The 108154-nt window shown below is 40.8% G+C and overlaps 8 protein-coding genes and 1 long non-coding RNA gene across 13 annotated transcripts; 6 read left to right on the top strand and 3 right to left on the bottom strand.

Annotated features, from left to right (window-relative positions):
* Positions 1 to 13236: 13236 nt before the first annotated feature.
* Positions 13237 to 19040, bottom strand: LOC139621942 (uncharacterized). Its single transcript, XR_011691120.1, has 4 exons — positions 18101 to 19040; positions 15965 to 16146; positions 14777 to 14866; positions 13237 to 14288 (listed from the first exon to the last, which is right to left on the bottom strand). It is a non-coding gene; the product is annotated as an uncharacterized lncRNA (long non-coding RNA).
* Positions 19041 to 21848: 2808 nt separating this feature from the next.
* tmem200a (transmembrane protein 200A) lies at positions 21849 to 36170 on the bottom strand. The gene is made up of 5 exons (XM_071478928.1): positions 35397 to 36170; positions 26431 to 26568; positions 25816 to 26114; positions 25569 to 25732; positions 21849 to 25048 (listed from the first exon to the last, which is right to left on the bottom strand). The coding sequence occupies exons 2-5, from the start codon at positions 26559 to 26561 to the stop codon at positions 23948 to 23950; spliced, it is 1695 nt and encodes a 564-aa protein (XP_071335029.1). The 5' UTR covers positions 26562 to 26568; positions 35397 to 36170; the 3' UTR covers positions 21849 to 23947.
* A 4215-nt stretch (positions 36171 to 40385) lies between these two features.
* On the top strand, positions 40386 to 46324 carry tmem244 (transmembrane protein 244). Of its 2 annotated transcripts, none has more exons than XM_071478932.1 (6): positions 40386 to 40888; positions 43090 to 43175; positions 43666 to 43742; positions 44716 to 44841; positions 45224 to 45268; positions 45548 to 46324. In XM_071478932.1, exons 1-6 carry the CDS (start codon positions 40796 to 40798, stop codon positions 45643 to 45645), a joined length of 525 nt encoding a protein of 174 aa, XP_071335033.1. In that variant the 5' UTR covers positions 40386 to 40795; the 3' UTR covers positions 45646 to 46324. The 2 variants fall into 2 exon arrangements, with proteins under 2 accessions (XP_071335033.1, XP_071335034.1); XM_071478933.1 differs by lacking the exon at positions 40386 to 40888 and adding an exon at positions 42217 to 42428.
* A 353-nt stretch (positions 46325 to 46677) lies between these two features.
* fkbp6 (FKBP prolyl isomerase 6) lies at positions 46678 to 50609 on the top strand. Of its 3 annotated transcripts, none has more exons than XM_071478930.1 (9): positions 46678 to 46921; positions 47713 to 47830; positions 47964 to 48023; positions 48130 to 48332; positions 48702 to 48821; positions 48946 to 49143; positions 49617 to 49726; positions 49870 to 49968; positions 50205 to 50609. In XM_071478930.1, exons 1-8 carry the CDS (start codon positions 46802 to 46804, stop codon positions 49949 to 49951), a joined length of 1011 nt encoding a protein of 336 aa, XP_071335031.1. In that variant the 5' UTR covers positions 46678 to 46801; the 3' UTR covers positions 49952 to 49968; positions 50205 to 50609. The 3 variants fall into 3 exon arrangements, with proteins under 3 accessions (XP_071335031.1, XP_071335030.1, XP_071335032.1); XM_071478929.1 differs by having other exon boundaries at positions 46681 to 46921; positions 47934 to 48023; XM_071478931.1 differs by lacking the exon at positions 46678 to 46921 and adding an exon at positions 47002 to 47123 and having other exon boundaries at positions 47934 to 48023.
* Positions 50610 to 53356: 2747 nt separating this feature from the next.
* On the top strand, positions 53357 to 71619 carry arhgap18 (Rho GTPase activating protein 18). 2 transcript variants are annotated; one of them, XM_071478913.1, is made up of 18 exons: positions 53357 to 53648; positions 60376 to 60616; positions 61347 to 61458; positions 62456 to 62538; positions 62757 to 62909; positions 63923 to 63986; positions 64582 to 64700; positions 65583 to 65654; positions 65819 to 65912; positions 66268 to 66359; positions 66598 to 66675; positions 66816 to 66975; positions 67149 to 67231; positions 67345 to 67551; positions 67765 to 67899; positions 69320 to 69441; positions 69576 to 69631; positions 69817 to 71619. In XM_071478913.1, the coding sequence occupies exons 1-18, from the start codon at positions 53524 to 53526 to the stop codon at positions 69906 to 69908; spliced, it is 2088 nt and encodes a 695-aa protein (XP_071335014.1). In that variant the 5' UTR covers positions 53357 to 53523; the 3' UTR covers positions 69909 to 71619. The 2 variants fall into 2 exon arrangements, with proteins under 2 accessions (XP_071335014.1, XP_071335015.1); XM_071478914.1 differs by having other exon boundaries at positions 53391 to 53648; positions 64588 to 64700.
* Positions 71620 to 72649: 1030 nt separating this feature from the next.
* sel1l (SEL1L adaptor subunit of SYVN1 ubiquitin ligase) lies at positions 72650 to 85061 on the top strand. The gene is made up of 21 exons (XM_071478910.1): positions 72650 to 73225; positions 73391 to 73428; positions 74020 to 74212; positions 75476 to 75643; positions 76002 to 76107; positions 77356 to 77518; positions 77659 to 77712; positions 77881 to 77940; positions 78027 to 78108; positions 78232 to 78386; positions 78932 to 78988; positions 79086 to 79154; positions 79546 to 79623; positions 80352 to 80414; positions 80656 to 80743; positions 80943 to 81091; positions 81443 to 81608; positions 82079 to 82153; positions 82322 to 82494; positions 82650 to 82778; positions 82968 to 85061. Exons 1-21 carry the CDS (start codon positions 73138 to 73140, stop codon positions 83238 to 83240), a joined length of 2427 nt encoding a protein of 808 aa, XP_071335011.1. The 5' UTR covers positions 72650 to 73137; the 3' UTR covers positions 83241 to 85061.
* Positions 85062 to 85208: 147 nt separating this feature from the next.
* Positions 85209 to 90867, top strand: LOC139621934 (phospholipase B1, membrane-associated). The gene is made up of 16 exons (XM_071478912.1): positions 85209 to 85419; positions 85702 to 85766; positions 86281 to 86371; positions 86498 to 86556; positions 86866 to 86933; positions 87066 to 87109; positions 87244 to 87364; positions 87658 to 87709; positions 87807 to 87887; positions 87969 to 88034; positions 88133 to 88224; positions 88549 to 88630; positions 88802 to 88903; positions 89127 to 89222; positions 89409 to 89480; positions 90165 to 90867. The coding sequence occupies exons 1-16, from the start codon at positions 85362 to 85364 to the stop codon at positions 90297 to 90299; spliced, it is 1284 nt and encodes a 427-aa protein (XP_071335013.1). The 5' UTR covers positions 85209 to 85361; the 3' UTR covers positions 90300 to 90867.
* A 2272-nt stretch (positions 90868 to 93139) lies between these two features.
* Positions 93140 to 101399, top strand: LOC139621931 (chromogranin-A-like). Its single transcript, XM_071478908.1, has 8 exons — positions 93140 to 93394; positions 93690 to 93739; positions 94589 to 94682; positions 96337 to 96405; positions 96523 to 96609; positions 98269 to 98592; positions 99424 to 99857; positions 100608 to 101399. Exons 1-8 carry the CDS (start codon positions 93349 to 93351, stop codon positions 100689 to 100691), a joined length of 1188 nt encoding a protein of 395 aa, XP_071335009.1. The 5' UTR covers positions 93140 to 93348; the 3' UTR covers positions 100692 to 101399.
* A 1810-nt stretch (positions 101400 to 103209) lies between these two features.
* On the bottom strand, positions 103210 to 106091 carry ccn2a (cellular communication network factor 2a). Its single transcript, XM_071478909.1, has 5 exons — positions 105811 to 106091; positions 105361 to 105577; positions 104986 to 105237; positions 104660 to 104871; positions 103210 to 104540 (listed from the first exon to the last, which is right to left on the bottom strand). Exons 1-5 carry the CDS (start codon positions 105871 to 105873, stop codon positions 104244 to 104246), a joined length of 1041 nt encoding a protein of 346 aa, XP_071335010.1. The 5' UTR covers positions 105874 to 106091; the 3' UTR covers positions 103210 to 104243.
* Between the last annotated feature and the right edge of the window lie 2063 nt (positions 106092 to 108154).

Raw genomic sequence — 108154 nt, 5'->3', positions numbered from 1 at the left:
TTGAGTGAAGTTTTTACCATAAGGTGATGCAATAGGTCTCAGAAATGCTTGTATCAAATTTGATGCATTTGGCATTATAGGGTTAATCTGTCAATTGTTGTATCATTGCGTTTGACATTTGAGAATATATATATCCTAAGCAATTATTGTACACATTATTGTGTTACTTTTCTCTTGCATCATAGGAAATATAGCAGCTTACTGAGTCATCCTCACTTTGCTCCATAGGTTTGGGCAATATAACAATGTCATATATACTTTGATGATATATGTTTGTACCGTCTGTATGGTCGTAACATTGTAGACATTGGTGCAAATCATTGAGCAGGATTGAAGAGTTGTGCATCAATTTGATGAACTGCTTTGATTTCTCAGGTTTTTAATAAACTGGTTTAGCCCCCCCCAAAAAAAAATCTATCTGTTATTTTATCTGTAAAAGGTGGATAATCTATCACTCAATTCTTGGTGCGATATGTGGCATTTTCAGATAATCGGCATTTAAGTTTAGTTTTTGAATTACTTGTGGAGAGTTTTTAAAATTTTAAAATAATTAGTAGAGTACAGATCTACTGAAGTAAACAGAGACAATAACCATTTTTTATTTTTTAAATTTTAAGTGAATAATACATGAATGTTAAATAAATGTTCATTTAAGTTCAATAATATACTGCAAACAATTTTGTGGGTCATTTGTTATTATTATTGAATTGTTGCATTTTAACAGATGCAAAAAATTAAAATATAAATTAAAAAAATTACAAATTAAAAACAAAAATTAAAACAACATAACATCTGAATTCTGAGTTCGAACGCTGGGGCCTTTCTGTGTGGAGTTTGCATGTTCTCCCTGTGGGTTTCCTCCAGGTACTCCAGCTTCCTCCCGCAGTCCAAAGACAGGCACCTTAGGTTAATTAGTGAGTGAGTGTGAGCGTGAATGGTTGTTTGTCTCTATGTGTCAGCCCTGTGATTGACTGATGACCTGTCCAGGGTGTACCCCGCCCTCACCCAGTGTCAGCTGGGATTGGCTCCAGATAATCGGTATAGATAATGGATGGATAGAGGATTTTTATGGTATTCATATGTTCACTCTTATTGTTCTATGCTGTCTGGACGAGCTGCCCACATTGACCAATCACAGTTCTTGTTGTCTCCATGTGATTGTGTCTTGAATTGCTTCAGCATCAGGATGCTACATACATACTAAAGAGGCAACATAGTGAAGACATTGCTGCAGGGAAATGTCTTGTAATACACAGTTTTGCTTTTGCCTCTGGTTATTTCTAATGTTTTCTGTGTAAGGAACAAGCAGAGTCGAGCAGAGCAGAGCAAATTTCAGGACTGAAAAGAACAAATTGGAAAACAGCATTGAGGAGTGCCAGCAGTTTAACAAAGATAAGCAGTGAGAGGAAAGCGATGAAGAGTGATTTGCAAGTCAAAAATAAATCTGTTTTTTTTTTGCTGTTATTCCTCCTAATGTGCACACATGCATGTAGTACTGTTCATTCTTGCTCTCTCTCTCTCTTTCTGACATTTTGAAGGTAAAGTTGGCCTGAAGGAGAGAAACAAAAGACGGTGAGATAATGAGAAATTAAATTTAATGGTAATTAGCCTTCAGTTTATAAGATGTGAGACTGACAGGTCTGATGGAAAGAGGAATGGAAAATAGGAAATCATCTCTTACATATGTATCTGTCCATGATTTATCATTTAGCAAACAAGTGTGTTCAGAGAGATTTGAGCTGCAGGGAGACTAATAGCAAGAAGAAAAAAAAACAAGAAAGGATGGTGGGTGGAGGTGTGAGACAGAGGGAGAGGAAAAAGTGATGGAAAGGAAGAAAGAGAGAATGGAAAACAGGCAGAAAAATATTTTGCATTTCATATCCCATTAATGTAATTTACCACATTGTCAGTCAGGAAGATTGAGAGAGACAGATTGGTGGGGAGAGAGGAGAAGAGGCAGAAAGCATTAAAAATAATTACTCTCTTAATTAAGATGTTGTTGAAAGAGAGATGGATTGACAGGAATGAGACAGATGAAGAATAGGGAGAGGACCAGACAGAGAGAGAAGACAGGGAATATAAGTGGTAGAGAGACCTGGTGGGTGGATGTGAGAGAGAGAGAGATGAAAGAGACCTGTGGGAATGAGACATGGGGGAAGAGAAAGTCAGGAAAGTAGATTGGAGGGGAGGAAAAGAGGTAGAGGGTGTACCTGCATATTTCATGTCAGCAAAGTCCATTTAGATTGAATTTAAACTAAGACAGAGTGAGGATGGAGAGCAGAACAAAGGTGAGGACAGAGAATAATATAGCAGATAGAGGGAAGGGGAGGGGGGAGGGGGGTAGCATCAGATTCTGTTGCTATAGCGACAATTTAGCATCAGGGCCGACACGGTTGTTACATAAGAGTGGCCAGTAGCATCCTTTATTACATTTACACACACAAGCATGCACACAGCAAGGTTCCTCATCAGGCCCTCACCGCTGTGAGCGTGTGTGTGTGTGTACAAGTTGTAAATGTGGGGGCATTTACACAGACTGCACACACACACACACACACACACACACACACACACGCTCCCTCACAGCAGTTGAAGTTAAAATTTCATAACGCAGATTTCATCCTTTAATCTCCGGGCTCCTAGACACAGACCTGATGCTGTAATCCCTGTGATTAACTACAGTGGTGGTGAAGATAAACAGTAATAATATTCAGCTGGAGATGTGAACCATTTGAAGCACACAGTGTTGCCTCCAGCAGAGATATGGGGGAGCCGGTGTCTTAAATGGATCAGCATGATATGAGAAACAAAAATTTGATTAAAAGCAACTGTCTTAAAGTCTTGATGTCATGACGCAGGACAGAAGGTATTTATCACTTACATATCTGGAAAGTATTTGCCCACTGTCTCACTTATCTTTATCGTTTACAGGTGCATTACTCATGTTGCTCCAGAAAAGTCTCCCAGTGTACATAATATACAGTAATTATTGCCTAAATTGCCCATTTTAAATGTGTGTGTGTGTGTGTTAGAGGGGGTTGGGTGGGTTAGCTTCTCTTTGTAGCTGTAACAGCAGGAAAGCTGCTGGACTAGCTCCCTGCCATCATCATCATCATCATCATCATCATCATCATCATCATCATCATCATCATCCTGTCACCAGATTGATATTTTGGCCTGACTTTTAGATGTCTGAAGTTGACATCTGTCCATCTCTGGTTTTAGAGGGATTTGTTGGAAAGCTTTTATTGCACTTAACGTAACAAGTTGTCAACCTGCCTCTCCTCCTCTGCTCTGCTTCGCTCAGTGTGTGTGGGCAGCAGCTAAGACACGCACACACACACACACACACACACACACACACACACACACAGACGTGGTGCAAGAGAAAGCAGAGGAGTGATGAGAAATATGACCGTAAATGACAGCAAAACATAGTAGAGACTCTCACACTGCGCTGAAATAAAGTGATTGCACATAAGTTAGGTAAATAACATAAATACAATATTGTTGTTGCACCCTAAGGCTAGACATTTAAGCTAAGTTCAGACTATATCACTTCAAAGGCGTTGGATCGCTGTACAGTTCACACTGCACAACTAGCTGACTTGTGATCAGGCAGCTTTGAAGCTGTAAGCAGTTCACACTCTGTCTGGTCTCCACAACAATGGTCTGTCACAAAAAGATTTGCATGATACGGGAAAGACACAATTCTTTGCGCAAAACAGGATTTTGTACTTCTTTGCCAAATGTTTTGTGCTAAAAAATGTTTTGTGCAAAAAAAAAAACTTCTTGCCATGTTCTCTGCCATGTCTGTTGGTTTCCAGGTTCCTGTGTCTTTCCTCTCATCCCATGTCCTGCGCTCTAATTGGCTGTAGCTCTTCTGCGACTCAGCCTGATATCTGGTTGTTATATGTGACGGGTCAGCAAGCCTCAACAATCATGTCTATGAAGAGTTCACACACAGCGATTGGTGTTTGCCGATTAACCACTGATTTGCCTCTGATCGAGGCCTTTGGTCAGTGACTTCTAGAATCCGTCCAGGAGGCGTTACATGTTTTTACCCTGCTAGTGATATGGATCTAAGACGTGTGAAGTTATGAGTTCACTCTTCATCCATCCAACTAAGTAGTTTTCTGGTACATAAAAAAAACGGTACAGCCTCACAGGGTCACTAATGTGGCTTCAGACTTTTATTATTTTTTATTCAGTCAAGCAGGTGGAGCTATATTGCATTCTTATTATACAGTGGCAGCATGAGGGGAGTAGTTGCAGGAGATCAGAGTGTTGTATGAATGAATGTGTGAGAGAGAGAGGGCAATGTGCATTAGCCTACACATGGCACTTACTCACAGCATGGAGCTGAACCAACAGTCCAGCAGTGGGACCACAGTGCTGGACTGCTTCCCAGAGACAGGAAGATGATGAGCTCCAACAGGAAACGCAATAACTCAAATATTTTTCTGACACAAGCACTTTGCTGAGGCACCTGTGTGATTGGTGGCTCCAGTCTCTTTGCAGAGGAGAGGGAGGACATAGGGAGAGGAGGTGAAGGAAAAAAAGCTTTTAATTCCAAGTTTAATGTAATATTCACACACATTAATTTGTCATTGAAAGGGAGAGAGCAGAGGTGTGAAAGGGTGGCTTGTAATTGAAATCTCTTCTATTAGATACTTTAAAATTTGAACCTGGTGCTCATGTATGCACGTCCACACAGAGACAGGCAGAGACTGGGGAGATTGATGTAGAAGAGAGGGATAGAGGGAGAGAGAGGATGTGTGTGGGGGAGATTCAAAGGACAGACTAAAAGGTTATCTCATCCCCCTGATGATGCTCTTGTATTGCGTGGGGTCATTTTGCCTCAGACAAAAGAGAGGAGTGGGGGTGGTAAGAGAGGAGGGGAGACAGAGGAGAATGAGGAAGGGTTGGTGGCTCAGATTAGGAGGTTACAATGAAAGAGAAGAGAGATAAAGAGGAAGAGGAAGATGGAAAATGGGATTAGTGCCCGCCTGTCTTACCCTTTCATTTATTTCCCCCTCTTTTCTCTTCTTATCCAATTTCTGGGTGCTCTCTCTCTCTGTCCTTTCATCTCCCTCACTAGCATGACACTTTGTTTAGTTTTGAAATTAAGGAGCATTTTTAGAAGTGCTACATTTACAGCACGAGTTGTTATGGAAGCCATTTTGTGAAGTCACAGCTACAATAGCCAGGATTTTATCGAGACTAAGAGTCTTCAGCCCTGCAAGCAGCTCTGTGAGGCTATATTCATGCACAGCGCTGCTTTGAGCTAACAAGCTCACAATGACGATGCTAATACTGCAAATAAGATAACTTAGGAAAAGAGGAAAACAGAGAGAATATGGGGAAAAGGAAAATGGGAGTGGAGAGATGGGGAAAAACAACAACAACAACAACAACAACACAACAACAGAAAAACAACCACAGTAACAATAACAATAACTAACAATATCCACATTTATGGTCAAGCTCTATAGTCCTTAACCATTAGATGCTCCATATGTGTATATGTGTATATGTGTGTGTGTGTGTGTGTGAGTGTGTGTGTGTGTGAGTGTCTTGCATCTAACTTTCCGACCACAAAATTTTGACCTGAAGATGGTGCAAAAGGAAAAGTCAAGGGATCACAAAACTCATTACATAGAATTCATCCCATTGGGAGCATGAATGTCTGTATAAAACGTCATGAGAATCCATTTACTGCTGTCAGTCTTAGTCAAAACCACAAATGAGTAGCTTTTATTGGCACTGGTTGGTGTTTGATAACCATGAATGTCTAAACAAAATTTTGTGCCAGTTAATTCAGTATATGTTGAGATATTTGAGTGGATAAGTGAAAACTTGACCTGCTTGTGGCGTGAGATGAAAATCAGAAAGCCATGACGGACAGAGAACCACCACATCCCCTGTGAAGGAAGACATATTTCTGTTTTCAAAAAGTGCCACAAACTAAAAAATGAAACACAAACTGCCTCTTAAACAGCAGCAAGGCTCCACCCAGAGAAAACTGAGACTAGATGCACAAATCATCTATAGACTAATTATTATTATTATAATAATTAGTAAATTTCATTAAACATCATGAAACTGCACTTGTGCAAGCCATAAATAGTTGTAAGTACATGCTGTTTGGTTTTATCTGGATGTAAACCAGATGTGACGGCATCAAAGCAGTTTTTTAGTCACACTAGAATTAGATCACGCTTATAGAAAAAAAATTTAAGGCCAACATTTCCCAATGACACACTGTTGAGACCAGAGATGTACTGAAAAAGCTCCAAATAAAATGTCGGCCAAATTCACACACACACACACACACACACACACACACACACACACACAGAGACACTATAGTAGCACATTTCTAATGAATTACAGTGTGTATGGAAAGTGCAGATGCATTCTTTTTGTAAGTGATCTTGCCTGTACACTGTTACATCTTTTGCCTCTTATCCCTTTGTATCTTTAAATCATCACAGACACAGGCAGTTTTCCAAGCAGTTATTCCTTGTTGCTATTTGGAACAGTGTGTATGAAAAATGGCTTAGTGTAGTTTCACCTCTAACAGTTACTTGTATCTGGCCAATGACAAAGGTATCCAGTGAGGGGGACACTTTGAATTTAAGCCATCTCACACACACACACACACACACACACACACACTGATGGTTGTTCTTAGATTGTTTTCTTGCTTCAATTTGGTTTTTCTTTGAAATTAAAAAATGTGATTGTACCCCTTTCATGAAGGTATCCCTTTAAGGCTTAAAGAGAGGATCACAGGGTCTCTATTCCTCTGTTTTATTTATTACTAATTTGGGACATGATTTACAGGGGAATGATAGAGGAATTTTAGTAAGGAAAGAGATGAGCGAGAGAGAGAGAAAAAAGGAAAGATGGATGAATGTAGAGAGGAGAGGAGAGGAGGTAGATAAAGTGGCTGAAATGGAAGGAAGAAAAAAAAAATACATTTTTTCAAGGTGAATTTGCAGGAAAAAAGTGAAATGTTTTAAGTCTATGGAAGAGGGTGCAGAGCTAAATGTGTCAGAGATTGTGGGTTAAAGAGGATAGAGACAATATTTAAGATTAAGTGGTTCACTTTTAAGCCTTAAGCTTTGCTGAAGTAATAAATAATTTTCAGAGGATATGTTTTGTACAGAGGTGAAGAACATTTATGGCATTTTCAGCCTGAATTTCTGAAAACGAGAATGTGTTCAACACATTTTAAACTAATAGTGTAATCCATGGCCATAAACAACACTTAAAGGCATTTTGCAGATCATTTTTACAGCTATGCACTATTAATCATGTTCAAATATATCAACCAATCTTAAGAGTATTTATTTTTTTGTTACTGTCACTCAGCAGTTTTATTTTCCTTGGGTTGTGTTTTGCAGGACATGTTGCAGGTCCCATGAAAATACTACAGGTCTCTCTGATCTTCAGATCCCTGAAGGAGAAGGTGAGTCTTAAAATCATTTAATTTTATTTAATCAATTATCAGTCACTGATTAGTTCTCGCTTATATATATATTAAAATTATATTTAGGAAAACAATAATGGAAATAAAAACAAAGATGTGGTGTACAGAATTTACATTATGGTGTCCACTAACACTTATTAGTAGCGTGCAAGTGACATGGCTCCAGGGATGCCACGATCGGCTTGCTGGTTGGATTGTCCTCCAGTTTTTGTTCAGATGTTAATGACCTTTACTCTATAGATCCACAATGAGGTTGATATTAGTGGTTGAGAGTAAAGTGTCTCATTTATCAGATGGCTTGTCTCCTTATAGTTGGATTGTTTTCCCCCTGACATTTCATCCAGTGGCATCATCAGGTCAAAATTACAATTTCTCCTCCACTTAGGTTTATGGTTAAATACTTAACTTCACAGCATGTGATGTAGCATATTACTACGGCGTGCATGTTAGCATGCAGATGATAGCATTTAGCTCAAAGCACAGCTGTGCCTAAGTGCAACCTAACAGAGCTGCCAGCATGCCTGTAGTGTCTGTGTCTTGTTGCTAATATTGACATCATAACATTTAACCATAATATTTAGTGAATATGTGTACACTGAAAAGTGTTATGGCCAAAATCTTCTAAATAATCTTAAATAATCACATTATAATAAAAGTACACACAGTAATTTTGTATCACCCACAACAGTACATATCACGATACAGTAATTGTTCTCTAAATTAAATTAAGAAATGGTTAAAAATAACCATACTGTTATACCCACACAACAGAGGTTGCACCACTTTTGATATCAAGTGTCGGTATTTACAATTTCATTCTCCTCATCCAATTTTTCTTGTCATGTTACCTTGTAAAGCAGCTGGATTCATGAGATCACTGTCTACCCCAAACATACCAGCAGAGAAGCTGAGGAATAGGTAATGGAAACATTTCTACCCTTTCACAGTATGTGCCGTCACATTTAATGCATGTGTTATTAGCGAGGAAAAGAAAGAGAGAGAGAGAGAGAGAGAGAATACATTGTCCGAGCAAAGGGAATTGGCTAATTTTTAGACAAGACATTTTGACTTGTCACAGTGTCTAAGTAATAGAATTAATGATGGCAGAATCCATTCAGCTGCTTCAGTTTCAGGGTCCTGGTATTGGTCATGCTGGCTCACTGTCACACTGTCACTCCTTATGGGACACTTGAATAGACCAGAACCTTCATTGATGTTATCCCTAAAACCTGTGCTTTTCCTGTCTGACACATCAAACACCTGCTGTGAACATGGCCTATAGAGGTCCAGGCATCATTAACATGAGTTAAACCTGCGTTGTGCGGCCTTAAAATGGTTTTGAGAATCCTGTAGCAGAAATGTTACATTTTGAAATATGATTTGCTTCAGTTCATCCAAAAATATAACCATGTGCTGGGCTGCTGCTGAGACTACTGACACCTACTACAGTTCAGCTACCAGCATATTACAGATAATATAGATAGTAAATTACTTCTTGTGTGTTATTTGTCTGCTGCTGTCTTCATTTGTTTTGGCCCACCTCCATACTCTCATCCAGAAGGAAACATTACCATCTTTTTTATTGCCTTGTGTCTTTATTACCTTAACTTGTTTCATCATGATGGGTAATAATATCAGTGTCCTGCAGAAACCTTATTCTGTACGTGCAAAGAGCTTTCACTCGTCTCACATTAGATTTTATTGAGGAATATTTGGCTCGTGGCTGCTTTATGCACAGTTCAAGTATTGTCAGAGTTGTCCATCATTTTCTGGTAGCTTGTTCACTCAGTATCTTGTTATTGCTTCTTTTCACTGCAGAGGAAGCAGTGAAGGAAGCAGAATACAACATTTTGTGTTGTATAAAGTTGTCCATCTATTACATTCTGACTGTGTACAAAAGTACAAAAAAAGCATTATTTCTGCTCTTGTTTATTGTTTCTAAACTTCTGCTTTCATTTAGGACAAGTATCATTTCATTCAGATAATGTTTGTATTATGATGTGAAGATGATTTTTCATGAGCATCTCTGTGTTTACTGGACAGTTTAAAGTGAAGGTAGACTGCATTCAGCTTTTTTGACTTTTTTTTTTTTTTCGTTTTTTTTGCTTACATGTGGTTCACCTGAACTGGCTGAGCCAACAGGACGTTTACACTCCGTCCTTCAGGTGTCTGACTCAAAGCCTGCTCTGTGTATATGTCAGTTTCTCTTTCTATGCCTCTATCACACACACACACACACACACACACACACACACACATTCTGTACACATAGTACACACTACCACACTGCAGCTTTTAAGTTCTGTCTTGGCTCCTCTGTGTATAATTCATAACTCACTGACTTCAGATCAAATATGTATTATTTTACCAGTGGAAATGGAACGGTGTGTTTGCTTGTGTGCATGTGTGTATGTCAGAGAAAAGGATGTAGATAAGAGAGATCATATGAGGGAGAAAGGGGAAAAAGGAAGACGTTAGTATTAGTGTGTTTGTGTGCACAAGTAGTAGTATCCCAAAATATAGTGACCTTTTTACTATAAACTGTCAAAGCAAAGTGTGATACGACTGGACTGTTTCATGTTTTGATCCAAGAACATGTAAACAGAAATGCATTGCCTCTAGTGCAGTATCGCTTATGGGAACCAAGACAGATGATCCTCCTCAGGCAATGACGCATTGGCCAACATCAAAATCATCAAAATCAAAAACTTAGTATGGAGAGATTCTCCAAGTGTGGCACATATACTCCACCACACAGATACAGTGTATTAATGATTTATTAACCAGAAAAACATCACAGATTCCAGCTTGAAGTAGAAGCAGTTAGAATTAGGTTAAGTTCAGAGTTAAGGTGTCAGTATGCTTTGAGTGAAGTGCTCGTCAGATCATCGCTCACCATCTTTTATCCCCTCTTTTATACAACTACTTCTCTCCAAGTGCAACATTGTAAGTGCCTTTGAGGAGGGATTGTCCACAAGTGTATGTCCCCATTTGAGCAATTCATCTTGCTCCTCTTCGTGATGTCAAACTGTACACCCCACCTTCATCTGGTCTTATGCAGCAGTGGCTACGTCTTTGGCCTTTAGATGTGTTTGGATTGACTTTTGCACAAACTGCTTTTTCTCTACAACTGTAGAGATAAGAGCAGACAGACAAGTGATGCTGTTAACTATGTATTTTTTTGAAGTGTCAATCAGAATTGGACCATCCAAATAAAAGTTTTGCCAACTGCTGGAGGCAAATCAACAGGGCAGCAATGAGAACATTTTCTCTCTCTCTCTCTCAAGCATAGTTCATGTTTTATGTGTAGATGTGCAGCAATTACGACAAATTCTACAAATTTTCTGACTGATTAATGTGTTGAGGAGGTTTTATATGTTTGTTTTAGGGAACATTTTGTTTTAACATCAGTAAAGAAGGTTATTTCTGCAGCAGTGGTTTGTAATATCTTGCTTAAAGTTCTACCTTTTGCCTTCTGTATATGATCGTGTTTATGGAATTGTCTTTGTCTTAGTTCCTGACATTTTGTATTTTGATTTTCGTTCCACATCTGCCCCTTGTTTGTTGCAGCTCTGGTGCAGTTGTTTGTTTAGAAAACATGATTGTATCTTATTGTAAACACTTGGAATGCCCTTCTGTGTATTTTTGTCTTTTTTAATTGTACATAATTGTGTAGCTGTGGTAACTAATGCCGCTTAATGACTATTGAGCAAACACTGGTATATGATATGTTCAGTGGGTGTGTGTGTGTGAGTGAGGGATGTCTCAGAAGGCTAATTGTTGCTTTCAACCTAAGGACATCTCTGTTAACATTTAGAGGCACTTATGGTTATTGCAATGTGTGTGTGTGTGTGTGTAGCAGTGGGTGAACAGTCATTGTCCCAAGTGAACAAATTATAGCAGATGGAGACATTTTCTCTCCCCCTCTCCCTCTCTCTCCCTCTTCCTCTCTCCCTCCCTGTTTGACTAATTGAGACAAATCCAATCACGTCCTCATGCTCGCTGCCTTTTTCAGTCAGTGCAAAGAGAAACTTGGCTTCATCCCTACAGCCATGATAAATCAAATCACAAATTCATTATTTATATTTCCACACAGAGCAGAGTCATTATTGTCTCACCCTGATCAAGTTATGTTGAACTTGTTTCTCTAACCTTTGTAAGGAAAGAACTATTCCATATATTTGGGACGGAGCTTGATCACCTCAAATTCTGGTCTATGACCAGAAAATATTTAGATTTTTTCCTTGTAGTATCTGAAAATAAACAGCATAGCAAAAGTCAGTGCTGTCCAGTTTTCTCCTATCTAAACCACACATTTTGAAGCTTTGATTTACTATTTTGCATGATTAACATTTGATATTTAAAATTCTGATCATGTACAGAGAAATAAGACTATTATAGAGTTAATGACATGAATCACAGCGTCTCAGTCACCGCTGGTCATTTGCTTGCTGCCTTGCTTTTACACACTTCAGTACAGCTGGGTCTAAGGAGCAGCACAACCTCTAGGAGTCCCCCTCCAGGGTTTTAGACTGGTCCTGTTTAAATATACCACATATAATGGCCCTTCTCAGATCTGGAGCCCAAAATTTGATCTGGATACCTAATAACAAAATCAGATGCCGTGAGGTTTTTATCCACTTAACAAACACAACAGATGTGTCATGCATGCTGTATGTTTGTTTCTGTAATTTCCTTAACACTGTTGTATGATATGAAATACTTTACAAAACCTCCTGAATATGCATGAAACCAAGCATAATGTCCTCGGTCCTGGATGACTTAAAAGCATTGTTCAATTTCCTCAGATTTTGGTGGCACATGTTTCAAAGGTTACGTCCATGCTCTTGTCCTAAAGTGGTCTGTTGCTGTGATGTGATCTACACCCTAAGAGACACCTGAGTGGATGTTTTATTCCTTCACCTGGTCAGCAACCTTTAGGTACATTGTTGTGTTCAAATGATAATGCAAAGCCCTGATTATATCAGTAAAACCCCATTACACCATCTCTACCAGCTTGTCCTGTTCACACAAGTGATGGAGTCATGGATTCATGTTATTTATGCCAATTTCTCAACCCACCATCAACATGTTAGAACAGAAACCAGGGTTTGTCAGTCAGTGTGCACCTTCAGCCATCTGATTGTGATGATTATATGTTTGTTGTTGTTTCATTATCTTATTCTTAGCAGTCAGGCTTGGTCTTCTTCTGTTGTCCATCTGTTTCAACATGTGAAGAGTTGTTGTTTCTGAGAGGCTCTGCTCCACTTCACTGTTTGTACTGAGATGTTGTTTGCAGACTTGTTCCCCACCTGTTGAGGGGAATCATTTTTTCCATTCCCCTCTGATTTCCCTCATAATAAAGACATCTTCTCCCTCATGATGCCAGCTAACTGGACGGTTTGTGGCTCTTGGCTCAATGGTTGGTGAACAAAAGGCATGGCAGTCAGTGATAACTCCAGATCCAATGTCTTTCAGATGCTTGAACCAAAGTATCACACCAACAATGCAGCAACCGTATATTGTACAGAAAAACCAGAATGCAGATTTCTGGCACTACAGGTAACTGAATAGTTTGATGAGTATGGAAATGATATGAATCATATGCTGTGACCATCAGAAGCACTAGAGCTAAACCAAAGTGAAAACCTATGGGAGAAACAACTCTCTCCATCACCATTATCAGGAATATATTTTGGAAAAATGGTGTTTTATCCCTCCAGCAGAGATAGCATAGCCAGAGAGCCCTGAAGCTGTTCTGGCAGTGTTTACCTTTCATTTGCCATCCATCTGTACATATCAGACACTCAGCTGAAGTCACTGTTGAATAATTCATCATACCGTTTTTTTAACGTATCTGAAAAGTAAAAGCATATCTTCACCAACAGTCGAGTACCTGGTAATACGGTACGCTTTAGTTACCTAGTGCACTGCATGTGTCTCCACTGATCAGCCATAAAGTTAAAACTACTGCCAGGTGAAGTGAATAACATGTATTGTCTCGTCACAATGACACCTGTGGACATGGGATACGTTAAGCAGCAAATGAGTCTGAAGTTGATCTGTTGGATATGTTTACAGCCCATTTAGATGCTATGTGGCTGTACTTGAATATGTCAACCCTTGTGTCTCTAAATTTCCCTGTCATCGCTCATTTTTGTTGTAGATATAGTCGATCTAACTGCACTGTTTGGTGATAATTCTCTCTGGGTTTGTTTCAACAAGTGACTCCTTTCACATTAGACATAATCATTTGATCTAATTTAAGTTATTGATTAGAGTAGCTTTAAGGCTTTAATTCCCAATCTGCAACCAATTATTTAAATCATATACAAGAGCACTTTGTAAAATCTGTGTGTGTTTGTATCTCTTACTGGCAATCTACATAACAGCTCTGTAACAAGATACAAGACTGATGAGCACAATTAAGCCAGTCAAAGTAATGTTAGAATGGATAAAGGACACAATGGGAGAATAGCCAGAGGGGAAAGGGGAGAAATATTTGGTGAAACGGAAAAACAGCTAGGATGAAAGGATGAAGGACAGAGAGAGATGAGAAGAAAAAGGGGGAGAAACAAACTGCAATGTAGCCATAGATGGGAAGATGATAGAGAAAGGTAGATTAAAGAGAGAGAGAGAGAGAGAGCTAGTGAAGAAGAGACAAGCAGTAGGAGGAAGAGGAGGGGAGTTAGTGCCCTGAGGTCGTTCCTTTCAGCAGCACTAATTTAATTGGCTCGTTAACAGCAATGTGGGATGCTTCCTCTTGATTGGATGAGTAGGCAGATGATGCCTGCAGAGACAGGAAATACAGGAGGGGGCGTTTAAACTTTTAACACTCACACACACACACACACACACACACACACACTCACAATTGTACTTTTCCATAAAAGAGATAGAGTGCATTGCCCACAGTTGCGCACACACAGACATGGACATAAAAATTTATGTCCACTTGTATGAACACACACACAGATTAGCTCCATCATGCATGCACTGTAGTTTATTAATGAGGACTGAGACCAAACATCTTCCTCCAGCAACTATAACATCAGCTGTGAGTGTACATTGCATGTGTTTATGCTGCACGCCACAGTGTACAGTACTTGTGTATCTTTGTGTGTTTGTCGTGAAAAGCTTTTAGTTTGCTGACTCCTAATAGTCTGATAAGTCTCACTTGGAGACCACACACACACACACACAGCTAGTTGTGTGACCTCTCTGTCAGTCTGCCCATGCTCACGCACTCTTTACCCATGAATGTGTCCGTCCACAAACCTCCAGCATGTCTTAATTTCCCACAAGTCTCTCTTTCTCTGGCGGTCTCTCTGCTCCCTCTGTCCTCCACTTTTCATTGCCTGCAAACATCTAATACAATCAAATGCACTGCTGTGTATCCCTCCTTACCCATGTAATATTTGCACTCATGAATGATTGATTAAAATTGAAATGTGTTTATTCAAGCTGAGCTTCTAGCAGGCCTCATACAATAAATTATATTAGTAGAGGGCAACTCACTGCACCTGAACATTTTTAACACAAAAATCCTATTAAGTAAGTCTCTAATTGAACTGATTAAATTTCTGCTACCAGCCTAAAATCGGAATGAAATGATAATGTTATATTATGATAAATATCTGTCATCTAAAACTGAAGCCACCAAGCTAATTCTATCTATTCCATCTAAAGTGATTACACCTTGCAGTTATTTGTCACCTAATGCTGTTTCTAATGGTAGTACTTTATCAGTATATTACTGATAAATGGACAAGCATACTAAATGCCCCCTTGTGTCTGTCTTTTATGCATGACCAACAGGAAAATATGTTTATTGTGTGACTCTACAATAGAAGGACAAAGACTTATGGAAGAACAGTGTTAGTGTGGGTCTATTTAGTTGTATTAGTTTATTTATTATATTTTCTCTTGGCAAGAAATAAATAATAAATAAGCATATTTCCAAAAATAAGCCTAGAGGCTTTACAGTAATAAAGGCAAAATGCCAAAAGAATATTTTTCTTTTTTCTTTTTTTTAAATTGTGTGTTCCCATACAGCCCAACATTACACTGTATTTACACCTGGCTGTAACCTGATGAGCCACAGGGTTTGTTACAAAGAACCATCTGGGAAGGCTTCATCAACAATTGTTTGGAAAAGAGCAGGTATTTTAAAAAAAATAAAATAAAATAAAATAAATGAATAAATAGTTGGCAGGTGATTGGATGAACCATTTGTCTATCACTGTCTATCACGGGCTAATTTTGGCTTCAGCCAATCAGATTCTGCATCTGCAACCGGTCGGGAAGAGTGAAAACATCCGTCATTGTCTTTCTTTGCTCTTCAGTGAAATAATTCTCTCCACATCTGATGTAATTATATTTAGCAGCATCTACGCTAACCTCTTCAGGAGCTGCCATTGGTAACAAACAGCAACTTCTCGTTGTCATCACACCTAAGACACATACTGTCTGCAGCCGCCAGTAGTTCCTTCCTCACAGGACACCGATAGGTCTGAACCACTGGGGTTCTACCACAACCCAGTAGCTTGGAGCCTGGCAAGATGGACAGCCGCCTAGCAAGGTTAACCTGGCTGGCATCAGATCACAATGCTGGCGATTGTAGACCACCTTCAGGCAGTCTACAGTAGCTACAGATGAAATAGTTAAAAGGCATTACAAATGAAATGAATTGTACATGTCTTTACACCCTGCATTACAGGGGCACTTCCCTGATTTTACATATGACACTCAGTTTACTCGTAGTGAGGACGGCTGAACCTGTGACAACAGGAAACAGTATAATGTCTTATGAGGCTCTAGACCCTGCTGACGTCACACGTTTCTTCTTATGTAGGTGAGAGATCCACCTATGAAAAACCCAGTGATCTTATTTGACAGAGCAGATGTCTAGTCACAGCAGATAAAAAAATTGCACTAACATGAACAAGTAACCGAGACACTGCTGCTCTGACAGATTTATCTATTTCTCACATTTGTACCATTATAAAGGCCCTTTCATTAGCTCCACCTGCATGTGTGAGTAGCACTCACTGAAGAGTCTGTGAAATATTAACACAGTCTGTCTTTTACCTCACGATTCATCTTAGTGCACTCTTTTAGTTCCTACTGTCATGTCCTTACAAAAAAAAGGAGGATACCAGTGGGAGTGAAGGAGCAGATCAGAGATGTACAGTAGAGGGAGAAGACAGAAACTTCATAGACGAATACATGTTCAGGGAAGAGACACGGGGCAGGAGTGCAGAGTGAAAGGGAAATAATTGAAACACAGAGAGGAAGAGAGAAGATAGGATGATGAAGGTGGAGGCTGAGCATGGGGGAAATGAGAAGGAAAGAAAGAACGAAACCACGAGAGAGAGAAGGAACAGATGAGTGAAGAAATAGAAAGACAGAGACTGTATTTAGAAAGGAAAATGAAGCAGATGCAAAGCCCACTGGTGACTCACCTGGTGCTGGCACTGTTTGTGTGTGTGTGTGTGCATGCGTGTGTGTGTGTGTGTGTGTTGTGTTTAATTAGCATCACTGCAGAGGCCTCAGTTTTCTACTAAGAACCATTAAAGCACTTTTAGATTAATTTGATGCTCATGCATAACTGCTGTAAAAAAAAAAAAAAAAAAGATACTAATGGGATATCAACTGTTTTTTATACTGAAGAGGAAAAATATGCTGGTAGTTACTCTTTACCTGTCTCGAGAGATTGAAGAAGAGCTTGCTGTGATGAATATTCATGATTATATGTAATACTAGTAATACCATATTTATATGTAACAATCGTCTGTTACATATAGAGCTTTTGGTTTGCTCCTCTTTTATTAGAGACCTGACCAGAAAACCACAGGAGTCAAACATAAAAACATACATGCTCTATTCATTTATGGTTTTTTCATACCCTATGGCAAGCTACAGGCTGAAATGTAACCTTGATTGGATTTCAATCCTTGTAATCCTGGTAGCATTTGCACATGGCTTTGTTGATACTGGATAGTAATCTGATCCGTCCATGAGGCATAAAGTGCATGAAGTGGCTGCATGTATCTGAGCTGTCTGTCTGTCCAAAGTCAACTTGAAAGGTCAGGAATCCTCCACCATCAATCCTCATATAAAATTCCCATAATTTTGTCAGAAAGTTGTTACAATATGTTTCATAAAACAAACCCGATGTAGAGAGTCCTTTCTAAGTTTAGACATTAAAAACCTTGAAGATGAGGCTCAGAAGGTTAAAGACAGTTTTAGAACTTGAAAGCTGTGAATCTTATAACAGGTGTATTTGCATAATGCTGGTATAACTGATGTTCTGCTTCCACTGTTACATGGATCTGTATGAGTCTCTGGGCTCACAGCAGACTACATCTTACATTATTACTACAGCCTGCACTGTATCCTTCCTCACTACTGCAGGACAGATCCTCCAGAGACTGAAGGCATTTCAAAGCAGCAGTGGAGCAGGTATAGGAACAGAGCAGAACAGAACACAATACATTCCTTTAGTATGTACACACAGGATACTACATTGTTTTTACTCTCTGCCAGCAGAGCTGGGACAAATCCAGGTCAACTCCATTAGATGAATTATGCTGAACTTACCCCTGAGCTGACCGTTATCACTGTGGGGCACAGCATCAGTCAATTGGATTAACCCCAGGACTGCAGCTCTATTTTACTGATTTGTTTTTCTTTTTTTTTCTCTTTTGTTTTGTTTTGATATGATTTTTGCTGCCTGGCAGTTAGGGTTTACATTTGTAAAAGCTCAGTTGATGTGTGTGTGTGTGTGTGTGTGTGCGTGTGTGTGTGTGTGTGTGTGTGTGTGTGTGTATGTGTATGTGTGTGTGTATGTGTATGTGTATGAGTGAGTGAGTGAGTGAGTGAGTGAGTGAGTTTACTCCTCAGGCAGGGGTCCAGAGCACATCTCGGGCTGCTATAGCAACTAGACTGGCACCCCCACTGCTGCCTCATGGCAAGTGCACAAATACGCAGACAGCAGCATGAACACACACACACACACACACACACACTGGAACTATCGCCACAAGGCTCTTTCAGTGACACACACTGGGAGAGAGACAGGGAGGCTCAGTTTCCTGCTTAATTACACTGGATTCAATGCAAAGAGATGGAAGAAAACTGGGGGACGGGTCAACACAACATAATGACAACGTGGCAATTATGTGATTTTAAAAACCATGACAGGTGCCATTAGTTAGCAGAATCAGTATCCATGTTTGGGAAGGAAGAGGCCTTAGACACCAGAGTTTCTCTATCCTGTAGCAGTGATTATGGAAACCCATAAAAGCACCTAGAATAACTTCCTCCTCGACATTCAGCATCAGTTAGTTACATTGAAATCAGTAAGACTTGCGGTCCTGAATCTAAATGTTGGAAAGTAATAAGAAAACCATTTTCTGTTCTCCTCCTTATCAGGAAATGTTAATAATACAGCATTCACCGCTCTGGAAACCAATATGTTCCTGACTGGATGACTCACCTCCATCACTAACTCAGCACTGCTCATCTCAAACCACAGTGCTTTGTTATTATCCGTTGCAGCTGTGCTAATGCAGTTTGCACCTCACCTAATCTGCAAACCATTCAGTTTACCCTCCAGATGTGTTGCACTAATTAGTCTGTTTATTAGCTGATTATGTCAGTAAACTGCCCACATCACTGCTGTTGTTACTGGCAAAAACACAGGGGCGTAATACACAGCAGACACGCACACACACACACACACACACACACACACACACACACACACACACACACACACACACGCACACACACACACACACACACACACACACATAATGTTGTTTCTAGTTTTCATCAACTACAAAGACATGAACAAAATAAAGAAAAATACACAAACAAATGAAACCCTGTTATTACTGGAAGAGAAGAGAGAAATGAATGAATCCTCTCTCTGTCTCCTCCCCAGGGACAGTTTACCTCATCTCTATTGATGTGGATCTAAATATGTGATCAGGTGGGATTTAGTGGTAGACATTTTCATCTGTGTGCCTGGATGTGTTTATACATCCTTGTCAGCTCATGTGCAAGACACAATGATATGTCTTGTACCTTCCGTTACTCCCAGTGTTGAAAGAAGAGTCCAGCCTGACGGGTTTTTGCGGAGTCATGAGCAGTGTGAAGTTCTGTACTTTCTGCACAGTTTTCTTTGTCTGTGCAGCCTTGGTAACTTTCGCTGCTCAATGTAATACAGCGACCTTTTGGTGTTTCTTCGAAAACTGCTGTTGCTTCTGCAGGAAATATGAAAAGCAGCACTTTCTGTACACTGCACTTTGGACAAACACGAGACCAGGTTTCTAGAACAACAAATGGAGGAGCTTTCGTGACCATAGTACAGGTTAAATAGCAAATGATCTTTAGCTAGTTTTGGGATAATGCTGGGTTTATTCTATTATTCTCTTATTGTCAACAAATTCCACAAAAAGAACAAAGCTAACAATATGACTCCTTTACCTTGTCTGTGGCAATCAGCCCCATGCCACCAAAGATGTAAATCTTTAAAATAAACTATAAACGAGTCACAAACTTCTACTATCATCTTCAAATAGGCTGAGTTATCTCATAAAACAGCTGGGCTCTGTAGGTTTTAGCAAACCTTTCTGAAACTGGAGTAAATAGTGTGTTTGTTGGGGTATTTACAGCTTCATGATGGTGTTCTGCATGTGGGACTGACTCTACTCTGCAGTGGCCATGTCATCATAATGGAGGAACAGGTCACACATCTCTCTGATGTGTTGACAGTGGAGCTCGAAATAGGCAACAATACTTGTTAGTCAGATAAATTCATTGTTGGGTTTGGTCTTCTCATGGAAAAAAGAAAAATATACAGTGTAATATTTCCTGCCTCATTCTTAAACAGATAGATAATACAGCCAGTCAATAAGCTGAGCCTTGCTAAGCACCAACATTAAAATTAATCTTCTAAATTTACAGAATGCTGCAAAACCATGAGTCTCCTCATCACAGACTCACAGGCCTTCAGCTAGCCGAGGTGTGTGACACAGCTGACAAGGTGAAAATGCACGAGCTGTCTCCCCGTAACACATCAACTCAGGACTGAACCGGTGCAGAGCTGATGCAGAGCGTGTGTCGTGCCATGGGGCCCCTCACGAAGTGGACATTGAGACCTGGATACACCACCTGTTGAACATTTGATTCACTTGCTTTCACTGCTCAGCCATCTGCCTTAAAAGGGCAAGCGAAGAGATTTGCTTTGCAACTGAAATGTAGTTATAGGAAGGTCTGTATCGCAGGTGCATTTGTGCCCTTGCTAGTTTGACTTTGATAAAACCTTCAGAGAAACGAGACTTGTTTGTGATTGAAACTGTAGGGTCACAATTGTCCTGTCTATTTTTTTTTAATGATAGTGGATGGACTGCTGAAGAGACACAAGGTCAAGGTTGTATCCTAATGTTTCTTGGCAACAAGCAACAAGGTGCTCCAACATTATGTGATTAAAACAACAACACTGTCAGCCGCTGAAGGCAAAACTATTATTTCAAAAATATTCCACTAATTTCCTCAACTGGTACAACAGAGAGGTTGAAGGAAATTCTCAACAGGACCAGGTAATTTTATTTTACTTGCTTCATGTTAATTTGATGTGACATCATCCATCTCTGCTGCCTTCCTGCCTTCAGAAAGCGTTAGGATTATCAACTGTTCCCTCGGTAACACAGAGACAGCATCATCAGCCTTCTGCTTTTCAATTGCATTGTAAGCATGTATATGTGTGTGTTTGTGTGTGTGTGTGTGAATATTTATGCTCATGTGTGTCTATATTTGCATTTGAGGGGGAATTTAATGCTTGCTTTCATGTAAGTACAATCTTTGGTGTGTGTGTGTGTGTGTGTGTGTGTGTGTGTGTGTGTGTGTGTGTGTATGTGTGTGTTTGTGTGTGTGTGTATGTGTGTGTGTGTGTGTGTGTGTGTCTGTGTGTGGTTATCCCACAGAGCTGCAGAGCATATGATAATTGATGATGACTCATCCAGACCTTTGCTTATTGTTTTCTGTGCAGGAGACAAAGACAGAAGGAGCAAGACAAAGACAGAGAAAAAGGAATTAGTGATGTGTTTGAGAAGTTGTGTTTAGATGTAGGTTCAGACATGGTTGGTGTGTGTGTGTGTGTGTGTGTGTGTGTGTGTGTGTGTGTGTGTGTGTGTGTGTGTGTGTGAGTGTGTTTGTGTGCTTGTTTGTGTGCAACCTGCTGTTACCTTCCACTAATCCCTGAGAGAGGCACTAGACGAGCTATGTGTGAATCCATGTGTAGGACTCAGCACTGGTCAAATACACTCATTTGGACGAAACATTTTTCAGTGAAAATACAGTTTATTTTCAGAGAGGACACAGTTGGACATTGAGCCATAAACCACTGGGGACCAGTTAATGAAGCTCTCTGGTGAGATCCCTGTCCTCTGAAAAGGGGCTCTGTCTTTTTCAACACACATCAGGTTAGACTTCAAAACAACAAGCTGTGTTGCTCCTCACATGTCTCGCATTAAAAGTAGCAGTGGAAATATTCCTAACAGCATTTACACGTGTTCAATTTGACAGAACCTGAAACAGAGCTATTGAGCAATATGGAGGCATCACGCTGGCTCGAACACACGACGATGACGTAATGATCAAATATCATATTCTGACACGTTATTATTATTATGATGATGCTCAGTAGCTGAATTCCTGGACCCAGTCCTGCGATCTTCATCACATGGTGAATATTGGACAAAAAAAAAATGGAAAAAGCAACACATGATTTGTCATGAAATGAGAAGTGTGACAGAAAACAGCATGACTGACGTTTCATTGTGTACAGGTCCCTGGATTTCTAAAGATGCGTGTGTACATAGTGATTTATTGTCAGCTCAGTGCAACCTCAGCACATCACTCTCTGTTTTACACTGATCTCTGTCTCAGGTAGTGTTCAATAGATCATGCAGAGCCTAAAAGGTGTTGCTAGAATTAATCGATGACAATTCACATGGCTCAATTGTTTAAATCGCTTGTCAAGCAGAAATGCTTCAGGTTTAACTATTTGCTTTATAAATTGAATAATTTTTAATTTTATGACTACTAGTTCGAAATAATAAGCAATTTTGACACATCACTTTGAGCCCTGGTAAATGTGTTCACAGGAAAATCATTACTTACAAAACTAATTATCAGATTTCTGGTCTACACATATTCAAACAGTAGGGTTTTCTACTGAATAGGTTAATTAAAATCCTCAATTTATAAACAACAGACTGGATATCCTGAGTGAAGTCAATCATGATCTTTTCTAGTGAGAAATAAACTGACAGTGATTGTTAATTTTTCAGTAGTGGACGTGCAAAACTTCTTACTACAGTTCTAGAGAAAGGGCAGCAATGTTGTGACTGCAGGTCAACACACACACTGTTATTGTATTTTGCACCCTGTCAGCTTGATTTAACTCTTGTTCTCTTGCCGTCTGACATTGACGTAACTGGCTTTGTCTGACTTTGCTGTTTGTGTGGCCCAGTCTCTACATCTACTACAGTGTGAGGATCAGACACACACACAGTAACCACCATAAAAACAAGTACCTTACCATTAATATCTCAATCTTTTGGACCTTAGGAGTCTTGTCACTGCAGTGTTCTCACACAGGTTAACACCAGGTAATGAGTTACCAGCTGGTTCTGGATAAGTTTAGTTGTCTGAAGAAAATTACCATTATCAGCTTTAATCTCTCTGTACAGCCCTCTTAAGCACTTTGTAGCTTCGTTTTCAAAGGTGCTGTATGGGTGAAACTTTTTTTTCCTCTGATATTAAACTGGTCTTGCTCATTTCACAGGTTGGGCCTAGACTGTGTTATAAAAGATTTGCCTTTATGTCACTGAGAAAACTTGCTGAAAGCTCTTGCAGTGTGTCCTTGATTTCACCCACAGCTGCTAGAGTGAAACCCTGTCACACAAAAGCAATTTCCAAATCCTGTTCAAATGAAACAGTACCGACCCTAAAACCTTGTCTCAGGTTTGAGATCCTGTTCCAACTTCAGAACTATGTTTGTATAAAGTAGACTTATAACGTAACATGATTTATTTCTACTGATCCCTGTAGGGAAATTCTCTTTTCGCTTGCCTCCCTCCACAGAGGTCACAGGTCAGGGTCGGCTACAGAACAGCACCTCTGGACCTGGTACAGCAGGCGTTCAGTGTCTCGCTGACATGAAGCCTGAACCTTTTACTGTGCAAGATGGTCCATCACTTACTGCTCTCCAGCCTGCTGCACAGAAAAGTGTTTTTGAAACTGCATTTGAGTTTCCTCTCTCCAGTGTGCAGCTGTTACACTCATCAGTTCCTCCTGACACACACACACTGCGCACTCTGCTGTCTGGAGAGCAATTTACAGAACAGGACAGAACTGTCTTCTAGTTCAGCACCTTCAGAATCGAGTCTCAGAGCTGCCTCTCTTCAGTGTGTTGCTGTTAAACTCATCGTGCTCAAAGCTCAGATTATTATGCGACCTCGATATCATTAGCAGCTTCTCACGTTTACTGTAGTCGCGCCTCGCTGTCGCAGCTGATGACACATCCAGCAGACGCTCCCCCTGCTCCTCCCTGTCCTCCAGGCGCATGTAGCCTTTACTGCTGCCCCGGTTGCCACTGTTACTGCGGCTGCTGTTGCTACGGTCGAGGCGGGGCCAGCTGGGGTGCTTTCGCTGCTCCGGATGCACGCTGAGCATGCTGGGCCTGCGTTCTAGGTCCAGAGATTTGGAGTGGCTGCTGAGCATGTGCAGAGAAGAGTTGGAGCCAAAGTCACTCCTTGCTGCTCCCGGGGACAGCCAGCAGCCTGAGGTAGAGGACAGAGCAGGGGAAAGGCAGGAAGAGGAGATAGAGGAGCAGTGGGATGAGGTGGAGGCGGAGTTACTCCGGTGTAAGCCCGGCGGTTTGGAGGCCTTGGCAACAGATGCTACAGGAACTGCCAGAGACTCCATGGAGCTCAGGGGCTGTGACCTCTCTCCGTCTCTTCTCTCTCCACCTCTGTCCTCCTCGGTAATCACCTCCATCTCCGGTTCATCAATAACGCAGTTGTTGAGTTTTATAACAGGCAGAGTAAATGCAGAGATAGAGGAGGAGACAATTGAGCGAGCATGGTGTCCTCCCTTCTCCCCATCTCCGTCCACCGACCACTGACGTTGAATCGAATCCGAGTGAGCGAGCCCGAGCCCCGGGCTACAGAAGGGGCGGTCCTTGTAGAGCGGCGCCAGCAGGCCTGCAAAGCTACAATCCAACTTAGCCTGCTCTCTGTGTCTGTGAAACTCCTCATCCCCCAACAGCACCTCCTCCTCTGTAGAGCCTCCTCCAGCACTGCCTCCTGCCCAAGAGGAGAGGGCCAGGAGGGAGCTGCTGGCAGCTCCATAGGTTCGTAGGTCCCCAGCTTCTCTTGCATAGGTGCTGTTGCGGTGATGTTGTTGTTTTCGCTCTCTTTGCCTGAGGCGATGGATGTCAATGACTGTGGAGTACATGTCTCTCATATGGATTATCTAGTGCAGAAAAAAATATACTATTAGTAGCAGTAGCAGTACAACCAGTTACTATTCCGTAGTCTTGTTTTTGTACAGTTTGTTTGTTTCTCACCTGGAAGGGAGGAAGTGGGAATTAATTGAATCAAGGAGGGGAAGGAAAGGGCAGAAGAGCAAAAGGGAACAGAGATAAGGGTGGAAGGAGGTTGGAGGAAATCTGATCTGCATGTTAGTTATGTAGAGATGATGAATATGGATGATTGCAGTGTACATGCTCCTCAGTTTGTAGAGAGTAGGGGAGAACAGAAATGAGAATACGGGACAGGAAAGGAATATTAACTGCACGTTCTACTAACTTAAAAATATTCCCTCAGAAACTTTTCTAGAGCCTGTTTCTGCATAAAACAGTGTAATATTATGCAACATTCATGAATAATTCTAGTATTTTACACACACACGCACACACACATACTGGAACATGTACCTGTTCCAGTGTGTGTGTGTGTGTGTGTGTGTGTGGATCTGCTAATTTCCACCTTACCTTTGTTTCTCTGTCTCTGTTTTCATGGAGTATGGCATTAGCACAGATGAAGATAAAAATCCCGATGCCCATGGTGAAAGGCCCGAGCATCTTCATCCTCTCAGAGTGACGATGCTGTTCCAGGAACCGTGTCAGAGCGCCCCCAGTCTGCTTGGAGGGCGTACCTACATGCACAAGACATGGAGGGTTTGAGCCATTTCATATTCAGAGCGCAAGTCAGACTGTGATCAACCTGTTCTTTCATCACCTTGCACATTATGGCTCGTGCTGGAGTTAGCCACCTTCCCGTCGGTGACCGACATCTGAGCCCCGTTTCCTTCACCAGTGGAAGGTGTTTTTGCTCCTCCAGCAGTCGCTGTCTCAGATCCTCCTCCAGTCACCATTTTGGCCGAGGGCATGGTTTCATTATGTGGCCAGTAACCCAGTGTTGCCATGCCAATCCCCATGGCTAAGATGACCAGCCCAAGGAGGAGGAAAAACCCAGAGGCGGAATAGAAGCGGAGCCTGCCGCGTACCACCACGACATCAGTGCGTCGCTTTCTCTTTCTAAATGAAAGTATGTAAAGAAAACATGGAGACACGCATTTAGTCACAAACAATGATGTTAAGATGGCCTATATCATAGAGACTGCAAAAGCATTTGCATGGACCATAACACCTGGCACAAAGGAATATTACAAAAAGTCAAGACTGATTTTTTTGTAACATTAAAACCAGTATAGCTCATTAATCAATCAAGTCAATCAAGTTCAACTGTTGCTAGTTTCCTGTCACCAAATCTAGTTAACAACAAAGTTCATTTGCAATCACAGGTCCTTTGTATTATCATGCAGTTTGTAAAAAATAGGGCTGAGCTGATCACCTGGGAGCAGCCTCTGGGGCGAGGTTTCCCAGGCCTGGGGACGCAGGTGGTATGGGTCGGTGCTGAGAGCGGGCGGAGTCTTGGCGTTTTAGCTTGGCCAAGCCTGTTAGCACACCTGCTGCTGCAGTCATACTTAACCTGCAGGTACACATGCAGATACACATCATGTCATGAGTCTAAAATGTACTTTATGTCCAACATCTGTGAGCGTGTCTTTTGTACACACACTCAAAAAGATGCTACCCAACAAATTTGGCGGAGGCAGAGATACACACACGTTCACATATGCATGTCACATAGCCAAAGTCTTCCAGATGCTCTGAATATAGGAGGTGTAAAAGACTTAATATTCATCTCCCACAATCAGGCAGATGGAACCAGTTCCAAGGATCACAGCTCCATTTGTCTGATTTTATGCAAGCGTGTCACATCACTTACAGCAGTGACTCCTGCAAAGCTGCAGGTGACGTTCACAGGGAAAGTGTGTCAGACTTTCAGCATCTTCCCAAGTTTGATAAATGCTATTTACAGCCAAGCAGTGATACAGACGTACACACACTAAACAGTACACACCCAGTACAACGATATAGTCTGATCACTGTCGATGTTTTGTTGTTGAGTGTCAGTTTTGAAAACAACATGGACAGGACAGACAGTGTGTGTGTGTGTGTTTGTGTGTGTGTTTGTGTGCATGTATCGTGCATTTATTTTTGCTGGATGTTTGTTTACTGTGTTCTTCCTGTGTGTGTGTGAGAGAGACTGACTCTGATACTAAGGAAACAGGATGATCAGAGAGATAGAAACAGAGCAGACAGACAGAAAAAAACACATCCTCTTCGTTTCTTTTACATCCAGTATTTACTGCATTTGTATTCTTATTCTTGCCATTATTATCATCGTTATAAAACTGGAAATACAGAGCTGCGGTTCATCATATTCAAATGAATCATAGTCTCTCTGCTCACCAGCTGCTCAGATGTTATTAATAGTTATTAAAAGGAGGAGGTCTTAAAAACAAACACAGGCTTATTTTGGAAGCCTTCATTTGGGTTTAAATGCCTGTTAATCTGGGCTCACATGAACATTAGCATTGTCCTGTTTAGCACTAAGAGGATTAAATAGACCGTATTACAAGGTAGTGGATTTGAATGGAAATTCAAACTATTCCTCTTCAGAGTAATTTCATAGCTACAGGTTAATTTACTTGCTCTGCTCCAGAACTTTAAAATTGTGGATGAAAATATCAAGCAGCTGAAATAATGTCACCAGACCCACCCCCAGCAGTTCAGGCTCAGCTGCCACAGCATCACCAGTGAATAGCTGTAGCTCTGCTCAGCCTTCCTGACAACCAACATTCAAAAAAGTCAAATGTCGTTAACCATGAGCTTTATTTTTGCGTACGAGATTCAGGAATTCATGAGCAAAAGATTTTTAGACTAAACTTCTAGGTTTAGTCTAGAATCTGAAACGGGACTGTGACACATTATTATCAGCTACAATACAATTGTGAGACAATATTTGGAGCTCGGATGTGCCTGCGATGCATTATCTTCAGTTGCAGAGGAGTAGAATTTTTTTTACAGTGAGTGTATTTATTTGGTCACCAGTTCTGTGCACAGTGTGCCAGTATGTGTGTACGCATGCATGTCTGTGTATATAAGGGGAACTAACAGATTTAGCATGGGAATGAAAACACACCCGTGACCTTCGTCTGCCTGTTTTTTAATTTCTCTCTATCCCTCTTCGCTTCCACATCTCCCTCCATCCCTCTTTCTTCCATTCTCACCCTCAGTCTGTCTGCTAATGCTTTCTGGTTGTGACCCTGAATCATTTTTTTCCCTCCCCTTGCCTCCTTTTCCTCCTACCCAGCTTACTTTCTCATCTTATTTTATCTGTTTTTCTCTCTCATCCTCCACCCTCTGTCCTCTTGGATCTATTTTTAATCTGTCTCTAATTTTAATTTTCTTGTATTCTTTCTCACTTTCTTCCTTGCTTTTCATCTACATATATCAAAGCCGTAAAGTCTTCTTTAAGATTCAAAGTAAGACAGCTTTTAAAGTAACAGTGAATCACACACAAGACTAGACGTTCCCCTCTCCTCTTTTCTCCATCTCCCATTATAATGTATTTTTCATGTCAGTCATCTTATTGGTAACACTGCTGCAGGAAAGTGTTTTACCACAGATGGTGAATCACACAAGGACAAACACAAGCAGCCTTTTTTCCTCTGATTTTTCTGCGCTCCCGCTCGCTCTGTCTCTCTCTACTTGATACTCTCCTTTCGCTCCTTAGTGTGCGTCAGACAGGAACCCACACAATGTTTCAAGAGCAGGGGGAGAGATTTCCTCCGTTTACTGAAAGTGGAGAAAGGGATGGATGGGAGAACAGGAGAAAAGGAGACAGGGGTGACAAAAAACATGAGGGGAAAAGATCACAACAGAAACTCAGGGACAGGAGAAGAAGCAGGTTTAAAAAAAGAAAGAAGCATATAGAAGCACATATTTATGACCGTGCATCTACCTGGGTGCAACACTGAGTCATAACTGGAGACTTAAAGCCTACACAAAAAAAAAAATGAACACTGAAAAAATTGTGGTTAAAAACCCTTTTGAAGCTTGTTTTGATGAGACAAAAGTGAGGAGGACAGAAAGGCCTGACAGTTTAGGAGAGGAAAGTGAAGTGCTGTAGCTGCTCATGACAGGACAGAGGCAGAAAAAACAAAGCAAGTGCATGTGTACTTTTAACAAGGCTGGTATAAGAAACAAGTGGAGCAGAGACAATGAAACGCTGTCCACACACACCAACAGCCTAATGAGAAACCACTCAGGCCCCGACACAGCAAGGCTTTCTGCTGCGGAGAATCTGCAGTGACCACACAAAGAGACAGGTTCATGTTCAGTATCCTTATGCTTTTGGAGGACAGAAAAAAGAAATCAGTTCAATTTTCTTTTTTTGGTAAAATTAACACATGGTAATCATACTCAGACTTTATGAATATTAATGTTAGTTTTTTTTCCACCTTCTATCAGATAAAACTTATAAATAATGCGAAATCCACTGCTCCATTTTCCATTTCACTGCCTCCATAAGCAGCTTTCTAAATTAGTGTTTAATGAATAATGAATTAGCCTCCATGTGATCACCTTAATAACGACTAAATTGCTTCCGCAGTTTATCTGTGCATACACAAAGTAAGGCAGGGAAACTATTAACACAATTTAATACAGCTCATCCTTCAGGGAGCAGATCTACTCTCCCACTGGTGACATTTAAACATTTACTGACACTCTTTACATGAGTTACATTTAAACAAAGCCATTCCCACTACTACCAGCAGGGATTTCACCTTGTGCGCTGTAGCACTTCTCTGCATGTGCCGCGTCTTTGTGCGAGGAGATGCCTTTTGTGGCGCGATAACGACAAGTTACCTAATCTATAGGAGACGTCACAGGATGCATTGTCCCTATAGCAACTACATGTGCCGCTGCTAGGTGACACGTTTCTATAGCAACTACCAGATGTGTGCACAATACTGGCAGGTATATCATTAAGACTGTATCCTGTTAACAAAGGAGCATTCCCCATGTATCCTTTTCAGTTATATTACCGTGTTGGGCAGAATCAAACCTTCATGTCAGAGCCTCTGCATCAATTTAACAGAGGTGTGACTGAGGGTGGGGGGTGGGGGGGCAAAGGATGCTGGATGAGAATTGGGGGCAGACTGGATACAGACATAAGGGAAGTGGGAAGTAGGATGAAATGAGAGACGGTGAAAGGGAGACACCAATGATGAAGACAGAGGGTGAGAGCAACAGAGAGCTTGGCATGAAAAGTGCTCGCCAACAAATCCCTGCATTTTTAGTCTTCTCAACATTCACGCGTTCGCATTGCATTCGGGGTGTTAATTACATCTTGTTTATGCGATTTCTGCTAAAGCACTCCAGTTCTGCCATCTCTAGCCCCACACATTAGAGAGGAAACCACTAAGAGAGTGGAAGAGGAATAAGAACAGGGCAGATGGTGCAGAAAGAGAAAAAGAGAAGACGCAAGACAGGGACGACAGGAAAGATGCAAGAATCAGGAGGGGAACGACGGGGAGAAAGAGAAAAGAGGAGGTGCTTTGATCTTCATGTAACAAACTCCAGAGACTTTTTTTTTAACTCTAGAAGCAGGCTGAGGAAAAGTTTGTCTCAAATGAGTCACTCCAGTGAGCTCTGTGCTAACACGTCATGGAGAAAGACATTGAATGTGGACACAGATGGAGTAAGAAGGAAAGCAGCAAGGAGAGATGTAATGAGAGAGGAATGAGTAGGACGATAAAAATGGAGCCTGGTAGGGAGAGAAAAATTGGCATCCGTTACAGTATGTCTCCCATTATAGTTAGAGTGGGTCATGTGTTTTTGTTTCTATGTTATAAACTGCTCTGGTAAGATTAACTGAGGCCAAATTACTCTAATAGATGTGGAGAAAAAACGGTATCACTTTTTTCTCCTGATCTGGGTTTTAATGGAGAGACAGACAAACCCCCTGCTGCTGCTGTTAAGGTCACCTGCCATAATATCATCGAGCTGAGAGTCAGACACGGAGACATGAAAGACTAACCTCAAAACAACACTGCATTTTGGAAAAATGTGAATTTTGGCAAATGTTCTGTGTAGTTTACTTTCTGCTCTTTCCTGATGGAAAACACAGTGAACACTGTCTGAATTTTTGTACGACCAGTTCTTGACACCACTTTTCCCTCAAAGTAATATAAAATAAAGAGACTGTCAAGTGTTTTAAGGCCCAGGTCATACTTAAGTGCTTCATTTCAAAGTACACCTACACCACAGTCAAGCACAATATTACAAATGCAGTTCAGGTTGGTGGAAAAGAAAAGAATATGATTATAGACTGATTTCATTTGATAAGATGGAATATAGAGTAATGTTTGACATGTATTTTCTTGTTATTCAAGGGGAACAGCTGTCATAGCCTATCTGCCATTACAAGTTAGGTCCAATAAATTATAGAATAACACTATAGCATGATATATTTCTGGACAGGACAGTATAGTATATATAGTTTAGTATATTGCATATTATAATAGTATAGTACAGTATAGGCTCAAGTGTTAAAGTCTGTGTTAAAGGATCACACTGTTGTTTTTTCATGTTTTACTATATTAGCTGCAAACTGTAAACTGCACTGTCTGACATGAATCACTAGATAATCACTTTACCCAGTGGGCGCTGGGAGGAAATGCAGTTACAATCAGAGACAGAAATCCCCTTAGCTGGTGCCTTCCAAAAGCCATCCACCTATAATGGAAAGAGAAGTTTGTGTGATCCTTTCTGCGATGTCTGTGTTTGCTTTTTTTGATTTCTTGTTTTTTTGGGGCTTTTTTAGGGGGGGGGGGGTTTGCAAAATTGGTCACAGATGTGATGCTTTTTGGCAGCAGAGTCTCACATGTTGGATATCCTTAATGAGCTTCCATAAGCACACTTCAAAACACACCCTGCAGCAATCACATTTCTCCATAATGACAGAGTGTGTAAGGAAAGTAGCCTTCCTGTGAGGGATTATCTGAGGATGTGTGTGATCGTTCGAAGATTATTTTCACTTAAGGGAAAGGCTTGAAACCCACAGCCGCCTCTAACGTAGAAGGTCAAATTAAAATCTGTTGTGTGCTTTAGAAAGTGGTCAGCAGGTAGCTATAGAGCGAAACAGAGATGTGATGACATATGACACAAAGCTGTGACATGGGTTATAATGCATGATGTGGCCCGCAGCAGGAAAACATCAGCCACACTAATTTACTTTGTTGATCCCTGCTTTTCCTTGAAAGGTCAGAGGTTCAGAGACGGCTGCAGAGAAACTAGAAAAATGCCGTCCTCTACCTGCTGAAACCCAGATTCAGTTGCTTTTCCTTCCTTTTACAAGCAGGAGTAGGTCTTGTGGGATATTCCTTGTTGCTTGTGACACCACTGTTGGCCTGAAGAAGGGCGAGAACACCTAAGGCAGCTAACTCCCATGTGAGATGGTTTGGTAATTTATCTTTATTATTTTATTTTGTTTGGCAAAATGGCGAAGGGTTAAATGAAGGAAAAGGCCCGGCTCTCCTGGACTGTTGGTATTGTCAAAAGAAAGACCATGGTAACCAGAGAAAACTGAAGCAGATGTTTTCCCAAAAGTTAAAGATCTCCTTTATACAACATGTGCACTTGTCACTTTGATAGTTAAACCAGATATTATTTATTAATGGACCAAACTGAAAACTGTACTTTCAGAGCCAAAAGTCACTAAAGCGTAAGATGAATCTTAATGTGCACAGACACAGATGTTTTCAGTCACTCTGGTTGATTATGCCGTGGTAGAGATGCTAACACGTTTACAGTGTCATGTGATCAGACAACAGATGGATATGTCAGAGCTTTCAACTTTCCCCCCCAAAAAACCCAACTTTCATAATAATAACTTGGATTTTGACTTGAGCACAGATTAGAAACTGTTCACGGTATGACCCGGACGTGACGTCAGCCCTCCCCTCAGGTTGAAGGTGGGTGAGCTACACTGGGTGTTACATCAGGTCGTCAAACTGCATTCAGCAGAAAGAATAATAAAGGTGTAAGTTTCCCTCCCTAACAAGTACAACAGGGCCAACAGGAAAGACAGGAAGATGTCAATTAAGCTCAGTCTGTACCCACCCACACAGTCCTGGGGAGCAGTTATCACTTATCATCCTCCTGTGCTGAATCGGTTCTCAATGTTCAGCATCTTGTTTTCCACCATGATTATAACTGAGTTTGGGTTTTGGCGGTTTGTGGCGCCTGAATAATCAGATCTCCTGAGCCTGATATCCTCATTGAGGTCTCTTGTTTTTGGGCTCACCGGGGGAAGCAGACTGCCATTTGGTTTACGGGATTAAAAGGGGTTTCATGTTCCTTTTTATATCATCCCAAGTTGCATGGGAAATTGGTTGTCGTTAAAAAAAAAGACATGAGGGATGAAAAGAGCACAGAAAACACAGAGTCGATCGTGGAGGAGGAATTTGTATCAGAGGGGGGAAAAGAAGAATAAGCAAAGGATAAACAGATAGCGAGTGTGTGTTTGTGCATTCCTTTACTCCTACAGATTCACTGTCAAGGGTGAGTCATCTGTCAGGAGAAGATGTCACTTTGTGTTTTCCCGCTGACCTTTTGGCAGCGCATTTTCTGATGCACACTCTTGAGCGTCAAATCCAGCACCCTCTTCACCATCTTGTTTGTTTTTTCCTCATTATTTTGATGATGGATGCTGCTTTTTTTTTTTTTTTTTTTTAAGTCTCGCCTCCTTCACGCTGAATCGGTATCCTTACCTCCTGTGATAAATTCAGCTCTACTCTATTGAATTAAGTTCTAAATTGAACCATCAGATGCTCCGGTCAAAAGCACGCGTGTGTGTTGATGCACTGGAGAGAGCCCCCTGTTGATCTGTGGAAAATGACTCATACTGTCTTCCTCACAGTGGCGATGGTCACTCAGTCACCCACACTCATCCTGAGTTGGTGTCCCCGACTGCCCTGCAGCAGTGGCGCTTAAACTGGAGACCAGAGACCTGTATGTGGTCCATGGAGGGGATTTTAGAGGCCTGGTCTCCACAGATGGGAGGTAATTTAATTCTACGTTTTGTTTTCAGTGAGATAACCCTTCTTATTTAATTTGGCCATTAAAACAATCAGAGTGCAAACAGGAATCAGATGAAGTGGAATGTTTTCCTCAGATGGGGGTCTCCAGGATGAAATCTGGGCTTGCACATTGTCTTTGGGTGTCTTTGGAGCGAAAAAGCGAAGCAGGCGCTGAGCTACCAGAGGAGCATTTAAACAGGATCATCCAGTTACCGTAATATCTGTGAAGGAGGATTAGTCGATATGTCGCCTGACTTCTTAATGATTCTCAAATTAAACTCAGGCGCATTTCTGTGTAAAATATTTGGCAGCAGGAGATGTCTCATTATGAGCCATTTGGCTCCATGAGTTATCCTAGTTTCTCAAACAGCTCTCAAGGTGAGAGTTACTTTTATTTCATAGTGACAGAGCATCTGTTGTTAAAGTCTCCCTTCACTGTGAAATGTGTTTTGCTTATTGTGACTCTACTTGGATGTGTGACCTTCACGGTGCAGAGTGATTCATTTATTCATTTATGAGCTGAGTTTGGCACTAGAAAGCTGTTTTCACATTGCCGGAGTTTCTCTGTGCTCGCCTTAAATCAGCGTTTAACACGTGTACTTATGAACAGGGTTTTGTGACATCACAAGTGGAAGCCAATCATGGTCCAGTTATGCAACAGAGTGGATGTGGAAACTTGTAGCATCCGCAGAAAATACAGCAAGTATTGACTTCTTCAATTAAGTAAGAGACATTTTGTGTGAATCTTTGAAACAAAGAAAATATTGCATATTTATAGATTCTGAATTTTTTTTTATCAGGGAGGAGGAACAGGGGATTTTTGTGCAGATAAAGAGAAAATACATAAAGTGTCATTCAAAGCTGACATGTATTAAATAATGACTGTAGAGGAGGGTTTATGATTAAAGGCACACTGAAAATGACCCTTTAAAGATGACCTTTGACCCATGTTTGAAGGAGCAAATATTGAAATCATGTCTTTTTAGACTAATTATAAAAAAGAGGTAGAAGACTGTGGTAGAGAAGTGAGGCGATCCCCTTCTGTCCGTCACTACACAAAACACACAGTCAATATACAATATGCTGGATTTACAAAGATTAAACTGTAACCAATAGAATTACAGCAGGAAGATGACAATAATAGACTGTCAGTCTGTCAGGGGCTGATGATAGCTGATGTTAAACCTCCCTGTTCATCAAATATTCAATAAAACGTGATTAAATATGTATGGAAATAAAGAGACTGTAGAGCTGTCAGCCTGAATCGTTCCATGGTGAGTGTTTTTAGAGTTGGAGAGGTCAAACACAGCTCAGGTCTTACCTTCACTAAAGCCGAGTTTTCACAGTCACTGTGACATTAGGCATGGAGGTGGGTCAGGCTGTGACCTGGGAGAGAGTAAAAAGCCGTCTTCCACTCTGACGGCGACTTCCACCGAAATGCCATGCCGGAGAAAACGAGGATGACAGGAGACAGCTCCCATTCAGGGCTGGGAAACAGCATCACAGTCTTTACTACATCCAAGGTCTTTAACGGAGACTCTATAGTGACATTACTGCAGTCTGCCGGGGTCAAATCACAAATGTGAGGCTTTGGAGTGCCTCTGTTGTTGACTTTTGTTTTTACGCCATATGGAGAGTGTGTGCGCTCAGGACGACGAGGACGGAGAAACACGCTCCTGATTACGACGGAGGGAAAACCCGTTATCACATCCCGCCTGTTTAAAGCCGAGCTTGTAGTTCTCCAGCGGAAGAATATTCCTTGTTTGATTGGGAGGGGAAAAAAACAGAAACCACAAAAGCCACTCGTGTGATGTCCTTCCTTCCTTTTTGCCTTAATGCGTAAAACTCGCTCTACCCCCGGTTTTCGCGTCTAAAAACTTGGTTTCACGCCAAGAACAAAGGGGAGGAAAAGAAGCAGGAAGTTGTTGCGTTTTAAGAAAAATAAAAATAGCGAGCGCTGTACACCAGGGAGTAAGCTAAAGGTTGTTTTTATTCCTCTGTGCCGGAGAGAGACGCGGCAGCTCCATCCAGTTCCTCCAAAGCGCCTGTGCGCTTGTGGGAATGTGAGAGGCTTCCTGACATGTGCGTGTGTGGGGGAGAGAGACACAGAGAGAGAGAGAGACACAGAGAGAGAGAGAGATGGGGGTGAATGGTTTGAATGCGTGCTTGGAAGGTAGTAGTTGTGTATTCATGTGTGTATGTGGAGTGTGTGTGTTGGAGAGGTGTTGATGATGCTCAGCAAGGAGAAAAATGGATCGTCTTGTGATGTTAAATATGTTTCTATGGGAGCAATGTGCCGCAGGACACTGAAAACAGTACTAACATACCAAGGTGGGTGAAATGAAGCTTTCCTGCAGCATCTAAAGCAAGAGAAGTGTGTTTCCTTGTCGACCAGCTGCAGTATTGGCGTGACTTCCTCCTGGTGTGTGAGATATACATCAAATTCCCAGAGGTTAGGAGCCATCAGCACACTCTGGGCACCGTGTTTTTGCTCAGCTTTTCTGTCTCCACACACACACACACACACACACACAGAGAGAGAAAGAGAGGGCAGCAAAAACGTTGCAGATGTTGGCATGTGTGTCATTTCCTGTATTTACATGCTGGAAATGATTCAGTGGAAGTACACGAGCTGGAGCGACGTGAGGAGAATGTAAGACAGACATTTGGGCAGATATTTTTCAGCAGTAAACTATAAGTGTGTGTCTGTGCGTGAGCAAGATAGAGAGACCATTATTTGTTCGCATGGCTGAGATTAAGTTGGCGAGAAATGAAACACCCTGAGGGCAGAGTCATACAGCTGCACATGTCAAAGGGACACACTCAGACACAATCATTAGGACTTTCTGTTGGTCCTTTGGTGCCGTCCCCGACCTCAGACCTGACCATCACATCCCTGACCATCACATCCCTCACGTTTATCCCAACCTTATCTCTTATTATAGCACCAACACTGTACTAGACACTAACTACTACACTAACAATGACACAGTGGAGTCCTCAAGCATCAACACTTCACAGCTTTCCCTGGTTTTGTGGTGACATCCGCTTCCTGCAAGATCACAAAACCCACATCTTGACACAGGAATTAATGCATGCTGTAAAACGTAGACAGTACCAGCAACTAGTTGAGGTTCATGTTGAAGTCATATCCGCGGTGCAGTGGTCAGTCGGCCGCTGTATTTACATTCCAGTAAGGACTGAAATGAAAACAGACTGGAGAAGGACAGAGAGAAGCAGAACAGGAGGCGGACATGTGGAGAAAGTGTGGGAGAGAATGAGGAGAAATAACAAAGCCTTATATTGTTGACGGTCGCATTGCTTGCTTATAAGACCACTTTGGATTATGGGATTTGCAAAATGCTCTGGCTTTTTGTGTTACAGGCTACTTATTGTAAGCAGCTGTGGTCAAGAGTCTGCGGCTAAAAAATTAAAGGGAAGCTGTAATTGAGAGGAATGAGAGATTTGGAAAGAGGAGGGAGGAGAGAAAATGGGGGAGACGGATGACAGGGGACAGAGGGAAAACTGGGGAAGGAAGGATAGCAGAAGAGTTGAAAAGTGGAGCAGGAAACAGAGGAGAAATACAATTTGTCATTTTGAGCATTTGTGATCAATTGAAATGAGAGTGTCTCAGTGGATGAAAAGATGATTGACAGGTCAGGGGACCGGTGAAAGCCAATGGGAAGATTTCAATGGTTATTTTAGGCTTAGTGATTGGAGAGTTGTCCAGAAGAGGAAGGAATATGTAAACAAATGGTTTAGGGCTGCAACTATGATCTATTAATAATTTGTTCTATAAAATTTCAGAAACCAAAGATGAAGTCCTCACATATCTTGTTTTGTCCAAAACTCCTTCTTTTTCTCTCTTTGCCATGAAAACCCTCCCCTCTCTTTCCTCTTAGTTACTTTTGTTGTTGTCTATTTTTGTATGTCTTGAATCAATTATGATGTCTCACTGTGTTTGTGTGATGTAAAAGTCTGCCCCACACACAAACACACACTCGAACACTGAATGGAAATTACAGCCTCTGTGCTCCTACCACACATCATGCTGACATGTAGGTCAATGAGCCTCAGTGTTCTCCCCCCGTCTCCCTGTCTGTGTGTTGAACTGATTTCAAAGAATTTTAAAAAAGCAGATCAGGAGAAGAGTGTAGATAAAGTGTGTTCATTTCTCTGCCTCTATGGATACAACACAGATTGTTTAAACCGACTCCTGTGGTGTAAACACTCACTCCAGACACAGGAGCTCTCTGTTGAATCATCGCTATCAGTCCCATTTTTCATACTCACATTAGGCTTGGAAGTGGCAGCATGTTTCAGACAGATATCTAAATGTACTGCAACTTTTTCATCTGTTTAACTTGATTTTAATAATTGCAAATGTTTCCCTGCTCTTGTTATTTCACCACCGCTAAGTCTCGGCCATGTGGTGCTGAGACAAGGATTTAGGGTCACCACGGCGATAATGTGTCTTGGCATGTTTATCAGCTAGTCTGATTCTCTTCAGGGGAAACAAAATTTACCTATGAGCACCTCTAAAGCTCACGAATACTAACACATTTGTTTAATCTGTATAAAAACCTAAGTGTAAGAAATGACCATTCCCTGTTTATGGGGGAGGGTTATCTCCTGATTTTGTTAGCCGTCTCCAGTTTTTAAGATAAGCTAAGCTAACTGGCTGCTAGTTGTAGCCTCATATTTATTGTACAGACATGAGTGTGGCATCAGTCTTCTCATCTAACTCTCACCAAGGAAGTGAATGACATATTTATGAAAATGTTTAACTGTTCCTTTAATCCCAGCTGTCGAATGTGTGCAAACCAATCTGTGATTGTCTGTCTTCATTATTGCAGTTACACAGAGGAAAGACATGACACTGCAGCCTAATGCTGAAAAGAAAAACACCATAAAAACGCTGCAGGATAATCAAAAGACTTTAATGTCAAAATAAAATGAATCATTCATCCAGTTTCAGCTGTCTTTAGAAAAGAAACATTCAGAGCTATAAAAATAGAGATATGTAGGTTTAGTTTCCTCTGAGCTCCACAATAATAAAATATTCCAGAACACACACACACACACACACACACACACACACACACACACACACACACACACACACATACATACAGGGGAATGAATAGTTATGACGTCCATCTTGCTCTACATGTGCCCCAACTCTATCACTATGGTTACAGTGATGCAGGTTACATGGTACCCCACACTCATTCAGAGGCAAACGTGCATGTGCCTTACCATATGCACACACACATACACACACACACACACACACAGAGACGAAGACAAAGACATGCGCAGGCTGTGACGCTGAAGAGTTGGCTTTCTTTAGCTATTTCTGTCAGGAGACAGGAAATGTTGAACTGTCGTCATGTCTACATGTACTTCGTCTCCATCACTTTCTTTATAAAGACATAGCTCTCTTTTATTTCATTTCATCTTTATTTACACGAACAGATGATGGATTATCAGCAGCTGACAGCTGTCTCTCTCTGCTTCAGATTCTTCCTCTCTGTTGTGTTAAAAAAAAAATAAACATAGAGGAAAAAGATTTATGACGCTCATATCAGACATCTGCATTTGAATGTTGTATCTTATCTGTTGCTGCCAGTCCTCTGCATGTGGCTCCTATCTCCTGTTCTCATGCTGGTTGTCACTGGTGGAGCTGTTCTCCCTGTGTTTGTGAGGCTGTGCTACCACCTTGTGTTCGTATTGAGAACTGCCAGACAAATGTGTGATCACGTCTGTCTTGATGTTATAATTACAGTACAAGCAAGACTCAACCTAACACACCTTCAGAATACATGTGTAGGTCTTGTTTAGTTATCTAGTTTAGCTATCAGGAGCTCAGTCAGTTGATTTCATTGTGGAGCATGTGTTCGTACAAGGGTTGCAAATGTTCAACAATTATTATCATTAACAATTAATCTGGCAATTAGTTGCTCAATTAGTGATGAATTATGTCTAATAAAAACTCAAGTTTCCCAAAGTACAAGGCTGATATATTCAAATAGTGTATTTTCATCCCACTAACACAAAAAGGATATTTAGTCTGATATCACATAAGACAAAGAAAAGCAGCAAATCCTCACAATCCGAGAAGGTAGACACAGCAAATGTTTGGTACTTTTGCTTGAGAGGTGACTCAAATGATCAGTTGCTTATCATTATAGTTGCTTTTTGAACAATCAGTCAACTTATTGATTCGGCTCTGTGTCATACTCACGTACTCTTCTTCCTCTTCTTCTTCTTCTTCTTCTTTAGGCTTTCATTTTGGAAAGTTTATTTGTTAAAGGAGAAGCAGAGATGGAAGGAAGAGGAGAGGAGAGGCGAGGCGCAGGATGTGATGGAAGGAGGACAGAAAACAGGACAGACACAATGGGAGACCTAAGAATGAAGAAAGAGGATGGCAGAAAAAGGAATGAGTTGAAAGAACTAATGGAGGGATGAGAACAGAAGGGACAGTAGTGCCTCTGGAAGTATTAAATCTCAAAACTAGTTTCCTTCTTTTGGATCAAGTGTATTTGAACACACCGATACTAGAGTATGTTTGACTTTATCCCTTTTGGGATTTACTCAGTACTTACTTAGTAGTAATCCCATTTCTCTAATCCCTGCACACACACATCCCAACATGCTCTCAGACACACAAACACACACATGTAGCCTACATATGCTCATATAGAGCAGCAGCCATTCATGTTGTTGGACTACTGCTGTCGTTGTTGTGGATTCACACTCATAAAACGCCATGGACCCTTCTCCCTCAAGACTACACCCAGTGATACCTGGGTAAGGACACAAATGTGCTAGAATAGAAAGTTAAGTCTATTGTTGTCATCTGTAAGGTGGTAGAGGCTCAGTGCACAGCATGTCTAACAGAGCTAACTGGGACTTATAATCAAGTGTACTGTCTGTTTTACATTTTAGATTTTAGTCATTCTTAATATTAGTAACATAATCCACTTGGTTACTTGAAGACTATATAACATTAGCTGAATAGCTGCCATTGTTTAAGCTTCACTACATCCGCTACATGCAGTATTATGGAGTACAACAGCCAATTTATTCCATTTGAATTATGTCATCCTCTTTACAGTCATAATCAGCATTTAACAGGGTAGTTTATGAGGTTTGTCTCGATTAGACTGTTGTTTCCCATTTCTAAGCATTCTTTTCAGTAATCTACCAAAACTCACTGGGGCTATGGAGGGAAATTGAAGTCTCAAACCAGTTTTTTTTTTTTTTTTTTTACTGTCTGGTATGAAGATGACAAAAACACACCAGAGAGTTAGCTAAGGTGTTTAGCTGTCTCCGAGGGTATTAGCATGAGCTCAGCTACTTTCCTGCTTTCAGACACACCCACATCCTCATGGCTGTCTGGTCAGGGCCTGAAAATAAATCCCATGTGGTTCCAGCTGAGGTGGCTGAATTAAATGTGGGGCACAATGATATCAGTTTAAAAAGATTATTATTTATAATTAATGCCTCAAATACAGACATAAATTCCTGAGCTGTTTTTTTCACTTTAATTTTCCTACAACCTGGAGTAGAAGAGGAGAGGAGGATTAAACTAAAATAGTTAATGCTTCTTAGCGTCATAAATGAAATGTCCACTTGTAACAATGTCATGCCAACAGATATCCTCGACATTAAATGCTACAGTCATTAGTGCTGAAACAGTTGGTTACAGTGATGCTTTGAGTTAAATGTGAATACCAGCATGCTAACATGGTAATATTTAGCCGCTACAATGTTTATCATGAGCACCATCGTAGTCCAGCATGTTAGCATGCAAACATATCACTAGCACTAAACACAATGTGCAGCTGAGGCTGATGGGGGGGGGGGGGGGTCATAAAGCATTTAACAAATTGAAATGTCCACCTAATGGTGAATGAAGACTTGATAGTCACTGTGCGTCATAACAACCGTGGAAGATTTCAACTCGGGCGCAACAGATTTGGAGAAATGTACAGCACGTTCTGTTGAACAGACAGTGCAGTGAAAGTAGTTCTCTCATCGCATCTGTGCTTTCTGTCACAGCTGACGTTTGATTGGTCACAGCGGGGGAAGCACAGGTGTAACTAATAGGATTAACGGTGTCCCTGTTCCCTGAAGGTGTGACAGTGAGCCTGCATGAGCCAGCGCGCAGGCCTCAGCGCCGGCACACCTGACTGGAATGCAGCCCATTATTAATATAGTCACACCTGTGTTTGACAAGCCCAAATGTCAGCTGTGAGGAAAGGTCTCTTATCTCCGCCGAGGGCGTCATGCAGCTCATTTCCTGTAAAGGCTGCAGTTAATCATGAAAGGAGACTTTAGCAAGCAGGTACCGACTGTCTGCTGCTGTCTACTGTCATGAGCGTTAGTTTTCTGGGTCATCAACGAAAAAAGAAAATGGAGGAGAAGCTTCTCTCGCAAGACATTAATTGACAATAATGTCTTTGCCGTAAATAGATGTAGAGTTTTCCATTCAGATTAAAATCACTGGCATAAAGCTTTATGTATCTCTTGGAATTTATAGTCTTGTTTTCTCTGTCTCTACGCCTTTGTTTATTTGAAGCAAGCATCGCCACATGGTCAATGGAGGATGTTTCAAAAGCCTAAAGGCATCGAATTTCATCCACTCACTGAGGAACAGTTCTCATATATGTGATTGATTTTGGTATTTCAAAAGCTTTTTTTCAACAGTCAAATGAAGGAAAAATGAAATAACAATAGCCTGGCAGTAAGATACAATATACCGCAGTACAATATAAATCAAGTATTATACAATATTAGCAACTGAGTTTATAGATAAGAAACAGTCCAGTCCGTGCTCTCCCTCAGGATGAAAATGTTTGGACTACAGGAAACCTGCTGCCTTTAAAACGCGTTAAGTTTTGAATGAAATTATATTTAAATGAAGTTTTAATAAAATGAAATTCCTGAGAGGTCATAATCGGTCCTGCATGGAGAGTATAATGTTTAGTTGTCTGTCCTCTCCTCAGGTCGTCCTGCAGAATCTGTTGATGTGCATGGTTTGCTTCTACTCTCTCTACTACATCGTGGTCAGCCTCTGCATCGGACTGCTCAGGTACACTCACACAGCGAACACACACATTAAAGGTCCCATACTGTCGAAAGTGAGACTTGTCTTGACACAGTCCATGGACAAAATGCACACAGCCCGTATTCAAGAACTGTGTCTTAAAATTAGCCATCAGGACTTAATATAACTTTGTGATGTCACAACAAGTGTCAACAACAGTCACCATGCTCAACTATGTCCTCAGCAGCTGCATTTAGCTTGACCAAGTGTTTACCCGAAATCTGCTATATTTTCATTCCATCACTCAGAAAACAGAGCCTGACGAACCTGAAAGAGGAGATGTAAAACTACACTAACATGGTTTCTGGTACCTAAAACCTTATGTTTTCTTCTGGATAATAAAACTTGAAATAAAACTCCAGAAAAGTGTAAAATATGGGACCTTTAATGAAACCTACTGAGATTCCAACAGGCCTAGAAATGTTGCTCCTGTTTGCTGTTTGTGCACATTTTTATCATCTTGTTGTGTCTCTAGGGTTCATGAGATCAACAGCTTGTTGGCTCCATTTGACTACACGACACAACCGTCATGGCAGAACCCAAAATACCTAGGTGAGTATCGGAGGTGGAGTATAACCTAGTACCTTTACTCAGGTGTTGTGAAATTTTATGGTATTTCACCATTACTTGTATTTCAGTTTTATTGTCCTTTTCACTTTGACTCCAATATTGTACTTTTTACACCACAACATCAGTTTGGCAGCTGTGGTTATTTGGCAAATTCTGGTTTTACAAACAAAACATTCGTCTGTATTAACCTGCTCATGAGCAGCCGCACCAACATGGAAATGCTGCTTGCAAATCAAAAGTTGATCCTGTACTGTCAGGTGTTTATTAACAGAGCAGAAATGACTAGGATCTATAAAATTCAGTCATTAAATATGCAGTGTGAAGTGCTTTTATGGTTTAAAGTAATTTAAGCTTTTAGTTTAGTCTCACCTTCATACAGACTTTCTGTCATATCACTCCCATTATAACCGTCTTCCACTTAAAAACATGTTTGATTTAGCTGTGGTGTGTATAATAGCAAACACTGTGATAGCATGCAACGCACAACTGTAATTATTAACATAAATTAATGATGACTGCAATCCATTGAAGTGTTTCAGCTCCTGATGCTGTCTCGCTGGCAGGACTCACTAGGGCACCTTACATCTGTGATTTTCCTGCGATGAAAAACTAGCATCGTTATATACACGTAACAGGTGGCATATAGTATATTTTATAGCAGGTAAAGAAATAAAAAATTATCAGTGTTGATTGTTGTATTTCTAGTCTCATGAGGACCGGGTGTGATCACATGAACAGAGATTCCAGTCGTTCAAACATTTCAAACATTTCCCAATATCAAGAGCATCGATACGGAAAAATGTCATTTTATTGTGTCCAATGTGTTTCTTCCTGCTATGGAGTGTGATAACATATATAACATGATATGACCATGAGATGTAAATGTGAACCTACAGAGAGAATACAGGGGTAGAGCAACTTCAACGTGTTGTTTCCCCTCTCCTTCTCCCTCCAGTTGGTGTAATTTCCACAGAAGTGACCTATGTTTTAGGAGGGCTGGTGTTTGCCTGGATTGTGGAGGAGTGGGTCTGGGATTACGCCATAACTGTCACATTGCTGCATGTTGCGATGACTGTAGCAGGTCAACACACACACACACACGCACACACACACACACACACACACGCACACACACTCACACACAAAGTGGATCAATAGAGCGGAACAGCTGATAGGATTGGTGGTTATGTAAGTGGATGTAGTGGCTGTAGTTCAAAGTTTACAGACACACACACATGCACTAAACCTTTATATGTCCACCACCAAACTGAATTAGAAAAATACAAACTCTATGATAATTTTCAAAAATTAAGATAAAGAATGCCCAAACATGTTAAACCTCCATCTTTTGTTTGTACATGTTTCAGTCTTGTGTGGATCTGTTCCATGGAATTTATGGAAAGTACATCTTGAGATTTTTCTTCGTTTACATTTTACACAGTTTTCGTTTTGTATGTTTGCAGTGATGTCAGACTTCCCTTCAGCTGAGCACTGGTGGATAGCTCTGGGTAAGTTTTATATTTCCTCTTGTTCATCTTTCTGTCTGCCACCCCTTGTGTTTCCTTATCTGTCTCTAATCCTGTTTGCAGAACATGAAAACTCCACTATCTATTACTCTCCAGCTCCTTTCTATCTGTCCATATTATTTTGTCCTGTGGCCAGACTTACTATAACTCACGTCCTGCGTGCCTTCAGATTCAGGCTTCTTGAGGACAGCTGCTGCTGGCCTCCAAGCCTTCCTTTGATTGATCCCTTTTTTCTTGTTTATTTAATCTCTCTCTCTGCAGGTTCAGGCCTGGTGATGATGATATTCGGGGGACAGCTCCTGGCCTATAAACTCTTCAGAACCAATTTTGTCTATCCAGCTGAACTGCAGAACTTCTAATGAACACAATGAGGAAAGCTTTTAACTTGCTTACAGGTTAATCTCAGATCTGGATACATCCCAGCGGATGTCCTCCCCTCGCAAAGTTTATTTTAACATCTATCAGTCAGGTGTGTCTATCAAGACACATTTTGACTACTAGATAACTTTGTTCATTAACTTATTGCCAGATCCCTTCTTGTACAAATAGCACATATCCTCTATTTAACAGTGTTTTTGTAACATATTCTGTACATTTTAAATATTGTTTTGTATTTTTTCTTTACAAACTTCATACTGTAGCAGAATGACACCTGTAGCATTCGGTAAAAGCCTGGATTTTACAGCTGTAAAATATGTACTACCAGCAAATCTGCTATTTTGCAGTCGTAGGTTAGGTCAGCGATTTCTCAGTTTGAATGTCAGAATGTGATATTTAGAGTGTGTTTTGTAGAGTCTATAGTGCACCAGTCTGATCAAGAAAATAAGGAGAAGAAATCATATCAAATCTGTGCTACATGTGGTCAGAAAACTGAACAAATCCAAATCCTTTGTAACCCGATCTCCTCATATTCGTCTATGTAAATATGAGCGGATTTTGTTGGTTTCAAGTTCAGGTGCTATGAAAAGATTTCAATGCTGGTTGTACATATTAGTTAAAAATCTATTGAACTTACATTAAATACTTTATGCAAAAGGATTGTTTTGCGTGTTCATATCTGCATGTCCATGCATACATGTGTCAGCGTGTTGACTGTCTGTTCTGTAATGATACAACTGCGAGGATCATTTCACTGTAGATCAAATCAACCATTTGGACATCTCCCACAAAAGGCATAGGTCCATATAAACCTAAAGTCCCACATGTATGAAAAAGAGAGGAACAGGAAGTACATGGATATTCTTTTTTTTTTTAATAATATAGGGCTATTTTATTTTATTTTATTTTATTTATGATGGTTGATCTGTGTATTGTGTTAACAACAAGTTGGGGGGCATGCTGCATGATGTTTGTAGCAGTAATAGTACTAGCAGTAGTAGTGAAGTGTACACCAGGTGTGTGGGCCCCGACCTGCTCACAGTTGAGTCTCATTCGTCATCAAGGTGCTCTGACCGGCGTGAGCGCCAAAACAAAACAAAGCAGGCAGCTGCAGGTTCAGCGTCAACTATCCGCTTTATGTTAGACATTTCTAACAGCAGCTGTAGCTTATGCACCGGTGAAATGTCAGGAAACGGGTTAATATCCAGTATCCGGAGGTTGATAAACACTGAGGAGCGGCTGACGACGAGCAACCGCGTAAGCTAACATGTTCAGGTGGCTCTGCGCAGCTAGCCGGTTGGATGCTAATGCTAATGGATATATAATAATAATAATATATAATGGATAGATACCGATGTTTCACCCTGTGGGAGAGCCAGCTGTGACTCTAGAAAACACGGATAGTGTAGTCTACATGACACGGACAGCTTCCGAGCTAAAGGAAAACAAGTTTAAAAAAGTCAGTAACATTTTTTTCACAAACTTGATCAGCATCTTAAGGGCAGATAGAAAATCTGCCTTGTCGTCAGTGTGAAAAGTGGCTTTTTTTTTTTAAATATTTGTGGTAACATTGTTAGTTCAGTTCATTGTTACGACGCTGTGGATTTAGAGCAACAAAATTAATATCATCTGAGACTTTAAGTTAAGGTTATTAGTCCAGATCATGGTCCTGTGAAGCTGCTTAGGTGTAAAAATACATATATACATACAGGATGTGTACTAAGTTAAATTCTCTTGTCAACAATAATTAATGCATCACAGCAACAACAATCTTGTAAGACTAATAACAAAACAAATCACCAATAGAAGCAAGATCAATAATATGAGCTGACAAAAGAATAACGAGGTTCCAGTTATGTTTGTGCAGTGCTGTTCAGTCTAAGTCTCCTTAGGACATACAACTGTATCCATGTATTTTGACAGTCACTAAGGATTAACACTAGCCACACACTAATAAATAATACTGTGGTTAATACTCACAAGCTCAAATCCAGCTTTGCTCATGATTGACTTGATTGTGAAAATTTCTGGGCTTCTTCCTGTTTTAGAGTCCGTTTGACCATCTACGCCAGCAGATGGACGACATTTTAGGAGACGGAGGGATCCTGAAAGAGGTGGTCCAGTCTGGAGAGGGCCCACCTGTCCCCCAAAATGCTTCAGTATTGAGTATTTACAAGCGCAGTTTTGTTTTTATAAACTCTGGACACAGTTTTTTCCACCACATGTTTTTGTCCTGTCATTATGTCTCTTCATGTTTTTTCATACGCAGTCCGTTACTCTGGTTTCCTGGAATATTCAGACCAGCCTTTTGAAACCAACACGAACCACAAATACCCGGAGATGATGAAGTTAGGGAGAGGTCAGAAATTATTTTTCCAAGATCAAATTAATCTGTCTGCTAACCTATAAAATTGTGGCCTACAGGAGAACTTTTCTCCTTGATTGAAAAATTATTGTTGAAACAGATGTGACGCTGGCTGGACTGGAGCTGGGTCTGCTGACCATGCAGAAAGGAGAGTTCTCTCGTTTCCTTTTCCAGCCCCAGTATGCATACGGGGACATGGGCTGTCCTCCGTTCATCCCTGCTGCTGCTGTGGTTCTGTATGAGGTTCAGATCCTCGATTTTTTCAACTCAGGACAAGTGGATGACTTTGTTGCACTGAGTCTGGTAGGGAGGCTGCAGTTGTTGTTGTCACAGTCTGAGAGCACTAAGATATGATTTTTCCCACTTGATACTTGCAAATCCACACTCAAGTTAGGATACCAGATAGAGCTTTACTTATATTTTCATCCATTTATGAATTTGTGCAAGCAAAAACTAAGGTGTCTTGCTTTTTTTGCCTCCAGAAGCCCATTATATATGATGAACCTTATTCGATTTTACATGTTTATTAGCCTATAATCTATTGCATTTTAGGAAATGGTATTTTTTTCAAAAGCCAAAAAATAAGGTCGACCACAAATGCAACTGTGTTTTGAGTATTTCTGTTTATGGAGTCGGTTACTTCACATTGCTTTATGTCTTTTGTGTCTTCAGGAGGAGCAGAACACTCTTCCTCTGTCCACACTTCTTGAAGTTGTCAACACACTACGCAGCTTTGGCAACCGCTGCTTCAACCAGAGCCGTTACGACAATGCCAAAGATCGCTACAAACAGGTAAGTCCGCAGGAGAACTATGTCATGTTCATTTTATTAGCTTATCAGGTTGCCATGCTTGTGTTTGTATGTGTACTTTTGGAGGTAAATGCATTTTGATTTGGATTCTGTGCTTGGCAAACAGGCAGTGACGCTGCTGGGGAGCAGAGAAGCACAGAACGATGCAGAGAAGGAGAGGATCAAGGCAGCTCTGCTGCCTCTCTATCTGAACCTTTCTCTCACTGAGCTCCGCCTGGACAGCCCGCACAAAGCCCTGAAATATGGCAACAAAGCCTTGGAGATAGACTCAGCCAACACAAAGGCTCTTTTCCGCTGTGGACAGGTTGGTTTGGGTTTTGTTTGTGTTCCAAACCTTCAGATAAAAATCCCCACAGGCCCTGAAGTGAACAAGATTAAATGTTTGTTGGACACAGGCAAAAGATATTCAGTCCTTGGAGCCTTTTTCACATTTATGATGAATGAAACAAGCAAATGCTAATATTAACAAACATTTCTCATTATTCTTCTGTAACAATAATTAAAGCAATTCACACAATGGTCTTCCTTGGACTTAAATGTATTATTCTAATGAGAGTTGGCAGTAAAGGCCCCTTATCCATCTTTTAATTTATAAATCATGAATCCTCAACATGGGCCTCGATAGTCTGTTGATCTCAGTTAGCTCATAATTTTACCCATTAGCCACCTGTTAGCCTGACTTCCATTTTAATGAACTAACACCAGTCTCGGTTTAGATTTAACTCATGCTGTAAATAAAGATAAGTCCACTATTCACACTGATGTCTTGTCTGTCAGGCGTACCTGGAGCTGCACGAGTACGAGAGCGCCCAGGGTTGCCTCATAACTGCTCAAGCGAAGAGGCCCTTTGACAGTGACATTAACAACCTCCTGAGGAAAGTGGTCATGTAAGATCAACTTTTATTGACATGTTCAGTAGCCACATATATAATACATTTTATTTCATTACTTAGTTCAGTTCTTTACATACTCTTAGTGTGTGGTAAGCCCCAAGCTAAAAAGTTATATGTAAATCATGGGAATTTTCTAGATGCTATAAAGACAGCTTGGACAAACAGAAAGACTTGTACTCAAAGATGTTCAGAGACTTGAGGAGCCCAGTGAAGATGTAAATATGAAGAAAAAAAAGGTAAGAAATCCTGTTCACTAAACCCCCCTGGGGTTATTATCTGTTTATCTGTTTGTCTCTGAATGCTAACATAACACTGGTAAGTGTTGTTTTATGTTGCATAAAACATAGAATGAGGTGCTTAGATTTTACTGTCTAGTTACAATAGTACAATAAATGCTAAATGCTATAAATATATCATCTATTAAGAGAGACTGACCTGCTGAATAAAATCATTGTGAGTTTGTTTGTTGCAGACGGCTGAGTAAAGAGCGAGCTTCAACGTTCCACAGCACATTTTCTCTCCTGCAGTGATAATTCTGAAAGCTTCACCTCTTGTGTTTTTGAGTTTGTTATGAAAGTGATCATATTGTGTTCGTGATTTACAATTCTTTATATATTTGTTAATAATGTGGCTCAGCAATTGTTTTTCTGATTGGAGATATGCTTTGCAGAATTTGCTTTCACTTCAAATGATAATATTATGGAAGAACATTGGCATGAACAGTCACTGGAAATCTTTGAATGGCTGCATTTTCTATAAAGTTGTCGCCTCGCTTTCATTTCTCTTTCTGAATGCTGTCTATACTGGACTGTTAAATGTTTTCTTGGGGGTTGATCACTCTTGAGGTGATAAAAAAAAATAAACTTTTTCACTAAAAGATATCTTGTCTTTTTTGTAGATGAATAATAAACTGAATGTGTTATTTCTTTAAATATGATGATGATTATGATGATAAACTTATTTATAGAGAACTTTTCATACTAGAGATGTAGCTCAAAGTGCTCTACAGTAAGAAATAGTACAATAAAATAAGGGTGAATAAAAGGACAACCAAATTAGACAATATAAATATAAAACAGGAAAAGTAAGAATTGTAAAATATGAGAGCATTAATTAAAAGCCAAGTTAAATAAGTTTTCAGCTGTTTAAAAATGTTCTCATAGCCCACATTGTACATTTAGCTCTTGGCAGGCAATTCAATTTTGGAGCTTAGTTAAAAAAAACACTGCACTGCCTATTTTCTTGTGTGTAAAATTGTGTATATTTAAAAGTCTGGCAGTGGATCTAAGAGCCTGTGAAGGATTATAACTAATAATATGTATTATAAAAAGATAACATTTCATTTGAGCAGAGTTTCAGGGTCAAACGTGGCACTGAGCTGTCTTCTTCATTTTTACACAATGCTACTCTTTCATTTAGAGGATGAATTAATTATTGATGATCATATTATTACTACCGTAGTGTTTTTGTGTTGAGATGATGGAAAATAGATAACCTCACCTTTTATAGGGGGTATGGGTAGAAAAGTGGATTGATACAGGTGAATATGAAAGGTGTAACCTGGGCACGAGGCCATGTAAGGTGTGTAACACTGATAGACAGTATATTGTTGGTCAGAACAGTGCACACAGCAGCCACGTAATCTGATTAACAGCAGATGGGGTGGGCGGCTGGGAGGAATGTGCAGGACTGCAACAGTAATTCTGTTAGGCTGAGAGGAGTAATGCAGCCACTGTGTTGCTAGGTGACAGTCTGCAGACTTGATCATTTACACAGGCCACTGGTTGTTGTATGTACCAACAGACACTAGGTGGTACAGGAGAGCAATCCACCCCTGCCTCCACAATGGTGCCCAGCTCCCTCAGAATATGATAAGAAGAGCGTGGATGTGACATAAAAAGTCAAAGTGAATAAAATATTAGATAATGGACGACTGCAATAAATGTCAACTATGAAAACGTAGAACATCTATCTAATAGGAATGATTTTCTTTATGATATTCATCGTTAAATTTGCACAGTAAGGGCTCACTGTTCATTTAAGGCAAGGAAGTGAGGTGAGGAGAGAGAGAGAGAGAGAGATGAAGAATGAAGGGAGGATAAAGGTCTAGAGTAGAGTAGTAGAGCGAAGGAAGAGAAGGGGGAAGGTGGGATGACAGGATCAGAAGTGGGGAGGGGCAGATGGAGGAGAAGAAAAATCTGATTGACCTCCGGTTAATCCACTCACCACAGTGTGTGAGTGTTTTACCTTCATCTGACAGCACATGGCCGGAGGGTCATGCTCTGTGAAAGACGGTTTGACTGGACACAGGCACAGACGGACACAATGGTCTCCAGACTTGCGTATTACCTTCATCTTAGGTAAGGGATGTGTGAATCTGTGTGCGTCAGTGCTGGCATGTGCAGAATGCTTTTCCATTTTTGTCTCCCTGACCCATCTATGTTGGTGATCACAGAAAAATGCTGTTTGCTTCACAGTCAGGTTCCATGGACTCTATATTTGGACTGTCATAGGAGATGGTATCTAAAATATTGATTCAAATTGTACGAATGTATTGGTTTTGTCTTTTAGTTCATGGCAGTGACACTCCCTACTGTCAGTTTGTTTTGAACATTTGGATGATTCAGCACATTTTGCTGCCAATGCATTTATACTTTGAATATTAAAATGTAATCTTTTTAATGCAGTGTTTCTATATTGTAGTATAGTGCCTCTGTTCAGGATAAAACTTTTACCCCCATACTGCATTTATCATAAATAACCCTCAAGATTTTTATCTACGAAGGAATATTGGAAGTAGATTAAAATGGTTAGTAATAAACAGTAAATCCAAGACTGAATATAAACTAAATTAACTGAGGAGAAGAAATAATATAGAAACTGTTCAAAGAGTCAAAGAAACACAAGGGGATATGCTCTTAACATTATTAGTACAAGCTTCTTTTTTTTTTTTCATATTTACTGTTTGGCTGCAAATCCTTTGTAGTCTGTGGGTGAAGTCTGTGACTCATAGACCACCAGAAATGCAGACAACATCAGTTGCTTGTTTTGGGGCATTTCTGTCTGGAGTTTGGTCTTCAGCCAGTGATCATTTGGACTGACTTGGACAGTCAAGGACTAATCCATTGTTTGGCCTTAAAAACCTTGGTGCTTGTTTTGGCTGTATAGTGAGGGAGATAGCCCACAATCTGGAAACAGGGCTAGGGTTTCTACGTGTCACCCAACATGGATGTGAACACCCACAAACATCTTTGCAGCTGCACACATCTGCACTTCAAATCCTGCAAGCTGGAGCACAAAGCCCAAACAACCAGGGTGCAGACTGCTCTGTATGTAGCAGCTCATGAAGTGGGTGTGAAGTTCACAAAGAACTTAATCATATGAAAATATAAGGCAAATTACGTCATCTGTTGTGGAAACAGTTCCCCAGAGGTAATCAGTAAACATGTTAATAGTCAGACAGCACCGACTCGCCCCAGATGGAGCAGTGGGGGGCGCCATCAGCTGTGAAACTTTGCCCTGCGCCTCCAGCCAATCCCTGCGCTGGGCTGTATCTGTGGCCCCGCCCCCGCCCCGCCTCCAGGGACACACTGGGTCGAGTTGTGGAGAAAGGAGAGAGACAGGAGGGAGCTGGAGGAGACTGTGATGTCAGAATGAGTCGACAACACAGGAGTCCGGCGACGGGAAGTATGGACAGATAGAGACACACGCACACAGACCCACGGGTGGAGAGGCAGTGTTTGGATGTCAGCTGTGTGTGAAGCAGAGGGAAGAAGAAAAGGGGGAGAAACATGAGTCGGCAGCAGCAGCAGATCCAGGGAGTGGTTTTAACAGGTTACCACAGCAACGCGGAACTGCTGCCGAAAACCGGAGTGTGCGCTCGGTCAGCCCAGGACCAGGAGCCCGCTGCGCCCAGGTGGGACATCCAGGGTGTGCAGGTGTAAGGCCAGGAGGTGTAATGTTTGAGCTGTGTGTGTGTGTGTGTGTGTGTGTGTGTGTGTGTGTGTGAGAGAGAGAGAGAGGGAGAGAGAGGGAGAACAAGTGATCAAAGGTCAATGATTGTGTTATTTCCCTCATTTTGAACTTCAGAGCAGTAGAGAAATGATTTTGACTGTGCAGAAGTGTTGAAACAAACCCACCATACTAACCCAGCAGTAACCCAGTTAGTTGCTCCATATTTTTTTTTTTTTTTTTTTTATCTCCAGCTCCGCCTCTGGCTTTGGGTTTTATTTTTCCTTCAGCACATTCCTAATCAGCAGATCAGCAGCTTCACCTTGACTTTGTTATACCCAGAGAGCGGAGAGCTCTTCGACACCCCTGTAGCTCTGAAGATTATACTTCCTCAGCACTGTGCAATATGAAAACCACTGCTCTGAATCACAGCGCAGTTGCATTATAAAATAGCCAGATAGTGTCTTTTTGTTGGAGCTTATTTTATTGATCAAATGAACAAAATCAACGGAATAATCACTACTGAAAATGATCATACGGCGCAGTATACTGTATGTCAGCAGGACTAAGTTAAAAGGAGTTTGATTCACATTGTCGTGTGAAGCGGAAATCATATTGTTCATGAGTAAACTTAACATCATTTTTTAAGTCTGAAGGACACAATAATGAATAATGTCCATCACAAGTTCTCAGAGCTCAGTGCAATGTCGTCACACGACTTTCTCTCTGACCAATCATCCAAAACACAAATATCTTCAGTTAAAAAAGATATAAAACAGAAGCCAGGCCCAGCAAATGTTTTGTACTTTTGCTTGATAAATACAGTAACATAATAAATAACCTAAACAAGTATCTGATTAGCAGATCTTTTGATAGTCAAAGTTCTGTTGATTCCTGATTTTAAAAGTTTATTTGTTAAGCAATAAAACATGCAGATTGAAACATGTAGTGTCATAATAAGGTGCTGGGTCAACATGAGCCTCCGGAACAGTTTCATATGATGATAGCGGAGAGCGCTGTCACTGCTTTTACTTATTATTTTGAGTGCAGAGCTATAATTGAAGATAGACAGAGGAAACACTGAATAGGACCTGCACAGTGACACTGCTGTTTATAACAGAGAGGAGTTGTTTATTCGTCCAGGATGAGCTGGCGTGTTTATCGGTCAGCAAACAACTGCCGTCAACAACCGTGGTGCGATACAAGTAAACAACTCAGTCCAGCTGGTATTCAGATGGACACACCTGCCCCTGTGTGTATGCAACTGCGTGTGTGTGTGTTTATACAGTATATGTATGAGTGTGTGTTCCAGATGGCTTCTCCCACGAGCTCAACCAAAAAAAAAAACAGCATCACATTACAGCCTGCTTTTGTCTCACCTCCCACGGCAGAGTGTGTGTGCGTCCTGTCTAGGTTGACTTGAAGGCTTAGTTTTGTGGTCATTGTTTCCCCAGGTCAGGAAATGGGAGACAGTGACACAGACAGACAGACAGACAGACAGACAGAAAGCTGCTGGCCTTTAACCAGCGGTGGACATCCGACCTAAGGAGCCTTAGGTTACGTGTCTGCCTGGAGTCTTACACAGGGATGTGCTTTTTTTTGTTGTTGTTGTTTTTTTTTTTTTTTTGTTAATTCAAATGAAAGAAGGTTTTGCTGCTCTGAGAAATTCAGCTTCTGCAGTAGCTAAAGAGTATTGTGTTTCTGTTGTGGCCTCTGCTGTTGTGTAGGAGAAAGCGCTTCCCTGAGTATTTATGTAAAAAGTGGCCAGTGGACACACATGGTTCAAATAAATTCACTGCGTGATGAGGCACAGCGGCTGCAGAAATACAACACTGCACAGGAAATGACATCTTCAGAAAGGAAGACAAGCTGTGAAGGGTTACAGGACACCACACAAGTCTTCACAGCTGTGCTCTGTATTTGGTGTCTGTCTGGATGAACAGGAGTCATAACAGAAAAAATACACAGACACGCACAAAAAAATACATAATCTAGAGAAACAGATGGTACGAGACACAGGCCAAAAACGGCAGAAAAATTATGACAGATGGGAATAGAGAAAGAAAGACCAGCAGAGACAAACTGACAACCGATTCAGACGTCCAGCGTAAAAGGCCGAGCTGATCGTTGTAGTGTAGATTGATCACAACTGAAGGCAGATGATTATTCAGCCAGTGGGTCTTTGCTGAGATCAGTAACTATGAGCAGGGGGAACAGAGGCTGGCTCTGTCTTCAGAGGGCAGCTGGCACCTGTTGATGTGAATGGGAGTACCACACACACACACACACACACACACACACACACACACACACACGCTTCTCATCCTCTTCCCCCTTCTGAATTCCTCAGATGTCCATTGTTCACTGTGTATTTATGCTACACCATAAAAATAAATTGGATATTTTTCCTCACATCCATGAGCAGTGCTGGAAAAACACACACTGCTCAGATCCTTTAAAGGAACAGTTCAACATACTGGTAAATATAGTTAGTTAGCTGATGGTTAGATGAGAGAAGATTACACTGTGTCACATTATTAGAGGAAAATTTGACACAGCACACTAATTACTGTCCACCACTGAGCGTCTCTCAGTAATTTAAATGTCATCATTTCTTAATGTAAATCTACAGTATCATATCTTTTCTTTATGTGGTGAATAATGTGCCAGTGGAGCTGTGACTGCAGTGATACTCACACTCAGGTCATGTCGGCTCAAATAGTCGACTGAGTTCACTTCCTCACATATTGACTCATGTTCAACTCATCTGTGCAGAATTAGCTCTTCGCTGGTTGATTCTGTTTCCTTCCTTCTAGTCCTTTTTGCACCTCACGGTGTGGGATTTGCTTTTACACACCGAACTCTTTCCATGCACACACACACACACACACACAAGCACAATATCCCACACACTTCGTCATTGTCGGCGGCTCTAACAACCTGATAAAAGGTGTGTGTTTAAAAGGTACAAAGAGTAGAACAATCGCACATACAGCTGCAGCAGTGTTTTAGCTTTAAAGGTCATTTGTTCATGTATGTATGAAAGTGTGCCAGAGAGAGAGGGTGTTTGTTTTACTCACAAGGGCGGCCCACCTGACCTCTGTGAGTGTGTGTGAAATGGAGCAAACTCATGTGTGCTGTTAACTATTGTAAGTAGAACTTTGTTTGCGTTATTGTGGTGTGTGTGTGTGCGTGTGCGTGTGTTGTGATCTTGACGTTCACATTGTAGGAACTGGGAAAGCCCCACTCACAAAAAAACAAATCTCACACAAAGCAAATCTCCACTGTGACCTCAGGTCACTCAGAAGAATCAGATGGGCAAATTGGCAGAATACCCACAGTGGTCAACAAATACTGAAATACCATGGACACTGTGAAGCTTAATTTTTAACAGGCTTGTTAATATATTTGAACTGAAGGTAAATGGAAAACAAGGCACGAGTGTCTCAGCCAATCAGACAATTGAGAACAGGTCCCTGCTGCATCAGAGCCTCATATCCCGTCAACAGCAACAGCTATTTCTTGTTGGCTTTGGATGTTTGTTGTGTGTTTGACAGATTTGCACCAACACCTAAAACACCTGCAGATAGCTGATGAATGATGGCACCAGATGCATAGTTAAGGGATCACGTAGGTTTTTACAGTTCATCCTGTGGAAGATTTACAAATGAATGCATGTCAGTATGGTTGTGTGTGGTCGTACCGTAGCTCTGGTGTACACACTCCTTGTCAAGTGTTTCAGGAAACAAGGACATTTCTGCCATTCCTCATAAAGCAAAATGTTCCAGTTGGTGAAGTGTTAAAGGCAACGAACGCCAAGTTTGGTATTTTCAAAGCACAGATTGACAGAGAGGAGTCAGACAGCATGTTTCTGCATGTTATCACCCACTGAGCTCAGATAAATCCTACTAGGAGGGAAGAAGAGAGGACATGGGAACTTCAGGAAAAAATGCGGGAAAACAGAGGAGACAATAGGGAAGGAATACAAGAGCACCAAACAGAGAGGAAAAGGAGGAGTAGGTATGAGGAAGAGGAGGAGGTCTATTGTTGGTAAAATACCTGATGTTCTTTGTTGAAACCTCATCAAAGTGTGTGTGTGTCTGTATTTACTAGTGCTTTTTTAAAATCACTTTATTAGTATGTACACAGTGTGTGTGTGTGTGTGTGTGTGTGTGTGTGTGTGGGGCAGGAAGTCTGCTGTGGTATGTGGCTTTGCCTCAGCATGAACCCTCAGGGTAATAGTCCGCTGATAATTCCAAATAAATTAATACAGCACATCAGCTCCTTGTTGTTAAGTCTGGCTTCACAAGCTAATTTAATCCTTTACTGCATTTCACTGTATTCAGAAGTGTTTCATGACTAAATATTGGAGACATCATCATTATTTCCTAGTGACTGGGCAGTCTACAGCTTTGCTTATAAAATACCTTGTTTTTAGGATTCACTTCGTTTCTGATAATGAAGCAGCCTTTTTAGATCAGTGTTGGAGCGTCACTTTTGGCGTCACTTTTCAGACAGTTATTTTTCATTCATTCTTCCCTTGAAACACCATTCTACATCAGCATGTACAGTGTTTTTAAATGCTTTGTCAAATATCGTCTTCAAGGTTAAATAAAAACTGGACCAGTTGTGTCTGACAAATTACTCAGTATCATGATCTGGAGCATGTTGGTGTTTTCCATTCTCTTTACTGGTAGAAGTTCATTTCAGTTTGATAAAATCAATGTGCAGAGACTTTATCTTTGCCATCACATTAAACACTGACACATCCACTTCCAGTTGTATCCGTGTGGAGGCTCAACAGCCGCTCTGACAAATACACAACAGCATTTTTTAAAAGATATATATATATTTTTTTTTAAGATTAGACTGATGATAAGCAGATGAATGACAAGACTGTTGACAGCCACCTTTCAGCTTCACAGACATGGGACACAGAGATCACAGTTATATTTGAACTGTAGCTGCTCGGTTTATAACAACTACTTACAGCTGAATGACAGCAGAAGGAAGAGAGCAGAGATAAAGAATGTGCTGTGTAACTTCCTGTCACAACAAAGGGGGACATTCAGTTGGACATCAGCGAAACCACAGAAATGAAACCCAATATCAAACACTCATTAGCTGTGTTTCTATCCCCCTGTTTTATGCCCATTTTCAATTTGCACATTAAAAAACTGGGGTGGAAATGTTAGAATAAAAAAAGAAATAAAAAAACAAACAAAAAAAAAAAAACCCAACAGTTTTGTAGAAATCATGTGTCGACATATCTAAAGTGACTTCCTGTTGCTGTCAGTCAGCTGCATTTTCTGAACTGGCAATGAGTTGAAGGTGAAAGGCTGCGTCATAGGCATTCATGATAACAATAATAAAATCATGCTAATTACGCTTGATTTAGATGTTTTAAAAAATGTGTCACATTTATATCACCCACTGCCCACCTTTAACTGGGAATCAATATATATATATATATATTCTTTACTCGTTACACATACTTTTTGCAGGTTACGTGTTGGGTACCTGCAGAGATCAACCAGAGAGGAGCCCTGTTTCAACTCTAACAGATCTGTATCAACATTTTTTTCGTTAATATTAAAAAAAAAAAAAATTGTGGGTGCTTGGCTGAACTGTTGGGTTTTTTTAAATTGTCAAATATCAGTATCAGCCTCAAAAAATTTGCATTTTGATGAGGTGATGTAGTGGCACTTTAGTTATTTTCTCCACTGTCAACTATAAAATACAGCAGCAGCATTAGCAGCAGTAACGTCGCCCTGCTTGTCAACATTGTGACCATGCGTTTGTCAGTGTGCATGTTTCTTGTCCATGACTGCACATAATATCATTAAGTTGTGTACTGATGACCATGTGCGTGGCTGCCTCACAGCCTCGAGTGTCTGTGTGTGTGATATATATGACAACACACAGTGACAGTCATTATAGTTAGGCAAACTATGAGGTCATCCTCACCATGATTAGGTTCGCTCTGTCTTAGCCAGACTAGGCTAAACAACACTCATGGGCTGTGTGCTGCGATGAGCTGCCTGTGTTAAGTTAGCAGGGTGAAGTCCAAGCTGTGTGAGAGCTGCTATTCTTAGTCCCTGCTGATGTTGTCCTCATTAGCTGGGAATCCAACATGCTGCTGGCTCGTCTTTAGTTAGACTCCTTGACCGACTTCTGCCTGTGTGACTCACTGACCACCCCGTGCCATAAACTACCTCTCTCTGGTCCTGCTGTTAAAGGCATAGTAACATCCACTGCAGGCGCAAAACTCACATATGGATCCAAATGAAAGCAAAAACACAAGTTGCTTTTTGAAACGTCACCTTTTTAGAGAGCACAATGAACACAGTCAGTTCTCAGACAATCCAACCTTTATAATCCAGAAATATTTTTATGATACATTAGGTGCTATTATGAGGTATCTGTCATAACCTAATTGGTAAACAAGGTGCAAAGTGCACAGCGGCAGGTGAAACTGTAATGCCTTGGTGCAAGTTTCACTATACGACTTGTGGGAATCAGTTTTGTTTTTTGTTTTTTTTTCTTTTATCAAGATAAGAAAATTTTATTGGGCCATGTCAGCCAAGTTTTGACATGTAAACAAGGATCAGGCCAAATAACCAGATGTGTATCTCTAACTGTCTGACTTACCTGTCTCTGCCACCACCTGTCTGTGTCTGTGTCTCTTGCAGCCGCCGGACAGGCCACTACAACGTTCAACAGAACCACAACTCACAACATGGAGACAGATACGGGCCTGTCTCTACCGCCAGTATTACCAAAACCAGCAGCACCGACCCGTCGTCACTCCCCAATCCAAGCTCTGCTGCCTGCCCCAGGTTTCAGCTCTCCTCCAGCCCAAACTCTAGCCCCAGGCACAGTCCCAACTCCAGGCCCAGACCACGACTCACAAGTCAGCGCTCTAACTCTCAGGTAGATTCTTTGGTGTGCAGAGGTCGTTGACTCTCTCAAAGTTCAGAGATCGTTTTCTGTAGCCTTGCACATGTGGCAACCTTAAAGTGAAAAAAGCTTATTTATCTGCTCTGAAGCTAGTTCTCTCAGTGGAAGCAGCACATTGTTTAATCGCAGGCTTTTCGGTTAAGAAATGACATGGACAGGTCAGACTTTATGACACAATGCATGAGTTTTATTAGTGGTAACAGCACTGATTTCTGCAGATCCTTTGAATGAAGATAGTCCATTCATATTTCTAAGGTGTATTTCTTCTTTTTATCACTATAAAACTATGGCAACAACCTTCTCTGCTGTTGTACTGACTCTGGATAAGAATATCTGCTAAATCATATCTGTTAAAATTTTACAGGGAGTTTGGTTGGCAGGCTTACAGCTGCTGTTGGTCATCACTCATGTTTTGAGTAATCTGTAATTGGTTAATGTGTGTGTGCTCAACGCCAATGTGGAGACTCCTTTTAAAAACCCAACAAATTCATTGAAGTGCTGTTCTTTGTGACTTGTTCAGACTGGCTGTGACTGTGACTCTTGTGTCTCTTTGCATCGTTCTGCCACATGAGAGAATTTCTTTTTTTTTAATTAATCAACAAGAACCATTGTTCAGGACAGAAACAAAATTTGAAACAGGAATGTGAATTTGTAGATGTAAATGATGAAATCCACAACTTTTGTGTGTCTGCACGTCTTGCAGGACTCTCTGGACGAGCTGGAGATGGACTATTGGGAGGAGGTGAAGAATATCACTCACTCAGGAGGAGGAGCAGGGAGGGGAGAAGAGGAGGAGCAGCAGAAGATTCCTGAAGGTAGGATACACCGTGTCCATGGACAGACCTTCCATCTGCTGGTGCACACAGTCAGCCATTTTTATTCTTCATTTAGATTATTCTACTCAGAGAAAAGATGATGTAGTGGCAGAGTGTGATCAGACACTAGTCTGGGCTTGTGTGTGGTTCCTGACATGGATAGGTGGTGAGATAATGGACCTCCGAGCGCGGACATGTAAAAGGTGTCCCACCGCTCCTACACAGGAGAAAGACACCCAGGACTCTGAGACTGTTTAAGTCACAAAACAACTCTGACATATCATTTGTAGTCATTTTGTGTCTCTTTATGGTCATTTATGTGTCTTTGTAGTTGCTTTGCATCTCTTTGCTGTTGATTTGTGGATCTTTTTTGTTGTTTTTGCATCTTCTTGTGGTCATTTTGCATATTCGTGATCATTTTGTGTCTTTCACAGTAACATTTTGCAGGTGAACCAGAACTCCAAGACTCTGAAACACAAAAATCACAGATGTAATTTGTAGTTATTTTGGGTCTCTTTGTGGTCATTTTGTGTCTCTTTGTGGTCATTGTGTGTCTCTTTGTGGTACTTTTGGAAACTTCAAGTCTTGACAAAGTGTTCTGAAGTGGCTGTCAACGTGTAAACGTGATGTGTAGCTAAATGCCGGCTGTTTATAAAAAAAAAAAAGGCAGCTCAGGGCCGTGCAGACTGGCTCTGTGTTCCTTTCCACATGACGGATGCAATTCTTAAGTGTATTTCAGTGAGTCTGTTTATGAAGACTATTGTTCTCTGGAGCAAACACACTCTTCCTGTATATATTGTGCTCTCCAGTTCTGTGTCTACTCCTTTCCCTTTCCTGCACCTGTAGAATCATACAGGGTTTTTTTTCATACTGATCTCCCCCTTTCCCTCATTTTGAGTCACAAAAATGATGCTAATGAGGGATCACATCAGGAACCAAACTGAAAAATATCCCCTTCCTTCCCTTTTGAATTTTACCCTCTCATTTTCTCTTTCAGAAGGAGAGCAGGAGGAGGCGTGGCTTACAGAGGCGGGGCTGGCACGACTTTTTGATGATTCATTGGCAGCTGACCAGGATCAGGTGTCGATCATCTATTTATCCCTTATTTGATTAGTGAGACCTGAGTCCAGGTTGAGTCATAGTTTATCAGTTTCATATTTGCAGTTCAGATCTTTGAATGAGCATAGACTGTTAACCTCGGTCTAAAACCTGTATGACACAAAAAGGCTGAAAAGAAATGAAACACATGGATGCTATATCAACTGTCTCTTGTCTGATTCTGACTGATTGATTGACAGGAAGAAGATAGTGCAGTGTTCCTGTCCACACTGACCAGGACTCAGGCAGCGGCCGTAGAACGTCGTGTAACATCACTACAGCAGACGTTGCTACGGCGACGCAACCGGCAACACGTCCCTGATGTTAGGGATATATTCAGACCTCCTGAAAAGGTTAAGAGACGCAAACTCATTAAATTGTATCAAGATGAAATCTGAGATCTCCGAAAAAAGAGTATAAAAGTCAAAGACATAACATTTACATATGTTCAGCTGTTTCCTGCTTCATTTAGTTTGAACTCTGACACGAGTAGAAAGCATTTATCAAACTGTTTTATGAAACCGTTTTATCTGTGTATCTCACAATTTAAGACCTCAGTGGCTCCACAATTTGGGAAATGCACTTATTTGCCTTCTTGTTAGAGTTAGATGAAAAGATTCATGTCTGTGTGTTACATTGTGTTTGTTTAATCTGCTTAAGAAAGTGTAAACATTTTACTTTATATACAGCTAGCCAGGCTGTCTCAGCAAGAAAGTGAATAACTGTATTTCCCAAAACATCAAACTATTCCTTTAAAGCTTTTGATCATTATTTTCTTGTCAGAGTTGTGCTAACTGAGGTCACAGAATCTCAGTATACAGTGATTATGAGAGACATGAAATCTTGTTGGATAAAAAAAAAAAAATGATGCCACATTTCTTTAAAATCACGAATTGGGCATTCAACCACAACACACAAATGTAACATTTCCTTTTTTTTAGGAAAGGAAGTGGTCACAACTAACATTGCATCTGTCGTTACTTCTCCAGTCTGACAGTAATCAGCACCCAATTAGCGAGCAGTCTGGCAACACACCCCATTTTATTTGAGCAAAATCAAGTCCCTTCAGTACATTACACTTGACTGATATTCAGTAAATCGAAAATAAATTAATTAAGTTTTATTATTTGAGTAGAATGACGTGTACTACTGCTACTTCAGTCAGCAGAATAAGCTGTTTTCAACTAATAGTCTCACATTTTCTCTATCCCAGATCCACAATTTGTCCACTAATTAACAGACAGGATAATATGTAACACAAAAAAATGTACTGGGGGAGGGGAGTACTGTTTGAATGAGTGACTTGTTGAACATAACACTGAGTGCTGTACACTTATGTGTCTCTGTGTTGTGCTGTGTGCCTCAGGATGAGCAGCCCAGTAAACTCAAAGGGGGAAGTGAGAATGGACAAAAAGATGTCCCTTCAGCTGGTATGTGCAACATACTCCAACAGACGCACACACACGCGCAGTTTGAGTCAGCATGGAGAATGACTAACTGAGGCCCAAATAAACCTCTGCCCAGCAACTCTTCATTTGAATAGAGTAGATTAGTACACAATGCAATGTGACAGCACATCATTTCCATTTTCTTATTTGCTTATAAGATGTTTAGAAAAACTGCTGCTTTTCTGCTGCTATAAAATAGATTAAAAAGAGTTGAAATATATGCTACCCAACATTAGATCTTTTCTATATTGCACATCGCTGTAAAGTGGGAGCAAATGTGAGATAAAGTCTGAACATTCACCAGTTGTGTATTTAAATGTACAGAAAAGGCAGCAGGCCTCTGTTTCTTCCTCTTTCTGCCATCGTCACTAAAACGCTGGGATTGTACAAATGAAAACACACTTCACTGTCTGTCTCTCACAGTTTAAATACACTTCTTGTGTGGTCGTATGTTTTATTTCTTTTTTCTGTGTGTATATGCGTGTGTGTATGTGTATGTGTATGTGTGTGTGTGTGTGTGTGTGTGTGTGTGTGTGTGTGTGTGTGTGTATGTGTGTGTGTGGGTGTTTCTCGACAGAAACAGAGACAGAACTGAACATTGAAGTGGCATTTTCAGAGCAGGCGCTCACTTACAGGGACAACCATCAAAGATTAAAGGTCACCGCTGGCCCTAGTTCTCCTGACGACAAACTACCCGTGAGCCACATACCTGTACACACACACACACACACACACACACACACACACACACACACACACACACACACACACACATACACAAAGAATATTTGCACATTCACCTCCTCAGCAGTGTGTTTCTTTACTGATACACTGAGTGTGTCTGTACTTGGGGGGAAAGCCAGTGAATAAACAGGATGCACTGATTTTATACATTGTTCTGTAAACATATACAAAGCCTCTTGTTGTAAGCATTCTTCAGTGTGATATTGGAGCTTGTGTTGACAATGTCAAGGTCAATGATTAGCAGAGATAACAGACACAGAGATGTGATTTTTTTTTTTTTTTTTTACTTTGCAAGTGACAAAATGTTATGTCACAGTTGCAGCTGAGTGGAATATAGTCAGATTTCATATAAAAATAATTGTATATTAGCTGGAATTCAATGTTTGTCTTGCTGTTTAAGAACCCAGAAAGTATTAACTTGTCTTACTGTGTTGTTTTGTCAACAATTTAGCACTGTAATGTAATGAAAAAAGAATGTAAAGCAGAGAATGATATTGTAAAAGCCAACAACATACATTAGAAAATAGTTTTATCTGAAAACACAGTGTGGCCTTGGTGTGTAAGCAGTGTGAGAGCTGGTCTGTAGTGACATCTGGTGGTTGAAGCTGGTGTAACGGATTATTTCCACTGTTCCTTGAGTTTTCAGAAATGGTCTGTAGGCACCTCTCATACAATTCAGTCAATTTAGTATAATGCGAAACACATACAGCATTCAATGTAAAACAAGATACAGTCAAATATTAATTTGGCACAGTGTTTCCTTTTAAAGTTTTCTCCCACAGTAGCTGATGCACTTCTGTCTCCTTCTCTCTTCGGTTTTCTTCTCTTCTCAAGAACTTTAAGCTGCTCCCAGATAAAACAGGTCAGACCAGAATAGGAGATCTGTCTCCTCTGGATATGAAAAAGGTAAGTGAAGTTACTGTGTTTTGACATAATTTTATTATCTGCGGATGTGTGTGTGCACATGCAAGAAATACTTTCCTGTAAGAAGAAAGTGAGTTAGTTGAGTTATTTCCAAATGCAGTTGTTATAATATCCCTGTCTCTATCTGTTTGTTTTGAATGTTGTAGGTGCGTAGACTGGTGCTTGTGGAGATGACTGCTCTGTTTGACACAGCTGGGATAGACCTGAAGGCACACAAAGCTGTAAAGGTCAAGGCTAAAGGTAAACACAAACACACACACACACACACACACACACACACACACACACACACACACACACACACACACACAAACACACGCAATATGTACACAGAAATACACGATGGGGAGGCTCTGAAGGCTAACAACAAAACAAGAAGCAACAACAATATAAGAGCCTTTACACACACAAGCACGTATATGTACAAACACTGACACACACACACACACACACACACACACACACACACACACATACACACACACACACATAGTCATTAAAAACAGCTGAAATTAGTACAAATAACTATTTTTTCCAGGTTAGCATGATTAGTTAATATTAGTGTTTAACTCAGGATTTGTGTTCGTGTGTGCAGAAAGTGGTCTGTTCGGTGTTCCTCTTGCCACTTTATTGGATCAGGACCAGAAGCGGACTCCTGGGACCAAAGTGCCAATCATACTGCAGAGGGTGAGCACGCCAGCCAGTTCAATTAACAGTTCAACAGCAAATATTGATAACAGATCAAACAGCAGCTATGAATCAGTGCATCTCATTGTATTTCCCATGTGGTTCTCACAATTGACATTACACGCAGTACAACCTGAGTCTGAAGTATATGGGGCCGGTGCTGTACTGTGATCATATTAACGTTTACAGTTTCTTCTCATGATGTTTTGCCTAAACATAATCTCGCCCTTATCTTTAGCTTATCAGTCATATCGAGGAGGAGGGATTAGACACAGAGGGGCTGCTACGGATCCCTGGAGCCGCCACTAGAGTCAAGGTTGGTTCAAGTAGCCACCACCGCAGACACACGGTACAGCGGTAAAGACTGTTAGTAAAGGTAAAGGTGAGGCCTGAGTTATTCTTCCACCAGTGTTGGCATTAGTGACTGGATTCGTTCTGTTTCTGTCCCGTATCCAGTCACTGTGCCAGGAGCTCGAGTCCTCCTTCTATGACGGGATGTTTCCATGGCAACAGTTGAAACAGCACGATGCTGCTAGCCTTCTCAAGCTGTTCATCAGGGAGTTACCCCATCCACTACTGACTGTGGAGTACCTCAGCACATTTATTGCTGTCAACAGTATGTACACCATCTGTTCACCAAGTACTCTGCTTAATCGCAAGAGCTTTACAGCCACATTAAGAGTCAATGAAGTGGAAAAAAACGTGCATTAAGCATTTCTGTGTGTGTGTGTGTGTGTGTGTGTGTGTGTGTGTGTGTGTGTGTGTGTGTGTGTGTACACACATTTACAGGGCTCCCCACAAAGAAGCAACAGCTGCAGGCTTTGAACCTGCTCGTCCTTTTGTTGCCTGAGCCCAATCGGGATACTTTGAAGGTAGACGCACGCTCAGTTTCAAACATGCTTCATTTTCAATTCAATGAATCATCTCTTTATGACAAACTCTTGACTATTTCTATCGTAAATCTCTTTTCTGTTTTCTTCCCCAGGCATTAGTGGAGTTCTTAAAGCGTGTGATTGACCATCAGGCCAAGAATAGAATGACGCTCAACAATGTCTCTGTTGTCATGGCACCCAACATCTTCATGTTCAAAGGCTTCCGCTCCAAGGTTACAGAACAACAGGAGTTCTCCATGGCAACCTGCACAGCCAACATCGTCCGTCTGCTGATTAGATACCAGAATCTTCTCTGGACAGTAAGGATCAAAAAGAGTCATTTATCTTGATTATATTCTACTATTCTAAAGGCCATTATAAACAAACTAAATCTGTGTTCGTGTCTACATTGGTATGATTGAAATAAACAGTGTTTCAAACATTTCAAACCTTTTTCCATGGAGTATGAATGATGGTACCATGTTGTACTAAGGGGATCACATCTCACTTTTAAGTGTGCATCTTGTCTCCAGATCCCCAAGTTCATTGTGACCCAGGTCAGACATCAAAACATGGAAAGTCAGCGGAAACAAAATAAAGAGAGAGCTGTAAGAAAGCTGCTGAAGAAGATAACTACTGACAAACCGTCTGATAAAGCTGTCCCTGAGGTAGGACTCATTTCCTGGTTATGTAGTAGTCAGTGACCTATTCTGAGAAATCACTGTTAATAATTCTACTAAGAAATATGCTAATGAGAGAGTGTAAATCTACATTTATTTCACAGTAGACTATGGATTATTAAACAACCTAACACTGACTACACGTTTGCCTCCATGGCTGCGTAAACCAAATGTGTTGTTGTTTCAGTGTCTTGCCTTGTAACGTAAACGTAGTGGACCACACAACAACATGTAATGATTGAAATCTAGTCATTCAACAGACACTCATATCCAGCTTTGTTTCATAGCAGAGTACTAAGCCTCAACTCCAGTGTAACTGCTTAACAGCTGGTCAGGGTGAAAAGAGTCAGAGCTGCAAAAAAGGTTTCCGTACATCTTTTGAATAACGACAATGCAAGGCAACTCTAGTTTAAGACCTAATAGCTGAATAGAAATAGTAAGTCAAAATAAAAACCTAGAGGACTATTTATATATTTTTAGTTGGTATTACATTGAGTGCAGCTCTGAGCAGGTTGTGTTTATACTCAGTTGAGTGATCGTGACATCTAGTGGTCCTGTATAAAAGTGTTGTTCCTATGTAAGCATATGTTTATGCCATTATGTTTTCAGGTTGTCTGTCCGTCTCATTCTTGTGAATGTGATATCTCAATAACACCTGGAGGGAATTTCTTCAAATTTGGCACAAATATTCTCTTGCATTCAAAGATGAACTGATTAGATTTTGGTAGTCAAAGGTCGAAGGTCGAGGTCACTGTCACAAAACAAGTTTTTGGCCATAACTTAAGAATTCACATGGTAAAAAATTGCAACTGGAGCGGCTGGCAGAGGCATACAACAGTGAGGGGGTAATTCTGGTCTTCATCATGCAACATGTGGGCATCAGGAGCCAAACACAGGACAGTGGATCGTTTTATAAGATATGTAAACATCTGAAAGCCACTCAGTTTTGTCTCCTCTCTGTTTTCACTTGAGTCTGATGACTGATCGGAGTAGAAACTCTGCATTTCCTAGTTTCAACCTTCTTCTCACTGTTAGTCGGGATTTTTCTCTCACCTGTCCCATGTTAATCAATCTTTATGACAAACAGGTTCCTGTCAGAGTGGTTGAGTGCTTCTTGGCAATATACTTTAGTGGTGATAGAGTAACTTGGAACTGTAGCTGAGCACTTGAGCTGCCTGCTCAGCTAAGTGTTGTGACACCAGATAGTATTTGGAGTTTACTAAACAAAACAGGCCGTATTTATCCAAGTCCATATTCATCAGTCATTTCATGTCCCTGTCTCAGTGTGTGTGTGTGTGTGTGTGTTGATGAGGACAGTGTCTTGGATGCTGATCTAATTATTTTGAAGTGTTTATGGTGTGTGATTGATTATATATTTCTCTTTCTCTCTGTCTGTGTTTACAACCAGGACAGTTCACAGGGATTTATTCGAGTTCAAGCCCCCCAGTTCAGTAAAGTCTCTATGGCAGTTCAGCTCACTGCAAAGTTGCAGGCTGCTGATGTATTAACACGCTTCCTCAGCCAAAACAGGTAATATGTGTACATACAGCACTTCACACACTTTCACACAGATAAACATACAGTATCTGCTTATGTAAGACCCATCCTCTTTTCATGTCTCCTTACTGCCTTCTTTCTCCCTCGCTCTCTCTTTCTCCTCCCAGTTCAGTGACAGTGAAGCGAGAAGAGCTGTGTCTCTTTGAGATCGGTGGAAACATCAGTAAGTCTAGCTCCTACTAAAAACAAATTCATTACAATGTTCTCTGCTGATCACCCAGCTGGTGAGCTAACACGCCAAAAATGTAAAAAGGAAAAATCTGCTTCTTGTTGTGGCTCTAAAAGCAACAGATAATTATAGTAATTCTGTTCTAATAATATGTCTCTTTGTCTTTCTCCTCCTCTAAGAGGAGAGATGTCTAGATGAAGAAACGTACATGAAAGACCTCTTCCAGCTGAACCCTACAGCAGAGTGGGTCATCAGAGCTGCACAGCGATAAACCTGGAGTGCTCCCCGTTCTCACCACAGTGTACTACTGAGAAGGGACGCCACCTGGTTCTCTGAGGGTTTTTTGCAGGTTCTGAAGATGCTTGGACCATTTATGTGTAGCATACAGCATTTTTAACATAGGCGGGGGTTTTTACACATTTAGTCGGCCCTAAAATCTACCAAAAAAATACTTTAAGATCATATGAAAACCTATTTGGTGAAACGTGTGGAAATAGACTTTTCTGGTTCTTTGCATAAACAGAGTTCCCTAAGCAAGAATAAAGGAAAATTAGTGTTTATGCAAAAAATCATATTTTTTCCATCTGGCCTTATGGTGCTCACTGGAATCTCACGCATCAGGTACCACAAGCCTGAGGTACAGTCCAGTTGTCTGGCTGAAAGAAAACCTCGTCTATGAGAATACCTTGTCATCACTATATTCCTGACAGACCACTGTTGAACACTGGTGGAAATACGTTATTTCCTCTAGTTTGTCTCAGCACTTGAGTCACGATATTGTGATTCTTAATATTGTGTGATACTGTAAATATTTCATTTGTATACTGTGATTCATTACCACTAATCACTTTGTCGTGCCTGCAATAATAAGCTAAAATAGTCTGTGGCAATAAGATATCAAAATTCTATTAAATCACGAACATCGATTTTCTGTTGGCCAATTTTGAGAGTACTGGCTTTTATTTAGCTATAGATATATTTTATCATACCCTAAAACGTAGACAAATGGTCATAATATTGAATGTCATTGTATGAAAGCACTTCACCAGGAAAGAATGACCATTATACTGAATGGGTGTAACTTTGGGGTCCAGAGCTTGGCTGCTGGAAGTTATGACAAAACAGGTGTGACACAAATCGACAGTGAGCGTAGCATCAGCCGGCGCAAACTAGTCAAAATGTCTCCACTTTTGGGTTTCCATGATAATGCCATCACTGACCAGGGCACGCAATGACGACATCGCTGTTTTTATGGTACATTAATATTGTTGTACGTTATAATGTCTTAAACTGTGGATGTTTGAGTGTGTTAATGTGTGAATCCATCTTCCACATGATTAGCCTGTGTGCAAGCTCATATAGAATAAATTAAGCCATTTGCCTTATAAGTTTGGTACCAAAGATGTGATCATTTTAATGATGGACTCTTCCATGATAATTTAGAGGAAGTAAATTTCCCACTGTATAAAGGGCCTTATTGAAATGATACACTGTAACATAATGGGTCCAAAAGGTATCTGGACACTAGCACATAAGGCATTTGTTGTTTTGATTTTTGGCTCTGCACCCTTCTCTGTCTGGATGGCAGCTAATGTAATATATTAGCAGGAGCTGAATTTTGCCAGGAGTAGAAAATCTCCATATTATCTTTTTGGCACATACGTGTGCTTTTCTTGGCTAATACAGTACAAGCCTAATCTGATTGTGTGTGGTTTCTCACACTGTCAGCAGCCTGTGAGGTTCATATCTGCACCACACAGTCAAACGTCGCAGATGTTTTTATTGTGGAAAGCTGTGCAGTGCTATAACAAATAATGTGTTACTTTTCTAATTGTTTGAACTGTCACTCCCTGCCTTGCATTATCTTGTTTACTGTGAATTATTGTTTTTTTTTCTAAATAATGATGTCTTTGTCTCATTACTGCCTCTGAAATGACCAGTAAAACAGCCTGTAAATAAACATGCAGTTATTAATTACCACATCTGCTGGTATGAGGGCTTTTGTTTGCAAAGGACCTGACAGAGCGCAGAGCGAGACTGCTCTGCAATCAATGCAGTTTGATGCCTTCTGAGAGATTTTTGAATGAGATCATTATACAACAGAACAATATTACAGCCAATATGGAACTGCAATTTATGAAAAATAAACATGAGATGCATCTTTTATTTTTGACCTGTAGACCTTCCATGACACGAAAATATATTTTTTAGTTTCAAATAGTACAGTAAACAGAATCTCTCCTGTTTTTAATTTTCTGCCACTTTAGTCTCAAACATTTCAACTATTCTTAGAATAATAGCTATCAAATCTGTAGTTATACATGTTAGTTAAAAAAAAGTTTAAGTTCACCTTATTAATGGCTTGTTATTCATCTATAAAGACCTAACAAATGATTTATCAACCATTTATAAAGCAAGTGGTTATAACTTTATAGTCTGCCTTGACTATAGTAACAGCAGTGTAGTAGTGGTGCTCTCACAAACAAGGTTTCAAAATTCAATAGTTTATTTTCATTTCAAAATGGTTCATTTGAATTAGACTGAGGAGTTCACAGCACACAAAACTAAAATACAAATGGCAACAAAATAACATGACCTGAGACATCAGTGTCCTTTGTCATAATACGGGCACATACCAACTTCAAATCTGCCAGAGGGCATAACAACCTCTTTATTTCCTCAAAGCTCTTCACGTCCCCACTTACTTTCCACAGTAATGTTTTAGCATCATGGAAATAAAAGGGACAGTAGTGCAGAATAAGGATATCACATATCAGGTACGTATAATTGTTAGTTTTTGCGCTTCTAATATTCGTACTCTCTATAGTTATGGAGTTACTAATAATATGAAGAAAAGGAAACAACCTCCACCTTACACATGATTAACCTTGCATCTTCATAACGTGTCTGGTGTCGTGGACAAGCCCATCTGCTAGAAACATAATTGTGTACGCACCTGATTCGCTGACACATCTTTGGTCTCTGCTCATTGGCTACTGTCATTCGAAACGCGTTTTGATTGGTCGAATGTCGAGAATAGGAAGTGTCGATCAGTAGTAAGGGCTTAACATGGGTAGCTAAGTAGTATCTGGTTGATAGAAACTAAACGCTAAAGCTTATTGCTCCGTTGTTTTCAAGTACAAAGAAAAACTCGGCAACTAAGTTTCAGACCGAAGAGTTAGGTCACTCGCAAACATTGCGTCGTGCGGCTGGTCTTTTGTTTGCCCCTAGCTTTTTTAGGTGAACGTCTGTTCAGCCAGGTACTACACTGCTAGCTTAGCTTTGCACTGGTATTTGTTAGCTTGTTTGACAGCTACAGAAGCTAAAATTAACCAAGGTGGTATCCAGAGGGAATAAGGTTCCGTTTTGACCGGCGTGTGCGTGTGTGTGCGTGTTTATTTATGCTACTTATCATAGTGGGACGCAACTGCACCTGAATGTTTGGTGATAGAAATAGCAGCAGCTACAGCTAGCAGAGTGTTAGCTTGTCAACAGTAGCGATGGGCTTTAAGGGGTGTTTAAAGACGACGAGAATATTTTATTTTTTGGCCATTCTGCTGATTCTCTTCGTCAAAGGAATAACATCTGGTAAGTACATCGTTTATTCTGTATCAGTGGCTAATATCTGCGCAGACAAGTTGCTACAGCGTTACGTTTCTAATACTGTTGCAAGCAGCTGTTTAAGTTTCGCGAACAGCTTCGTCCCTCTCAAGATGACACTGTCTTTACTGCTGCAATATTCATGCTTTTCAGATGAGGAGCAACACGGGAATGACGGACCTGAGCTGAAGGTACGTCATAGCTATTTGATGTCTTAAAGTAAGCAAATCAAACCCCGTAGATGATTGAATTGATTCAGAAGTTATAAATGGAGATTAATAACAAAGTTGACCTCCATACAAACGGCTGTTGGTATCTAATACCTAGTGTCTTTTATGGGTTTCATTTGACACATCACATTACTGCCTTGCCTTGTCTGTTATTCCACATGTTTATGTTTTGTTGACATTATTATATGCTTATCTTATAGGTTTATTTAAGCCTATCTAAGCTATTGGCAAACTGGCAGTGTTAAGTATAAACTATTTGTGTGGAAAAAAAAAAAATCGATCTTGTCCTCACTCAAAAAGGAAAAGTACAGTGTTTTGAGCACAAATTGGCTGTTAAACTGGTACAGAGCAATCAAAAAGTTATCTTTTTCTAATTCAATAAATAAAGCGTTTTAGAGTAAGCAGATAACAGTGTTGCAAGTTTTTGGGGAGATGGAAATGTTAAGTTTACAAATAATCTATCACAAATCCATATCTTGCTTTTATATGGAACGTGATTTCCACCATTTGTACTCTTCCTTTACAATAACGTCTTGTTTGTCCTCCTTGCAGTCTTACCATGACCCAGACGATGAAGAAGACGTTCATCTGGCGTCAGTAATTGCGGCAGGTGCCTCTGTGACATCTGGACATGATGTCTCTCAGCCAGAAGAGGAGAAACAGTCAGCTGGAGATGGACTGGAGGGAGAGGAGAAGGAGGACCTGCCTGACCAGCCTCCTCCTATTGAGGAGAAACCTAAAGAGGGTAAAGACTAAAATTTGAACTAAAATAGTGAGCTGGAAACAATGCACATAGTGCAGCCCGGCAAAAGAACCATGGCATAAGAACTGTGTCGCCTGTTAACTTTGAGCGTACACACACAATCCATAACCATGTCTTATCATGAACTTTTTTTTGTGTTGAATGTTATCATTTGGGTGCTTGTGTGGACTTTCTGCCGCTGGTTTGTTTTCTTGGTTTATGTAAATGTCTAGCTTCAAATGTCTGTGTGAGACAGAGATCGTAAGCTGGCAAGTGTTCACAGACTTTTGAGTACAGTGATTTTACCTTACCAATTAAGAGACAGGAATAGATGGAGCAGTGGAATGACTTGGAGACTCTACATCAGGAAACTTTCTCTGGCTACACCATGTTGCCTCTGCTTATAACCGTGCCATGATTATGGCACTTTTAAGACTTCATAGCTGTGCTTGATAAGGTTTTGTGGTTATACTTGCGTATTATACTGCATTTTGATGCAGTGAGACGTGAGATTGATGCCTGAAATTTGCATTTACTAATATAACAGCTGATCTTTGTGAACTCATTTAAATGTTTTGACAGGGGTTACCTTTATACCAGTTACTGAAGTAAAGACCTGTTCTTTAAATTTCAGGGGTATGTCTCGGGGACCTCTAGTCTGAACCTACAATAACATGTTAACACTTTTGTAAGCATTTCTGGTTAATGTGACTGGCAGTGATCGCCTGTCATTGATTCCTCAGTGCCCTCAGCTCACCTCGTCTTAAATTGCATCTGTTTTGGAGAATGAGGCCTCCCCTGATTTTTTTTCTTTTTTTCTTCATAAGTTTTCTTGGGTCTTGACACATTCACCTGTTTCTTTGTGTTGCTGACTCTGAGCAAAGGCGCGTGTGGTTTCAGGGCAATGCCAGATTGGATAAACGGTTAAACCCCATGAGAAATTAACAGCGCCTTGCACCTGTGGCTCCTCTTGCAGTCAGTTGCATCATTTTACTTGGGGATTGTTAACTGTTTTCCTACAGGGTTCTTACAAAAGTGTATTACTGAGTTTAATATGATTTATGGAAATGTATTGAAATTAACATTTTTTTCACCTTTTTAAAATGAATTTGTAAATCCATAACTGTTGTTTCATATGAGAGAGAGAGAAATCACAATGGACATGGTAACATATTTTCTATGTTATTATATTACAGCCAGGTATTTTTACATTATTATTTTTTCTTGATCTATCATCATAATAATACTGTGCTTTTTTTTTTACAGTTCCTGTGGTGAATGGAGGTACAGCCCATGGAGAGCCCTGCATCTTCCCATTCCTCTTCCAGGGGAAGGAGTACTCAGACTGTACCACTGATGGACGGGGGGATGGACGGCTGTGGTGCGCGACAACCTATGACTATGACCAGGAGAAAAAGTGGGGTTTTTGTGAGAGTAAGTCTTCCAATTTAGGACCTTGAATTTAATGAAGCAAATCAAAATGCAGTCATTCAGCTACAGTGGTGTATTTGCTAAAATGGCTTACTGAACATTTAAGTATTGTAGGCTTATTAATCACACAAAACCAACAAATAGAGATACATTGTTATAGAATTTGTTCACTGCTAATTATTTGCCTAGCTAAATGAAACCCTTTAAAAAGCTCAACAGCAACTGAAACTGATTATGAAAACTGGTCTGAAAGCACATCATGGTTTCATTTTCAAAATTATTATTGCCCTCACTGCTGCCAAAGTTTTGAAAGCCTTTATTTCATCTGTATTATTATTGGCTTCTCCTCTCTGTCCATTAGCGGAGGAGCAGGCACAGCAGAGACTACAGGCGGAGGAGGCTGAGGAGCAGTATCAGACTGTCCTGCGTATGCTCAATGCCACCACCAGGAAGACACAGAAGAAAGAGTGAGTTTCTTCCTGAATTTTCTGCCTTAAAGACATCTGCACTATTGTAAGAAGCACTTAGATTTGTTGATAACAAAGTGTTACGGTAAAAAACATTAAATTCTAAAATGTATCTTTATCTGCAAATGTTAACTTCCCAGTTCTGTCCCAGATATGATAATTAGATTAATCCTGAAACCTGAAAAAGATGAAAAATAAATTACCATTTCATCTCCGAGAGATAAAATTAAAGATGAAGTGGTAAAATAGAGCAAAGAGAAGAGTAGTAATCTCACATGAGCTGATATCCATCCATCCATCCATTTTCTATACCGCTTATCTGAAACCGGGTCGCGGGGGAGGGTGGAGCCAATCCCAGCCGACTTCGGGAAAGGGTGGGGTACACCCTGGATAGGTCCCCAGTCTATGAGCTGATATGTTTTTTATTAAATTTATTAAATTCATTGAGGAAGCATGTACACAATACATTAATCTCAAAGACCAGCGAATTTCCTTCTGCAGTTCCTGGGCAGGTGAAGGATAAAACACAACGCAAAACCTAACATCACCACCAGGTTTTCAGATTCATGGGATTTTATTCCATTCTTCTTTTGATGCTTTCGATGAAAAGGCAGATTGTGCAAAGGCTGAGCCTCATATAGGGACGCTGCAGTCTCCCCTTGAAGCAGACCTTGACCATTTGCTCAGATTGGAGCTGAACAAAGCTCTTCAGCGCTGGAGGAGCAGCATTATGATTAATCTTGTGTACTAAACAGACGTCTGGATACAGAATTAAGTTGTAGATGCTTGGCTGTGATCAAACACAATGAAAATATAAAAAAAACCCCACTGTGCTCAAGTATGTAGTAGGTGCTTCAACTGTTAAAAGATTTCCCTTTACGTTTAGAATGAGCTATGTTTTGTTGTTATTTCAATACATGGCACATCTTTTTAATATGCTTTTGAGTGTAAGAGTATGTCTTGTTATTTCTTTTGAATCACAGCAAATTTAAACTTACCTACAGCCTTTTGTCTCTGAAGAGTCATCTTATGTAACCTGAAGCTTGTTTACTTAACAGACACTATCAGATTGATTGTAAATTTAGTTTTGGAATGGCTGTATCTATGTCATGTGTGCTTTATTACCCTGTAACTTCGGTTAGCACATCCTTATTTGCTTTTAATGTCACAGTACTGTTTCTTATGTACACATTGTTTTTCACTCCCACTTCACCAAAGCCATCTTTGCTTATCCAACTGCCCTCTCAGATTATATGAAAAGCTGCTCAAAGTAGCAGAGAAGGGCCACCAGAAAGCCATGGAGAAGGTGGCCTACGCCATGCTGTTTGGAGATTACATGCACCAGAACGTCACCAAGGCCAAGGAAATGTTTGAGAAGCTTGCAATGGAGGGCTCACCCAAAGCTCAGATGGTACATTTCCCGTTCAAAATGTTTATATTGTAATTGAGAAAGGTTTTAATTTGCATTTTGACCTTACCTTACCAAAATGCTGATCATTTGTGCTAAGATAATCAAATATGTGAGATTGTGCTTTGTTTGTTTTTCCATAGGCTCTTGGCTTTCTGTATGCTGCAGGACTTGGAGTTAACTCGAGTCAAGCTAAGGTGCTTTTTCATTCTAAATAATTTAAGTTATGTCTCAGAGTTTCTTTCTCCTTTTGGAGATTAAATGTGCGTATTGTACGTCTCTCTGGACAAAGATCTCTACAAAATAAATGTAATGTCTGACACTTTTTCCAATACTTGTTTACATATTTCCTCCATCTTTTTCAGGCCTTGGTTTACTACACCTTCAGTGCACTCGGTGGAAACTTGGTAGCTCATATGATTCTGGTGCGTCAACTGATGTGTCAGAGAATCAATTACAGAATCACTCTATTTATAAGGTATTAAAATGCCTTTTCCTTTTGTCTTATTAGGGATACAGATACTGGGGAGGTGTGGGTGTTCCCCAGAGCTGTGAGTCAGCACTGACACACTACAGGCTCGTGGCAAATCAGGGTAAGAATTTGCTGTACTTACTAAAGGTTTCCATGTAATGATTCTTTTGGACACATAACCTCATTAAAAGTCTTTCTCTTCCCTCTGCTCTTCCTCCACTCTGCTCTCTGTCACCGCTTCCAGTGGCCAGTGATGTATCCCTGACAGGGGGCTCAGCTGTGCAGAGAATCAGGCTTCTGGATGAGGTGGAGAACCCGGGCTCCACCAGCGGGATGTTGGAGGAGGACCTGATCCAATACTACCAGTTTCTAGCTGAGAAAGGAGATGTACAAGCTCAGGTATAATGCTTGTCATTTTAATTTGTTCAAAACAACAACCAGCTAAATATTCTTTGTCAACATGTACTTATACCTTGATATTTTTTTAACAAATAAAACCTAATTGGATTCACTGGGGGAAAAAGTTAAAGTTAATATTCTACAATTTTGTAGAATTCAAAATAGAAAGATGGCAGCTATAAAAGTGACATTTCTAATCAGATTTAACCAATTTCTTGGACTCAAAAACCAATTCCACTTGTATTAATGACTTGTGCACATCATGTCGGTTTTCTGTCTGCAATCTAATAACTGACATGTCTTAGTTTAAAGACAAATTTTCATGGTCAGTCAGAGCTCACTGCATTATGTGAGATTTGTCAACACTTTTTCTATACATAGACATCTGCATCATTTATTACCTATTACAGTTTCATACTTTAAATAAAACATATAATTACAGTATAGTCAGTACAGTACAGTCAGTACAGTCAATTAAAAGGCTGGTGTTTTTATATATTTTTTATTGTACAATAAAGTTAACTAGGCCATTTTTCCCATTTCAGGTGGGATTGGGTCAGCTTCACTTACATGGAGGACGTGGAGTTGAACAAAATCACCAGGTAACATTTTCTTTTAGTCATTTCTTTTAGTCCAACCACAATTCTTGTGGTTGTTTTTGCAACAATAAATGTATTTCTGATGCTTACTTTCCAACAGAGGGCGTATGACTACTTCACCCAGGCTGCAAATGCAGGGAACACACATGCTATGGCTTTCCTCGGCAAGGTGTGTGAGATGAGGTTGAATGTATTTGTCTGTAAATTCCACAGTTTTATTGAATACACCTTTCTTTTTTGTCTTTTTACACTGACCTGCCTGCTGTACGTTGTCCTTTTCTATCAAAGTACCCATCTGATAATATGCAGATAGGTTTTGATTAACTGAGTTTTCTTTTTACCCATCTGCTTCACTTCTGTGTTTGCAAACAGTATGAATATGTAGCCCTTACTGAGTGAGAACTCAGTCAGATAGTTGGAGAGCTGCACTAGTCGAAATTCAATCCAAAATAAATAAAGTCAATGATTGGCATTGGTTTTTAAGAGTGGGTGGTGCAGTGCACTTGCATTTGACGTGTTACATCAAGTTTTTCATTGCTGTGGCTCCTTCTGTCCCTCAGATGTACTCAGAGGGCAGTGAGTTTCTCCCTCAGAACAACGAGACAGCCCTGCAGTACTTCAAGAAGGCTTCAGACTTGGTAAGAAAGAAGCTGTACAATAAAGTCTTTATCTATCCATACTGGGTAGATTACCCTCTAGTGCAGTGGTCCCCAACCTTTTCCAACCCCACTTGAAATTCTCAAAAATGTTGGTGACCCACATCTGAAAGCAAAAGATTCAGAGGCCAAATAATTTCACTTGTTGATTAACTATGTGTCTCCTGACTCTCCTTCTGTTTATTTTTTCTTCTTGTTGCTAACCAGCTGCTATCCATTTGGATATTCCAGTTTTTGCCATGGATGTAATCTTTTAGTGCGCAGTCAGACTGAGATAGCCAACAAGTATATAATGTGGTCTGGTGACAACATAAAAATTTCATCATTAGCTCATCATAGTGATAGACCTTAATACGATTAAAAAATGAGAGAAGTTTTTAAACATTTCAAGTATTTCTAAAGAGCATTTCATTTTAAAACATTATTTATATATTATAATCACATCTTTTTGCCAAAATTATTCTGTTTTGCAAATGATTTGTGGCCCAATTGTAATACCTTCGTGGCCCCGGCCCACAGGTTGGGAACCAATGCACTGGTGATTGTATCAGCATTTATCACAGCAGTTACTCTTTAAAAGAAAGCAGCACTCCTCTGAAGGGGAGCAGGCGCCTGTTACTGCACACACTTTTACCTGTCAGGTGACGGGTGTTAATCAGCTGTCACTCACCGTCAGTATTTGCTTTAACACGCTCCTTTTCTTCACTCAGGGTAATCCAGTGGGACAGAGCGGCCTGGGCATGGCCTATCTGTATGGAAGAGGTGTCCAAGTGGTAAGGAGCCTTTACAATTATTTTGATATTTTCTCTGCGTTAACATAAGAAACAAACCACGACTCATTTTAGTTTTCAGCTTCAGCTTTCTTTTGCTAAGCTGATGGCTACAGTTTTTTGGCATTGAGGAAATAAATAGGGGGAAATATAAAACAGTAGTTTAGTGTATTAGGATTTCGCTTTGTGTCGCTGATGCTGGAATGAGAGCAACCATTTGTAAGTTGTGTGTTTGTGTCTTCAGAACTATGAGCTGGCACTGAAATACTTCCAGAAGGCAGCAGAGCAGGGCTGGGTGGACGGACAGCTCCAGCTGGGCACCATGTATTACAGTGAGTGTTGAGGGCTTACTGTGTATGTGTGTGTGTGTGTGTATATGTCTGAAAATTTGAATCATCTATTACCTTTACTATCCCTCAGTCTCTCTTTATTTCCTTCACATCATTTTTATTTCTGTTGACTCGAATAATCATTTTGTCTTCCATGTTATTTTCTGTTCCATTCAATGTTTTTCTTCCTCTCGTTCCCCAGATGGAATTGGTGTGAAGCGTGATTATAAACAGGCGCTCAAGTTCTTCAACTTGGCCTCACAGTCAGGCCACATCCTAGCCTTCTACAACTTGGCCCAGATGCACGCCACCGGTACTGGTGTGATGCGCTCCTGCCACACTGCTGTGGAGGTGAGCCACTCTGGTGCTGCTGCTCCTTTCTCTTCATTATATTGAAATGAGGAGGGACTGAGAGCATCTATCTGCTGCGATTCAGCAGTTACTCATCCATTGAAGCCCATATGCTGCCAATTATGTAGCGCCTCATTTGAGGTGATCAGTTATCATTCATTCTAGTCTTATTCCACTGGTCATTGTTTACACTTACATTGTATTGCAAGTTGGAAAGTGATACAATTTACAAGTCACAAACCTTAGAGGCAGCTACAGCTAGAAGCAGCTACAATGACGTTGTTGTGCGTGAATGTTAAACAGGCCCAGTTGTTTGGTGTCTCACACTGTGTGCTGATGTCTTTGCTGCAGCTTTTCAAGAACGTGTGTGAGCGCGGCCGCTGGTCAGAGCGTCTGATGACGGCCTACGGCAGTTTTAAGGAGGGAGAGACAGATGCTGCGCTGGTGCAGTATCTGCTGCTGGCTGAGCAGGGCTACGAGGTGGCCCAGAGCAACGTGGCCTTCATTCTGGACCAGAGTAAGAGAAGCCATGACTTTATCATCATGAAAGTGTGTTTAAGGGAAAAGCAAATCACATTGAAATGCCATACATTTTTTTAAAAACTCTTTGTAGTGTTAGCTTCACTTCTAGCAAACCCTCAGTGGAAGACAGTTACCCATGTGTATCCAGTTCCCTATTCTGCTGTGTGACCAGTCAATGACATAATAAAGAGTATGGTATATAAATAGTATTTACACATATCTGCCTCAAATGAACCAAATGCCAGTGGAACCATACATATTTATCAAGTTGGTCTTTGCTGTTGTTTAATCACAGTTGGTTTGCTTCTTCTTAAACAATAGCAAAATTTATTTTAGTGAAACAAATGTGGGAGAAAATGCTTCTGTGTCTTATTATGCACATTTTTCAAAGTATTGATCACCACCCAACTTTGGGAAAAGTAACATTGTGACCTTTGAATGTGTTTTTTTTTTGGTAACACACAGAAGGGGCAAAGATCTTCAGTGAGAATGAGACATACCCTCGTGCTTTGCTCCACTGGACAAGAGCCGCAGCACAAGGTGAGTCCATACACCCTCTGTCCCTCATCCATTTTACATCTGTGCTGGATTTACTTTTACATTTTAGTCTTTCATCTTTCTCCAACTGTGACAGATTTACATAAAGAGATTAGTGGGATTTACCCTTCCAGTAGAAAGAAGGTTGATGCAAGTTATTGTCTCTCCCAGGTTACATTGTGGCCAGGATAAAACTAGGGGACTATCACTTCTATGGCTACGGGACAGATGTGGACTATGAGACAGCTGTCATCCACTACCGACTGGCATCAGAGCAGCAGCACAGCGCCCAGGCCATGTTCAACCTGGGCTACATGCATGAGAAAGGGCTGGGCATCAAACAGGTGAGTTTCACTGGTGACTCTTGAACATCAGCTTGTTCTCAACATTACATTTGTTTGCACTTAGTCACGTTGCTTTATAAAGGCAGAGTAAAGTTAATGTAGATCTCAAATTCAAACTGATTTGTAATTTGGCGCTGTTCCAATTATTTCTGCAGGACATCCATTTAGCCAAGCGGTTCTACGACATGGCCGCTGAAGCCAGTCCTGATGCCCAGGTCCCAGTTTTCCTGGCCCTGTGCAAGCTTGGCCTGATTTACACGCTTCAGTATCTGCAGGATCTTAATGTAAGTACTTCCTCCTAAATTCTCGAGCTGGATCGGTGTCAATTTGGCTTTGAAATAGAGACTCAGAACTATAATTCAGACCAGTTAAAAGCTTCTTCATTAGAGGAAACTGAAATTAATCAGATGTGTCTTTTTCCTTCATCCTCCCCCCATCCTCATCCTCTCTCTATTTATTGTGGCTGCTCTCAGTTGAAGGAGATGGTTTCTCAGGTGGACCTGGACCAACTTCTGGGCCCAGAGTGGGACCTCTACCTTATGACAGTCATCGCCCTGCTCTTAGGCACAGTCATCGCCTACCGTCAGCGCCAACACCAAATCATAGTGCCACCTCGTCCCCCTGCCCCTGCCCCTGCGCCCCCTCCCAGACCACCTCAGGAACAGCCACAAGCCCAGGCCGACACCCAGGGTCAGGGAGAAACACAAGCCCAGGAGCCGGCCCAGGAGGAAGAGGAGCAGCAGTGAGAAGAAGCCAGACGGAGTGAGGGCAGGAATAGACAGACAGGCTGTGCCAGCCCGCTGCAGGGAGCAGCTGGTGCTTACTAGCTGAATACCTGCTAGTTTGAGCACCACTCCCACTCTGCCTGCTCCCCTCCACAGAAAAAAGGACTAAGATGGCTGCTGAACTGCTCAGTCTCACAACTCCCTTTCTCCATTTAAAATATGCTGGTCCTGTGCTTAGAGCGAGACAGTGAAGGTGTTTATGGACAGTGCTGCAGAACAGAGTGCTGAGAGGATAACGCAGACTTGGGACTTGTTAGTCTGTGACTCAGGATACTGCCACAAGCACCCGTGTCCTCATCGTGGAAACAGTCTTGAAGTTGCCAGATCAAAGACATTTTGGTCAACATAGTTGGAATCTGATATGTGCATTAGTTTCTTCTCACTTTCCTTTTTTGAGAAAATTACACTCAGTTGAAGAGCTTCTGTCCTAATTTTGTGCAGTAAATCAGTCAGGAAAATGTGAACTCATTTTATTTGCTAGCCCCAGTTTAGTTTGCTAAAAGAAGTCATGATTTTGCATGTTTTGCAGACTTGAGGCACCTTTTTTTTTCATACACCCAAGTTTTGCATTCATTTTGCATTGCAGTTTAACTTTCATTAGTTATTTGTTTAATTGACATGTTGTCACTTCACAGAGAAAAGAGTTTTTGTTCATTCAGCATTAGTGACAGTGCTAAAATATACTAAAGCCATGTTATGTCATCAGTATAAGAACAAGAAAAATGTCAAGTGGTTTACTTTGATCAATAGAAAAGCTGGACTGGATGCTTGTTTGATAAATTATTTAATTTTAAGCACACAGGTTGATGTTTTATGTTTTCAACGTGGCAAACATCTAGAGAGAATGAGAAGCTGCGGAAGTTGGTCAGAACTCAGCTGTCACCAAACAGGAACAGGTGATGTGGTTCCTGTTTGAAAATTCATACAGACGTCTTTCACTCTCAAAGCATAGTGAAAGCAGAGTGCGCAGCCTTTTTGAAAATTCATCCTAAAGAGCAAATGTGACAAAAACAGATAAATACAGTCCATTGAAAGGAAGCAGAGAACAGTAGTGAAGGTGTGCTGTACATTGGTGTGTTCTTTTTTTTCCATCAACATGCTTTGATTTGTTGGTTTCTGGAAGGTAGCTCAATAATAGTTTTATTTAGTTTATTCAGCCTCGTGTTAGCTGAGGCATAAAATGGAACAGCCTTAAAGATAGCAGCGCCTCAAACTCTGGATTGTTGGATTGTGTCCACGTTAGAGGAAGGAACCTTTTTTTTTTTTTTTTTTTTTTTTCTTTTGGTTACCCAACTTCAGCTGTTGTGAGAATTTCCACCCCCTCACCAAAGTCCGAGTTGGAGACTGCTGCCTACACTGTTCAGCTCAGATGGACCTAAATCTGAGCCTGAGATGGGAAACAAATGAAGCCATGGTTAGGTCATTCAGTATTTCTCTAAACTAGATTAGAAACTTCTAAATTTACCACATGCTGTTTATTCTCTAAAGCCCATTTGTTCAGCTCCACAGTGTGTGCTTGTTGTTAGTGAGAATTAATCTGCCAAAACATCTGCATGAAGTGTATGAAGTCAAAAAGGACAGTACAATGTTATTTGCTGGACGATAAAAAATTATTCCCAATGTTTCAATGATATTGACGTCTCTGCATTCATGTATTGATACCCACATGATTCACAATTTGTCTACACTGAAACACTGATGACGATTGTCGAGAAGACTGCATTTTTACCATCGTAAATACAAGTTTATAAAGAAATGAATAAATGATATATGGATATTTAATGGTTGTCAGTTTAATTGTAATGTCTGTTAAAATGTTAACATCAACAGGTATTTGTAACACCTTATAATACCGGAAACATGAAGAGATGTGGTGGCTATCAATACACTGAGTGATTGAGCGTTAAAAACCAAACATAAGAGGAGGTGTTGTGCTGAACAGTCAGAAAGGCTGTGACTGGACCCACAGGCTGTCACTCAGCTGTAGAGGGCGGGCGAGACAACGTGACAGTGCTGTAAAAACTGAGCATCACATTGTGCAGTCTGTAGGGGTGACCCATTGACTGGCCCATACGCATTACTATGGAGTGGCTTTGCATCGCCGTGGCAACATGTGTGCTCGTGTCCTGCTCTGTCAAAGGTAAGTGCTAGAACAAGCAGGAGGGCAGAGCACATGTGGGGCGGTGTGCCTGTATTAATTGTTACAGCAGCCTCTGAAACAGGGCCCTTTTTTCAGACTGTGTTTTACATTGTGTTAAGACTTGATTTCAAATAAACTTAGATTTAGGACAAATGTCTACGACCAGAGTAAAGACAGACTGAAAGGCTTTTTTTGTACTTTAAATGATTGTGTTGAGGGAAAACTACTTGTTTAATTGATAAACAAGTTCGAAATGGTTTGGAAATGATCCTTCTCTGTAAGGCGACGACTGGTGGTGGGAGTATGAGGAGGGGATACGACACTACAGCAAGGAGGCCCTCAACAAGGTACAGTTTACACCTGGTTTTATCACTGAACATAAAAATGTCACTGTTAAACAATGTATTAGACTGAAAATCTACTTCTTATAGCACATTATTTTGTTGGCCGATTTTATTTTTGTTCATCATTTTAACAGTCAGGTAAACTTACGATTAATGGACCAAAAGGCCTTGACTGACAGATTTATTTGTACAAACAACTGGACAATATACTGTATGTAAACTACTTTTAAGATAAGAGGCAGGTCACCACGGGGTGACAACAGGCCACACCACATGGACCAGCAGGCATCCTGAGTATGTGCAGAACAAGCACAGCTAACAGACTAAAGACATGAGCAAAACAAGGGTCAATCAGTCAAAGGTAATACAGTCAAACAAAGTATGAAAGAATCCCAACAGGAAGAAACAAGGATCAGGACAGCTGGGACTCCTGAGAGACCAGAGTTTAATCAGTAGAAGAAAATAAAAGCTATAACTGGGTATGAGCTGACTCTCTTCTCTCTTCTCACTTCTTCAGGAATTTCCAGAGAAAACTCGACCGGTGAACTTCAAGCATCCTGCGTTCCAGTGCCCGGACATGAGTCCCTCTCCCTCTGTCCCCTCATCAGGTCTGCCACACAGATCGGCCCCAAAGCAAACTGTCACCTGTTGTGATGAAACGCTCGATCTGACCGATCGCTCTCTTCCCTCTTCTTTCTCTCCCTCTCCATCTTTCCTTTAACCCTTTTGCTCAGTTGAGTTTGTGAAGGCGGCGGATATCAAAGTCATCGCTGCCCTGGGGGATTCTCTGACAGTAGGTGTTATATGTCTAGTGTATAAAATATCGATTTCATCATTCATTCATGCATTTTGCTTACTTGCTTAAGTGCTACTGAGCAGACAGCAGAAACATACAGATTATTTGTGGAAGGAGCCTAAAATGTAAGCAATGGGGGAGGATGGATAAAAGAAGATACAATCATGATGACTCAATGTTGCAGTGGCAGTGCAGCCACATTAGTAATCACCGGTCTCTTTTTATGATCGCAGCCGACACACACTCACACCTAGGCTGCCTGTATTTCCATTAGATCCTAATCATCATCTTTTATTCCTCTTGCAGACAGCCATAGGTGCCAACGCAACCACTGTCCTCGGGATTCCTATTGAGTTTCGTCATGTGTCGTGGAGGTGACAGATATCATGTGTGAAACCTGTAGAGATCCTGCACCACATAATATGATTAACACAGCATGTGTAATTTTGTCACATGAAATCGTTTCAAATACAAACATTTTTTTTCTCCACTTGCTCGTCTTGCAGTATCGGAGGCTACGGGTCTTTTCAGGATGTCATTACTTTGGCAAGTAAGACGTTTTAATCACCGATGATATCTCGGCCATCTCGTAACATTATCTTGTTCCACGTGAACCACAGTCAACCGAAGAGAAAACACAATATGTTTTCTTTACTTATTTCTTTTTCCAATTGTGTGTCTTAGATATCATCAAGCTATTCAATCCCAATCTGGTTGGTGCAGCTCCCGGCAAGACGGTTCATGGGATGCAGGGTCACATCAGTGAAACAGGCTTCAACCTGGCCGTGACCGGACACAACACCTTGTGAGGCCTCATCGCTGGGATGAGCAGTGTTTTCAACCTGCAGCGATCAGAAACTCATGAAATCATCCCTGCTCATCCAGAGGGATCATTTCAGTTTTATGTTGAGACCTGAAAACCTTGACTTACTTTGCAACCAGTAATATCATAGTAGTTTATCCTGATTTTACTTGTGTTCGGGCTTCAGGCTACTTCTACTAGAAAACGATGTTCTTGTATAAAAACGAGTGAGCTATAACTTTCCGTTTTTATCTATTAATGATGCTCATAAAGATGTTGGCCCTGTTTTCTTCTAGCAATCTCCCCGGCCAGACGAGACATCTGATTGACACACTGAGAGGTTATGAGGTACAGTAATGCCCCAGTTTTTCCTAAAGCGTTAACAACACAGTGTTGATAGAGTGAGCTGGTTGTTAACTGACCCCTCTGCTGTCTCTTCATTTAGGGCCTGAACTTCGAGCAGGACTGGAAGCTTTTGACTATTCTCATGGGCATGAATGACATCTGTGATTACTGCAAAGATAAGGTCCGTCTGCTTCTCTTTTGAACGCTGGCTTTAGTTCAATAGAAATAATTAACCTCTGCAGAATATCCATGTTCTTTCCAGGCTCTTTTTTCAGTTGATAACTTCATTCACTATATGACCGTCTCCTTGGAAATGCTTATGAATGAGGTAAAAAAAAAACAAAGCACGCTGTATTTGGATCAGTTTTAGCTTCAGGGATGCACGTGTCACACAGAGCGTGCCCTTTTCTCCACGTTGTGCTTCAGGTTCCTCGTATGATCGTTAACGTGGTTCAGATCCTGCCCATGCAAACACTGAGGGAGGTGCATAAGCCCACCCCAGGCTGCCTGCTCCAACGGTGAGACACTCTTTCTTAACAGGAACATTTACATGAGCCTTAAAGGTCCACCTCCACTCAAAAAATATGTTGGGCTTGTTGTTACTTCATTTGGATGTTTGACCTTTAATGTGCAGAGTGATGCATGTTTGACGCTAGAAGGCTGTTTTCACATTCATTCAAGTTCCTCTTGTCTTTTTACCATATCAGACAAATTATTATTGCGAGGAGGGTATTTTTGTCTAGAGGGGCACTTCGAAGTGGCCAAACCTCGAAGTATTTCAGTTTAAATCATGATAGTTTCACATTTCTATATATTTTTTAAATTCCTTTGCAATGTTTTAGGTCTTTCTGTTCGTGTCTGATAGAGCCAGTAGGCAGGTCTCCTGAACTACAGGAGCTGGTGGAGGTCAATCTGGAGTTCCAGGTACAGTTGATACCTTTCACTCTGTTAAAGTGTTATTCATAATAGGAAAACACATTATGGATATGTTGATTTCATGTCAACAATTATCTGTATGTAATTTGCATGTTTGCTGTTATCAAGAGTCAGAAGAATTAACAGATAATGTGATTTTCATGTTTCGTTCATCCCTAGAAAAGACTTGAGAAGCTGCTGTACAGCGACCGCTTCTTCAGGGACGACTTTGCTGTTGTTCTCCAGCCCTTTCTCAAACACGCTGACCCTCCTCGGCTCCCGGTAATCCGTCTCACCCCAGAGGCCACAACAATATCAACATGGCAGAAGTGTCTGCTTTCAGGAGATTAGTCGGCGTGAAAAGTTACACAGTGATGACTGAAATCATTACGATCCTCAGAGTGATGGGCTGTATAGCTTTTAGCTTTGATAACACAAGAGGGTCACCAACAACACACCCTGTCAGTCAATCTACACCAGTGTATGTTTTTGTCTCCCTGAGCAGAACGGGAAGATCGATATGACCTTCTTCACTCACGACTGCTTCCACTTCACCATAAAGGGGCACGAAGAGCTGGCCAAGGGACTCTGGAACAACATGGTGAACACTGCTTGTATTTAACTGAATGGCAGGAGGTTAAAGGTCAACAATCAGCCTGTTGCCACTCACAATTTAAGAATGAAATATAATAATTGAATAGAAAATATATGTGGATCACTAGTATTAAAACAATGAATCAGTGCAGTTCACTGTGTTTCTCCTCTTCTCTCTGTCTCCTGCTCACAGTTTCAGCCTGAGGGAGGAAAGATGATTGTGAGCAGTTTCTCTGACCCCATCAGTCTCATCTGTCCACCGCTGGTAAGACCTGTGTTTTTAACCTGAAGCCAAACAAGAACCAACTGATCCTCACTCCTGATAGTGTCGTGTTATATTGAGGAAAATTGGATTAAAGCTAGCTGAATGCTTTTTTCTAAAGGATGCTGTTGGTTTGTTGCCATATTGGTTTGGTGGAAGTTGAATTATTGGCCCATGATAATGCAGTTGCTAGCAGGGACTATTTTGAGATCTTTTTCTGTTTCAGTTGTTGAACAGCAAACCTTTTAATGCTGGGATTGCTCAATTACCCTGTAATTTTCATCATGTATGTACATGTTTGCTCATTATCTGTCACCTTGTAAATGCATGGTGTGTGTCTCAGTTGTCAGGACATCTTATGTACAGCCATAAATACTTTTCAGGACAGTCCTTGTTTGCATCCGCTTTGCCACACAACAACAATAGGAACAGGACCAAAAAGAAAATCGTTAAATAAATAGAAATATATGAAATATATGTTTCAAGTTGATTTTAACACAGTTGCAAAATGATCTAGACAGCTGTAAATCAGGGTAACATCTTTGTCATGCTTTGGGAAATGCATGACATTGATGTGCACTTAAAGAGCTAAAACAGTCAAACCACAAGTATGAGCCGTTATATGCTTTGATATTCATTCAGACTAAGTAATTATAACATCCCGTCTTCTCTGTGTCCCGTCTATAGGAACACCCATATATCTTCACCAGACCACTTGCAGCCAGGTCAGGGCAGCCTCCTCTTCAGTCTGATGCTCCATCACAGGCGGCCATCTTGCTGCTCTCGCTACTCGTGGGTTTGGGACGTCTTGGACTTCTGTAGTTTCCACTTTACCGAGCTATTTTTACCAGCGCGTCTCTGCTACACTGGTCACTGTTGAGGCGATCATCTGCAAAGGACAGTCTGTGAGCTGCTCTTAGCAACTTTGCACGTCTGTGACCCCAAACACCAGCATGGAGAAATTACCACAGTTTTAAGATGTGAGGACCCTGTAGATAATGTGGCGGTGAATCCTGCAACCTGAAATATTAAATCTTTAGAGGCAGTCGGAGGGGGAGGTGGTGAAGAGATTTAGTTGTTGTTGGTGAGCAGACTGCTGCTCGTAGCAGAGAGTTTTCCCTTTTGCTTTTACATTTTAATCCATCATGATGATTTATCAGTTAGACCACACACTAGCTGTGGGGATGGGACAATCTTCATGTTTCTCCCTCACTTGTAATTATAATAATAAACTGTAGGTGTATTTTAAGGGAAGGGTCTTGCCCGGTGCAGCTTGAACTATACTGTATTACTTGATATAAACTTCAGATGTTGTAATTAGCAAAGGAAAGAAGTAATCATTTTTGAATAGTTCATGTGACATTTTTCATAAATAAAACATTTAACTAATTACACTTTGCCCCGAAGTGAAGTGAATGTCTGTCTCAGTCTGTCGTCAGGCTTCCAGTTCCTCAGATAAAGTTTGGGGATATTACCAAAGTGCAACATATTCATTCATTTTGTTGAATTGGAAATGAAACGTTTGAATTTTTAAGACAAAAATTATGAATTGCATCAATCACCACATCAAAATTCATGTACCTAGGAGGCCAGCAAGGTTTTCCTCAGTTACAACAACATGTAGTCTGCATAGAGGATGAGGGGCCCTGGTCAACTCACTGAAATGATTTAAAGATGGAGAAGAATTTGTCGTCTGTCCTACCCTCTGCAGACTTTTCCAGAAAGCTGTGACTTTTTAGACCGGAGACGGTTTAGTCACACGTCTGTTCCTCAGATCTCCAGGCTGCTGCTGGCCCACTTTCACTTCTCAGTCCTCCAGTACCTGCATTATTATGCACTGAGCCCAAGAGGAGCCAAAGTAAGACACCACACTGAGCACACTGAGCGAAAAAACACTAATACCACTGAATGGTGAGCATCAGAGTAATTGTTGTTTATCTATCCACACAAAATATCCCCACTGGAGATAAGTAGCTGTGATATATGATCACACTACAAATGGCTTTCCTATTCATCCACTCGCCGGTTAAACACAGCATACACTACAGTATGTATTGACTCTGTTCGATTCGTATAACTCCAGAGGCAGGTGGAAAATACATTAAGCTCATCTCAGGCTACTCACTCAGAAATGCTCATTTAACTCTTGAATGGAAAAGAAAACCATGCAGTATGTACTCAGCTTGCTAGGGTTGAATTATATGGAGCAGAGTGGAATGGTTTTCTAAAACCTGTTTCAGGGTAAACATGCCTCAGTGCAGGCAAAACCTTTTGGACACTGACTTGTATGGGAGAAGAACCTTTGTAATGTGTTTTTTTTAGTAAAATATTTCCAAGGGTAAAGAAACTTCAGAATAAAAAAAAGTATTTTTAACTTCATAATTACCCACCATGCATTCTAGTTACCAATGCACTTTAGGATCTAAAATATATATGTTCCTAGCCCAATTTTCTAACATCGCTCTCGGGTGTTGCAGTGGGCTCAATTTCAGTCAGCCTTTGTAGCTGTTGGGTTTCATAATAACCTTATTATTGCATTCAAAGAAAACCCTCTTCATGTTTAAACAAAGCCGTTGCCAGTTTATGCAGGGCAAATATGGATCCGGCTCTGACGCAAATTGGCCTTTATTGTCTCTCTGAAAGCATAATGAGATCTTTGGGATCTCAGTAGACGGTGCAGTAGGAAATTTGAAACAGCAAACAGTCCAGCCCACACCTTGGAAACCTCTTTGTCTGTCATGTTTTTTTTTTGTTTTTTTTAATGAATGTGTCAGTAACAAATGAAAAAAGAAAAAGACCTCATAAGCCCATGTAACATCTGGGACTCAGTGCTTATGAGGTAACAGAGAACAAACAGTTTTAGGATGTTCCATAGGTGGGATGTACATACGTCTGATGCTCATGACTAGAAAGACCTTTATGTAATGGTCCTGCAAAACATATGACTCTATAGTGCATTATTTGTTTTGTTTTGTTCAGGGACTTTTAATACAGCAGTGCCATATGGGGCCACTTTATGATCTGGGTACAAAACACATCGTTACGTAATGCAGAACAATGCGTTTCTGTGGTTAACTATTAACAAATGATTAGTTGATGCTTAATATTAACTCACACTTCCTTTATTCATTAAAGCTGCATGACCCAACTGTAGTAATGTTCAGACTCCTGGCACAACATTACTACACAGTTTTTTTTTCTCACCTCATTATAATGATTTATAATTAAACATGTCCTCTGTCATGCATTGGAACACAATGTGATAGACACAGAAGCACAGTCAGTGCATTTGTACACATGTATTTGATTACATTTGCAAGGACATTTTCCAGTCACACAGTGCTGCTTCTTTTTTATAAGCAAGGCCACTGCAGAGTCCAGCTTTACAAGTTGGATTTCATGTAACATGCTCAGGCCAAAACTTCCTAAAGAAAGTTTCCTAAAATAAAATTAAATAAACGATAAAAAAAAAAATAATAAAGCAACATTTAGTCCACACAGGAGCCATTCACTTCTGTACTTACTACTAAGGCGCTGTAAACCTGTACACGCCCTGACAACCACTGAGGTATGATCAGGTGCAATAGTAATCGTTTACCCCAAGATGATGTCACTTCCTTTCTCCACATCGCCCTATAAAAGCGGCCGCTGTTGCGGTGAGGTGTTGGTGGAGAGACCGGAGAGGACGGAGGCGCCGCCGACGCTGCAGGAGATTTAGCTCTCCAGAAATACCGAAAGGCGGCAGAGTTTTGTTCAGAATGCGTCCGTAATCCACCGGAGTTTCTTCAAAAGAGGACAAAACCCGACCTTCTGAAATAAAGCTTCGCTATTTTTCTATTCCTGGAGAGCTTAACACGCCTCGTTTCCAAACATGATCGGGAGAGGACTGTTCGTTTTGACTATACTGTCCAACTGCGGTAAGAATAACCTGAGTGAAGTTGGCTGAAATGACCGGGGAGTCTTTCTGCTGGGGGGGGGGGATCTGCGAGAGGAGGTGTGAGTGCCTGGTTCAGCACCAAGGACAGCGACAAACACAGAGAGAGAGATGGAGAGAATTCACCTGCACCTTTGGCACATTCAGTCCCCTGTTACTGTAACAGTCACTGTGTTTTAGTAACACTGAGAAAAACACTAGAGCTTCTGGGATTATGAAAAAAAAAAGAGATAATGACAGGATGACACATTGTTTTGCTTTTCTTGCTTCCCTTGCAGTTCTGTCATTGCCAGTGACTTCAGGTCAGCTGGAGAATGAGGACGTAAAGGTAACACATTTTTTCATTAAAAGTCTCATAAATTATTCATTGGTCTTTGTATTAATGGTGTTATTAAAGCACTTAGTAGAAACAGCAATACACAGTCAGCTGCAGTAGTTGAGCCTTTACCAGAAGAAGATTCAAATTGATGAGATGTACTAAATACTGCCTCATTTCAGGGGATCAGGTCCTTCTTCCCTGGCTTGTCACACGCAGGGAAGCAGAGACAAATACTTGATCCAAGCTATTTAGCTTATTCAAGTGCCTTCTCCAGTGGGAGCCTTCTTAGTATGACATTGTTCAAATCAATAGATACCAATTTGGGAGCAATGGAGAGCCTTGACCTTCATGATTTGGTATTACCGGATCCATTTCACATCTTTAAAGAGAGAGAGAGAGAGAGAGAGAGAGAGAGAGAGAGAGAGAGAAGTTTCTAGAATTGGGTTTGGAGAGATGAGGGTATAAAGGAAAGATGTGGAGGATGTGTTAAAGAGTGCTGTGACATGTGACTGAGTGACATCCAAAGATCTGGCAGGCAGAAGCAGAGCACTTTGAGAATAAAAATAGGTGAAAATGATCGGGCATGTGGGATTGGCTTGACACTGAAAGCACAATGGGAGTCGAGATGATTTTTGATCTCTCATCTAAGAGCTTTTTCTGTCTTTGAATTAGTGGCCGAGTTAGCACAAGAGCTGCATTCAAAGGGAAACAAGAGGAATTTATAGCCCTCAGCCTGCAGCATTTCACTGACTCCCCGAAGCTGAACCACTAAAATTTCTAACATTTTGACCATACAGGTGCCAATCAATATCACAGCAAAGGTTTTTCAGCCTTTTTGTGCACTGTGTTTGTCCACAGGTGATGAAATGTGTTGTGGAGGCGTTGGCAGATGTGCTATCGAGGCCCCACCCTGTGCCTGTCAGTCAGGAGTGTCTGGTCATACTGAAGACAGGTAAGCAACTAGTGCTTTTACCCCATCCTTAAACACACACTGTGCAGGTGCAGCAAGGAGGTGTAATACAACCTCATGTCATCATGTACTGCACCTTATGTTTTATATCACCTCCAAACAGTGTGTCCCTGTCCAACCCCCAGTCCTGCTGTTTCACAACCAGCAAAGCAATTCTTACAAAATCAAAGTATCACAGTATTACTGTTATCACAGTAACTGTCACAGTATTTTTGAGCAAAGACCTCAGTTCCTACTGACCGTTGAGATTTTCATTATTCATGTGAAACGTGAAAACTTTTGGGGAATGATCGCGATATGGAGATTGTGACGACAAGTCTTCACTCGTGTAACTCAGCTACAACAATATTTACTTATCTGAAAAATCAGGAAAAGAAACGATTACGCTGTAACACAATGTTCAGAGAGCCCAAATTCCAGCTGATATCTAGTCTCAGCATTGATAACCGACAGACTTACTTTACTACCCAGCCTGAGCATATTATATTTGTTCCATTCAAAAAATCTAAATTATAAATTCCTTTAACAAAAGATGACATTACTCACCTTGATTCCTTTTTCAGAAAGCCCCTGTGCTGAGTGTGAATACCATCAGAGATTTCGGTCAAATACCTTTGTCAGGTTTAGTTGAGTTTATCATTTTCTGTGTTAACACTTTTTGCTCATCCCATTTGAGAGTCTCATTTTGCATTTGGCATGAAAACAATCATCAATCAATAATCAATAACCATTTTTATGGAATGTGAACTCCACTGAACTCCCAGTTGTCTTCTTTACAATATTTTATATGGCACAAAAAGCTTAGACTTTGAGTTATGTATGTGTTCATCTTCATTGTGATAATCTTCATCATTATCATCACCGTGCTTCAGTTGTTTCCTTGGAGCTCACTCTGTGTTGACTGAAACCTCCCTAAGATGAGAACAGCTGTGTTTCTAGAGACCCAGTACGCTCTCTCCTTTTGCACGGTGAGTGCACGATGCCCACATCATAAGGTTAATGGATTGATGCAGTGTGTGCCGGGTAAAAACCCGCTGCGGAGAGTTGTATGCAGCGGGGGTCACTAGCACTCAGTAAAGATAGCCAGTGTATTACCTTGATGCTGTCCTTGTTGTAAAAAATCAATAAGAGCATTACTCGTCGAGCATTGCTTACTGAGAGAGGGGGGAACTGTACACCACCAGAGGGATGGGAAGAGAGGGAGAAAGGGGAGTCACAGAGAGAAATGTGAGGAAGGGGAAAAGAAAGATCACAGACTGCTATCAGAGCACTACAGTACAGTAGCTATCTCTTTTTTGTGCTGTTTTAGGGTCAGCAGAAAGTCCAGTCCTTTTTGCTGCTGTAATTCATTGGGAGAGTCTCCGTGGGCCAAATGATTAATTGTGCTCTTGCTTTGAAAGCAGTAAATTTCAGGGCAATTAACTCTGATGAACCACTGAAGCAAACTGCTGAGTCTTGTGAAAAAGTGAAGGGGACCAACATATACCTATGTTTTATCCCACCTTCTCCTCCCCGCAGGATCTTTTTATTGTCTTTGGTCTGTTCCTTTCTTTTCCTGGGCGCGATATTCAGCCGCTCATTTGCATGCATTTTAATGTGTGTGTTTGTATGTGTTCTTGTTTTTGTGTGTTTGCAGATGACAGGCTTGTTACGATCCTTCGCCATCATAACTTTCTCAAGGAGCTGCAGGAGATCGCTCTGCAAGGTGAGTCACAGATTGCACGCAGCTGATGCCTGTGTGCCGAGCATGCTTGTTTACATGTATATGAGGACAAGACAGGTGGCACGGACAGAAAGCATGAATAACAGATTTTAATCTTAGGTGGCCAAGAGAGGGCTCAGCTGCAAAGAGACGTCGCTACACCTGACACAACGACACAAACCCCTCAGACTACAGATGACATTGCTGGTGAGTTTCTTCAGTAGCTCTGATTCATGGCAAACGGTCCTGAAGAGCCAGGTGCAGTCACACTGTGCTGCGTTGTTATTTCAGATCAACAACATTTCAGTTTGTTCAGTCGGCGAGGAATACGTAATCAACATCTTAAACTGCACCAACTGTCAAAATGATCTATTACTTTCATTATTCCCTATTTTCTGTCGTCAGCAAAGCAGTGCTGACAAACAGTGGAGAAGTGCTGAGGTGAATGTAAACTCTGCCGGGGCTTTCTGTGGACAGAATCAGGTCATACACACTCAGGTCCTTCCTCCTGACAGCACACCTGGCTTTTTTTCTAATTCAGCAAAGCACAGTGGGCAAATAGCGAGAAGAGAACAAGTACAGAAATGACAAAAAATTCTGTTTACTAAGGTGCATTTCTACTAACTCTGATCTGTTCCCCGAGGTCGCAGCTTAAAAATGACATTACAGCACATTGTATATATGTGTCTCAAACATCTGAGGTAAAAGCAAATGAAACGATGACCACATGCTTGGTACAGCATTTATTTACGTGCATTATAAAAATAATTTATTATTGCATTTGACAGTATTTTAAGTGAATGGCAATGGATACTTAAAAATGTATATTTAAAGGAGCTATTTGTAAGTTTTGCTCGTGCTAGGTAGCCAGTGTTAGCATTAGCAGCTGTTTACTTACCAGTCTAGAAGAAATATTGTGAGTTCAACATGAAACTTTATTCCTTTACTCGCCAAGAGCTGTCTCCATCTGTGGAAAGCAATACCAATGTTAACTCCTGTTTCCTTACTAAGTTAGCACGCTAGCCAGCTAGCCCTGGCCCTTCTTATCACTTTCTGATAGCAAGTTACTGTCCTGATTCAGCTCTATCAGAACAAGCAACAGGGAGCCTGTTTGATATGTCTGAAAACATATATCCCACTGCTGCATATCCAGTTGCCCCACTGGGAACAAACAAAGTGATTGATTGATTGATTGATTGGTGATACTTATACCAATACCTGCAATATAACTACATTACAATACTTAAACTTAGATTTTTTTTTGCCACTAATTAGGCTTTAATTAGGTATAAGTTAGGATTTTAACCAACAGTTATTTGCATTATTGATTATCTACTAGTTATTTTTTTGATTAATTGTTTAGTCTAAAAAAAAATTTCAGTTGCCCAGAGCCCAAGATTTTGTCTTCAATTTGTTTTGTTTGTCTAAAAGATATTCAGTTTACAATGATAAAGAACAGAAAAGTACTAAACATGTACATGTGAGAAGCTGGAACCATCAAATATTGTTGATTAAAAAAAACGATTGATTTTCAAAATAGTTGCCAGTTTTCTTTTTTCCATCATTCAATTAATTGATAAACTGATGTTGAGGTTTTAAATGGCAAAAGCAGAAAAATATAGATTGTGGCATTGTTTGGTTTTAGTCAGAAAATGGAATATTTTAAGTATCATGTGATCACAATTTTACTATTGTCATGTAAAACCTGACATACTGACCTGACTCCACTAAGAAAAAACTGACAGTTATGGCACAAAATGATCCATGTAATAACCTGTGGTGCTATTGTGTAAGCACCCTCCTTTAACAACACTGGAAAATCAATTTCTTCCAGTAAATTAAATTTCTACTGCTCCCCATTTCTAGATCGATCCATGTTGGAGGCTTTAGGAGGCCCCGGTGAAAGATCCATCCTCTCTCAGACGAGGACAGACAATGGGGATGGAGGGGGAGAAAAGGATGAGAGCCGGAGAGGTGGAGAGTCTCAGGAGGAGAATGACATTACTGAAGAGGTGCAGGTGAAGAGAGAAGATGATGAGAGCCCAGGAAGTCACGTCTCTGAGTCTGTGGATGAGTGGGGTGAGGGCAAGGCTGAAAAGAGGGAGGAGGAGGACGAAGAAGAAGAAGAAGAATATGAGGAAAAGAGATCAAATTCAGGGGAGAATTCAGAGGAGGGAAACAAGAAGAGAGGTAAGTGCATATTTCTGTCTTTGTCACTTAACTGTTACTTTCAAGTTAAAAGCACCAAATGGAAGAACAGGTTCAAAACTAAAAAGATGACAGGAAACATGCATATTCAAATTTAGAGCTTGATATTTTAAGAGCCCAGTCAAGTCAGATTTAGTTTTCCTCGAGGAATAGAGCAAATTAAAAGATTGACTGATATTGACCAAAGGCTGATAGCTGCAGCTTAAGATAGGCATAATGCAAAAGAACTGCCTTGTGGAAGAAACCGCCTGCCGCCACAGGACTGGGTGATTGATGGAAGTGCTTCCATCTACATGATGACTTTCAGCCCCCCCACGGGGGAGTGAGGCCAAAGTGGCTGGCGAACTGACAGCACACCAACAGAAGTGATTAAATATCTCCATGTCCTGGAATTTCAATGAGCTGCTGCGCATCAGTTACAGCTGCAATCGTTCGCCATAATCTCCAAAACCATCCTCAGATCAAAACTGCAGCCGAAGATTTAGCTCCTTCTGTCTCCAAACCTTTCAACAGATTAACAGACTTTTTTTTTTTTTTTAAATGGCAAAGTTCAATGAAATATGCATACCTATTCTACAAAAGGGAGCCTCAGCCAAGTCATCTGATTGCTCCTTCCATGCTGTTAATTCCCATAAAGCACAGCTAGCAGTACTGGGGGGCCCGAGCTGCCAGCTGGCAAGAAATATTTCATTAAAAGAAGTGGAATCTTGCTGATGGTGGAGAGTACTCTGCCGGTGGTGTGGTCTGATGCGTTTCAAAAAGAAAACAGACAAAAAAAATAGACCCCGATTTTTTTATCTTTCATATTCCCAGGTGCCGCATCTGCTGAAAAGAGAGATGCACCCAGAAACAAATCAAAAGAGAAGAAGTTTGGTGAAGAAGAGGAGGAGGAGGAAGACAAGAGGTCTGCACTTTTCTCACACAAACAAGAGAAGGAGCAGGGGGAGGAAGGGGAGATGAAGAGAGGGAGCAGGGAGAGCCTGAAGCGATGGACCAAGAGGGGCAAGGGCTTGCAACTGAAGAAGAAAGCAGACGGAAAGGAGGAGGCACAGCAACTCAGCGATCAGCAGGAGGAAGTGCCACATCATTCAAAGGAAGTCACAGAGGAGGAGGAGGAGGAGGAGAGGAAGAAGAAGAGAGACACTCAGAGGAGTCCAGAGGAGAAGGAGCTGCAGATGATCGCCAGAAGGGCTCCAGAGGAGAGGAGGGGGTCGGAGGAGGAGGGGAGTGCCAGTAGAAAGCCAGAGGTGAGCTTTCCTCTCCTTTTATCTTCCAACAATAAAATGGGACTTTGTCAAAAGAGACAGAGATGACGAAGTTTAAAGGAATAATTCAACGTTTTGATAAGTGGGCTTGGTTTCATCTTGCTGAGAGTAAGATGAAAGATTGATGCCACTTTCATGTCTGTTGGTAAAATTTGAAACTATAGACAGCAGCTACTTATCTAAGCTTAGCATAGAGGCTGCAAACAGGGGGAAAACAACCAGCATGACTCTGTCCAAAGGTAACAAAATCTGCCTACCAGCACCGATAAAGCTCACTGAGTAACATGTTATATATAGGTTTGTTATTGCGTAAAAATACACAAACTAAAAACTGTTTTAACATTTTGGTTTTTGTACAGATTAAAGCTTCATCTTTAGTATCCAGTCATTGAGAGTGGTATCTATGTTCTCATCTAACTCTAACAAGAAAGCCAAATTAATGATCTTATTTTTTACAGAACAAAGCTAACTTTTCCTTGCTGTGGAGCTGAGCTCACAGTTTTACCAGCTCAAGGCCAAAACATAGAGTAAGGATTTTGTATTGTACTGATAAAAAAATTAAGGTTATATTTCAGAACAAAACATATGGACACTGGTTATGTTCTGATATTTTTAGAGCTGCTGCGCATTAAAGGTTTGCACATAGAGTATGCTGTATATCACCTACTGTATATGATTGTTTGTGCTCTGAGTACCTCTTTTCCATTTGCCATCCTCCCATTGTCTGTGCAGGAGCCAGAGATTGAAAGCCTGGCAGCCATCGAGTCAGAGCTTGAAAACGTTGCCCAGAAACTCCATGAGCTGCGGCGAGGCTGAGAGAGAGACTGGTAGAAAGTTGACACGGCAACCTCCTCTGCCTCCTCGTCCTCCTCCGCTTTACCAGCTGCCTGGTTTCCACAGATAGAGTGTGTGAATATGTGACAAGTTTTTATCTTTTGCTATTTTTCTTGACGATGCACACTTGTGCGACACTGCTGCAGCCTCCCTTGTGACATTCTGTCCCTCACATAGAGTAGCGAACAGTAGATGCACATTGAGACTAGACATGCATACTAAAACATACAAATGCCCCAGCTCTGTGCATTCAAACGTGCATATATTATTCAGTGCATTCAGCAAGGCTCCCAAAGGAAAACTCCCAGTCAGTGAAGGTTGACAGCTTGTTTTCCTTCATTTTCTCTGACAATCATCTCTGTCTTTCTGCAAATGTGTCTCGCCTGCTTCCCAGATCATTTTAACACTGCACATTGATTTATGTGAAAGGTTGAGGTATATCCAGGTATACGCACACCGACAAGGTGAGGTTGTACAGTAACAGCATGTACACATGTACAAAGCTCTTTCTGAGACGCTTACTTACTTATGAGAAAGAAGACTACATGCTTACTTGTTATTATAGATACAGTTGACTCTAATCAAGCCAAGGCAATAAGTGAACATTTTTAGCAGATAAATGGCTGGATTGTAATCTGACACTGTATGAAATTTATGTAAGAAAACAAATAAATTTAATCTGGAAGTCTCTGTTTGATAACTCCTTTTGATGCCTCTAAAGTTAAATACATATTTGCATAATAGAATTAATGCAATAAACGGCATACTAACAAATTTACAGCTGTGTAGGTATCTTAATAGATTGTTTTACTGCTTCAAATGATCATTTTCTATCACATGGCACCTGAAATTGACAAGTAAATCACCAGAATGAAGATTCATTCACTATAAAATATGTTTATATGCACATAGCCTACTGTATTTTTTACTCACACAGTCCACAGTGAACCTTGCTTCTCACTGTACAGAGACATTACTTCACGCTGTAGTTTCAGTCTGAACTTGTTTGTGTCTGTGGGCGATGAAGCTGAGAACATGAATCATCACTCTGACACACAATCTGTTTATACTGTAATTCAGTCCAAGGAAAGTAACACTTTAACCCTTAGTTTTGGCATCTACTGTATCCTATGCTTGCTACTATTAAGAAGGAATATAGCCGGTGCAGATTTGAATCATTCTGTGCAGGCTTAACTGTCTTTGCTGTTTTTGGACAGCAATATGTTAAGAGCTCTTGAACAGAAGTAAAAATAAAATATATAAATGGATTGAAAGGGAACAATGTGGCAGAGGAGAAACTGAAAACGTGAAAAGTTCAACTTTCTTAAATAAATATGGCTGTGGACACAACTGAAAACTGAAACTGTTAAAGTTTGTAAATGTGTGTGAGCAGGCAACAACACATGCTAATACAGAGCCCTAAAAAGCTTCAGCACCATGAGAGAAATAAACTAATCGAGTTCTTACCTGCATGACACTGTGAGGTAAACACTGTATGAAAAAATAACAAGTATTTGAAGGTGGTTTCCTATTATACATTGATCATAAACAAAAAATGTAACACATCATGAAAATGGTTGACAAAGAGAAGGAGGAAGAAGAACAGATTACAGCCAGGTCTGACTTTTTGGTTTGCTATTGGACAGCTCTACACAACAATGGCCACAATACTTGTTAGACACATGGGGGCGTTAAATGCTTTAACAACCTGCAAAAGTTATAAAATATTCACAACAACAAACTGGGAGGGCCACCAGATGGCGACATTACCCTGCCTCAGTCCTCTTTTCTCCTCTCAGTACTGTCAGAGAGGGAGATTTGAAAGTACTGTGAGTACATTGGAACTTTTTGTTCTTTGGAATCAGGGTTTATTTTTTCCATATTGTCTTAAGTAAAAAAAAGAGAATTAAAATAAGTTGCAAGAATGCTTTACAACAACACTAATTAATGTAAAACTCTCAGTTCAGCTTAAAATTAATAAGAGGCAAAAGTCATTTGGTAAAAATCCTTCTATTTGTTTGCTGTGTAAGAACTCCAATATCCTCTTAACTTATTTACTGAAGAAACAGGGCATTATACATGAAAGTGGAACGAAGACTAACCAAGCCAAGCCTCATACACTATAAAACATCACCTGGAAAGTGAGGAGTGTATATGTTATGTATGTACTGTACTGTACATGTGCTGTTGTGGATGAATCACAGGATGTTACAGGAGAACAGTTTATTTTGATGAGTTTGAGGAAAACTCAGTCATGATCAAATAGTTTTCCTCATGTAATTCCCTTCAGCTGCAGAGCTGACTTGGTGACTGAGTAGTGATATTATGTTCAAGTCATGCAGGTAACTAACTTGTGAGTCCTGTTTCTAATAGATGTTAAACATGCTATGATGTGTTAGCCATTAGCTGTAACATGTGTGAAGCAGTTTTGGAGGTAAGTGAATCTTAATCAACAAATTTAGGCATCAAAATTAAAGACAGACCAAGCAGAGAACATGTGTTTGTATAAAAAATATAACATTTTATTTCCAGCTACAAAGTAAAACATGTAACATTTTTGTCACACTTCTCAATAAAATAGTAAAAAATACTGTTGACAAAAAATACACTATCGATACATTTCGAAGCACAGAACAAATTTGGCTTTTAAATTAACTTAAACTGTACAAATATATACATAATTTACACATCGACAATAAAAAAGGAATGAAATTACAATTCTTCCAGTCTTTTCTTCTATTTTTTGTACAAAATAGACACTTTTGTTTCTATAGACACTTGGTTTCATCCTTCTGACCTGAATCAGTAATAGTCAACACGTTTTTTTTTGTTTTTTCCTCAGTGCCGTGGCAAAGCCCACTGTGTTCCGTATCTAACCCGAAACTCAGCACGCTGCTTTCTTTCTCATCCACATGCTGGGTGGAAACTCTGACCTTTCCTCTACTCTGTGAGCAGCGTGAACAGCATAGATACAGACAAGGCCGACATTCAGGCCTGCACTAACAAACACAAACACTCGCTCACACACACACACACAAGGACACATTCAGACCTGTTTGGACAGGGGAACACTGGCCCGCTGTGGTCTGCGTGCTCCCTCTACAGCTGCTTAGAGTTTGCAGGTCTGGTCTGGGCTTGGGGGGGTGGGGGGGTGGAGGGAGTTATTACACACCTCATTTTTAGAGGAGGTCAAGGTTTAGATAAGGCACAAAAATGCATACCAAAAAATGGACGGGTTTGCAAAAAAGATTTCAAGGGGAATGGACAGAAACCTGGCAGCAGGTTTGTCAAACATAGAAGTTATAGTGCAGGAATCTCTTGGAGCTGCTATGCAACCCTCTGTCTGAGTCTATGTGGCTGGTGTGCACCAGCCATACAAAACACACAGACACTTAGACAAGTGTCTGGACTACTTTTACAATGAGAAAATGACAAAATAAAACATGAAAAAAAAACATATATACTGAGCTGCAAAATGAGATGGAGTTCTGTTTTTTTTTTTCAAGTCATAAGCTCTGATCGTCCTTCAGTGGCTCACGCCATGTCTCCCATCATCTTCTTGTAATACATGGACTCGAAGATGTCGTTCTCCCCGGGGCAGTTGTGGTGGCAGGCGCAGGACTTGATGAACATCATGTGCTTCTTCATGACCTGTCCGTCGGGGCATTTGAACTCCATGGGCAGGGTGGTGGTCCTGTGGGGGGTGCAGCAGCGGCCGTCCAGGCACACGCCGCAGAACTTTGGCCTGTAGGACTTGGTGGTGGTGCAGCCAGAGATCTCAAACTTCATGGGCTTGGAGAGTCTGGGAGTGCGGATGCATTTTTTCCCTTTCTGCAGGAGGAAAATAAAGGAAAGAAAGAAACAACTTCAGCAGACATTCTTTAGCAGCTTAAGTGCTTGTATTTTATCTGTAGAGATTATGAGGGCGGTGCAGTTTAACAAAAACTCACCCTAATGCTCTGCTCCAGTTGTGACTCGCAGGGTCGCACCATGCACAGCCGGGTCTGTTTCTCAAGGCGGCATTCACGGTTGTCATTGGTGACCCTGGTGGAGATCCCAAGGCCACAGGTCTTTGAGCAGGCGCTCCATTCAGTAGTCTGAACCAGGCAGTTCTCCCTCATCATGGAGGGATCTGGGCCGTAGGTCTCCTCCTCTCTGTAGGCTGTAAACACAAGAGGAAACACCGGATTAGAAAGGCCATCCTGATTACAGCTCATTTGAGTACAAAGACTAACAAAAGAACAGTTTATGATGCACAGAAGCCAGACTAACTCACCAGGCAGAACAGAGCCCATGAAACTGTGTCTGTAGGGAGAATCACACTCCCACTCCTCGCAGCACTTCCCTGGCACCTTCACCCGTCTGGGCATGGGGCAGTCGGGACTGGGCAGCCGGATGTCCATGGAGCAAAGAGGGACACAGCCTACAGCTCCGTCCAGACAGGTACACTGGTATTTGCAGCTGCTTTGGAAAGTCTCTCCGCTCTTGTACACCGTTCCTCCGAACACACAGGTGGCTCCCTCTCGAGCTGTGGGGGAAATGACAGGTCACGATCCAGTTCATACAATAAGGACATTTAAGGTGGACTCCTATTGTGAAGTACAGTAGTTTGTCACAGAAGAAGTCATTACTCCTTTTTTAAATGGCTCACCTGTGCAGACTCCTATGCGTCTGTTGATGGGGGCTCCGAAGTCACAGTAGAGACCTTTGTGAGGGTCACAGACGTCTTTCTCAGTGCAGAGCTCCCCCATCTGTTTGGCACACACCCTGCAGCAGCCGCAGCCGTCCAGCACCAGGCTCACTCCTGGGGCGCACTGGGGGGGAGTGGAGGGGCAGGAACACTGGCCGCTGCACTCCTGACCTGCAGCCTGAGGTAAATATCATCCGGTAAATATCATCTCCACATGTTGCATTAAAGCTACAGTTATACATCCAGCACTATGCAGACAGTGTATTTTTAGGTGAGAGCTGATGTTTTGACAAGAGTAAAGTTTAAAGGCTCAAGGCACTGCCCACATGATGAAAGTGTGGCTACATCTAAGACTACAGTACCACAAAAAACGCAGTATAATGTCAATTTCAGTGTTTATTTTTTACTTACCATGTATGAGAGCATGATGCACAGGAAAGGCAGCAAAATCATTTTCTTCATTCCAGCAGACATCTTTTCTTCCTTGTAGAAATAGATTCTAGTTTTTCCTTAAGTCTTGTTGAGAAAGTTTTCCTTTAATCTTAGAGTTTGAGCCTGAGAAACCTTTTCTGATCAAGTCGATCTCTTGTCTTGTTCTGTCTCGTAGCGTTTCTCTGCTGCTCCAGTCACAGTCTTTCTTTCTTTCTTGGTGAAAGCTAGAGTTTAGCTTCGGTAGAGGAGTTGATCTGAGTTCTGACTGGAGAGGCGAGCTCCCTTTATACTCGCTGGCCCTCACAGCACGTCACTGGGGGCTGAATGGAGAGCCAGCCCTGGACAAACATGGACATACTTGGCATTCTTTCCTCGCTTCCTGACCCCCACTCCAGACATCCCACATTCCTGCTGTCTGAAGGCAAGGCTCTGCTGCTCGGCCAAACAACACTGTCTCTCTCAGAGCAGCTTTCATCTGGAATGGGAGGTTAAGTCTGGTTAGAGACCTGGGACCCCACACTGGGAATTCCTGAAGACTGACTTCACAAACAGACAGCCGGTGCCTATAAATATTAATTTTAAAAAAAGAAGAACAGAAAAAAACTAAGCACAGTTCAAAAATGAAAGCACAAAGAGCTTTACATGAAAGAAGAGCAGTTAAAAACAACAGGTAGAAACTCATAAAAATGCAAAAACATGCAGTGGGTTCATAAACTGATTGATGTGTAATGTATGGTTAAGACTTTAAGCCCACAACAACATTCCTCAGCTTTGGCTTCAAAGGTGCACAGACAGCCTGTACTTTAGGAAATTAACAGCAAGTTGCTGTGGGAAGGAAATGCATTTGTGTTATTAGTTTTTGCTGGTTATCTATCAAGGTGCTTGTTCCAGCACAGAGACTTGGCAGCTGCTGCAGTTTAACTTTGTCTTCTGTACTTGTGTGGAACCTCTGGGACGCTGCAGGGGCATTTTTGTTCTCTGACATCAGTGGCTCAACTGCAGCTTCGAGTATTACTCATTGAAACACATGAATGAATGAAGCTTTTTGATCACAAATACTTCTTATCATCCTTTTGCATGACACACATAATATACAGATTATTTTGTCGTGACCCTATTTCCTAAAGGCAGCAATACCACAATGTGAAACTCCTCCATTATGAGTAAAATGCAGTATTATCAGATAAATGTACTTCAGAGTATCAGCAGTAAAAACATTCATTCTGCAGAGAGTTGGCCCCTGAGTGATATATTATTATGCTGAACTAGGGTTCATCGTCTTTAAAGTGGCACAAGCTAAATCTGAGGGGTTGTAATATGATAATGATGGAGGAAAAAATAAAGAAGAAAAAACAAAATTCTGCTACATACATTTATATTTAATTTTTAGATTCTTCTTCAATCTTTATGTTTTTGTGGTATATTAGATGAATTTACTTTTTTGGGCCTCCAACAGTTTTTTAAAAATAAAAATGTAAAAGTGGCACCATGCTGCTTTTTTATGTAAAATATTCATTTTAGTTAGTAACCATAGTCATCAAATAAATGTAAGAGAATAAAAAGTACAATATTTCCCTATGGTAAGTACCTTAACACTGTACTTAAACATGTGAATGTACTTACTTACTTTCCACCACAGCAAAATGTAACCCACCAGCCTAACTTTTATTACAATAGTGCATGCTACTAGACTGTAAATAGTTCTTGTCATTTAGATTTCTTTCCTTCAAATGACACTCCAGTTAGGTTAATATTTAACCTAATAGATTTGACAAATGATTAATATAACATGTGTTATGTATATTTCTGTCATCTATTCCTGCTATTTAATCCTACAAGATGATCCTGATGGTCAGTTTCCTGAGTTACCTGAGCTGAATGTGCAGCCCTGCCAAGGTATGCAGGACAGGTATTTAGGGGATGAAGACTAATGTTCTCAGTTAATGGCATTTCCCGCCCTGAAATGGATGTTTGTTTGAGCATTAGGCAGCTTTTAACTTTCTTTCTTACTTCATACAAAGGCGACGTTTCTTAGAGGATTCTGCTGAAAACAAAGGCTGGGGATTTGATTTCACATTTGACATGACGTTTTGACTTCACTAGGTCTTAGTAAGGACAAATGATGATTAAAAATCCTGAGTCGACTTGAGTGAAAGTGCAGCTTGGCCCATGCAGGCATGTGGGGCAGATATTACGGGAACAAAGGCTACATGTTCTTCGGGTTCTCACCTGCCTAATGAGGTTTAGTCTATGACCAACTTGAAAAGCCAGGTGTGCCCTGTCCCTGGCCAGGCTTATTTTACTACATCAAACCCCAGAGTAG

Source organism: Trachinotus anak, unplaced genomic scaffold (assembly GCF_046630095.1).
Source record: "Trachinotus anak isolate AG129_WGS33_773 ecotype Australia unplaced genomic scaffold, CSIRO_AGI_Tana_v1 ptg000005l, whole genome shotgun sequence".
NCBI lineage: Eukaryota > Metazoa > Chordata > Actinopteri > Carangiformes > Carangidae > Trachinotus > Trachinotus anak.
Note: the sequence above shows the minus strand (reverse complement) of the source record. Positions and strands in the feature narration are given on the sequence as shown.

Bases quoted from the DNA above. Each gene is read 5' to 3' on its own strand.
- tmem200a (XM_071478928.1), bottom strand. From the start codon at position 26,561: ATGACTGCAGCAGCAGGTGTGCTAACAGGCTTGGCCAAGCTAAAACGC. The intron at 26,115-26,430 runs GTGATCAGCTCA...ACTTTCATTTAG, and splicing joins GCCCCAGAGGCTGCTCCCAG to AAAGAGAAAGCGACGCACTG. The intron at 25,049-25,568 runs GTAAGGTGGAAA...TTTCTGCACTAG, and splicing joins ACAGAGACAGAGAAACAAAG to ATAATCCATATGAGAGACAT.
- tmem244 (XM_071478932.1), top strand. From the start codon at position 40,796: ATGTTGTTGGACTACTGCTGTCGTTGTTGTGGATTCACACTCATAAAA. The intron at 43,743-44,715 runs GTGAGTATCGGA...TTCTCCCTCCAG, and splicing joins GCAGAACCCAAAATACCTAG to TTGGTGTAATTTCCACAGAA. The intron at 44,842-45,223 runs GTCAACACACAC...GTATGTTTGCAG, and splicing joins TGTTGCGATGACTGTAGCAG to TGATGTCAGACTTCCCTTCA.
- fkbp6 (XM_071478929.1), top strand. From the start codon at position 46,802: ATGTTAGACATTTCTAACAGCAGCTGTAGCTTATGCACCGGTGAAATG. The intron at 47,831-47,933 runs GTATTTACAAGC...TTTCATACGCAG, and splicing joins CCAAAATGCTTCAGTATTGA to TCCGTTACTCTGGTTTCCTG. The intron at 48,333-48,701 runs GTAGGGAGGCTG...TTGTGTCTTCAG, and splicing joins ACTTTGTTGCACTGAGTCTG to GAGGAGCAGAACACTCTTCC.
- arhgap18 (XM_071478913.1), top strand. From the start codon at position 53,524: ATGAGTCGGCAGCAGCAGCAGATCCAGGGAGTGGTTTTAACAGGTTAC. The intron at 63,987-64,581 runs GTATGTGCAACA...GTTTCTCGACAG, and splicing joins AAAAGATGTCCCTTCAGCTG to AAACAGAGACAGAACTGAAC. The intron at 66,360-66,597 runs GTGAGCACGCCA...CCTTATCTTTAG, and splicing joins TGCCAATCATACTGCAGAGG to CTTATCAGTCATATCGAGGA.
- sel1l (XM_071478910.1), top strand. From the start codon at position 73,138: ATGGGCTTTAAGGGGTGTTTAAAGACGACGAGAATATTTTATTTTTTG. The intron at 77,519-77,658 runs GTACATTTCCCG...GTTTTTCCATAG, and splicing joins GCTCACCCAAAGCTCAGATG to GCTCTTGGCTTTCTGTATGC. The intron at 82,154-82,321 runs GTGAGTCCATAC...TGTCTCTCCCAG, and splicing joins GACAAGAGCCGCAGCACAAG to GTTACATTGTGGCCAGGATA.
- LOC139621934 (XM_071478912.1), top strand. From the start codon at position 85,362: ATGGAGTGGCTTTGCATCGCCGTGGCAACATGTGTGCTCGTGTCCTGC. The intron at 87,110-87,243 runs GTAAGACGTTTT...TGTGTGTCTTAG, and splicing joins GGATGTCATTACTTTGGCAA to ATATCATCAAGCTATTCAAT. The intron at 89,481-90,164 runs GTAAGACCTGTG...TCCCGTCTATAG, and splicing joins GTCTCATCTGTCCACCGCTG to GAACACCCATATATCTTCAC.
- LOC139621931 (XM_071478908.1), top strand. From the start codon at position 93,349: ATGATCGGGAGAGGACTGTTCGTTTTGACTATACTGTCCAACTGCG. The intron at 96,406-96,522 runs GTGAGTCACAGA...TTTTAATCTTAG, and splicing joins GCAGGAGATCGCTCTGCAAG to GTGGCCAAGAGAGGGCTCAG. The intron at 96,610-98,268 runs GTGAGTTTCTTC...CCCCATTTCTAG, and splicing joins GACTACAGATGACATTGCTG to ATCGATCCATGTTGGAGGCT.
- ccn2a (XM_071478909.1), bottom strand. From the start codon at position 105,873: ATGTCTGCTGGAATGAAGAAAATGATTTTGCTGCCTTTCCTGTGCATC. The intron at 105,578-105,810 runs GTAAGTAAAAAA...TATTTACCTCAG, and splicing joins GCATCATGCTCTCATACATG to GCTGCAGGTCAGGAGTGCAG. The intron at 105,238-105,360 runs GTGAGCCATTTA...TTTCCCCCACAG, and splicing joins ACGCATAGGAGTCTGCACAG to CTCGAGAGGGAGCCACCTGT.